At 36.8% G+C, this 134,325-nt stretch overlaps 1 protein-coding gene and 2 long non-coding RNA genes across 3 annotated transcripts; 1 reads left to right on the top strand and 2 right to left on the bottom strand.

Moving 5' to 3' along the window:
• Positions 1–16,461: 16,461 nt before the first annotated feature.
• MTX2 (metaxin 2) lies at positions 16,462–80,736 on the bottom strand. Its single transcript, XM_027055436.2, has 10 exons — positions 80,505–80,736; positions 58,780–58,827; positions 57,740–57,786; positions 35,792–35,864; positions 31,618–31,694; positions 30,262–30,354; positions 29,716–29,754; positions 29,205–29,330; positions 28,031–28,107; positions 16,462–16,906 (listed from the first exon to the last, which is right to left on the bottom strand). Exons 1-10 carry the CDS (start codon positions 80,542–80,544, stop codon positions 16,723–16,725), a joined length of 804 nt encoding a protein of 267 aa, XP_026911237.1. The 5' UTR covers positions 80,545–80,736; the 3' UTR covers positions 16,462–16,722.
• Positions 80,737–80,768: 32 nt separating this feature from the next.
• LOC113595306 (uncharacterized) lies at positions 80,769–108,833 on the top strand. Its single transcript, XR_003415795.2, has 3 exons — positions 80,769–80,913; positions 86,159–86,662; positions 108,187–108,833. It is a non-coding gene; the product is annotated as an uncharacterized LOC113595306 (long non-coding RNA).
• A 1,310-nt stretch (positions 108,834–110,143) lies between these two features.
• LOC128314073 (uncharacterized) lies at positions 110,144–125,036 on the bottom strand. The gene is made up of 3 exons (XR_008295455.1): positions 124,896–125,036; positions 121,075–121,261; positions 110,144–110,309 (listed from the first exon to the last, which is right to left on the bottom strand). It is a non-coding gene; the product is annotated as an uncharacterized LOC128314073 (long non-coding RNA).
• Positions 125,037–134,325: the final 9,289 nt, after the last annotated feature.

Here is a 134,325-nt window from a genome sequence, read left to right as displayed (position 1 = left end):
TCATGCTCTGTCTCTGTCTCAAAAATAAATAAACGTTAAAAAAAAATTTTTTTTTTAAAAACTGGAAGGAAAAAAGATAAATAATGATGTGGTAAATCAAAGTTTTAGAACTTTAGAAAGGTTAATAATTATGATTCAAACATGTATCTAGCATTCTAGCAACTACATATATCAGTTAATTGGCACTAAGGTTCTTCATTCTAATTATAACTGATTTTAATAAAAATAACCCTAAAGCATTACAATATCCTAGAATACTTTCTGATTCATTCTGAGAAATTCAAATCATGCCAGATGCAATTTCATTGTTAACTACATTCTATTGCATTTTAATTATTTGAAAACTGATAATCCATGTAACAAGAAATGCTATAGCTTACTATAATAACTAAAGTCACTGTAACATTTCTGGACAAAATTTCAAATTATGATTTAATACAATAAATATGGCAATTCTTTTTTTTTAATAAAAATTTTTTTAATGTTTATTTATTTTTGAGAGACAGACAGAGACAGAGTATGAGCAGGGGAGGGGCAGAGAGACAGGGAGACACAGAATCCAAAGTAGGCTCCAGGCTCTGAGCTGTCAGCACAGAGCCCGATATGGGGTTTGAACTCGTGAACTGCGAGATCATGACCTGAGCCAAAGTTGGATGCTTAACTGACTGAGCCACCCAGGAGCCCCTAAATATGGCAACTGTAATCAGTGAATTCGTAAAATGGTATTGGGACAACAGCCTAGAAATTTGTATAAACAAGTAAATAAATATACAAAAAATAAAGCCAAGTCCTTAACTCTTTTTTTGCCTTGAAATTTCTGAACAGACCAAAAGAAGCACACGGATCAGAAAGCCACAATGAAAACAAATACACTTAAATTTTAATGTATTCATTTACACTTACATTTAATGTATTCATTTACATTTACATTTATGTATTTACTTACATTTACGTTTACATTAATGTATTTATTTACATTTAAAACAATACATTTAAAATGTTTAAATTTACTTCTGGAAAAAATAAAGTCAAAAGCAAATGCCAAGCTGAGGACAAATACCCACAACACCTATGAGAACAATGCATTAATTTATCTATGACACAAAGATCATGCCATGTAAATCAATAAGAAACAATCCAAATGGCAAAAGACAAAACCAGAGGTTACAAATAACCAATAAAGATATGAAAATGTTTAACCTCACTTATAAAACTGAAGATACAAAATGCAAGAGTAATGAGATATTTTTTACTTAGATTGGCAGATATACATGTTTCACGGTGAAACAGTTTTATGGGAATCTAAATTGATATAACTTAGCTATGTGACCTTGAACAAATTTCTTAATCTCTCTATACCTCCTTAGTTTTCTCATCTTGAAAAAGGTGATGATATTCAATCATAGGTTTACTGTGAAGAATAAATTATTTAATATCTGTAAAGAGCTTAGAACAAGGCCTCATACACTATAAGCACTGTATGTCTTTATTAAATAAATATGTCTTAAAAATTCAGATTTTGGGGCGCCTGGGTGGCGCAGTCGGTTAAGCGTCCGACTTCAGCCAGGTCACGATCTCGCGGTCCATGAGTTCGAGCCCCGCGTCAGGCTCTGGGCTGATGGCTCAGAGCCTGGAGCCTGTTTCCGATCCTGTGTCTCCCTCTCTCTCTGCCCCTCCCCCGTTCATGCTCTGTCTCTCTCTGTCCCAAAAATAAGTAAACGTTGAAAAAAAAAAATTAAAAAAAAAAATTCAGACTTTATTTTTAGAGTAGTTTTAGGTTCACAGCAAAGTTGAAGAGAAAGAACAGAGGCTTCCCTTATACTCCCGCCCTCACATGCATTATTATTGTCAACATCCCCCACCCAAGGAGTACATTTGTTACCACTGATGAACTCACATTTACAGACCCATCATAATCACTCAAAGTCCACAATTCACAGAACATTACAGTTCACTCTTGGTATTGTACATTCTGTGAGTCTGGACAAATGTAAATACACTTTTTAAAAAGATAATTTGATAATATATAGTTTTAAAATGTATTAAAAACCAGAAGCACATACTCTCTGACAGAAAATTTCTGCCATTTGAAATTTATCCTTCAGAAATATTTACATAAACATGTGAAGATATATGTTCAACAATGTTCATCATAATGTAACTTCTACATACTGTAAACCATTAAAATCTGTTAGTAATGGCACATCTTCATATAATAAAACCTTATGGAACCACTGAACATGTGTCCACATCTCCTTTATTCTATAGCCTATAAACAATCTATATATATATATATACACACATATATATATATACACACACACACACACACACACACACACATATATGTTCTAAATATATATTCATACCAACAGTGAAAAGCAAGAAAAAGTGCTCCCAGAGGGTCAGAAATTCTGAAGAACTCCTGATTGGAAAAAAATAAAGCAGATGGCATTAGATCTACAAAGAAGTAAGTTTGAAAGAAACCAAAGTTCCAAATGATAGCAGAAGGTTATCACCAAAAAAATGAAATCTAAGGAAATTACATAGGTCAGTGGCATGTTATACAAAGTACAGGAAGGGATCCTCAGTATTCAAGTGATTAATTAGAAAAATGGATTTTAAGAAGCCAGGCTAATGAAGCTCTTCTCCACATTTTGCTAAGAATATAAAGCAAGTGTTCAATAGCAGTATTTCCTCTCAGATGATGTAGTGAGCACAGACCTGGGATCAGAGAGACGGTGAAGCACACAGGAACAACTAATCCCAAGAATGAGAAACAACACACTCACAAGACAAATCACCACCAAATTCTATTTAGAAGCCTATCGTGAAAAATGAGAACCAAGTAAGGTTATATTACTAGCATCTGCAAAGAAATGATCAGCGATTCTCAAATGCAAAGATTAGCAGACAACCAAGAATTGTCAAACATACAAAGAAAACCAACCCCATGAGAAAAAGATCCCAAATTCAAGAGAGAAGCCTTCATCCAAAAAGAGTGACTTATGCAACCAAAGATAAATTTAAAATAACCAACAATAAATTCTTAGAGACTCCAGAGAATACTGTTAAGTGTGAAACAAAGATAAATAAAAATCTTGGAAATTAAAACTACTCTTATTTGGATAGCAGCTTCTGCCAAGACAAGACTAATAGGGACCAGATTTACCCTCCAGCCTGAAATACCTAAAACCAGACAAAACCTAAAATTCAGACAAAAACATGAAACAATGGTTTCAAGACACTGGATATCAGGCAACAGAGGACATCAGTCCCTGAGAGATGAGAAACAAAGTGATTTCTACGCTTGCCCGCATTACTGTCTTGAGTTTCCAGGACAGGGCACAGGGAAGAGGAACCTGAGCGGGGCCTGGCAGACTCCCTAAATTGGAGAGGTAGAGGGGAGAGTCCAGGGAGACAAAGGCAGCTAGAGTTTGCAGGGTAGAATAGTAGAAGGAAAAGAGAACTCCAGAGATCCACAGAAGATCCCCTTTGAATATATAGCAGGATACTGATCAGTACACATGTATGGGGAAATAATCTGGGGCCAAGGCCAGAAGAACACCTAAAAGGATTAGAGAGGGCAGTATGATTAGAGACATATAAGGGTAAGAATATAGTGCCTAGTCCCACCAGTGAGATTTTAAATTTTCATAATTCACAAAATGTTAGTGTATTTAGAAGGGTCTTGTCTCAGAAGAGAAAATAATTAGCCCTAGACTAAATATTGCTGCTCTCATGTCTGACAATTATTACAGACAAGACCTAAAAGGATCAAACCATTTCCAAGTAATTTAACTGAATCCCAAAACAAAGCTTGAGAATTGTCACAGGAATGCAAAATTTTCCAGGTCCCCAAAAGATAAAGTTCACAATATCTGGCATCAAATGAAAAGTTATCAGATATGCAAAGAAGTAGAAAGATAAAACTTGTTAATAAGGAGGAAAAAAAAAGTCTATATGCAGCAAAACATAAAACTTTCATGAGGTAAACAAAAGAAAATCTAAATGAATGGAGAGATTTACCAAGTTTTGAGACAGGAAACTCAGTATTTTTTTAAAATGTCAATTCCCATCTAATTAATCTGCAAGTGAAAAGATCTTTTATTCTTATTTAACATTAAGGTAGAGGTGCTGGTTACCATAATATGACAAGAAAAAGAAACAAAAGTGTAAAAGAACTAAAACTGCCTTTTTCTAGGAATTATATTATTTTATCCATAGAAAACCAAAAAAGATCCTTAGAAAGATCATTCGAATAACAACGTTCAACAGAATTACAGGATAGATTTCACATAAAAGTCAAGAACATTTCTTTATATCAACAATTTAAAATTTTAATTAAATATCATTTATAGTAACTAAAAATAGAAAAAGTGAGCAAACAGCAACAAAATCAACAAACAAGATTTCTCTGTGGAGAAAAACTTTATCAAAAGACATTAAAGAAATATATGGAAGCAAGACACATTTAAGAATATACTCAATTTTGTAAAGGTAGTGATTCTTCCCAAAATAATCCAGAGATTCAGTATAAATCCAATCAAAATCCTAGTTTTTGTTTTTGGTGAAATTTTAAAACTTGATTCTAAAATTTGCAAGAAAGTACAAAGATCCAACATCAATTCCTGAAGACAAAGAATAAGATGGGATATTTGCTTTATCAGATGCCAAAACTTTATATAACTACAGTTATTATGAGCATTTATTTTTATTTTTTTTATTTAAAAATGTTTAATATTTATTTATTTTTGCAAGAGAGACAGAGCACAAGTGGGGGAGGAGCAGAGAGACAGGGAGACACAGAATCTGAAGCAGGCTCCAGGCTCCAAGCTGCCAGCACAGAGCCAGATACAGGGCACAAACCCAGGAACCGTTAGATCATGACCTGAGCCGAAGTCAGATGCTTAACCAACTGAGCCACCCAGGCGCCCTGAGCATTTGATTTTGACGCAAAGTAGGATAGTCAACTTAACAGACCAATGTTATAGTATAGCCAAGAAACAATCCTATGTGCAATGGGATAGGTAATAGAATTGGGATTTTGGACCAGCCAGAAAAACTTAGGCCAGTCAAGAAGGTGAATATGCAGTCCTGGGAAAATTATCCATTTTGAGAAAAGAATGAAATTAAATAGCTACCTCATACCATTTATAAAAAAAAAAGATATTCCTGGTACATTAAGAACTTCAATAGGAAAGGCAAAACTTGTATAAGAAAATATTGAGGAGTGGCTTTATAACCTCACAGTTGATGAATACAGTGGATTGATGTTCAACACCCGTGACACCATCCTTTTAGGGTGCTATGCTCTCCTGCAGAAGCCAGAAATTTAAAACTTACATTTTCCAGACGGGCTTTACAAGAAGGGCCCTGGATGTCACTTAGGCTCAACCAGATGCATTTGTGAAAAATTTGAAAAGCGAAAGTGACGTGCAAGGTACAATTCATTCCATAAAGGTTTTTTCTGTAGCAGCATCAGCAGAGGCCCTGGTAATCCAGTCACTAGCTTTGTGAAGTTAAGAGGCAGGGTGTGGACATCCATGTTGCCAATGCGTATTACAGCAGGCATTGCTGGACTCCTGATCCACACTGTAGCATGCCAACAGCATCCCGATCGTGGCAGCTTGTTGATCACAGCAGTGATGGAATGGCTGTGGAGCCCACGGTTTCCCGACTGTAAGGGGCAGAAGCTTCACTGGTGACCGAGTCCTATGGAATCATTCCTGAAAGTACAACCTAGATGTTTCTTCAGCACTCTCAAAACTTCTGTAAGTCATTAACATCTTATAATGAATTCCTTCTTGTTTAAACTATCCAGAGTAAATTCCAGTGGGCTTTTGTTTAGTTTTGCTTCTTAATGTTTTAAAAGATTTGTTCATTAACAGGATCATCATATGTTGTCATCAAAATACCCAAGACCCAGCTGAGCAGAGTTTAGTCCTTTGTAGGACAATCCTTCAGGCCAATCAGTATGTGAAGAACTTGACTTTTTTCTTCTTAACTTTTATAAGTATGCGATGCAGTTGAAAATTGTATCTTTGTCAACATATCTGATGTCAGTTTCATTGTCTTCCTCCACAAATTTCAACTGTGCTTAGGAATTACACAAAGTGTCCTTTGCCTGTATTACTTTTGATATATGATTTTTTAAGGTCTCCCCTAAGTTGGTAAAGTAAGCAAAGCTTACAAAGGGAACACTAAAATACACAGAAATATTCTACTCAACATCACACAATGCACATTTAGTTTCCAGTTATGGGCTCTATGACATGGCAATCCACTATAACCATATTGGTTCGCAAGACTGTGTCTACCTGATAGGTTAAAATGCAGAAAATAAACCAGCCACAAAGGCTTAGGGGTCACCTCCCAAGGAAAACAACAAGGACTTCTTATTCTCATGAATGATGGGACACTAAAACTGATCCCTGAATTATACACAAGGATGGGAAAGGGTGTCCTTTTTTTATAAACAAGGCACAAAAAGCTCAACTCATAAAGGAAAAGACTGACCAACCTTTCAAGTATATAAAACTTAAGAACTTCTGAACATTAGAATATACCATAAAGGGAGTGAAAAGACAAACCACAAACTAGGAATACAAATATCTGTAGCACTCAGAACCAAGTAGGCATTAATGTCTGTAATGCAAGCAGGACTCCTATAAATTACTAACGGCAAACAACCTAACAGAAAAACAGGCAAAGCCTACATGAGTAGTCATATCACAAAAAAAAAAAAAAAAAAAAAGGAAAAAAAGCATTGGCAATAAATATATAAATATATACTTAGCTTACTGGGAATCTTGAAAATACAAATTATAACCACATTAGGAAAAAACTGTCTAATAATTCCTTGGCAAAGAGTTAGATAGGTATAAAGTGCAAACTGGCACAAACATTTATGAAAACAATTTGGAATTACCTAGTTAAGTTAAATATACACATACTTGACAACACAGCAATTATACTCTGGAAAAGCATATACCCTGGAAAAACCGTTGCACATTTATACCAGATATGTAAAGGATTGTTCATAAGCAACATTTTTTAGAACATCAAGACTCTGGACATAACCAAAATGTCCACTGACAAGGGCACAGAGAAATCAAGTGTTACATTTCGGGATAAAAGAATACTATATAATTAACCACTGATAAGTACAAGAAAATGGATGATATTCAAAAATGTAATATTGTGGGAGAGAAGCAAAACACAGAAGAATGCACATAGTATAATTCCATTTATAGAAAGATCAAAAGCAAAAAAATTAAATCATGGGAATGATTAACACAAAATTCAGGATAGTGGCAAACTCCAGTGGTAGGGTAGAGCTGGGATTGGGTGAAAATAGTGTCATATACAGGTCTTTAAGATATTAGTAAATGTCCTATTTTTTAATTTCGGTGCGAATACGATCCACATAACAACAATATATTAAGCCACTGAGATAAAAGAACGTGTTTGTATATCTTCAAAAGCAAACTTCTATGAACTTATGTACATCATATATTAAGTAAATAAAGCTTATAAAAATAATGGGATTATAGACTGCCCTCAGTTGGGAGCATCTGAAGCAAAGGAGTGGTTCATTGGTACATGGGAATTTTTATTATTTTCTCTTTTATGTATGTTTAAAATTTTATATAGTAAAACATCTTTAAGAATTTACCACTTTTAATTCTAAATAAGCATTTCTTATCTCAAGATTAACAAGCAGCCTAGATTTCCAGATTTTCAGTTTTAGAATGTAGAAAGCTGAAAAACGCATTGCTCCCACCCTCAGAATAATGATGAACTGGCCATCTACAAATTCACCCCAGTTCTCGACCGGCAGAAAGCTGAGAGTGCATGGCCAACTAACCAGGTCTAAGGATAGAAGACACACAAGCATTTGTTTACTTTAAACAGACACTACTGAAATGTAAAAGATAAACAGACACTACTGGACAACGGTAAGAACTCAGCTAAAATTTCTAATAAACTACTGAGTGTGGCCTGACAAAAGACTATTAAAATCCTGGGGCCACAGCAAAAGAGGAATTCACATTCACTGCCAGGCTCTTGTCCAAGGACCTCATAGGAAGTTTACAAAAAAAAAAAACAAAAAAAATTGGAGACACAGTGAGAATCTAAGAAAGTGTCCCTTGCGGTCCCTTGGTGAGAACAGCAGTAGTTGCAAGAAAGGCACAAAGTTCTCAGGATCCTTCTCCCATATTTCTCACATGGAACAAAAGGTGTCAAACAAAAGCAATTGTATTATCCATATACAAAAACAAACAAACAAATACACAAAAACTTAGACTCTTACTTCACCCCATTAAAATTAACTTAATATGGATCACAGACTTAGATGATGTAAGAGCTAAAACAATAAAACTTCTAAAAGAAAACACAGAAGAAAATCTTTAGGACTTTGCATTATGTAAAGATTTCTTAGATATGCCAACAAAAGCATAATCCATAGACAAAAAATGTGATAGACTACACTTCATCACAATTAAAAATTTCTGCTCTTCTAAAGACACCACTGAGTAAATAAAAAGACAAGCAGAGACTGGGAGTACAGCAGTATATATTATTTGAACATGGGCTCTGCTTAAAGATATATATTGTACACTGTATGTTATAGGTAGGTGATGAATCACTAAATTCTACCCCTGAAACCATTATTACACTATATGTTAACTAACTTGGATTTAAATAAAACTAAAAAAACATTTTTTAAATACGTATTGTAAACCCTGGGTGACCACTATAAAAAAATTAAGGTATAAATAATAATAGTGGTAATAAGCCAACAGTAGAGATAAAATGGCCTCATTAAAAACAAACACAAAAAACAAAAAACCCAATCTGAAAGAAGAGTTAAAAGAAACATGGAACAAGTAGAACCAACAGAAAATAACTCGTAAGATGATATGTTTTAATCCACCTGTATCAATAATTACTTTAAATGTAAACACCCTAAACACATCAATTACAAGACAGAAATTGTCAGGTAATGCAAGATTCAATTCTAAGCCATTTGAAAGAAAAACATTTTAATCTTTTTGAATGTTTATTTTTTGAGAGAGAGAACGCATGCAGGGGAGGGGCAGAGAGAGAGAGAGAGACAGAGAGAGACAGATGATCCAAAGCAGGCTCCACGCTGAGAGCAGAGGGCCTGATGTGGGGCTCGAACTCACAAACCATGAGATCATGACCTGAGCTGAAGTCGGGACACTAAACCGACTGACCCACGCAGGCTTCTTTATTTAAAAAGAAAAACATTTTAAATAAAAGGAATAAGTAGGCTAAAAGTAAAACAACAAAAACAAAGAGATCTTGCAAATATTAGTAAAATGAAATATAGAGGAGCTATATCAAATAACTAAAGTAACCAAAATAACTAAATATCAGACAAAAAACTTTAAAGCAAGAAACATTACTAGAGATAAGGAAAGACAGTACACATCAATAAAGGGATTAGTTTTCCAAGAAGAAATACTAACCTTAAATATCTATATATAACTGACAGAAGATCTTCAAAATGTATGAAAAAAATTTGATAGAAATGAAAGGAGAAAAAAAATAACACAAAATTCTACACTCTTCTCAGTAATGTAGAACAAGTAGGCAGAAAATCAATATAAGGATATAAAAGACCTGAATAATATTGTCAACCAACTAGACTCACAACATATATAGAACAGTTGTCCAACAATAGCAAAATATTCCTTTCAACTGCACATGAAACATTTACCAAGATCAACTATATCCTGGACCATAACACAAACTTTAACAAATTTAAAAGAAATGAAATATAAAGTATATTCTAGAAATATAACAGAATTAAACTACAAATCAATAATAGAATGATATCTGGAAAATCCTCAAATACTTTCAAATAAAAGAATACACTTATAAATAATCCATGGGTCAAAGAAGAAAGCATAAGGGAACTGGAAAATATTTCAAACTGAATGAAAATGAAAGCACAATATCTCAGATTTCTGAGGCATTGCTTGGAGGAAAATGCTTAATATTAAAAGCTTATATTAGAAAAGAAACTTTCAAATCAGTCTAAGCTTCCACATTAAAACTATAAAATGCAGAGCAAGTAGGGGCACCTGGCTGGCTCAGTCAGTAGAGCATACCCAACATGACCCTATCTTGATCTTGAGGTCGTGAGTTCAAGTCCCACCTTGCATATAGAGATTACCTAAATAAACCTTAAAAAAAAATGTAGAGGAAGTAAAAGAAAGGAAATAATGAGAACAAAGAAGAAACTGAGAATGACAAAACTACACAGAAAATCAATGTAATCAAAAGCTGGATTTCAGAAAAAATAATCAATACAATTGATAAATCTCTAACCAGACTAAGAAAAAGAGAAAACAAAAAATACAAACATAAAGAAGAAAAGAAGGGATATTACTACAGATGCTACAGACATAATCATGGAATACCAAGAACTCAATGCCTATAAGTTCAAAAATATGGAGAAAAATACACAAATTCTTTGGAAAGGCACACACCAACTCTCTCAAGAGAAAACCAGTAACTTGAATAGCCCTAAATCTATTAAATAAATTAAAATTTTAAGTTTAAAATCTTCCAACAAAGAAACCTCCAGGCCTAGCCAGCTGCATTGATAAATTCTACCAAACATTCAAGGAAGAGATAATACCAAATGTAAACTCTTCTAAGAGGAAGGAATACTTCCTGATTCATTTAATGAGGCCAGCATTAACCTGATACCAAAACCAAAGGTATTACAAGATAACTGGAGACCAACATCTCTCAAGAATATGGACACAATAATCCTTAACAAAACCTAGGAAATCACATCCAACCGCATTATGATCATATGGGATTTACCCCAGGAAACTAAAGCTGATTCAACATTTGAAAATCAATTAATGTAACTCTTCATTTCCACAGACTAAGGGGAAAAAAAGATATGATCATCTCAATGGGTACAGAAAAAGTCTTTGATAAAATACATCATTCATTCATAACTTAAACATGCACACAAACTCTCTACAAACCAGAAACAGAAAGGAACTTTCTCAATCTGTTAAAGGGCATCTACAAAAACCTACAATCATACTTAATGGTGGACTAAATACTTTCCCCCTAAGATCATGAATAAAGCAAAGATGTCCATTCTCATTACTCCTGTTCAACACTGTAATGGAAATCCCAGTCAGTGCTATAGGCAAAACAAAACCAAAACAAAACAAGTAAAAGCCATGTGGATTAGAAAGAATTAAATAAAATCATTTCTATTCACAGAACACAGGATTGTCAAAGTCGAAAGTTCTTCAAAAAAGTATCAAGACGTGTTAAATGAACAGACTGACATTTTATAATTCACCTTTTCTAGACTTGGGCTCCTAATGAATTAGTTAATACAATGGCTACTTGTCCAGTAGTCAAGTCAGTTAAAAATAACAAGTTGGGACTTCTAAAGGGTTTAATACAAGATATATTAAATCCTTAATGTACATCATTCAGAAGTCATCAAATGACACTGTAAACTGTATCTATCTTGATTTAAACTTTCTCACTACTCATAATTTAAATTTAAATTTAAATAGAGGATCATGCTACTTATTTTAAAGTTCAGTATATACATTAGGTATTTTGTCAGTAAAACAACACTTAACTTTTTTGGACAGCAAACCAGCTTTTCAATGATCATTTTTAGCTACTATAAACTGGCTTTGTGGACCCAAATTTAAAAGATAAAAGCAGGTAACTAAATCACCATAATGGGATGGTCAAGGTTTCTACTTTCTAATGCATTATTTTGATGGTGATTCAGTCAACACTAGAGAAAAACAAGGCCCCCCAGAGTGATCCATAGATACAGTAAGTCTTAAGAAAGAGTAAATAACTCAACTTGGAATAAATAACCATTGTCTCCCAATGTTCCTCATTTTAAAATAAGAATACAGGCAGTAGTAAAGATTCCAAAAAAATAATGGAAGGGAAGTTTCTGGGCTCATTCTATGAAGCCAGCATTACCTTGATTTCCAAACCAAAGACCCCACTAAAAAGGAGAATTACAGGCCAATATCCCTGATGAACATGGATGAAAAATTCTCAACAAGATAGTAGCAAATTGAATTCAACAGTATATTGTAAGAATTATTCACCATGATCAAGTGGGATTCATTCCTGGGCTGCAGGGCTGGTTCAATATTCACAAGTCAATCAATGTGATACATCACATTAAGAAAGAGTAAAAACCATATGATTCTGTCAATAGATGCAGAAAAAGCAATTGACAAAATACAGCATCTTTTCTTAATAAAAACCCTCAAGAAAGTTGGGATAGAAGGAACATACCTTAATATCATAAAAGCCATATATATGAAAGGCCCACAGCTAATATCATCCTCAAAGGGGAAAAACTGAGAGCTTTCCCCCTGACATCAGTAACATGACAGAGATGTCCATTCTCACAACTGTTGTTTAACCTAGGGTTGGAAGTCCTAGCCTCAGCAATCAGACAACAAAATAAAAGGCAACCAAACTGGCAAGGAAGTCAAACTTTCACTTTTCGCAGATGCCTTGATACTCTACATGGAAAACCTGAAAGACTCCACCAAAAACTGCTAGAACTGATACATGAATTCAGCAAAGTTGCAGGATATAAAATCAATGTACAAAAATCAGTTGCATTTCTATACACCAATAATGAAGCAACAGAAAGAGATGTCAAGGAATTGATCCCATTTACAATTGCATCAAGAACCATAAAATACCTAGGAATAAACCTAACCAAAGAGGTAAAAAATCTGTACACTGAAAACTACAGAAAGCTTATGAAAGAAATTGAAGAAGACACAAAGAAATGCAAAAACATCCCATGCTCATAGATTAGAAGAACAAATACTGTTAACATGTCAATACTACCCAAAGCAATTTACACATTCAATGCAATCCCAATCAACATAGCACCAGCATTCTTCTCAGAACTAGAACAGTCCTAAAATTTATATGGAACCACAAAAGACTCCGAATAGCCAAAGTAATGTTGAAAAAGAAAACCAAAGCTGGAGGCATCACAATCCCAGACTTCACCCTGTACTACAAAGCTGTAATCATCAAGACAGTATGGTATTGGCATAAAAACAGACACATGGATCAATGGAATAGAATAGAGAACCCAGAAATGGACCCACAAATGTATGGCCGGCTAATCTGCAGCAAAGCAGGAAAGAGTATCCAACGGAAAAAAGACAGTCTCTTTAGCAAATGGTGCAGAGAGAACTGGACAGCAACAGGCAGAAGAATGAAACTGGACCATTTTCTCACACTATACACAAAAATAAATTGAAATGGATGAAAGGCCTAAATGTGTGAACAGGAAACCATCAAAACACTAGAGGAGAAAACAGGCAACCTCTTTGACCTCAGTCACAGCAACTTCCTATTTGATATGTCTCTGAAGGCAAGGGAAATAAAAGCAAAAATGAACTATTGAGACCTCATAAAGATAAAAAGCTTCTGCACAGTGAAGGAAACAATCAGCAAAACTAAAAGGCAACCAATGGAATGTGAGAAGATATTTGCAAATGACATATCAGATAAAGGGTTAGTATCCAAAATCTATAAAGAACTTACCAAACTCAACACCCAAAAAACAAATAATCCAGTAAAGAAATGGGCAAAAGACATGAATAGACAGTTTTCCAAAGAAAATATCCAGATGGCTAACAGAAATATGAAAAGATGTTCAACATCATTCATCATCAGGGAAATACAAACCAAAACCACATTGAGATACCACCTCACACCAGTCAGAGTGGCTAAAATTAACACCTCAGGAAACAGATGTTGGCAAGGATGTGGCAAGAACCCATTGATGACCTGATCATCATCAATGACAACCTGGACAAGGCCTATCAGGCCCTGGAGGAAGCACTGTCCGAGGAAATCAAGAAGGCCCAAAGGACCAGCCACTCCTGAGAGGGACCGCCAGCTATGTCCTCCCTGATGGGGACTCCGCTCAAGTCAGCCAGCACCTCCTTCCCTCAGACTGCCGTGTCTGGGGGACCCTGGCCTCCCCTTTCCCCTCCTATGGGAGCCAGGCCCATGTCCTAATAAAAACTGCTGGGTAACTGTGAAAAACAAAACAAAACAACAAACCAACCCTCTTGCACTGTTGTTGGGAATGCAAACTGGTACAGCCAGTCTGGAAAACAGTGTGGAGTTTCCTCAAAAAATTAAAAATAGAATTACCCTACAACCCAGCAATACCACTACTAGGAATTTATCCAAAGGATACAAGAGTGCTGATTCATAGGGGCACATGTACCCCAATGTTTACAGCAGCACTATCAACAATAGCCAAATTATGGAAAGAGCCCAAATGTCCATCAATTGATGAATGGATAAAGATTATGCATATATAGACAGATAGATATACACACACACACACACACACACACACACACACACACACACACACTACTAGAATACTACTTGGCAATGAAAAAGATTGAAATCTTGCCATTTGCAGCAACAGGGACAGAACGGGAAGGTATTATGCTAAGTGAAATAAGCCAGTCAGACCAAGATACTGTATATTTTCACTCATATGTGGATCTTGAGAAACTTAACAGAAGACCATTGGGGAAGAGAAAGAAAAATAAGTTACAAACAGGGAGGCAAACCATAAGAGACTCAAAAACAGAGAACAAACGGGGGGGGGGGGGTGGGGAGAGGTTGGGAAAGTGGGGAAAATGGGAGATTGGCATTGAGGAGGGCACCTATTGGGATGAGCACTGGGTGTTGTATGTAAGTGATGAATCATGGGACTCTATTCCCAAAGCCAAGACTATACTGTATATACAGTTAGCTAATGTGACAATAAATTATTAAAAAAAAAAAAAAGATAAAGATTAAACAACTTAAAGAAAAGAGTCTAGATTTATATACTGAAGTACAAATGGTTCTGGTTCAATTAAATGAATGTTATGGTAATATTAAAAGAAAAAAGCATTGGGGTGCCTGGGTGGCTCAGTTAAGTATCCAACCTACTCAGGTCATGATCTCTCGGTCTGTGAGTTCAAACCCCATATCCAACTCAGAGCCTGGAGCCTGCTTCAGATTCTGTGTTTCCTTCTCTCTCTGCCCCTTCCCCACTCACACTCTGTCTCTTTCTCTCTCTCTCTCTCAAAAATAAATAACCATTAAACAATTTTTTTAATTAAAAAAAATCACTAAGTACAAAACAAGTATACAAAAATATACACCAAAAAAAAAAAAAGGTCATAAAAATTCTGCAAAAACACAGGTAACTTGGGATTTTTTATTTTAAGAATATACATTACAAAACTAGTTCAGGAAGGCTATAAGTGGCACTATAGTCCAAAGAGAGTACCCAAAGTTTATGTGGGATTTAGACCAAGGAGAACCCAATATATCCCTTATATGGTATAAATCTATGATCTTGACAACAAAAAGAAGTGTAGCGTTCGCTAAAGGCCAAACCGATGCCAGACTGCCTATGTTTGAATTCCAACTCTGCCACTTGCTTAAAACTCTATAACCTTGGGCAAGGCATTACTGCTTTCTTGGTCTCCATTCTCTCCTCTGTAAATTGAGGATAATATCCCTCATATTGTTTTTGTAAGGATTAAATGAAGTAAAAATGCCTGGTATTACACAGACAGAAAATACAAATGTACAATTATTCTAGATATTTTCAAGAATTAACATGATTTTCACATCTCTTATAGCATCCCTGGTTTTATATAAAATACGAGAAAATTTGAAAGGGACAAAACATATAATCCTTAGTACTTACATATAAATTCCTGTTGATACCTCAGTGAAAACTATACTCTCTTCCCCACAAGAGGAATGAAACATCATTAAAATAATCTTGTCTCAAAAAAATAAGGTCCTTGAAACTATCCATTTATCAAATATAAATTATAGCTGCTCTGATGAGATGTTTAAAAATTCAAGGGGTGCCTGGGTGGCTGAGTCGGTTCCACCTTTGGTTCTGGTCATGATCTCATAGTTCGAGAGTTCGAGCCCCACATTGGGTTCTGTATTGATGGCTCAGAGTCTGGAGCCTGCTTCGGATTCTGTGTCTCCCTCTCTCTCTGCCCCTTCCCTACTCATGCTTTGTCTCTCTTCCTCTCTTAAAAATAAACATTAAAAAATAAATAAATAAAAATAAATAAAACTTCAATTAGGTTTAGATATGAAGAATGCTCTTAAACGGTAATCTGTTCCAGGATTTAATTGCCTTGCAATTATTTACATTTTCTGAGTGCATGTTTCTTAAGAACATTTTTCCCATGCCTAGGTTCACCATGTACCTATTAAAGTAATCTTAAAAGTATGGAGCATAAATTACTCGCCTTAGAAAAGACCGTTTATTCCATGTAAAAAAACTCAAGAGTGGCTTTCAGAAAGATCAAAAGGAAATAAATACACCAGCCATACAGTTCTTTGAGCTTTATTTTTATAGGCATACGTTTCAAGGAAAACAAAAATTTCAAGATATAGAGTACAACATAGCAAATGAAATCATTCAGAATTGCTTTAATTAACAGTATAAAGTACATGTATAGGATACATTATATAATTTACTCTGAGGTTTCAAAAAGCAGTATTTTTGGTTTTAAAATTCTGATATCATTTACTAGGTCTTTCACATATTTCAAGTTAATTTTTTCTAAATCACTAAATTAAGACATATCTCTAAGATGATCTGATAGATGAGCTGCCTTTACCACGGTCTTCAAAATAGTGCTGTTCAATTCTTCTACAGAAAGCAAGGAGGTTGCTATAGTTTTTTACCTTCTCGGAAAGTTCATCATTGGTCAACTGTGTGGTAAGAATGGTATACAAATGGCCAAATACCAGTGCATCTAGTTCAGTAGGCCTAAAACAAAAATAGAAATGAGAGTAACAAGAACAGCATTTAACTTGTATGGTAGAATATACATTACTTTTTAAAACATTCTATTCATCTATTAAAAAAAAATTTTTTTTTTAACATTTTATTTATTTTTGAGACAGAGACAGAGCATGAACGGGGAAGGGGCAGAGAGGGAGACACAGAATCAGAAGCAGGCTCCAGGCTCTGAGCCATCAGCCCAGAGCCTGACGCGGGGCTCGAACCCACGGACCGCGAGATCGTGACCTGAGCCAAAGTCGGACGCTTAACCGACTGAGCCACCCAGGCGCCCCTCTATTCATCTATTTAAAAGAAAGTCACATGAGAAATAAATCCTACCTCAACTTGATAGAATTTATTTTGTTTTTACTTGGGAGTTTCTGTTGTAAGACATGAAAAAAAAACTTTTTAAGTTATGATTTGCTAGTTGTGTGACTTGCTTTTTAAAGTAGTAAGACATTAAAATAACCTTGGCACAATTGTTTATATTCATTTTACTCATTAATTTATCCATTAAACAGGTCTCCAATGCGCCAGGAACTGTGTGCTAGGTGCGAGAGCTACAAGAACGCCAAAGATATTCTAAGACATGTGACACAAAACATAAATTACCACAGCACAATTTAGTAAGTGCTGTAATAGATGTATAAACAAAATGGTATCGAAGCACAGGATTTCACTGTGGTGCGGGAACAAATAACACCTGATTACCCAATCATGTATCAAAAACAGGATTTAATTTTAACTTTACCACTTTTCAAGTAACTTAGTTTTCTGAAAGAGAAATAAACATAGCTTCAATAAAAAAATTTCCAGGGTTTTTTCCCCTTTAATTAAATATTAGTAACAAAAAATTGAAATTTATCTACCTCACTACTAATGGTCTATAAATGAGGCATCACCAAACTACATTATATTAAAATAATTGCTAGCACAATCTTACTGAAGGGAAAATATCATCATAATTAGGAGCTAATTATTGGTGTCAGTCCCATAGTGATAAAGCTTTTGAGAAAATATGTGTTAGCCTACCTAGATGTGAAAGTATGTTGCAGTGATCTAGTTTAGAATAGATTTTGGGGGTCCATCAAATCTAAGTATGAATCCTAATTCTGCCACTTCCTCTCTAGCTATGTGGCCTTGATCACTAATGATGAATGACCTCATGCTGCTGCACGGCTTTAAATACCTCTTTATGCCACTAAGTCCCCACTATTTGTCTCCAATCCCAGTCCCTCTTCTAAATTCCTGAATCATACACACATACATACTACATAACATCTCTGCCTGAATGGTGAATAAGCATCTCAAACATGCTCATCTCATTTCCCAAACTAAAAGGCACCACTAGCCTCTCAGCCATCTGCACCAAAAATCTCAGGGTTACTATTGAGTCCTCTCTTTCTCTTGCCCTCATATCCATCAGCAAGTGTTGTGAGACACAACCGCCAAATACGTCCTGATTACTACTAATTCTCTCCCTCCGTTCTCATCTACTCTGAGCCACCATCATCTCTCAGCTAGACCACTGCAATAGCCTCCTAACGTTGGCTCTATTCATTGTCCACAGAGTAGCCAGAGTGATTTTTGGTTTAAAGTCACCACACCGTACCACTCCAAGCATAAAATATTCCAACGAATATCCATCCCACTTACAGTAATATGCCAAACTCATTACATGAAGTATGCAAAGCCTAGATGACCTGGCCGCTGCTTATCTCTTCAGCCTCATCTCCCACCACTGTCAACATACTACTACTAACAGCCTTGCTTCTTCCATCCAAATGTAACAAACTCAAGCCCATCTTACGGCCTTGACACAATTATTCCTGCTGCCTCTAACACTCTTCCCTTGACTTCACATTGCCAGCTTCTTATTTTTCAGAATAAGGTTTAAATGTCACATCTTAAAGCCTCCCCTGAACACCCAAACTAAAGTGGACATGCAGTCACTTATTACCACGTGATCCATTTTAATTCTCCATGTGGCACTTAATACTATCTAACATTTGTTGTTAAGTGTCTGTCTCCCTCTACCAGGGAGATCTTCTCTACTTGTTTCCTGCTGTGTCCCCAATACTTAGAACAATGCCCTGGTACAAAGTAGGTTCTTACTATGTTTTGAATGAATAAAAAGGTGATGCATTTATATTACCACACTATAACTGTGTTCACGTGTTTCCCCTCATTATACTCCAAGCTCTTTAAAGATAACACTGCATATATCTTTTATATCCCCAGTTCTTGGAAAAGGATCTCAGGAACTGAATCTGTATATGCTGGATGCAAATAGAGAGAAATACATCCTGCCTAACGTATCCAGGATATTTAATTTTTCAATAGTGGTTATTCAGATTCTTTCAAAGCCTTCCCTTTTTTGACACATTCATGAAGAATTATTAGTCAGGTGAGGGTAGCCAACGTGTCCTTGGACTTAATAGCACCATGATCCTATCATATAAATGACGAATCAATAACAAAGGGATGCCTGAAAAGAACCAGAGATATAGAAGGTGGACAAATGTAGAGCTGAGGCACTCTGGGAGAATTAATATAAACACTAACTCTTCCATATCCCTAAATATATTTCTTAAAAGATGTATCTTATCTCACCAATCTTTCCTAATTCCTGTTTAGGATTAACTACTCTTTGCTTCTTGAATTAGACAATAAAAAAAGGTGAATTTATTTCCTGATGCAAATTCCAGTGGTATAGATGGGCATCCTTTATCAATAAATGAAGGCTCTGAGGGAGTTCAAGCATAAGTGTATATTCAAACTAGAGTGGTCTAAAAGTACCCCTGAAGTGGTCAAAATGTTATTTGCTGCAAATAAACATCCACGTAATTCAAAAGTTGCTGAATTATACAGGTAATGAGCATACAGAAATTGATCTTATGTTACATAAAGATAGCAACTCTTTGGCAAGTTACTTTAGAACATCTAACAGGAAGTAGAATACAATATGCTATATCAACTGAAATGTACATAACTTCTAATGCATATTTTTTGTAATCTTTACAAATGTCAGCCATTACTTAATTATATATATATGACATATAAATTACCAATTCCTACAATTCTTTCTTTTTAAAAAGTACACCAGTGATAGTAGTTACACAACTGTATACCATTCCTAAACATCAGAGCTGTAAACATAAAACTGTCAATTTTACTATATATAAATACCATAACAAACCTAATTTTTAAAGAATTTTTTTAAGTTTATTTTTGAGAGAGAGAGAGAGCGTGCATGTGTGAGCAGGGGAGGGCAGGGTGGGGTGGACAGAGGATCTGAAGCAGATTCTGTGCTGACAAGCAGAGAGCCCGATGTAGGGCTTGAACTCACAAACCATAAGATCGTGACCTGAGCCAAAGTAGGACACTTAACTGACTGAGCCATCCAGGCACCCCTAAACCTAATTATTAATTTTTTTAAGTGTATTTATTTTGAGAGAGAGAGAGAGAGAGAGTGCATGTGCATGCACAAGCAGGGAGGGGCAGAGAGAGAGGAGAGACAGAAGCTCAAGCAGGTTCTATGCTCTCAACCTAGAGCCCAATGCAGGGCTCGATCCCATGAACCAAGAGATCATGCATGACCTGAGACAAAATCAAGAGTCAGAGGCTTTACGGATTGAGCCACCCAGGTACCCCTAACCCTGATTTAAAAAAAAAAAAAAAAAAGGCAATAAACTCAAAATATTTGCAATTCATATGCAAGCACAAAACACACACTTTGCCCAATATTTCTACTGAATTAAGAGCCAAGATCCTGATGAACATCCAGTTTTAATAATTTTTCCTAAACCATATATAAAGAAAAACAACATTTCTACCCTTCTGTTAAGTAGTGGATTGTAATTTGAATACTGATAGCAACTCTCCTCCTAAGATTTTTAACATCTTTTATATATATTATTACATCTAGCTTTATAGACTTTTTATTAGAAAAACATTCAAAGGTCATAAATACATATTTAAATTCCTTATCTTGCATTATCATTCTTCCCACATTTCTGTTGGTTATTACTATTCTTTTTTTTCCTATTTTTATTGAGAAATAATTGACATATATCATTGTATAAGTTTAAGATGTACAGCATGGTGGTTTGACTTACATATATTATGAAATGATTATCCCAAAAGGTTCAGCTAACATCCATCAGTTATCTAATATTCTTTCATTTGAATATCAAAATAAAAATACTGTAAAATGTGAATGTTTTCTTAATCTTTCCCATTTAAATTTCTCTGCACTCAACTTTTTTGCTTTATTATGACTGCATATTTCTTTCTTTCGGATACCTTTTATAGTCAGTTCAAACACATTAATTTTGTCTCAGTTTTCAAGTAGTTTTTCTCTCCCTTACACTACTAACTTGCTATGTCTTCATACTCTAGCAATAATCTACATATTCTTTCTTTATATACTAATCACTGATCTTTAAGGCTGTCATTCAAGTTTGTAAATCAAGTCCCTTGCCAGCCTTTTTTATATCTAACCTTTGAAATTTTAAGCAATTCCTCCTTAATTTTCTCAGGTGGTGATTTTTAAAATTACTATCACTAAAGTATAATTGACACACAATGTTAGATTAGCTTCAGATGTACAACATATTGATTCAACAATTGTGTACATTATACAATACTCACCACAACAACTACAGTCACCCTTCAACATTATTACAATATTATTGACTATATTCCCTATGCTGTACTTTGCATCTCCATGACTTATTTATTCTATAACTAGAAGTTTGTACTTCTTAATTCCTTTTATCTATTTTGTGTATCTTTCCCATCCACCTCCCTTCTAGTAACTGCCAATTTGTTTCTGTGTTTAAGAGTCTGGTTTTTTTATGTGTTCTGTTTTTTGGTTTTTTTTTTTTCCAGATTCCAAATGTAAGTAAAATCATATGGTATTTGTCTCTGACTTAGCCTAATACCCTCTAGGTCCATCCATGTTGCTGCAAATGGCAAGACCTCATTCCTTATGATTAATATTCCATGTTATATGCATACATATTATATATAGTATATTTTAATTATATATTATGTATATACACATACATATATACACACTTTCTTTATTCATTCACCTATTGATAGATATTTGGGTTGCTGCCATAATTTGGGTTTTGTAAATAATGCTGCAATAATAAATAATAAATATGTATCAACAATATTTATTATCAACAATAATAAATATGTACCTTTCCAAATTAGTGTTTTCTTTTTTGTGTATGTGTGTAAATACCCAGTAGTAATATTACTGTATATTTCTATTTTCAATATTTTGAGGAAATTCCATACTGTTTCCCACAGTGGCTACACCAATTTACTTTCTCACCAACAGTGCACAAGGATTCCCTTTTCTCCATCCTCACCAACACTTTTTTATTTCTTGTCTTTTTGATAATAGCCATTCTGACTGGTGAGGTGATATCTCATTGTGGTTTGGATTTGCATTTCCCTTATGATTAAGTAATGTTGAGCATCTTTTCATGGGTCTGTTGGTCATCTGTATGTCTTCTTTGGAAAAATATCTATTCAGGTCCTCTGCCTATTTTAATCAGATTGGTTTTTTGATGTTGAGTTGTAGAAGTTCTTTACATATTTTTGATATTAACCCCTTATCGAATATATCATTTGCAAATATCTTCTCCCATTCATTTTGGTTTTGTTGATGGTTTCACTGTACAAAAACTTTTTATTTTGGGGTAGTACCAAGTTTATTTTTTGCTTTTGTTTCCCTTGCCTGAGGAGACATATCCATAAATATGCTGCTAAGGGTGATGATGTCTAAAGGATTACTGCCTAATTTTCTTTTAGTTTTATGGTTTCAGGCCTCACATTTAGGTCTTTAATACATTTTGAGTTTATTTTTATGTCTGATGTGAGAAAGTGGTCCAGTTTCATTCTTTTGCATGTGGCTGTCCAGTTGGCACAACACCATTTATTAAAAAAACTATCTATCTTTTCCTTCTGTGTCATATTGGATATTTTTACCTCCTTTGTCATAGATTAATTGACCATACATGCATGGGTTTATTTCTGGGTTCTCTATCCTGTTCTATTGATCTATGTGTCTGATTTGGTGGCAGTACCATACTGTTTCGATTACTATATCTTGAAATCTGGGATTATGACGCTTCCACAGCTTTGTTCTTCTTTCTCAAGATTGATTTGGATGTTTGAGGTTTTTTGTGGTTCCATACGTATTTTAGGATTATTTATTATAGTTGTATGAAAAGTGTTATTTGTGTTTTGATAGGGATTGCATTCAATCTGTAGATTGCTTTGGGTAATATGGACATTTTAACAATACTAATTCTTCAAAACCATGAACAGACTATATCTTTCCACTTGTTTATATCATGTTAAATTCTTTTCATCAATGTCTTATAGCTTTCAGGGTATAGGTCTTCCACCTCCCTGGTTAAATTTATTCCTAGGTATTTTTATTCTTTTTGGTGTAACTGTAAATGAGATTATTTTCTTAATTTCTCTTTCTGTTACTTTGTAACTAGTAAATAAAAACACAATAGATTTCTACAGATTAATTTTGTATCCTGCAACTTTATTGAATTCATGTGTCAGTTCTCATAGCTTCTTGGTAGAGTCTTTAGGATTTCCTATATATATTATCATGTCAAATGCAAATAATGACAGTTTTACTTCTTTCTTAACAATCTGGATGTCTTTTATTTATTTTTCTTATCTGATTGCTGTGACTAGGATTTCCAGTACTATATTGAATAAAAGTGGTAAGAGTGGATATCCTTGTCTTGTTCCTGATCATAAAGGAAAAGCTTTTATTTTTTCACAACTGATATTATCTGGGTTTTAATATATGGCCTTTATTATGTTGAGGTACGTTTCCTCTATTCCCACTTTGTTGAGAGTTTTTATCATGAAGAGATGTCATACTTTGTCAAATGCTTTTTCTGGATCAACTGAGATGACGATCATATGGTTTTTATCCTTTCTCTTATTAATGTGATTTAGCACACTGATTGATTTGAGAATACTGAACCACCCCTGCAACCATGGAATAAATCCCACTTGATCTTGGTGAATGATCCTTTTAATGTACTATTGAATTCAGTTTGCTAATATTTTGTTGAGGATTTTTTGCATCTATGCTCATCAGAGATACTAACCTGGTTTTCTTTTTTTCCTTTCCTTTCCTTCCTTCCTTCCTTCCTTCCTTTCTTTGTTTCTTTCTGATAGTATCTTTGCCTGGTTTTGGTATCAGGCAAAGATACAGATCAGAAAATCAGATCAGAAAAGATACAGATCAGAAAATCTATAACGCTGGCCTTATAGAATGAATTTGTAAGTTTTCTTTCCTCTTCTATTTTTTTGAATAGCTTGAGAAGAATAGGTATCAACTCTTCTTTAATGTCTGGTAGAATTCACCTGTGAAACCATCTGGTCCTGGACTTTTGTTTGTTGGGAGTTCTTTTATTACTGATTAAATTTATCAATTGGTAATTTCTTTATTGAATAAACCTCAATAAAATCCAAATCCCCTCTGAAATCTTTCATCTTAAGATTCCTATGTGTAATTTTTGCAGCATTTCTTCAATATCCTTTCCCATCAGTATATGAAAGTTTATTTTCAAGTTTTACCATTTAATAGTTAATAACAACACTCTTTCTTTTTCAAATATAACTCTTCTTCCAATTTCTCAATTTAAGCTGGTTTTTTTTTTTTTTTTACATTTATTTATTTTTGAGAGACAGAGCACAAGTGGGGAAGGGGCAGAGAGAGAAAGACACAGAATCCAAAGCAGGCTCCAGGCTCCGAGCTGTTAGCACAGAGCCCGACGCGGGGCTCGAACTCACAAACTACGAGATCATGACCCTGAGCCAAAGTCGGACGCTTAACTAAGCCACCCAGGCGCCCCTCAATTTAAGCTAGTTTTAAAAAACACTTACTGAGCCTCTGCTACCAACTAGGGTTTGTTTAGAAAATACACAGACCTGCAAGGAGCTCATAAATGCTTTACAACAATGTAATTCATTCATCCTGACTATACTTAGGGGGAAAAAGGTAACATAAAAATAACCCTTTAAGAAAAGTTTACTTTTTCATTCCAAGTCCATGTTCACATGAAAAAGAATAAATGACCCAGTAGTCTGTCAGTATGTGTCTTAAAAGAGATCACATCAGCAAGATAGCTTATCTATAACAAGAAAATACAGATTTTGTTTAACTGCATTTCAGAACTATGATTTAAAGATTTAAATGCTACCAACACTATATACTATTAAGAATAAAGAGGCCACCTGATATTAATAACTATCTTGCATTATTTCTAATTCCTTTCAATTTCACCTTCCTTTTTTCTTTCCACCATTTATCTTCTTTGTTCTCTTTTCCCAATTCCTATTCCTGCTGCAGGATTTCCCTCATCTCCCTTTCCCCTTCTCTCATCAAGTACAACTACCGAGTTTCTTTCATGAGTCCTCTCAACATCCCCAGAAGGTAAGCTAGGAGAAAATTTTATTCTAATTTTAGAGGGTAAGGGGACAATACACGGGGAAATAAAGTAACTTGCTGAACTCTGGTATATATTAAAGCCAAGAAGAGAATTCAGGCCACTGGCCTGGAATCCAATACTACCTTATCTAGTAGTATCTTAAGTATCTTAAGCTAGTGCTCTATTCACTAAGGTAAGGTATCTCACAAAGTAATGATTCCTGATACATAAAAAATTCTGTCATATCAAAGTGAAAATACAAGTTACATTTTCCTAATTCCAGTTCAGCATTAGACAATGGGGTAAAACTAAAGTTAAAAATAAAATCTATTCATTTTTCAATCATTAGGGGAAAATGTTTATGTAAGTCTCATACAAGGTAAAACTATTTCAGAAACCTACATCTTAATATTAAACAGTTCCTCCATAGCAACCCTTGGTTTTTTGCCTGTTCTAAACTTTGAATTTTTCATTACAAGCTTAAATATAATCGTACCATTATATGAAAAAAAAATTTCTTTCTATTGCCACTAAATTACATGCTAAATGATACCTGGTTATGAAATCCCTGACACTGAGTCAAATGAGAAAAATAAGATATATTCTCTTGGCCTCTCATGAAGATAGCATGTATAACAAAACTAACTCCTAACACATAACAATGCACTTCAAACAATAAAACACACCTCTTCTGAGTGTTTCAACCCCTAAGAATTCCTATATCAGCAAGACAAGGAACTACTTGATACTAACATGTGGATACATTTCTTTTGTGTTAGAGACACACAGAGATCTGTTGATCTCTGAGGCACATACAGAATCTACATTGCAAACATTACTAACATGGCTGTAGAAGCTTTACCTACCAGGATTTCACGGTATGAATTCTTTGACCTCTGTGCTTCAGAGATCAACAGACTCCAAATTTCAATTATAGGTAGTATACTTTAATATAACAAATATTTTTTCCTTTTTTTTTTTTGAAATTTTTTAAAGTTTATTTATTTATTTTGAGAGACAGACAGAGCGTGAGTGGGGGAGGACGGGGGGGGGGTGGGAGAGAGACAAAATCTCAAGCAGGCTCTGCGCAGTCAGCGCACAGAGCCCGATGTGGGGCTCAAACCCATGAAGTTCTGAGATCATGACCTGAGACTAAATCAATAGTCAGACACTTTACAATTGAGCCACCTAGGCATCCCTTCCTTAATATAACAAATATTTCTAAGCTATCACCACAGTTGTGTTTGTTACAAATATTAATATCTATACCAAAAGATGTTTGACGTGGCTACAGAAGATGACTGCCTAGAAAGATATAATAAACAATAGCAAATAAACCTTTTTAAAATTACCAATCTAAAAAGCAAAAATTTGTATTACAGAGCCAAGAAAAGTCTAGAATTTCTATGTAAAACAGTGTGATTAAAATGCTAATTTAGGCCCATCTTAAATTGTATCACAGGATGATTGTGACATATTAAAATTGTAACATTTTTTTAAAAAATTTTTTAATGTTTATTTTTGAGAGAGAGCCCGAGCGAGCAAGCATGAGCAGGGGAGGGGCAGACAGAGGGAGACACAGAATCCAAAGCAGGCTCCAGGCTCTGAGCTGTCAGCACAGAGCCCAACAGGGGGCTCGAACTCACAAACTGGGAGATCATGACCCAAGCGGAAGTCGGACACCTAACCAACTGAGCCACCCAGGTGCCCCAAATTCTAACATTTTTTTTAAAAAGGAAAATTCATTCTTTGCCTTGATACTCTTTTCCAGGTTACAAAATAATTCTGTCTTAAACATGAATTATTCAATTTACATATACATACATACATATTTAACCTACATCCTTCATACTCATTTCTGTGCTTTACAAATATTTTCATTAACTTTTAAAATTAAAGCACAACTTACAGACCTATTTTTTTTATTTTTATTTAAGTTTATTTCTTTATTTTGAGATAGAGAAAACCTGTGGGGAACAGGCACAGAAAGGGGGACAGAGGATCTGAAGTGGGTTCCATGCTGACAGCAGAGAGCCCGATGTGGGGCTCGAACCTACAAACTGCAAGATCATCACCTGAGCCGAAGTCGGACACTTAACCAACTGAGCCACCCAGGCACCCCTATTTTCATTAACTTTTAAAAGATAAGTTCATAATAGTGTTTGTCCATCCAACAATGTTTTTAATTGTTTATTTTTATTCACTCTTCTACTCCCCAGGGTATCACCCTATATAAAAAAGTATAGCTACACTTCATGTTTTAACAGTACTTTGCAAATGCAGAATTTTATTAAGATTATGTAGTTAGTTCCAAACACAGCATCTGGAACTACCCGTAGTAGCACCTCTATTCTATCAGACAATAATGACTGGTTTACATGTCTGCCCTGAAGACAAATTTTTAATGGCAAGGGCTACATTTTAGAAATTTGAGTCTCCCAGAGCCTAGAGCTGTGTCTGATAGCCAAGAAGTGCTAAGTAAATGTCTAATGAGGGCAAAAATGAATTTAAATATACCAAAATCTTTTCACAAATACTGATAAAACAATCCCTCTACGATAGAATAAGTTTGTAACCTAACAATATAGAAAAGAAACTCAAAAAAGATAAACTTTCTTACTGCTTATTGAAGAAATATGGTTGTGTTCCCAGTCTTTGAGAAAGTGCTTGACAGCACTGGTCTACATCTTCTAAGACCTAACAAAGGCAACGGACCACAAAGAAAAATATTTAAATTAGCAAAACAATAAAATGTGTCTAACACTTAATCTGCACCACAGTTTATAACAAAAATATAAATGTAGGTAACTTTTCATAATATATTTAAATCGGACTACAGAACACATATAGAACATAAGCCATATTTTTTTTCATAAGCAATACTTTCTATATAACAGGAAGACAATGTGAGAACAGCTTTCCTTTAAACACAAGTACACTTATGTTACTTGTAAGGATTACTATCAAGAAAGTTTTTATCTCAAAACTCCACACCCTACAAAAATGTTTTCCTGAATCCATATATTCAAATTATCTTACATATATTAAAAAGCTTGCTTCATAAAGATGACACTACTGACCTACCATGAGTAAAAGCATCTGAGTGGTCTTCCTGCTAGTGGAGATGGATTTATATCATTTACTCAATCCCTATTCATTTACCCAATCCCCCTGGTGGCCAATGGCACACATCGGTAAACTGGCTGCTAGGACTACGCATAGCCTTGGAAAAGAGACATTAGTTTAATGACTGAATTAGTTCAATCTCATGACCTTGACCAGACATGTATTTTTTTAATTTTGCTACTTCAGTAAATTTAAGATTAAAAAAAAAAAAAAAAAACAGATATATTAAGCACTGTATTTAACAGGGTTTGTTTTTTTATTTTTGTGTTTTTTTTTTTTTAATTCTGATGTTGCAGATCTACATTTACTGACATAAAAGATGCCCACGATGTACTGGTGAATGGGAAAAAAAAAAAAATCAGATTATAGAGTGACAGGTATAACATGATCCCATTTAAGGAAAGTGTTATTAAGAGATATCCAGAAGAATGTTCTCCAAATAGCAGTGGCAATTTCTATGTGGTAGGATTTCAAGCAATCTCTATTTCCTTTTTGAATTTTTCTGTGTTACGTAATTTGTTTATAAAACAAATAAAAACCACTTCAAGTCAGAAAAAAATAAGAGCAAAAATTTTCTTAATTTTTTTAATTAAAAAAAACTAAATATAAAAAATGAATTTCTTAATGCATTAAAGTTGAGGCTTTTGTCAACGTCAGTCTGAACTCACCTGGTCCAGAGTCTTGTTACCCCATCCAATAGCTTTCATCTTACGTTTGACTTCCCACTGTTTCTGGTAGGCCAAAATATGATTCAGGGGCCAAGGGTAAGGAGATCCATATCTAGCATGAGTGATCTAGAACAAAAGGATTTTGTTATCAACACGATTCTTTCTAAAAACAAAGCCTGTTTTTACAAACAGAATACTCAGGAAAACATATTTTAAGAACACAAACACAGCAATCTGAAAAAAATACACAGCTTGCAAGCTAAAAAATTAAAATTTTAAGCCATTCCCTTTAAAAATATATAAACTTTTATGTACTTTGCAACCAGTTATATCAAACGATGACACATAGCTTCCCTAAAATGTATGTGCAAGCAAAATTAAAGTAAGTGAAAAACTATATCACTAATGGTATAAACCACAATGTTTCATTTATGAGCAGGGACTTAAGATTCTGAGCAAAAGTGTTTTCTCATTAAATTTTAATTAAGATAAATGCTGCAGAACCACTCACCTCTCCTACTGTAGCTTCATCACACCACTGAAGATACAACTAGGAACAAAAGAACAGTCACTAGAACTTTAGAACACCAAAGAGAAAATGGATAAAGAAAATTATTTTCTGCCATGGTGATTTTTTATGAGCCAACCCTATAAATGTCACACGTAAGACAGTTTCCCTCCTTTGGCTAATGTTGCCATACAGAATTATTAAATTTAATTGATGGTAGTACTGAATAAAAGTATTTCTTATTCATATAGTAGTGTATCTCTAAATATCATCAAAGTATTTTACAGATATGAATGAAGTAAACGTCCCAAGCCCAAAGTCAAATAACGAATGGGCAAGAATCACTCCTTTTTACAAATAGAAAAACTAGATCTGAAATGCCAGGCAACTTGTTCAAACATAATAACCAAATAATTCCAGGAACCATCCTAGTCCGAGAATTGACAGACTATATTCCTATTTCTCAATAATTTTAAAATAACCCATAAGAAAGATGATCTTTTGTAAGAGGAAAAGCTTATTTTCAAGGCCTATTATCTTCTATTATACCTCTGCAGTCAACAGCATATTGTTGACTAATTCCATGTAGGCTTTCATTTCTGCTTTTTGGACTTCATCCAGCCCATCACTAAGAGAATGGCCCTAAAGGGAATTTAAAAAAATTTAAAAGAGCATCATATTAAATAGAGAAAAACTTTCAGTTATCTTACTACCAAATAATATAACTTTTTACATCAATGGTTTTATGACAAATGTCCAATAAACTTCTAGAATATCTCCTAAAATTTTATATGAAAAATCATTAATTATCTGCTATCACTACAAAATATTAGTAAGTAGTATTTCTATGCTATCATAAAAGTGTATCTTTCAATGGACAAAATTAAATTTTCAATTATTTCACAAAAGAAGAAAACAAGAATGATCAGTAAACCTTTTTTTCTAAGAGACTAACCTTATTAGTAATAAAATAAATGCTGGAAGATTGACACGTGTTACTTATAAAGTGGTCAAAGTTGAAAAAAATGTTAGTAAACGTATAGGGAAACAGACATTAATTTTTAAATTCTAATATACTATAATAATGAAAAAATGCATAAAATGGTATATCCTTTAGTTCAATACAAACATCTGTGGTGAGATTTTAAAAATGCACACCCCCTTTAACATCACAGTATCACTCTTCGGAATTTATCCTAAAAAGATAATCTGACAAGTTTACAAAGGTGTGTATAGAAAATATTTACCTGAACACTCAGTAAGAGCCAAAACCTGACTACAACTTAATGTGTCCATCAATAAAGACTTAAGTGAATAAGTTATAATACATCCATATAAAAGAATACTATACAAGAATTTAAAAGGATGATGTATTTCTGTAGTCATTAACATGGAAGAATTTCCAAACATATTGATGATTTTAAAAGGCAGGTTGCAAAATAGCACATAATAGTAAGATCTATATTTTTCTATATATGCCAAGAAAAAGTCTGGAAAGATGTTCCCCAAAATGTTAGTGGGGGGTTGTCCTTTATAAGTATTAAAACGTAAGCTGAATAATTCAAATGTATATATTAATATTCAACTTCCAAATATATCCCATATTTCCTTCTCAAAGGTTAACTCAACATTTTATAACAACCTAAGTTTTCATTTATGACCAAAATTCTCATAAGTGTAAGTTAGAAACTTATCTACCATTTTGTAAACATCAAATTACATCTTTTGCCATTGATTTACATTACGGGGGAAAAAAACTTCCACTTTAGAAATATTTCTCCACTAGTTTATATTGGCATTTTATGAAACTAGGTTAAAATCAATGTAAATGTTAAGACATGCTAAAGAATGATGAATGACTTAAGAGTAACTGTGATCAAATATATTTAATATCTTTTTTATTACCTTTGCTTTAACGAATTGGACTATTGGACCAAGTTCTGATACTACTTGATTTCCTACATGAATAAAAGGTACTTTACCTGTTGAGGAAAAAGAAATGTATGAAAATACTTTCAGTAAATTAACATAAAAATGGAATGTTTTATTAATATACTGCTCTTGTAATCCTGTAACTTTTGAAAATTATAAATGTGTATGTTAAATTCTATAAACTATTTTTTTAAGTTTATTTACGTTGAGAGAGAGACAGAGACAGAGAGAGAGTAGAGAGAGCATGAGCAGGGGAGGATTAGAAAGAGAGGGAGAGAAGATCCCAAGCAGGCCCTGAGCTATCAGCATGAAGTCCAATGTGGGGCTAAAACTCTCAAACTCTGAGATCATAACCTAAGCCAAAATCAAGAGTTGGACACTTAAATGACTGAGCCACCCAGGCACCCCAAATTCTATAAACAATTACTAATTTTAAAAGAAAAAAAGGAGATTCATTTCTAGAATTCTCACCTGCATATAGTAACCGACCACAATAATATTCCCTTTGCAGAACTAACACTGACAAGTCACTCTATAGCAGTAAACACTAATTATTCAATTTACATGAATAGGCAGGACATTGGTTCACAACCACTGATAGATTTGTAAGAAATGCAGTGGGTCTTTCTCTTCAGAGTCCAATGAATCAATCTATTTTTAAACTACATTTAAGAAGACGACTTCTTTTTACATCTACTTTTAAACCTCAGACACGTAAGTTCAATATCTTAAGCACATAACGGTACATTAATAAATGTCTTTGACTCAAAAAAAATCAGGAATTAAGAGAATTAACAATCTTTGAAGGTATGCTAGTTTATGAATTCTAATACAAAGTATGTTCCCAGACATATTTGGGGAAAAAAATAAAAGTATGCTTATAAAAACTGGCTTCTCTCTATAAATGTCACATTAAAAAACTAATATTTCATTTTTATAAAAACTAATAGTTGACAAAATTATCAGAGAGGATAATAGTCTCCAAACAGCAATGAAGTTCACCCCAAAAGCTAAAGGATGAAATCTGCTGTCAGACCTAATTCAGAGTTCACACTAACAGCAGGCTTCTTCATGGTCCTTTTCAACAGATTGACTCCTCTCGGCCTCATGCAGACCTAGGGTAAAGGATGAGGTGCACAGCACCAACAAAAGCTTCACCTACATCCATAAAATAACGTGCATTATAAGGGAAAGGCAGGCCTTCGGGGAAACAACTCTATTGATGTATTTAGAAGACATTTCCATGATACCAGTATAAAAACACTGCATTCCACATACCTTTCTTCTAATCTTGCAAAGGTGAGAAGAATTTATTTGGGTAAATAAGTACTGGGTAAATAAGTAAAATTAGTAAATAAGTAAAAACTAAGTAAAAAATAAGTACTGGTAAATTTATTGGGTAAGTAAAAAAGTATTGGGTCATAGTGTTTTTTAGCTTGAGATAAAATCTTTGTTAAGTACTATAATGCTAGAAATAGCACAGGTCGTCTGAGATAAAATGATCTAAGAATGAAAACTATGTGTGGATAAATGCCTAGACTAAAGCTATTTTTAGGGCATAGCATTTTGAAAGCAAAGTGTACTTCTCATTTTCAATAACCAGTTTGGTTTGTATTTTATTTCTTTTCTTAAAAATACTTTGAGTATTGGGCACTGGGGTGGCTCATTAAGCATCTGACTTCGGCTCAGGGCATGATCTCTGGTTCGCAAGTTCTAGCCCCCCATGGGGCTCTCTGCTCTCTGCTCTCTGCTCTCAGCACGGAGCCCACGTCAGATCCTCTGTCCCCCTCTCTCTGCCCCTTGCCCGTGCATGCTCTCTCTCTCAAAAATAAATTTAAAAAAATATTTTTTTAGTATTGTAGATTATGAAGCAGGAAAGCAGAGTACTCATACATCTCTAAATATAAAGATATATATAAAAATCAAGGCAACAAATTAGAAGTAAATAATGTTTTTTGTCACTAGTCTGACTTAAAGTGGAGCCAATGTTGGGGTGCCTGGGTGGCTCAGACAGTTAAGCATCTGACTCCTGATTTCAGCTCAGGTCATGATCTCAAGGTTCATGAGTTTGAGCCCTGCCTTGGGCTCTGTGGTAACAGCACAGTCTGCTTAGGATTCTCTCTCCTCCTCCTCTCTCTCTCTCTCTCTCTCTCTCTGCCCCTCCCACATTCATACGCACTCTCTCTCTCTCTCTCTCTCTCTCTCAAAATAAATAAACAAACTTAAAAAAAAAGTGGAGCCATTGTTACATCCTTATTATTGCAAGTACCAGGCAAAAGCACAGTGAGACATTTATTCGCTGGCACCAATCAAAGACCATTAAAAAAAAAAAAATCTGAGGGCCCTATTTCTTATTTTATGCAAAATAATCATTTTTTCAACTTTTGTTTTTAAGGGCTCCTGGCTGGCTCAGTTGGTAGAGCATGCAACTCTTGATCTCAGAGTCGTGAGTTCAAGCCCCACAATTGGGCATGGAGCCTACTTAAAGATTTTTTTTAAAAAGTGCTTTTAAAAAAGAATTTTTGTCTTTAAAGGAAGCAAGAAGAAAGCAAGCAAGTTTGTAGATTCAGAAAATATTAGAAACAAAAAGAACCCCGGATACCATCTAATGCAATCACCACATATTACAGATGAAGTCACTGACACTCAAAACAGAGAAGGGAAATTTCCCAAGGAAACTGTTAATAAGTGACAAGGTCACAGAAGGATTAGAGTAAAAATTTCGTAGCTCTTAGCCAAGCAGTCTTCTGATTACTCCATGATGCTCTCTGCTTTAAAAATCTACTAGAACAAGATCATTCCAACAAATAAAACATCCCTTGATCACCCCAAATCATATGATAAAAGAGAGTAATACTAGTCATATGATACAATTTAAATAAATGCCTTAAGAGAAAGTGCCATTTTCATCTACTTATGGGAGACTCCTCCCTATGAATGTATGTATGTATATATGTATGATTTGTAGCCTCTATAGTATTTATTTGTCTTTCAAAATATCACCTAGGTGATACTTAGTACAGTCATTTTAGGAAACAGGTGGATGAACCACATGGCTTTTCCTCATTTGCCAAGGATAGTAACTTTAGTATTAGATTATTAACATTTTTGTATGCATAGCTACACTCTTTTTGTATGACTACATAAAGGAAAAAATGGACAGAACCCAATATAATTCATTTCACCAGAATTCAGAAAGTTTATAAAATTTCTATACAAAAATAATAGAAAATGAGTTAATTAATGGGCTTCAAGAATCTAAAACATGTCTATGTTTACAAATCTAGAAATTCTTTTATGGAGATGTTTTAAAATGTATATTCATAAATCTATAAATGTAGATTATTAATGTAGAATTTTCAGTGTGTATGGAGGCTGTCTTCACAGCTTTTGATAATTATTACCACTTTAAGAATCGAAGATGAAAAGAAAAAAATGCCCCCCTCCCCTTCTCATACTGTGTCTCTCTCTCTCTCTCTCAAGAATAAATGTTAAAAAAAATTAAAAAAGTAAAAAACTGAAAATTACAATTAAAAAAAATTTATCTGAACCATATTTATTTAAAATTGTACCCTAATCTACTAATACATGACACACAGAAAAGGCAACACTGATTATAAAAAATAGCAGAAAGGCTAAAATCTTAATAAAAAGTATTTTAAAACCTGTTGAAATAAAAATAAAAAAGAAATAATTAGAAACCAAAAGCTTTCAGAGATGACCTTAAGATCTTTGACAAATTAATTATTCCACACTCTCTTCTTCCCTCTGAATAATAAGAGGACATAGTTTAGAGAAGTGTGTTTAATAATGAATGGATTCATTAATATTAAAATTTGTTTTCTGAAGTGGAAACAGCACTATGTAAATAAGATTGGGGATATCTGAGATTATGTATTTTCTTAATATTTCTTAATATTTACTGTGACTTTCCACTAACCATCTATGACCGCAGAGTTGAAATGAACAGCCATGTCCGCCCAAAGATTATCAAGTTTACAATTGTTACTTCATAAAACCATGGGAAAAGTCTTCAAAGGGTAAACAAAACAAAAATATCTAGGTACAAACTGAACTATCACTACAATTTCACCAATACAGAATATTAACAGAGAATTAAAAAAAAAAAAAAAAAAAAACAACTTACCAGATGGAGACATATATTCTGCATTTGCCCTACAAACCACTTTGACAGGCAGGTTACACATTTGCAAAAAGGCCTGCAAGTCAATACAAGTATAATTAGCCTAGTGAAAGTAGATATATATTTGAACAAAACTTTTTACTTATTTTCTAGACTTGAGCAAAAGCTCATAGAGTAACACTTTATTGGAAAAGAATGAATCAATTTAAAGTAAAATACTTGTCCGAACAAAATCAAATGTCATTTCAGTGCTAAAAAAATCAAGGACTTAGACACCAGTAAATGTATGTATGACAGAGCGTTTATACACACTTTAAAAAATGTAAATTATCCACACTTATTTTATTCCATTAGTTTATATAAGTCAGCAATACTATGTATTGGTTTAACCTTCTTTAATAGATGACTATAAAGTCCAAATTTTACAAGGTATTGCTTAATTCCACTATTCTTTCCAGGATCTTCATCTTTGTCTTAGAGGAAAATTCTCAAAATGTTATTTTTGCTACTTCCAAGTTCTCTCTTATATACTCAGTATTCTAATGTGTAGCTTTATGCTTACCAATTCACTTTTTAAAGACATAAGTTGTTGGTTTTCACTTTGTTTATAGTAACAAAAATTTCACAAGCAACTTAAATGTCTAACAATAAAGAACAGGTAAATTATTTACGGTGAATCCAAATCATGTAATGTTATGCAATCACTTTTTAAAAATCACGAATTGGGGCGCCTGGGTGGCTCAGTCGGTTGGGCGTCCGACTTCAGCTCAGGTCACGATGTCGAGCCCCGCGTCGGGCTCTGGGCTGATGGCTCAGAGCCTGGAGCCTTCTTCCGATTCTGTGTCTCCCTCTCTCTCTGCCCCTCCCCCGTTCATGCTCTGTCTCTCTCTGTCTCAAAAATAAATAAACGTTTAAAAAAATAAAAAATAAAAAATAAAAAAAATAAAAATCACGAATTGTATCTTCACACGAGGCTGCACGAAATAAGTTTATTTCCCAGACTTCCTTACAGCTGGATGTGACCAATGTCTAAATTCTGACCAATGGGACTTAAAGTTCTGGGCAACGGCTGGGAAGTTTCTTCAAAAATAATGGATATGACCTCTCCTCTTTTTTTCCTTCCTGCTCACTGGAATATGAAAAGGATGTCTACAGCCACAGCAGTCAAACCCAACCATGAAGCAGAAGCTGAGAGAAGATGGCAGAGCAACAAGGGGAAAGATGCCTAGTTCCTTGGTAATCACCGAACCTAGATTACCTGTGTTTATAAGAAAAAGAAATAAACTTCTATCTTTTCAAGTCTCTACTATTTTGGGTCTTCTATAACTCCTAGCGAAACCTAATTCTAACTGATGCACCAACAATTACTGTGTCTAGCTTTAAACCCCACCTCAACCAATCAAAAGCTGATTCTGTGTAAGTGCACACTGTCATCTAAATACCATAACCTGTGCTTCCAATTTATAATAGTGAACTACTTGACTGACCCACAGGTATAGACTAGGATCAAAATTATGTGGAAGGCTTATTAAAACACAAATTGTTCAGAACGGAAGAATTAGAGACAGTAAGTATCAACAGCTCTTTCAACAAGAATGGATGAGAAGAAAAGGAAGAAGGGGATTAGAAGGATCTTCCTTCTATTAATATGTAGTGGTACTCGATGAGGGAGAAAGGTTGAGCTTGAAAAAAAAAAAACAGCAAAAACACACTGAAATGATAAGAAACAGGGAGAACAACAGGCATACAAGATCCATGAGAAGGTAAAAAGGGATGTAAGAGCACAGGTAGAGGGATCTGGTTATTTGTCAGAAAGCAGGACAGCTTGCTACTCCAATGCAAGGGGTGGTCAGTGTCAGTGGTAACTACAAGATGGTGAGCAAGAAGGACAAGAAAATGAGAGTGCTCACATCCTGTAAAATGGGAGAAGAAATCATCTGCTGAGAATGAAGGCATAAGGGGATTGAGGCCTTCAAAGAAGAACAAAAAGAATCTGAAATATTATCTTAACATTATCTTCTCAAATGTTTGGATAATATTCCCGTTAACAATTACAATACTCTAAAAATAGTAAATATGGTATATTTTGCTAAACTAAATGTATAGTGGTAACTGTACTAATCTTTATTCCAAAAAGCTGTATTTCACCAAAAAAAATTAAGCAAAATGGTAATGTTCTGCAATCAAAGCCATGTTTCCAGTCCTGTGAATTTTTAACTTTTTTACTTTTTTTTTTAATGTTTATGTATTTTTGAGACAGAGAGAGACAGAGCATGAACAGGGGAGGGTCAGAGAGAGAGGGAGACACAGAATCCGAAACAGGCTCCGGGCTCCGAGCTGTCAGCACAGAGCCCGACGCAGGGCTCAAACTCACAGACCGTGAGATCATGACCTAAGCCGAGGTCGGACGCTCAAACGGCTGAGCCACCCAGGCGCCCCTACTTTTTTACTTTAAAAAAAGGTTAGCAATTTAGCAATGCTCAATTCACCACAGACCTCAATTGATGACACAATTCTAGTTAGCCAAAGATTAATTTTACATTTACTACAATTAACCTTCATCCTTCGTTCAGAAGAAATTTTATAAATTAACCTGCAGTTTATAAGGAAGTCTGATGTCACAAACAGAACATTTTATCCAAATATTAAAAATGCAAACCAGAACATTACCATAACTGTCTTTGAGAATATAAAAACTTTAAATCCAAACCAAGCTTTGATCCAAACAGTATTTCTCCTTTATCTTGTAGGATGGAAGAAAATTTCTGAGAGGTCCCAAAATAGAATTTTCAATTTTCGCTTTCACTTTCAATCTCCTTCTTAGGTTGGAATGATACACCAACCTAAAACACATTTTATTTTCAATTCTGAAATTGCAGTCTGCATATTTTTATTCCCATGTGAATCCAAAGAAAAATGTAGTTTTAATTATAATAAGAAAATTAGGGTAACTCAGCTAACTCCTATTCCTCCGCTGGACACTTTATTCCAAACTAATTCAAGTGATTAATAATATAAAATAATCTGCACCAAAATCTTAGCACATTCTATCAGAATAATGTTCAATAACTGTGCTGTCCAATATGGTAGCCACCAGTCACCGGTGGCTATTTAACTTAAATTTAAATTAATTAAAATTCAATAAAATTTTTAATTCAGTTCCCCAGTCACACTAGCCACATTTCAAGTGCCCTATAGCCACATGTGGCTAATAGCTACCATATTTATTGGTATGAACATTTACATCATCACAGGAAGTTCTATTAGACAATACAGATCTACAGCAATGGTAATCAGTGCACAGAAGACATCTTAGCAAGACAGGCTGACATCACCTGAAAGTGATCAGGCTAAATATTATAAAAACAATCTGCACAATATGAGAGTGTTCATAAACTCTGCAATTGATCAATCAACTTTTGATGACAGTGACACATTAAGCACCGTAATATTTTCAATTAAAAAAAAAAACTAAACTAAATAGGGTTTATTCTGAGCAACTCCAACTGATAAAATGAGATAAATTTATTAACATGTGAAAACTAAGAATTTAAGAATGAATAAATTAAAACTACAGCCAATAAATATATTTTCTTTGAATGGTAAGTTTTTTTAATTTTTTTTTTCAATGTTTATTATTATTGAGAGAGAGACACAGAGCATGAGCAGGGGAGGGATACAGAGAGGGGGGGGAAATAGAATCTGAAGTAGGCTCCAGGCTCTGAGCTGTCAGCACAGAGCCTGACGCGGGGCTCAAACTCACAAACTGCGAGATCATGACCTGAGCCAAAGTCAGTCGCCTAACCAACTGAGCCACCCAGGCGCCCTGAATGGTAAGGGATTTTTTAACACACACACACATATACACACACAGAACCCAGTACCTGACTTCTAAACTCTGAAATTTAATAAGCCTGATGTAGTTTCAACATATTAAAAAAATTAAATTCATAACATCAAAAAAAATTCATTGAAGCAATGTTGCTACATTTTTTATTTCCTAAAAAATATAAAAAGTAATACCAGATCATGGATAATTAAACATAAAGAACTGAAGTTACACATTTATCTCTGTAATCCTCTAAAAATCTACCAAAATAACAGTGAAGAAATAGAAAACTGATAAACCCAGAAAGACACAAAGAAGGGGAGAGGAGACCAAAGCAGACCAGAAATATCTGCCCATTTTTGTCAGATGGAAAGCAGACTTAGGGCAGAGGAAGCTGAAACCCAAGAGCATGCAGAGGAAAAAAATCAATGTGTCCACATCACAGAAACTAGGAAGATTCCAAAACTGGAGGCACCACGTACCACAGAGGGTGGAGGTGAGGTAAAGGACTAAAAATAAGAGTGGCTGAAAGTGTGTATAAGTATCACACAACTAGTCCACCCCCAACCTGGTAGGAGACAGAGGTCCATTCTCTGAAGAAACCCAACCAGAGAGACTCCTGACTCAAGGCTCAAGCAGCACAGCAGGGCGGAACTGGGTGGGTTGGGGCTGTTACACTGAAAAGAGGAACATGAAGGCAGAGTGTACGCACAGACCAAAGAGACCCACAGCACCCCCTCTCCCCTCTCAGCTCTCACACGCTGGTAACGAATTTGAGTACCTCCAAGATAAGAGAGATAACTATAGAAAAGCCCTACAAATGCTGATATGATAGTAGGGGTGGGAGAGGTTGGGATAGCCGCCAACAAAAATGGCAGCTCACTGTGCAATCAGTCTACAGTGAAGTCCACACATCAAAAAGTCCCTCATCTCCCCATCAGCTTTTTAGTGTCTCACTCTTAAATATAAATTGTTAGGACAGATCAATAGATACTTGAGGAAAGCCTCGAACATAAAATACAGAGCCAAAAGAAGCCACAAAAAAGGAACTGACAGGAAACAAAAAATACAGAGAAGACAACTTCAAAGAAAAATTATGATGGTTAATATTTATTTAGCACTTACTAGGCACCAGGTACTTGCATAAGAGCTTTGTCCGAGCGGTAGGTACAACAAATATGCCTCTTTTAATATGGGAACACACAAACATATAAAGAGGCTAAGGGATCTGAACAAGCATACGGAAAGGAAGAAAGGAAAGGAAGGAGGAAAAGAGGGAGAGAAGAAGGGAGAGAAAGAAAGGAAAGGAAAGGGGAAAAAAGGAAAACGAAAAGTGAACCATACAAAGGACTGAGCAGATAAATGACAATGACATTCAGTGTCTCAAAGAGCAACTCTGAAAGCTCGACGGTAATACAAGGGCTTCAAAAAATCTTGTCAGCCTAAAATTCTACATGCGGCCAAGGTATTAATGAAATGTGAAGACAGAATAAAAACAGTACCACATAAGCAAGGTCTTTACATTTTTATTGCCCATGTATCCTTTCTCAGGAAGCCAATGAAGAATGTGCTGTACAATAAAAATAATAAACCAAGAAAAAAAAAAAAAGAATACAGGATCCAGAGAATATGGGGATCCAACAAAAAAGCAGAAAGAATTCCCTGGATGATGATGAATAGCAGTCATAAGAAAACAGCCCTGCAGCCAACAGAGGAAGGAACTGTTCCAATTAAAGCAGAAGGAACAGGAGTTTCCAAGGTAGTATTTCTGAGAGAAAAGACAAAAAGGATCTGATGTATTTGGCCACTGTGAGGGGGAGGAGTATAGATCAGTCAGAGTTTAAGAGAGAAAACTACTCAAATAAATTAAATAAAACAATTATTAACCCAAGGGGAGGAAAACCATAGAGAAAGAATGTGTTCATAGTACACTGAGCCACTCAATTGAGATCAACACTTATATTCTAATTATAATGTAAACACTGAATATTAATTTAATCCAAAAAGTGAAAACACTATTGGGAAGATGGAGGAGAGGGAGGGGAGTTGTAAGAGGAGAATTGCAAAATTTTTAAATGAAGTAGTAACATAAGCATCTTACTTAAAAATACAGAGGTAAATACCTGGAAAAATAATACAGCTAAAAGAAATGAAAGTAGTTATCTCTGGATATCCAGATTTGGGATAGGAAAAGGATAGGACAGTGGACTGTTTTTGTTTGTGACAAGCCTCTCATATATTACTCACTGGTGGGAGTGTAAATTAATCCAACCACCTTGAAAATGTTTGGTCATTTCTACTAAGCACATGACTACCCTATCAGCCAACAATTCCATTCCCAGAAATATATCAAAAAGAAACAAGGCATAGAGCCACTAACATACACATATACAAAAATGCTCTTAAGCAGCTTGATCCTAATAATCAAATACTGGGAGCAACTCAAATGTCTATTAATATTAGTAGCAAACTTGAATCTAAAATTCCTAACTCCAGGGGTGCTGAGTGGCTCAATCAGTTCAGTGTTACGCATCTGACTTCAGCTCAGCTCTTGGTCTCATGGTTCGTGAGTTAGAGCTCTGCATCGGACTGTTTGCTATCAGCACAGAGCCTGCTTTGGATCCTCTGCCCCCCTCTCTCTGCCCCACCCCCCCCAAAACTAAACATTAAAAATAAATAAATAAAATACAATTCCTAACTCTAAGCTAAAAAGGGTATACAATGTCACCAATTGCTATTATGAGAAAGGAAAAAATATACAAGGATTATATATTTTTCTTGACTCTGAATTCTTTACAAAGAGCTTTTACTGAGAACTTTTAAATCAGAGAAATTCCAGAAACAGTCCCAGAAGATGATACCTACAATACTCCATAAAGATTCTAAATTCTATGTCTTCAATTATTACCTCTGAATCATATCTTCTGGGAACCATGGCTCAGATCTTTTTGCAAAAACTGGTCTTGAAGAATAAAATTTATTTGCATGTAAGTGAAAGTGAAGCCAAAAGTATAGAGAACAAAAAAAAATCTGTTATCAGTCAAGCAGACCATTACAAATACCTTAAATCCTAGATTCAAAAGTTGTTATTGTTAATAATAATGCCATTGCTTTGATTAGATTATAAGACTAACAGTTTAAATGTTGGGAAAACCGTTTCAAATGTTGTACATAACAGAGTATCAGGAATACAGACAGGGATCCCATTACAGTAATCTTTCAGTAACATGGTGACAAGCTTCTGATTCTTCTCACTTCTCATTTCAGATTCCTCTGTCTTCTAAAACTAGCGTTTACTCTTGTAATTCCCAGTTATATGCCAGATAATGATTATCAGCTCAATAAATAAATGAACAAACATGAAAATCTCAACAATACATCAAATCACAAAATGAAGACTAAATAAGTCTAAAACTCAGTAAATCTTCTAGTTTTCCTCCTATGTGAATTTTTTTGATGTAGCAACAGAAACTCTTGATAATAAAAACATTTTTTAAAAGTCTGCTTAGTCATAACATAAAATTTATATTTAACCACTAGCTGGAATATGAATCAATGCAGTTTTCTTGAAGGGTAGCTTAGCAACATCTATGAAAATCCTAAATGTACATATCTTCTGACCCCACAATTGTATTGTTAGAAATCTATCATATGGACATATATGCCTAAAATCATGTAAGATATATGTTAGGATATTCATGCCTAATCCCTACTTATAGTACAATTATACTATACTTATAATATTTATACTTATAATAATAGCCTAATACCCACCAATAAGAGACTGATTCAGTAAACTGTGGTGAATCCATCAATGGAATATTTGTAGTCTTCAAAAAAGAATGGTGCTCCAAAACCTATAAAAAACCTATAAAACTCAGGGCAACGGAGTGGCTCAGTCAGTTAAGCATCCGACTTTGGCTGGGGTTTGATCTCATAGTGGGCTCAAGCCCCATGTCAGGTTCTGTGCTGACAGCTCAGAGCATGGAGCCTGCTTCAGATTCTGTGTCCCTCTCTCTCTGCTCCTCCCCCCACTCCTGCACACTCTCACTCGCGCTCTCTCTCTCAAAAATAAACATTAAAATTTTTTTAAAAAGAACTTCTCGGGGCGCCTGGGTGGCTCAGTCGGTTAAGCGTCCGACTTCAGCTCAGGTCACGACCTCGCGGTCCTTGAGTTCAAGCCCCGCGTCAGGCTCTGGGCTGATGGCTCAGAGCCTGGAGCTTGTTTCCGATTCTGTGTCTCCCTCTCTCTCTGCCCCTCCCCCGTTCATGCTCTGTCTCTCTCTGTCCCAAAAATAAACGTTAAAAAAAATTTTTTTTTAATAAAAATAAAAAAAAAATAAAAAGAACTTCTCAAACTCAACACCCAAAAAAACAAATAAACCAGTGAAGAAATGAATAGATATTTTTCTAAAGAAGACATCCAGACGGCTGACAAACACATGAGAAGATGCTCAACATCACTCATCATCAGGGAAATACCAATCAAAACCATGATGAGATACCACTTCACACCTGTCAGAATGGCTAAAATTAACACAGGAAACAACAGATGTTTGGAAGGATGCAGAGAAAAGGGAACCCACTGTTGGTGGGAATGCAAACTGGTGCAGCCATTCTGGAAAACAGTGTGGGGGTTCCTCAAAAAGGAACATTACTCAGCCATCAAAAAGAATGAGATCTTGCCATTTGCAACAATGTGGATAGAGCTAGACTGCATTATGCTAAGCAAAATAAGTCAGATAAAGGCAAATACCATATGATTTCACTCATATGTGGAATTTAAGAAACAAAGCAAATGAACATACAGAAAGGGAAAAACATAAAGAAAGGAAAGCAAACCATAAGATACTCTTATGGAGAACAAACTGAGGGTTGATGGAGGGAGGTGGGTGGGGGGTGGGCTATCATAACAAGAAGGACACTTGTTATGATGAGCACTGAATGTTGTAAGTAAGTGATGAATCATTAAATTCTACTCCTGAAACTAATATTACACTATATGTGACCTGACTAGAATTTAAATAAAAATTTGAGGAAAAAAAAAGAATAGAGTTGCTCCTCAACCCAACTTCTTATACTACACTCCAAAAGACATTTCTCATCTGGAATCTTCTGTATGGCTACTGAATGACATGAGACAACATACACCAAATGCAAAATTGCTTTTTGTGTTATTTTTCTTCTAAAGGGCCGGGGTAAAACATTAAAACACAGCTCAATAAGGCCTACAAAAGGCTAATTTATGTGGTCCAATGCATAGCTTCCTGTGAACTAACTTGATAGGAAGACACAATTCTAAATATCTAGAAGAATGAGTGGGAAACATTTATGCATTCATCCCCATACTCAACACATATTTACTGCGCAGCTACTATATATCACAACTGTTCTAGGCACTGAGAACAGAACAGGGACCTTAAAGTCTCGGCCTTCACTGAGTTTACATTCTAATGGAGAGAGATGATATGCAAATAAACCTGAAAATATGTATGGTGATTCCTATTTAGAAATACAAAGCAGTATGAAGGTATTGCTATTATAAGTAGAGTGGTCAGATGAGGGCTCACCAATAAAGTAACATTTGGGCATAAACCTGAAGAAAGTTAGGGAGCCTGCCATGTTCAAAGGCACTAAAACAGTCTTATGCTTCTACTGGTGTCTGAGGAACAAGACCAGTCTGACAATGCAGATTAAGGAAGTGAGTGGTAACAGGGAACATCAGAGACAACCAGGAGATCATGTAGGACTTACAGATACTTGTAAGGATTCTGACTTTTACTTTGCATGAGAAGAACAATTACAAGAAGGTGCTCAGCTGAAAACTGCTGGAATCTAACATTTTAAAGGATTATAAGCAGTTATACAGAGATTAGATTGTAGACAGTAGAAGCATAGAAGCAGAAGCACTAGTTAGAAGGATTCTGGGGGCGTCTGGGTGGCTCAGTCGGTTGGGCGTCTGACTTCGGCTCAGGTCATGATCTCATGGTTCACGGTTCAAGCCCCGCGTTGGGCTCTGTGCTGACAGCTCAGAACCTGGAGTCTGCTTTGTGGATTCTGTCTCCCTCTCTCTCTGTCCCTGCCCAGCTCATACTCTGTCTCTCTCTCAAAAATAAATAAATAAATAAATAAATAAATAAATAAATAAATAAATAAATAAGTAAATAAATAAAACATTAAAAAAAAGAAGAAGGATTCCGCAATAATCTAGGCAAGAAATGGTGGTGGCCTGGATTAAGAAAGGAGTGCTAGGGGGGACAAGAAGTCGGATTCTGGCTACATTTTAAAACTAGGGCCAAAAGGGTTTGCTGACAACTGGATGTGGATATAGGAAAAAGAGGACTCCAAAGATGGCCCAAACTTTCTGACATAAACAACTACAACAATGGAAATGCCATTTACCAAAATAGGAAAAAGTGCAGGATGAGAAGGTTTTGGTGGGAGAAGGGAGACTTAGGAGTCTTTAGATGGACTGCTCTAACGTCACTTCCTTGTCAAACTTTTCTGACAGGCAATGACTAGGAAACAACTCTATTCTCTTTTCAAAGACCTGGTCACGAAGGCAGTTCTACGCTTTGAAACCAGATAAGCAGATTCTCCTGAAATGTTGAGAAGCCCAACCTTAAAGGCGACCCACACCCTTTTCTTTTGTGGACAGAGGTGACAGAAATACCTACAAATCAGTAATAATCTTTGTCAACACTTTCCTGCAAGGATGGTAATATTGAGGTGTTAAGAAACGGGTAGAGCTATAGTTACTTATGCAGAATAAAAACACAACCAAGGATAGTTTTTATCTTTGATCTCTTCTGTTCCCTGCATCTATAGCCCACCAAGTTTAAAAAGTGAAAAGTCAATACCCAAAGTATAAAAAGAACGGACATAAGTCAACACCAAAAACACCAAATAATCAGATTAAAAAGTGAGCAGAGGACCTGAATAGAAATCCTTCCAAAGAAGACATACAGATGACCAACAGACACATGAAAAGATGCTCAACATCAGAGAAATGTATATCAAAACCACAGTGAGATTTATCACCTTTACACCTGTCAGAATGGCTAATATCAAAAAGACAAGAAATAAAAAGCACTGGTAGGGATGTGGAGAAAAAGGAACCCTCATGCACTATTGGTAGGAATGAAAATTGGTGCAACCACTATGAAAAACAGCACAGAGATTCCGATCCAGTCATTCCATTACTGAATATTTACCCAAAGAAGGCAAAAACACGAACTCAGAAGATATAGGTATACCTATGTTCACTGCAGCATTATTTGTAGTAGCCAAGATATGAAAGCAACCCAAGTATCCGTCGATGGATGAAGAAGATGTAGTGTTTGTATACACACACACACCATGGAATATTACTCAGCCATAAAAAGGAATGAGATCACTTATATGTGGACTCTAAAACACAAAGCAAATGAACAAACAAAAAACCAAAGATTCCCACAAATACAGAGAACAAATTGACAGTTGGCAGAGGGGAGGAGAGGAGGGGGATGGGTGAAGGAGAGTGGGAGATACAGGCTTGCAGTTATGGGATGAAAAAGTCACAGGGACAAAAGGTATAACACAGCATTATATGGTGCTGTACCTTATGGAGAATTACGAGCCTTCAGGAGATTTAAATTAAGGACACAGGTCATATAATTAATATAAGGTAAGCAGAATAATATTAATGAGAAAATCCAACAAAACAAAACATTTCAAAAATTACGCATACCTAGTTGAACTCTTTGTTCCCAAAGAAATATACTAAAAATATCTCAGAAAGGATCTGGAAGGGCAAACTTAATGAAATTAAATTTAAAGCTGAAAAAAATCATCAATTTCTTTTACAGAAACAAATATGATGCTATCTGACAGGAGAAGGAAAACAGAATCTGCAATATTAAGAAACCTGAAATATCAAACATCTTTTAATTGCATTAGGTCAACAACAACAAAAAACAAACAAAAGGGCAAATAAAAATATGCAGTTCATAAAACTATGAGAAGGGAAACACAGCTAGCCAACAACAGGCCTGCCCTGTCTACTACATTTGCACAAGGAGGATGCTGCCTCATTGACATTCTGGCCTACCATCATTTAAAGGAAGGTGACTTTCTGTTGCTGACTCATACACCATACCAATGACTGGGTGACCATTAGCACATTCCCACTCCTTAATTGTCACTGGTTAAGTGCCTAGCATAACCTAATGGATCCTAACAGAGTACAGACTTAAGAAGCATACTGTTTGAGAAGACTAGAATGCCTTTTGAAAAATGAAAATCCTCTGCATCAATTTTAAGAATCAGTATAGACAGAACAGTAAGACTTAACAGAGCAGATGCCTCCCAGCGAGCCATCTCTGGGCAGGATCTGACTGTTAGAGAAAGGTCCTTTACCTGATAAGCTTTCTTCTTCTTTTTTTTTTTTTTAATTTTTTATGCTTATTTATATTTGAGAGAGACAGTATATGAGCAGGGGAGGGGCAGAGAGAGAGACAGAGACAAGAACGTGAAGCAGGCTCCAGGCTCTGAGCTGTTAGCACAGAGCCCGAAATGGGGCTCAAACTCACAAGCCATGGGATCATGACCTGAGCCGAAGTCGGACGCTCAACAGACTGAGCCACCCAGGTGCCCCAAAAAGTACTTTTTTAAAAAATAAGATAAAGAGTAAATATATGATTTCTGGTTTACAGTACATACCTTATATAAAATCTTTTAAACAAGGCAAAAACAACTGAATAAAGATGTTTTGATATTGACATAAACGCTTACTTTATGAATAATTTTTCAAAGTCCACACATTGACAAAACTGATAAATTATTGATAACAGGCCTCCCCTCCAGACTGTAAGCTCTATTAGCACACACTGACCATGTCTATCTTGTTCACTGCTTTATCCTCAGCATACTATAGGCTCTCATGTAACACTTGCTCGAGGAATAAGCCATAGATATGCACAATAAATACAAACATACCTAAGTTTGTAGAAAACTAGTAAACTACAACAAAGACTAGCATTTTGTTATTTTATGGAACCAAAGATTACTGCATTAAAAAGTTAGATGTAACTCCTGTTAAATTCAGAGTTATTTTTTAAAATCAATAAAATGACAAATATCAGTAAGCAGATATTGTTTTAGAAAAATAGTTACAGGAATTTCACTTAAAAAACATTATCAGAAACCACAATTCAATGAGCAGAAAAAGCTTTTAAATGGAGCAAATCTGGTACCAAAACCATGAAAAGCTAATGAAAGCACGTATGAAGACAGATCACAACAGAGAACAGATCTTCCTTAATACAACTCTCACCTGAAAACTACCTTTGGAATAGTTGACTCAACTTTAGATACATCAACACCTGACAGCTGTAGGAAAAAAATCAAGTTCAGAAGGAAAGCAACAAATAAAGATAACCAGAATAGGAAAAGATACAAGCTCTCCCTGTTAGAATTAAATATAAATAAAAGTTGTAAGGTCAATATTAAGCAGAAGGAGCGATAAACTAGTCAAAAGGCACAGAAAGAATAATTCTTACAACCCAAGAACCTAAAGCAACACCAGTTGCATATTTGGCACTCAATGAACAACTTGGGAATAAAGAAAGGAAACTACTTTTTTTTTTTTTTTTTTGAGCTCCTATAACGAGTATTTTAAAGTTTTATATTTTACAGATAAAGATTCCCAATTGAGAAAAATAATAACAACAAAAGCCTACCAAATTTTAAATTCTTAGGATAAGCTAAATAGTAGATGTCAGGGATCTAAAATGTATTCATTTTGATAAACTAACAGTAACTCCATATTGGATCATTTACCAATAAACAGCACCAACTATTCTCTTTCCGCTTCACTATTCCAAAAACAAAATGAACATTTACTTGTCTTACAAGTTAAATACACAAGAATACTCTTTGCCGTTTAAGCAATAAAATCAACATTGCTTGCTCATAAAAATATAAAAATAAGGGCGTCTGGGTGGCTCAGTTGGTTAAGCATCCGACTTCGATTCAGGTCATGTTCTCACGGTTCGTGGGTTGAAGCACCACATCGGGCTCTGTGCTGACAGCTCAGAGCCTGGAGCCTGCTTCAGATTCTGTGTCTCCCACTTTCTCTGCCCTTCCCCTGCTTGCACTCTGTCTCTGTCTCTCAAAAATGAATGTTAAAAAAATTTTTTTAAATAATATAAAATTTTAAGGAACTGTTCTTAAGTTTTTAAAAGATCAGGTGCTTTATACTGATTAATATTGTGGAACTTAAGGGATTATAAACATAGCTTCTAAATGTATACAGATCACATTAACAAAGTTACCAAATTCTAGATAGGGAAAAGCAATTTTCAGTCTAACCATGTAAAGCTATCCTTAGACAGCAGACCTCCGGTTTTCTTTCTTAGGACAAAGCTTCTATTCATTTCATAATTAAATTTGAAATATTTCACGTAAGAATTCCCTACGGACTATTCGAAAACATGCAATACCATTTTCAGGGCACAAAATGAAAATGGTTCTGATTTTTAATTCATATCTTGTTTTACCAGGACACAAAAGAAAATCTGTGACAACAACCAAAGAATTATTTTCCCCCTTACTGAAGAGGCATGTTTTAAAATTAAAAACCATGAACAAATCTACGTACAAAATAATTCATTTTTTACATCAAACAGCTGCAGACCCTATAATTGAAATAATGTATCTAAGGTTACAAATGAAAAGTGTTAGGTATCATTCTTGAAGTGACAGATTAAGTTCCTAATCCAGTTAAAGTAATAGCCATATTTGTAGTTTAACATAAATTAAGACCTTAATTATATTTGTGACTATTTTAAACAAAATAACAAATTTCTTTGTACCTGAGAATGTAATTTATAGCAAAGCCAGGTTCATTTTCCAAACCAATCTATTTCACACTGCAGAAGTACTCTGGTATAATGGTATAATGTAATTCTTGTTGTAGAATGTTGAAAGAGTAGATACACTAAGAGCACAGAAGAGGTTTGAAGATAAATGAAGATGCTATTCATTCAAGGGTAATTTCATCTTAGAACTATATGAAGGATGTTTCGTTCACACAGGCTAGTCTATGGCCTCAAATTTAAGTGTATTTTCAGCTCAAATATAATGCTGCTAGATCGATTATGCTGATACTGTGTATCTAATAATGAAGAATTCTAGCCTTTTTCTATTTAAAAATAGACTGCCATTTTTTCATCTTACTGCTAGGTCTTCATTGTTCTGCTTAATAGCAACAAATTTTAAAATCCGCTTGCTATTTACTTTTTAAACAGAAAAGTATATGGTTGACATTCTAACTTGCAATCTCTCCTGACTGCAGGAAAGCGCATTTTTGCTAAGTTAAAGAGATACTTAGGTTAGCAAACCATTACCCTACAAAACCATTTTATTTCACTAATTACTAAAACTGACAACTCTAAAAGCCACCTAACTGTATTCTGAATATACTTCACTCTCCCAAATCCTGTAAGACTAATTTAAATGTTTTATGTATACCATACCATTCATATGCTGAGAAATTAATACTGAAAATGTTTTTAATTTGCTAAATTCTGTTTGTAATTTCAGGTCAATTTTAATCATTTCAATTTAAATTATCTTTTCTGAAGATCGCATTTTATATACTTAAATCCTTAAAAGCATAAATCACCAAAATACTTTAATACTCTTGGTCTATAAAGGTGATATGACATTCAATCTGAAGAATTTAAATTCAGTGATATCAAGGAAGCAGCCTGTAGCCTCCATTTTTCTCATTTTAGAATACTGAAAAGGATTTCACAAGTCCCCTTATGTAACAAACATTCCCTAAATTCCCTCTATCTCTAAGCTTTCCTTCCCCCCGTTCTAATCTTGAAAGAAAATACAGAAGCCTCATTTTGCAGCAGATGATTCAAGTGGGAGAGATAAACAAATGTCAAAAAACTTTAAGATGCATCTATTTAAAGAATGTTTTTCATAAAAGTGTCCTCTTAATTCTCTATTAAAATATATCCACTGGTGTCATCTTTGTCAGGTTTGAACTGACACCTAAAAATTGCATACGACCATAGCCAATTTGTTTAAGGGAAAAAATCTATCCAACCAAACTGAAAATTCAAAATCATTTCCTCTACAGCTGTCAAGGTACGCTGTCCACGGTAGCCATCTGAATGCCATGACATGTTTACAGTGGCTCTATTTTCATAATCACTGTTATTTCTCCAGTAGATCAATGGACTCGCGGCCCAAAGGAGAGAGAGCTACTCCTTTCTCCTGCTCTTCCCAATCACTACATGAGGATATTATCATTTAACTGCTAATTAATATGCCCACCTAAAAGGCATCATTTGCTAAAAGGAAAAGGCAAGGGTCAGCTAACAATTTATCAGCAGATCTGACATGTTAGTGTTCATGGCCCAGAATTAACAGGGCCTATAAAAATGTCGACTTTTTAAAATGATACAACATATTCAATAGAAAGAAAACAGGTGGGGTTTTTTTTGTTTGTTTTGTTTTCTGTTGTCTTACCTTTCATTTTTAGGGACAGAGTATTTATCCACAAAAAAGTAGGGAAAAACTAGAAAATTAAGTAGAATAGTGATATTTCCCTTAACCGGGCTTAAATGTCATTCTTACAGGAAGTGAGTATACAAACTAAGTGAAGTAAAAAAGCAGCATTCTCTTTTATGCAGCGTTCTAATAATGATCATCAGTTTGAGACACTCCAAAAATAAATTCAAACTTTTACAATAGAGTAAGCCATACAAAAAAGGAAAACAGGTTTCTTTTTAAATTGGATTCATATATAATAAACAAAATCCCTTCTAAAACTTGCTAGAAAGTAACATTTTATTATATGCATTCACAAAATACGTATTTATAAATCTTTGTAGTCAAAATAGGCTCTAATTCAACATCATCTTGTATTTCTACTGCTATTTCTATTGCTTTCACTGTTTTCAAAAGAACTTCTCGTTTATTATCTGACTTGAGTGAGCTTCACAATAACTCATAATATAGGTAAGACTGCGTTTATCACATTTCAGGGATCCAAAAGCTGAGAGACATTTATTTTTCACATCTTAATGTAATCTATAAATTGCAAGATACAGCTTGCTAAGAAATGTCAGAAGTGATTCTTGAATTAAATGTCCACTTATTTTTGGATAAAAATTCAAAGACCTGCATCACTGGACTGGACTGCTATGCTACAAAGTGTTATGAGCATGGATTCTTGACTCCAGACTCCCTGGGTTGGCACTCCCGCCCTGCTAAGTACCACCTATGTAAGTTTGAGCCACGGGCTTTAACTTCTTAATTTGTACAATGGCAATAATAATACTACCTACCTCCTAGAGTTGCTGTGAAAATTATCTCTGATACCTGAGGTACATTTAACAAGACCTGGCACATGGAGTAAGTGCTGTGGAAACTTCAGGTTCGGTTATTATGGTTGTTCTCACTAACATTGCCTGCAGGATGCGGATTACAATAGCACTACCTCATTTAGTTGTTGTAAGGACTGAATGAGTTAGTAAGAATTAAGTGCTCAGCATAGGGAAGAGCACGTGGCAGGTACTCAGCCAATGCTGTTGCTGTCGGTTACCTCCACGATTTGTGGGCTCTGTGACCTTGGGCAAAAAAGCTTTCCTTCGTTTCAGTTTCCACATCTTTAAAAATGAGGTTCCTAAGAGTACCTTCCACTAGGGTTATGGGAAGGACAGAATGAGATACTTCACATAAAAGCTCTCAGTAGAATGCCTTCATCAATAAAAGTATTCAATACTTTTAAAACAAATCTTATTCAGTATTTTTTAAAAAATACATTGTTTGAATTAAAGTATTCAATATTAATAATTTGGACACAAATTCATATGTGTCAAAAAAAATTCTTAAGCCTAACATTGATTTTAATTACTCGGGTGTGGTTGGACATCATAAAGCTTGCAAACTTGCATTCCTCCTGCTGACATGGATTATATACACTCCTGTCAATGAACAGGAGAGAAAGAAATAATAACCAACATTAGCTGCGTATTTACATTACACCAAGTACTTTTCTAAGTGTTTTTTCTATATATTAACACATTCAGTCCTCATGACCTCCAATAGAATAGCTTCTATTGTAACTCCCTTTTACAGATGAGGAAACTTGAAACAAAAAGTAATGTTTATAAGGCATGCTGTATTTGGAAGAGACCAACTGCTCATTTCACTTGTACAAAGCATATTCCAAATCAGTAAAGGCCTAAACTTCTTGAAGAAAATAAGACGTTTTTTATAGAAAACTTGCAGGGGAGTTCATATGTATTTGCTTACTGTATTTCTAGACATATGCTGTTCCATACAAGAGCCATCAGCTACATGTGTCTACTGAGCACTTGAAATGTGGCTAGCACAAACTGGGATGTGCTGTAGGTGTAAAATAGACATCAAATCTTGAACTGAATATAAACAAAAGTAAAACATCAGGGGAGCTTGGGTGGCTCAGTAAGTTAAGCGTCCGACTTTGGCCCAGGTCATGATCTCCTGGTTCATGATTTCGAGCCCTGCATTGGGCTCTGTCCTGACAGCTCAGAGCCTGGAGCCTGCTTCAGATTCAGATTCCCTCTCTCTGCCCCTTCCCCACTCACATTCTGTCTCTCTCTCTCTCTCTCTTTCAAAAATAAACAAACATTAAAAAAAATTCAAAAAACAAGAAAAACCTCCCATTAACAAATTCTGTACTGATTACATGTGAAAATGATAATATTTTGATACACTGGGTTAAATAAAACATTATTAAAGTTAATTTCATCTGTTTCTTTTTATCTTTTTTAATGGGACTATTACAAAATTTTAAACCACGTATATGGCCGACTTTACATACATTATACATCTGTCAGACAGTGGTTTAGGTTTAGGAAGTAAGACAATAGTAACAGAATTATTATCAAAGTTCTTTTCCCAAACACACACACATAGATTGATGTATATATAGATATACATACATATATACTGCTACACACACACACACACACACACACACACACTGCTCATGAGAACCAGAGGAACATGCTACACTAATATGTCACTACACTCAACATACAAGATTGTTATATGACTAGGCAAACACTTCAGGTAACACCAAAATTTGTGAATGAGGGGGGAAAAAGCAAATCTAAGAGGAAATATCAGCCATGGGAAAAAAATTTATTTTCTTTTAAACTGAAATCATAAGGGTTCCTTTAATCAAAAAAGATCTGACCACTTAGTTCCAAGAATATAATAAATGCCAAGTCTATGTGGTAGGTAAAATTTAAATTTCCTGATGGTTTAACTGGCAGACTATTAAAATATCTGATGCTTTATATCTGGTATCTTCTAGAAAGATCCAGTTTATGGATACCTGTCACATTGTTTTCATCAATTTTACACATTTAACTGATTCCTCTAAACGGATACTGGTCCACTATATAGAAGAAAATTACTCCATAAAGTTTACATCAGATATCTGGAAAAGTCACATTTATAGTCATGGCTACTATCAGCTGTCAAGTCAAAGAATATTGGAGAAAACCAAGAATTTTTAATATATGCTGGTTAATTTATCATCTAAGTGACATATGTAGGATAACAAAAAAATTGAAATGCTTAAGCAAAATTCTGCATTTTTAAAAGGTTCTTTTTTTCTGGCTTTATATTTAATTGCAACTATGATTTAAAAAGCCATGGTTAAAGTAAATTAATAGGAACCATAAAAACAGAGTTACTAAATAAAGTACACACTAAGATTTCTTTTTTTCTTCCCTTCCCCAGATTATTTAAAACATTTTTTTTAATGGTAATATACTGGTATCTTGGTTTGCACTGAAAACTAGTTAATTACAGGGTTTCTCAACATTGACACTATTTTCATTTGGGGCTGGGTATTTCTTTGTCGTGAAGGGACTGTCCTGAGCATTGTAAGATGTTTGACAGCATCCCTGGCATTTACCTAACAGATGCCAATGGCACCGTCCCCAACAGTTAGGACAACCAGAAATGTCTAAACACTGACAAATGTGTTTTGTGGAGTAGAAATATCTTTCAGTTGAGAACCCCTGGTCTATTCCTACTCAAAATACCTTCTTATTTGGTAAAAATTACTTCAATAATTTTAGGGGCTCTTCACAGGGGATCTCCAGATAGCCTTAGCAAGATCAGTAAACCCTGCAACCACATGCAGAATAGTCTAGGTATGTTTCCATTTGTGTATGCGCTCTGGCATGTTTTCTGAGAAATGTTTTACAGTTTTCATCAGGTCCTGAAAGAGTTATCCCAAAAATGGCAATGAAAAAAAAGGGTTAAGAAAATACTATTTTATACACAGCTAATAATTTGCTTGTGCTATCAGTTATCAGGCACCACACTTACAAACCTTTCATTCAACAAACACTTACTGAGTATATCCTGTATGCTAGGCACTATGTTACTTATTAAGTATCTGAAAGCTAAACTTAAGTTCTCCTTCACCAAAAAAAGAAAAAACAAGATTAACAGCAGCATAAAGTCTGTATTTATTGCATATAATCACCGAGAATTTCTGCTCCTCTAAAGTGAACATAAGAAAAAAACACACTAGTTATAAAACTAGTATCTAAAGATAAAATAAAGGTAAATAAATAAAATAAATGTAATTTACTTTTTTGGTAAAAAGACTTAAAGTAAATCTAAAAGAAAGAAACTCATAGATCCTCATATGAATAAATTATTGTCCAAATATTTCTTTCCATGTTTTCATTCTTTCCCCGTCTTAAAAAACACAAAAATGTACTGAATGGCATGCTACCAGTCAGTCAGTAAACCCAGAGAATACCAAGTTGAATAAGAAAATGTGAGACGACCAAGTGCCTAATATCATGCCTAGAACACAGCAAAAGCTCACAGGCCCTTCTCTTCCCCTTCTTTCTGTCCTCCAGAAGCTCACAGTCCCATCTCCAAAAATGTCACACGTCTTAAGGTTTCTCTTTTATCTTGTAGGTGTTCCACAATAAAATCCTCTTTCTGATTCAAACTATGTAAGCTAACTAAATAAATAATAGCTAACTGTAAAACGTCTGAATAATTTTAATTCTATAAATCTACATAAACATTTCTCTCTTTTCTTTTTTTTAGTGAATTGTGGGATATTCATACAGTGGGATAACATACATCAATAAAAATGAATAAATTAGAGGTACATCTATCAATATGAACAAATATAAAAAACAATGTCAAGTACCAAAAAAAGAATCAAACAACATATAGAGTTTGTTTAAATTTACATGAAGTAAAAAAATGATCTATAATACTAGTTAGGTTTGTTCCCTTTTTATGTATGCATAAGTTATCAATAGTCTAATCATATGATAAGCAAATTCAGTACAATGAAAGAGAAGGGAGACGGAAACAGAATCACTGAGGGTTATACTGGGCCCGTTAGCAATATCTGTAAGAATTTTTTTTTCTTAAGTTTTTATTTTAATTCCAGTTAATTAATATACATTGTTATATTAGTTTTTAAAGCAAATAATCCCCACATATCCTCTTCTTCCTATAGTACAGTGTAAAGTTTACAGGACCACTAGCTTTTTTTGGATTCCACAACTGTGATCTACAATGTAAAGAGCCACTGCATTCAATAAGTGGTCTGGGGGTAACAGATACCAGTACAATCATAAATACAAAAGGAACAGCCAGAGAAGAGTATGTCTACTTTAAGATTGCCAAAAGGATTTAGGCTAGAATGAGCACAATGAAAGAACAATGCTTAAAAATATGTGGTAAATAAATCTTTACAAATAAGTTATTAAATTGTATCCATAAATGAACTTGTCACCACAAATAATTAACACCATCATATCTAGTCAAAAGCTAAACTACGAAGAGAATACATCTAGCATAGAAGTGATTTTTATAAAAAGAATGAAGACTTTTCTTTTATATACTGATAACAATTAACTGAAAATATTACATAATAAAATTGCAGTTCACAGATGAGATGTTATATTGATAATGGTAAATCACACAGAAAAATTGTACACATACGACATCAGAGACTTCCTGGTGAGGAAAAAACACTTGCAACTCAAAGTGAAAAAATATTACATTATTTACATATTTACCTGCACAGCAAGAGAAGCTGCATTGTCAGAAAGCAAAATTTGCTCCCCTGTGGAAATACAATGAAAGGTCTGAGTCAAAAGTGAGATTGCTAAACAAGTATAATACACTTATAAATGTTTTTATTTTAAAACACTATTCCTATTTTGAAAAATAAAAGGTACAGCCTTTCATCAAAGTAATTACAAAGTTCTCTATCAATGCTATTGTGCAATCATAATTTTGATTAAATTATCACAATATGTACACAATGATAAAACAAGACTATTTCCTCCAAAACTATTTGATCATTTATCGTATTTTATCAACAATATTTAATTAAAATCACTCACTTAAAAACAAATTCATTTTTCAAGTTTTCAAGAAATATTATTCTTCTTTTCATTAAGTAAAACAGTATGTTCTCAAACCCCTCTAGTTAAAAGTAAAAGCATTCAAAACCATATAAAACCAGCTTGCAGTTAATATTGCACAGAGTGTCTAGGTCTGTCACACAAAAGAAAGATGACAAGTTTGCAGCAATAAAAATTCCATGCTTAGAAGACTAGGGCTGCTGCCTATTAGTCTTCATTACTTTGCAGTCTTCTGACAACTGCAGCAGGCTGCCGAGCCCCAAATGGGGTCCATAATGTGATCTGATGATATATGAAGAGCTGCTAAAGGGAGCCTGAACCATCCTAGCCTATACATTTTAACAGTTCCTTTTTACTGAGAGCCCACTTTACCACAGGACTTCAAAAATCTGCTGTGTCAGCTATTGGTGCAGTAAATCTGCCAACTGCTCCTGCAACCACATCATTTTACGCTGCCTACAGCAGCCAATATAATGAGTCAATAATAAACTAAGACCCTTATAGGCCATGAATAGTTGGTTTACACTGGCAGATACAAGTTTAGGCAAACTCTCCAATACAAATTAGATGAGAGAATCCCTTCTTTATGTTTTATGTTCTCTCAGAAGTAAATGACATTATCGACGGGTTTTTTTGGTAATAAGTACATTTTTATACATAACCATTTTTAATCGTGAACAAGTACCTACCTTTCAGTTGCTGATATAAGGTAGCATTTTCGGGCCAAGGCTCTGCAGCTGTGGAAACGAGGCAGTGATAATCAGGTACATAAGGCAAACACATATCAATAACCAAATTAATAAGCACAAACATTTGCCTAGAGCATTTAACTGAAAGTCGATCGCCAAGGTTACCTTATATATATGGCAATAATCACACCACCTTAGATCGTATGGTATCCTGTGTAAGTAGGTTAGATAATTTCTTTTACATGCATGTTTGGTTTCTTATTTGGTGGCGGGTTATATTGTTGTTGTTGCTTTTGTTGTTGTTGTTTTAATGGAGAAGAAGTGGAAGACATCTTGCCCAATCAAAAGTGAAAATTTATTTATGTATTTTAATATGAAATTTATTGTCAAATTGGTTTCCATACAACACCCAGTGTTCATCCCAACAGGTGCCCTCCTCAATGCCCGTCACCCACTTTCCCCTCCCTCCCACCCCCCATCAACCCTCAATTTAGTCTCAGTTTTCAAGAGTCCCTTACGGTTTGCCTCCCTCCCTCTTTTTTTTTCCCCCTTCCCCTCCCCCATGGCCTCCTGTTAAGTTTCTCAGGATCCACATAAGAGTGAAAACGTATGGTATCTGTCTTTCTCTGTATGACTTATTTCACATAGCATAACACTCTCCAGTTCCATCCATGTTGCTAAAATGGCCATATTTCATTCTTTCTCATTGCCAAGTAGTATTCCATTGTATATATAAACCACAACTTCGTTATCCATTTATCAGTTGTTGGACATTTAGGCTCTTTCCATAATTGGGCTATTGTTGAAAGTGCTGCTATAAACATTGGGGTACAAGTGCCCCTATGCATCAGCACTTCTGTATCCCTTGGGTAAATTCCTAGCAGTGCTATTGCTGGGTCATAGGGTAGGTCTATTTTTAATTTTTTGAGGAACCTCCACACTGTTTTCCAGAACGGCTGCACCAGTTTGCATTCCCACCAACAGTGCAAGAGGGTTCCTGTTTCTCCACATCCTCTCCAGCATCTATAGTCTCCTGATTTGTTCATTTTAGCCATCAAAAGTTAAAATTTAAAAACTGAAACAGCCTATATGCTATTACTTTAGTCTCCAAAAAACAGACATCCCAAAATGTTACTTATAAGATACTGAATTTGATTCACTATCGAAAAAAAGTGAAACAATATTTATAATATTTTACTGTAAACTTTTAAGAAAGTAAAGTTTAAAAAAAAATTTTTTTCGACATTTATTTATTTTTGGGACAGAGAGAGACAGAGCATGAACGGGGGAGGGGCAGAGAGAGAGGGAGACACAGAATTGGAAACAGGCTCCAGGTTCTGAGCCATCAGCCCAGAGCCTGACGCGGGGCTCGAACTCCCGGACCGCGAGATCGTGACCTGGCTGAAGTCATACGCTTAACCGACCTGCGCCACCCAGGCGCCCCAAGAAAGTAAAGTTTTAAACAGACATCACTGTATGAAAGAATCAAATATATCTCTTTCAGGCTATGCATCTTTCCTTATAAGCTGGTGGTATTTAAACCTACAGAAGAATCTTACTGTATTCTAGAACATTCCATTGCCTTGAACCCACCACCACCACTCCATAAAAATAAAGTGGTGTAACATGATGAAGCAGTACCTACACTGTGAAATAAAGCTACTAGTAAAACTAATGTTAGGCCTGAGTCCAGGCTTGACTATAATTCTTAACCTCTCCTTAAGATGCACTAAACAGTCCAGGGAGTGGGGGTGGAGGGAGGAACGCTTTAATTTGTTTTTACTCATACTTCAGAATGAAAAGAAAAACACAGTATCATTATAAATTATAAATGCTACTTTTGGTTTGGTTTGGGCTATACAAAATCAAACTCATATTTAGGAATGATACCATGAAATCATCAAGCAAATAATGGACCATACATAGTTTTGTATGCTGTTGCTCATAATATTATATATATATGTAAAAGCTACTGAATTTCAACTCACATACCAAAAAGCAGTAAAAATTAAATATTTATTGTATGTTACTGTAAAACTTTTAACAAAGTAAAATTTCAATAAGAGCCCAATTAACCTGTGTAACAGTGTTTTTAAAATAAAAGTCAGGGAAGCAAAAACAAGCTGACATCAGCGAATTACTAAAAAATAACCTTTTAGGATAAATTGTATGGTCAGCACACCTACACCGTTTACATCTATATGAGAAACAATACAATGAGGTTCATTCGTTATAAGATCCTACATCATTGAAGATTCAATTATTTAAAAAATGATTCGATTATATGCATCTTAATCTTATTAAAGCAATAAAGCAGAAAATAAAATCTACAAAAATTTCAAAGACGCCGAAACTAAGTTTCTTGAGGGCACAGATATGTCCCATTTATATGTTACTCTGTACCATGTTTTGCATACAGTAATTGTGGAAAGAAAGAAAGAAAGAAAGAAAGAAAGAAAGAAAGAAAGAAAGAAAGGAGACATTTGATTAAACCTACCATTCTATTCCCTAAACACTCAGGCTAACCAAAGCTTTACTGAACTTAACATTATCAACTAGGCTAAAGTCATGGAGTGTTCTAATTAAATAGTCTGGTTTATTTTAACTTATGGTTAACTGGGTTTTACATGTACTAGACAAAGATTACTTTTCAAAACAATGGAATAACATACACTTAGCACTAAGCATATACTCAAAATAATTTAAGTATTCTGTGACTACTCAGAAGCTACTTAACTACACTGCAAAACTGCAGAGTTCTCATATGAACAGCAATTTACGTGTTCAGTAGTAGTTCCAGGTAACAGTTAATTTATTATCACCACCATGAATTCTCCAGTTCTAATACAACAGACATTTGTGAAAGTAATCTTGAGATATAACACCTGACTACAAATAAAAATAAAGAAGTTGCCTACAAATACTAAAATCTCTGTTATAAATAAGGGACTAAAGATGCAAACTGGGGTGAAGGGGTGAAAACTGGAAGTTTTTCATTGATCCATGATACAAAATACATTCCAACTCAGAAACTACTGTTGAAAATAAACTCTAAAAAGTAACTCTGCCAAAACATCTGATGTTATCTTCACAAATAGAAACTTTCATTTAAAAAGAGAAGGCAAATAGGTTGCCTCTGTGTGCGTGTGTGTGTTTAGCAGCCTGGCATTCTAATGTATCCGTGGACGAGGAGGCAAGAAATGGTAGAGTATGCAAGAAATGATCAACTGCCTATCTCACCCTTGAGCAACTCAAAGTATACAAACATCACTGATTTAAGTGCATCTCCCACCGGAACCAGCTCAAATAATTACATTTTAAACATGACATGGGAGAAGAAATACCTAGAGTGTTATTCAATAGAGTGCCAAAAGTGAAAATTCTAAGTTGTGTGGCATGGCAATGGATCTACAAACCAACCATGCAGGTATCTTTCTAGGAAATGAACTCTATTAACTGCCTTCATAAGTAAATCCATGAATCACGAACATTATTATGACACATAACAAATATGAATGGCTGTTCCTTGGTTTGGGCAATATTAATTGAGGTTTTCTTTACTGAGAATGCCTATTATTGAAAGACAAAGCCCAAAAATGCAACAGCTTTCCCTATACATCTTTCCCAAGGCTAGACAAGTCAATATCTACCCCTTGCTCCTAACCACATGTAAATGAGAGGGAAATTAAGAATTTAAAATTATGGTGCTGACAATAGACCTTAAAAATCTGTAGCATTTAAAAAGAAACATCTTAATAATAAAACATTTTCATCTCTTACTGGTTTTACTTCCATCGACCTAAAATGTTTTAGACCATAGACTAATTCAATAGTGAGTAAAATGTCACGACTCACCTAAGCTATGTTCAATTTCTACCACCAAAAGTACTCCCTGGTGTGAATTCATTGCCTTTTTAAACTTACTTTTGGGAAAGGCTAGCCTTGGAATAAATACAGAAGGTAAAACTCAAAGCTTCTGAAAAAGAGTTTGGTAGGAAATGGAGACTGAGAGAGAATGCTGTCCAATGCTATCAAGGTGCAAGATACTGGTATTATTTGTGCCTCAAAAGTAAACTTTATACTTAACACACATCAATGGTTGATGTGGCTCTTGGAATAAAGATCAGAATCCTCAACTTGGCCTTACATATCACCGTCTCTACCTCTCTGGCCTTCTGCCTTCTGGCCTCATCATAACTCCACTCTGCCAACTCTACACTCCAGCTACACTGGCCTTCAGACAGCTTCTGACTGCACCATGTTCCTTCCTGACCCAAAGATTCATTTGTGCTGCTTCCTCTGCCCTGGCACTATCTTTCACTCCTAGTACGGCTCAGCTCACACATGCTGAGATCTCGGGCCAGCTTCCTGGACGTGCTACCTGAGCAACTGCACATGGCTTGCACTTAGGACTCCACGCTTGATTTTAAGTCTATTACACGCTGCTATTACAGTCTTGGTATTGTTTTGAACAAGGAGCCTCATGTTACCATTTTGCACTGGATCCTACACATTATGTTGCCAGTCCTATCCTCAGGGATGTCTTCACTGACCTCCCCAAATAGTGCAAATACTCTCTTTACAAGCTTGAATAGCATGCACAGTCCTTTGTACCACTTATCAAAGATAACATTTTTACACTGATATGAGGACTACCTGGTTGATTATCTCCCCTACTAGAACATAAACACCATGAATCCAGTGTTCATTTCTGGTCTTTGCTCACTACTTCATCCCTGGAACTGAGCACCTAATAGGCAATCAGTAAATGTTGGCTGAATAAATGTTTTTATTATTACCACTATCAGCGCTGTTATTATTCTGTACTGTTTGGGTTAAGAATGCAGCAGACAAGATAAAGAAATTACAAAACATGGCCAAAAAGAAAAAACTTTACCAAGTAAATTTAATACTACAATCAATAACCCAAATACAAAACTATCAAGCAGCTGCCTAAATAACTGGCAGAATCTACTTCCATAAACTTACCTGTGCACTGACCCTAAACCTGGAAATTTGTTTCTTTGTTTCATATCAAATATATAGTTCCCATTTGATATTCCTGTTGTAGCATTCCTAAGACAAACCAAAGGCCTTCAGTTATCTGACCAGTCATCTCAGTATTCCCCTTTCCACATCCTACAACTCTAACCCAGGCAGTACCACTTTTTAAAATCTAACCCCAATCGATGAAATATTTGAGGTCCAAATATTTCAAGTCCAAACAGATATAGGAATCATATGGTTGGTATTCCTAAGCTAACAAATCACGCACATTAAAAAGCATACATTAAAAAAGAAAACAGAATTAAAAAATAAATTGAAGTCCAAGCTCCAATACTTTCTTCCTATACTTGAAAGGATTGTCTTACATAACACAGGGTGTATACACGCCATTCCACTTTGGAAAACAACTGCTCTAATTAAATAACTACTTATTTGACATTTCAGCAGGGAACCCAGTTGCTCACATCCACTTGAACAAAGAAGAGTCCTCTATTCTAGTGAAATCATCTTTTTTTGACTATGAGAAAAGGTTGGAAAGAACACACACAAATTAACTGGGGGAGTGGGGGGGGGGGTGGTAACAAGACCCTCATACCCCACCAGAATACTTACTGCTATATACTTCATGCTTTCTCACCTTTGTGACTTTGTTCAACTTATTCCCCTCTGGACAGAATACTCCTTTCACCACAAATACCCAAATCCTACACCTTTTTCAACACCAAGTTTAAATGCCACCTACCTCAAAAAGGCTTTTGCACTGAACAAATCTAATTTCTTTTATCTATATTGTCCATAACAGTTTGTACTTGTTTTATATCATATATTACTTTCAACTCTATTCTATTATTATGTCAATACCTTATCTTTCTAAGCAGTAAGTTCCTAGAATACAAAAAAATTCCTATGGTCCTAAGATTATTTATTAAAGACTTGGCTTCTCAATTGCTCCAAATTGAATGTGGCCAAAATATGAAATACAAATTAAGCTAAATTTAATTTTTTTGTCTGAGTGTCATTAAAGCTAATATCTTTATTACAACAGTTTCAAAGTAAAACTACCTACCTTTCAGAAATTCTTTCACAATAAGAAACTACTATATCTTCATAACAGCAATAACTTACTCTAAGGTACTTAGTGGCCGACATTAATTATCTAAAATCAGAATGACTTCTTATTCCCTAGCAAAAGACCCATGAAAGTTTTTTTTATCATTTTTATAAAGAAAAAACATATTCCTATTCTATAAAGAAAAAAATCTAGAAATAAAGCAAATATGAGAGCACCTCATAACTAAGTTTCTATCCGATTAACATTATTAAAAGTCTTTTACCTACTTAGCCTTTTACCTACTCTCAAATTCTGCAGAGGCAAAACTGCCATGATTATTTTATATTTAGTGCCTCTTTTACCAGAAGCAAAGAAGATGCCTCTTCAAGTTTCAGTCTTCAGTGGAATGGTAAGCTTTTTTATCAAAATGAGTGTTTTTAAATTTTTCAAAGAAATTTTCTCCATTCTTTAAGTATTTATGTTGGAAGAGAACAAAGTTTAAAAGAAAAAAAAGAGGATACATACTCTTGGGACTTTTGAAAGCCGTAAGATAAAATAAACGAAAGCATATGTAGTGTTAGAAATGTACACAGGGTAAAACAATACCCATAGCCCCCCAAAATACATATTTGCTTCTCATTTAATTACGTTTAAAGCATCTACTATTTTTAAGCTTTATCAACCAACACAACATAACAACAAAAAAATCAATATTCTTTACTACTAGTCCATTATAACTTTTAGAGAAATGACTACTGGTCCATAACTTCACATATAGCTATCCCTATGTCTCTTACAGATGCTATATTTACCTGCAGGTAAATTATTCTCCCAAGTATCAACTTGGGTCACTCCAGGGGCAATGTTTTATCTATGCCATTCAATACAGACTATTCCACGGTATGGAAATGCTATGACCTAATAAACATCTCTTGATGATCTCATCTAAGAGGGCAAGAGAGGGGCCATGGAAAGAAGTGCCCTCTGTTATTTTTTAAGTTCTGCATTCTTAATGCACAACATGACTCTTCTGGCATATGAATGTAGGTGAAGACATAATTTGTAGAATAATAGGCACTAATATTACATGCTGCTTCAGTACTGTCATATTTCCAATCCATCAAATTGATTAATGCTATAATAACTCTACACAACCCTATTATTTGTGCACTAATGAAGTCAAACCCAGTATATCCTTAGGCAACTAAATTCCAAAAGCTCCTTCCTGTATGTCATCTCTTCAGCTTCCTACGACTATTCAGACAGTGTTATACAAAAGGAGTAAGAAACATGTGTACCCTATCTCTAAATTTGGATGGCCTTCTGCCAAAGGTATGAATGCAAATACTGAGATAACAAAATACTCAAAAAAGCATTTGGCAGCTCATAAACATGGACAAGTTACTGCAAGACACACTGAGAAAGAAGGAAGTAAGTTTACTAGTTTGACATAAATATTATGCTGATGATCTCCATGATATCACCACAGACATCTATCAAGTTTCAGGCAGTTATGATATAAAGCCTTCATTTAAAATACATTTTTAAGGGGCGCCTGGGTGGCTCAGTCAGTTGAGCGTCCGACTTCGGCTCAGGTCATGATCTCACGGTTTGTGAGTTCAAGCCATGCATCGGGCTCTGTGCTGACAGCTCAGAGCCTGGAGCCTGTTTCAGGTTCTGTGTCTCCTTCTCTTTCTGCCCCTCCCCAACTTGTGCTCTGCCTCTCTATGTCTCTCAAAAAAATAAAATAAAAACATAAAAAAATAAATAAATAAATAAAATAAAAAACATTTTTAAGATGTTTAAAGTATGATGCCATGGGACTTTATCAAAACTAGAATTTTAAGAGCTATGTGTTAGATTTAACAGCAATTTAACCTGCAGACTATAGTACAGTTCAAAGACAACACTACATCCCAGAAAATACTGATCATGAAAGTATTAAATATCATTGTCGCTGAGCTACTGTTTCATAGGGGATGTTTAATGACACTACACAGGATGTGTAAGCAGGAAGTGACCCTTCCCATAAAAGGAGTTTAAGACCATTGTCCCATCACCTCAAAAGTCAGAGATCGATGTTCATGTCAGAAAATGGCTCATGTTAGAGAACAAAGAAGTGCAGTGCCATGGTGTCATTTCCACAAACCTGAAAAAACTGGCAGGTAAGCATTCTGTAACATAGTAGTAAGGCTACTGTCTTAGTCCCTGTGGGCTACTGTAACAAAATACCACAGACTGGTGACTTGCAAACAACAGAAATTTCTCACGATTCTGGAGGCTGGAAGTCCAAGATCAGGATGCCAGCATAGTCAGGCTCTGGTGAAGGCCTTCTTCTGAGACTCTAACTGCTGCAGTCTTGCTGTGTCCTCACATGGTGTAAGGGGCTGAGGAGCATTCTGGGATCCCTTTTACAGGGGCAATTAAAATGACCCAAAGTGAGGGCATATGGATGAATGATACAGGAGAATTACTATCCAAGGCAAATGGGTTCTAATAACCTGCCATTCAGAAAGCAGAGGACAGAAAGCAAAACAGATTGAAAATTCAAGAAAACTCGTAGTCAGTTCTGGTCAAACACTACCTAAAACTTCTATCTAGGTAGGTAATGATAATGATGATGGTGGTGATAACAGCTAAGATTCCAAGATACATAAAGCTGATATCCAGAATAAAGAACTTTTACAACTCAGTAATAAAAAAACAAAAAAAAACAACACACAATTTTTTTGATGGGCATAGGATCTGAAGAGACTTTTCTCCAAAGAAAATATATGAATAAACAACAACCACACGAAAACATACTTAATATCATTAGTCATTAGAGAAATCCAAGTCAAAACCACAATAATGAGATACCACTTCACAGGCACAGAATGGCTATAATCAACAAGATGCGGGGCGGGGGGCGGGGGGGGGGGGTGTTGCGGAATAAGAAGACAAAATAAAAAATGTTTAAAAGATGTAGAGAATTTGGAACTCTCACACACTGCTGGTGGGAATATAAAAAGTTTGGCAGTTTCTCAAAATGTTAAACACAGAATTACCATATGACTCAGCAATTCTACTCCTAGGTATGCACCCAGAAGAAATGAAAAAAACATATATCCACATGAAGACTTGTACATGAATGTTCACACCAGCCTTATTCTCAATGTCAAAAAATGTAAACAACCCAAATGACCATCACCTGATGAATGGATGAACAAAATACGGCATACCCATACAAAAGAATAGTGTTTGGCAATGAAAAGGAACCATATGTTGATACATGCTACAAAAGGGATGAACTTCAAAAGAATTATGCCCAGTGAAAGCAGCCAGTCACTAAAGAAAACAAACTATTTTTCCATTTATCTGAAATGTTCAGAATAGGCAAATCTACAGAGATAGGGAGTGGATTAATGGTTGATTCAGGCTGGGAATAGGAAGCGACTGTAAATGAGGAAGGGATTTCTTTCGGGAGTGATGGAAATGGTCCACAATTAGATTGTGGTAATAATCACAATTCTGTAAATATCCTTTAAAAAAAAATCACTGAAGGGCAGCTGGGTGGCTCACTCGTTTAAGCGTCTTGACTCTTGATTTTGGCTCAGGTCATGGTCTCACAGTTTGTGAGTTCGAGCCCCACATCAGGCTCTGTACTGGCAGTGCAGAGCCTACTTGGGTTGGGATTCTTTCTCTCCCTCTCTGCCCCTCTCCTGCTCGCACTCTCTCTCTCAAAATAAATAAATAAATATTTTTTTAAAAAATCACTGAATTGTACACTTTAAAGGGTATGTAAACTATACTTCAATAAAGTTGAGGCAAACGAAATTTTAAGACTCTTACTGTGTCTATTGTGCACTTAAGTGCTTGGCATGTTAACTATCTCACAACTTTATTAAGTAGACTATTATTATTATCCCTAATTTACAAAACTGAGACACAAGCACAGATAATTTGCCCAAAGTCACAGTGTGAATAAGTGTTAAGAGCCAGGGTCTGACCCCAGGTAGTCTGGTTCCAGTCAGTGAACACACAGCTGTATTAGCTAACAACTTACACAGCCTACAAATAAACATTCTTGGGTAATAATTAAATATTAGAATTAAAGCAACTATAATCATTCTACAACAGTGGTTCTCAACCCTTAGTATGTAAGAATCATCTGTGGAGCTTCATAAAATTATGTATTTCCACCAAACCTTAAACTCTGAAATTCTGATACCATATAGAGATGAGGACCAAGAATCCAAACATGCCACAAGCAATCCCAGGAACTCTGATGCAGATGGTCTGTAAATACCACAAAAAAAAAAAAAAAAAAACCGTCCCTGAGACACAGAATGCACCTGATGTAAGATTAAGTTCTTTTCACCTCTTTCATTCATTTGCCTCAGAATGTGGTAGTGAGGCTATATGTAGATTAACTTTATTCAAGATTTCTGTCCATCTTATTCTACTTAAGTATTTGCGCATTTGGCTTAAAGTCATGTTTTAAAACATGCCTTAGTTAACATGTTGCAATTTTACAGTGTTCCAGAGTAAGCCTTTAAGATTAATGAACCGAAGCATCACTTATTTTGGAACCAACGTGGTTAAATGATAGTTTTTCCATTAGATGCAATCAATAGGAAAGTAAAATTAAGTTCATCATTATGAGACTTGAACATGAACCATCTAAATCTATCTATGTGAAACTGGAGATCAATTTCAAAATGGCATTCAAGAATCAATTTCATAAAACTAACAAACTTCTGGAGGTTAACAAGGGTCAAGAAGACTAATGCACAGCATCAACAAGCCAATAACTGAAGTTAAAGCGAATACAAGTTAAATTTAAAACCTTCCATTCTTTCTTAGTAAGTACACGTGTCATCTTCTCAAATGGTCATGTTTAGACTTTGTCACATTATAAAAACAATCAGCCATTTGTCATTAATTTCCAATAAAAAGCAGGTCAACTACATGTGATCATGAATAGATATGAACCTTATAATTGGGCTGCAAGATTTGAATTCTCTTTTAAGAAATGGTCATCTGGGGCACCTGGATGGCTCAGTCGGTTAAGCATCCAACACTTGATCTCAGCTCAGGTCATGTTCTCACAGTTGGTGAGATCAAACCCCACATCAGGCTCTGCGCTGTCAGTGCAGATTCTCTCCCTCTCTCCTTCTGCCCCTCTCTCCCACTAACCCTCTCTCTAAAATTAAAAAAAAAAAAAGGGAAGGAAGAAAGAAATTATCTGTTTCAATCGATGTGTTCTGTATAAGAATGTAAGTTCATCAAAGGTAAGAACTGTTTTGCTCTTCTATGTAACCCAGCACCTAGCAGAGGACCCAGCACAAATTAAGTACTCAACCTAACAAATATATTCTATAGGAAATCAAGCAGGTCTTTTGCTATCTAAAGCCTGAAAAATATCTGACAGCAAAAAGTTGCTATAACTCTGGAAATAAAATCATCAAACAAAATTAACATCTCAACAAAAATGTGTACTAAATTCAACAGTAAAAACTCATAAACTCATTTTCGCTCCCAAATTGTTTAATGGTTCTAACCGAGGTATACAACCCAATCATCTATGTAGGTTTTGAAAATATCCTTGCCCTAGAGCTGTCCTTAACCTTCACACATAACAGGCCTTTAGTGAGAAAAAAGGGAATGTGTGTGCAAGTGCATGGATGAGGTTTGAGAAATGCCATGCAATGCAAGCATGGCTTTAGAGAGCTCCACAGATAATTGTAATGTGCAATAACACCCTACCACCTTTACACACCATTCTACCCACACCCACATCCCATCCACCCCCACCTCATTTTAGAACCTCTATTAGTTCATGAATGGGACTAGTCAGTTCCCAGATTTAATTAAACTCAGCTGATCCCTCTGCACCAGTATTATCACCACCTTGTTTACCGTGGCATATTGTATTTCTTAAAGACAGCCACAACAATATATCCTGTCCCAGAAGCTCTTCTAGAACCTCACCAACACCCCACCTACCCCATCCTCCTATCAAGAGGTGAAAGCTAAATCTCCTCCCCTTGAATCTGGGGCAGACTTGTAACTCTGTTGTGGCTGACAGAATATGGTAGAAGTGATGCTTCAAGACTTCCAAGGCAGAGTCATAAAAGGTGATGTATCTTCTCCTTTGGTGGCTTGAACATATGCCTTTGGAGAACTGAGTTAAATGTCTGACCTCTCTATGGCCTCCAGGCTCTGAGGAAGTCCAGGCCACATGGAGAGGCCATGTATAAATGTTCCAGAAGACAATCACAGCTGAGTTCCTAATCGGCAATTCTTAGACATGTAAGTGAAGATGTTTCTAGATGTTCTAGCCTCCAGCTATCGGATCATCCCTAGCCTTTGAGTCCTTCCATCTGAGTATCCACACACTGTGAGGCAGAAACAAGAAATCTCTCCAGTGGCCTATCTGAATTATTGACCCACAGAATCCATGAACATAATAAAATGGCTGTTTTACATCCCTAAGCTGTGGTGTGGTTTGTATACTACAATAATAACTGAACAGTTTCAGTTTTAATAGTTACTATTAGTCACAGGTCTATCATTAAAGACAGAATTAAATATTAATCCATCTGAAGCCTCAGAATTCCCTCTGTTCATCTAAATCAGACTCCTGACCATGTCACATTTATAAACCCCACTTTACTGCTTCAGGCATGGATTTTGGTATTTTCACCTTCCCTCTAGTCAGTTCCATTTTATTAATCCATTACTTTGAAACTTTACCTTCCTGAAATCTCACTCTCCAGCTTCCTGACCACATTACTGCTCCCTGACCTCCAGAATTTGGAACCCAGTAACTACAATGGCATACCTCCATCAGAAACTCTGGTCTGTTGGCAGTTACTACATTATTCAGGAAATGAGGAAAAAAAGAATCCAAGAGAAAAATGATTTAAGTATGCCAGCTAAACTCAAAGCTTACCATAATCTTTTCATAAAATGCAGACCAGTAAAGCCATTTACCTATGATACAAAGATAATCCAAAACAGTAAGTAATGAAACATACTTTATATTTGTTTTTAAACTGTACCCCATGACTTCTAAGACATTATCTCCCTTTCTAAATATTTAAGACTAAAATGATTTTACCTTCTCCAAATAGCCACATGATAGTGTGGGAAAATCAGTACAAGTATATATGACAAGAAGGAGAAATCTGTTTGAGAAGAAAATATATCAAGAATAATTCACAATCTCAACTAAAAAAAATAAATATAAACTACTACATAAATACCTAACATTATATAACCAATTCTCATCCACTAGCCAAAGTACGTCATCAAATTGATGAATAGTAAAAATTACAATAACAATGCCTAATGAAAAAAAGAAAGTAGCTTTTATTTTTACATTCTTATTGACATAAAAACTTTTTTTAATTGATAAAACAAGAAAATCAGAAACTTCTCATTCACGAAGCCAAAACATTCTGCTATAATGTAAAGGCTAACAATCAAAAGAAAAGGAGGTCAAAAGGCCACATCATTAAAGCATCAGCTGCCAATGCTAACTTACAGAAATAAATGCTGGAGTAATGATGGCCCTCTTCAGGCCTAACAAATGATACAATTTATTTGTATGAAGTTCTAGTCAGTGTTCCAGTTTGAACAGGTAACGAAATACAACGTGTGTGAGGCAATTCCATTTCAATATCTAAGGATACTGTATCCCCTGGGATAAATATACCAAACAAACTTTTTTGAAAATCCAAATGCAGACTAAGTCATAAAGAAACTTCTTTGGTTTATAAAAGTTCTTATAGATAAAAATATATGATCAGCACAAAAACACAGCTAAGTGTGTAAGCATAACGAAATGCTTTTTACGGTTTCCATTTTGCTAACGCAGTTACAGTTAATGGGAATTGCCATGACAAAATGATTGTTTTTATGAAAATAACCCTCTTTATCACTAACCAATCAAATTTCATTTTTATTACTGATGTAGAAAAGTTCAAAACCATGATTCATTTATAGAGCGTACAAAAATAAGAAAAGTGTTCAAGAATAGAGTAAGGATCATTTACAAAGCCATAAAAAATTAAAACATGCATTTCTCTTACTGGCAAGGCAAATATTTCTACACATAAATGTCTGTAGCTGAATTTGCTGAATATTATTACTTCTGTCTTTGAACAAAAAATGAGAAGCCTGAATTTAATATCTTGTCTCCATTTGGTATCTTCAGTCCATCTGATAACTGCTTACCAAGAAATTTATAACATGTTTGAAAAATGTTAAAAAGTTTGATAATTTTTTTTTCAATTTTCACTCATATATGGAAGGCTTGAGCTAACATTAATTAATAACTCAAAAGTCTTCACAGAAATAAGATGAAATCTTTATGGGGTACCCATCACCAAAAACAACTAAAAATCATGTAATTTCAGAGCATGGAATGTTAATAAAGCATACAAGAAAATTAAAACTCACATTATAATTAACTGTGGACTACTTCAAGGTCAGAAACTTTCAAGTTATCTTAACATCATATCAAACTTTTCTAAAAGACAACAAAACACTGCCTCTGAGAATTCGGTTTCCAACCTATTCATGAATATAAATATGATAAAATAAAATAGGCCACACTGTTGTCAATAAATTGTCTTTTGCCTCTAATCTGAAGTATAACCTATTTTGTCTTTGCTTTGCTTCTCCATCTGCCCCTTCAATATCATCTTCAAATACTCCAGGGTGATAAGGACTACAGTGTGAGACTATTTATGTGGCTGATTTGAATGAAAGAAGATTCTCTGAAATGTGATGGCCAGTTGAAAACGTCTCAATAATTCCTCGGTGCATTCCTCAATACTGGAGAATCCTCAGAATACTAAGTGAAAATAACTAAAAAAAAAATCTTTATTTTCGAGAACAAAAGAATTGAACACAGTGTATATTTTCAATTATCTGCTACAACTGCCATCATTAGATAATAAGGCATGCAGGTATTAAGAGCTTTGACTATCATTTTCCTCATGCTCAATAAACCTTGTGAGCAACAGCAACACATCGATTTTACTTTTAAACTACGTTTTCCACTTTGAGCTTCTAGCACCCTTCTGAACTGCTTTCAAAGTCCACATTTCCTAGTACTTACATGGAAGAGGGATGAAATAAACAATACTTTGTTGCTGATATAAAAACAAAATGTTGTAGGGCACCTGGGTGGCTCGCTAGGTTAAACATCCAACTCTTGATTTTGGCACAGGTCACAATCTCACAGTTGGTGAGATCGAGCCCTGCACTGGGAGCTGTGCAGATACCATGGAGCCTGCTTGGGATTCTGTGTCCCCCAACCTCTCTCTCACTCACTCTCTGCTCCTCCCCCACTCACGTTCGTTCTCTCTTTCAAAATAAATAGTTTTAAAAAATGTAAACATGCCTGTTTTGATAATACTTTGAAGATGCTTAGAAATGGATTCCATGGAACCCATAAAACTACTTTCCCAGATCATACTATAAATTAATGCTACTGCTAGAATGAAGTTATTAATAAACTTAAATAATTAAGCACCCACATGTCCACAAAGATAAATGAAATATTGAAAGTCTTCTTTTTTTTATCCCTTATATAGTTTACTGAGCTTCTAAATAAAGAACAGAACAGATATTATACTGATTTCAAAAGATTAATAATTACAGTATGATGAAATTAACTGATATGCTTAAAATATAGAAAGGCATTGGTGAAGTAATAAGGTCATTCAGAAAGATGGTATAGGGTTACTAAAAATAAAGATACTTTGGACAACATGCTGTCCAAAATGGCAATAGGATAACATTACCAATGGAACATCCTCAGAGGCTCTCGGGCAATGAAAGTAGTAACAACAATTACCATGTACTGAACATTACTAGGTACCACCCTATACTAAGTGCTTAATATATATTATAAAACATATTATCCCCTTTTACAAATAAGGAAACTGTGGCCTGGGACAGTCTGCCCAAAATCACAGAACGAGAGGGACAGCTGAGCTTAGAACTCATTTCTGTCTTACTCCAATGGCCCAGTTCCTAACCTTTATATTCTACTACCCAACAGAGCTTCAATTTCCTCATCTATAAAACAAGAATAATATCTATCAGACAGGATCAGAAGTGTCTAGGAGGCTCAGTCAGTTAAGTGTCCAATTTCGGGGCAGGTCATGAATCTCCCGGTTTTTGAGTTTGAGCCCTGCATCAGGCTCTCTGCTGTCCATGCAGAGCCTACTTAGGATCTTCTACATCCCTCCCTCTCTCAAAAATAAAATAAACATTTAAAAAAAATTTTTTTAAACAGGATCAAATTGTTAATATTAGCAATTATGTATATCAATCATCTAGAACAGTGGCTCAGAAAAGGATGCTTACAGTGTGTCAGATACAAGGTTAAGCATTATTATTTTCTCATCATCTTTAAAATTTTCTTAATTAAAATTTAAACCATCTTGCAAACAAAAAACCTGAGACTTAAAAAGGCAAGTAATTTACCCAAGGTCACATTTAGTGAGTAGCCAGGTCTGACTTACTCCAAAGTCCACCACAAGTGTAAAAACAAGGTGAAAGAAGTGACTGACTGATGAAGCATCTGGTTGGTTCATTCCATGGAGCATGTGACTCTTGATCTTGGGGCCTTAAATTCGAGCTCCACTTTAGGAGTAGAGATTACTTAAAAATGAAATCTTAAAAAAAAAAAAAAAAAGTGATTGACACTGTGGGAGATTTCTGCTGCTTAGTGCTCAGCACCTCTCTCCTTTTGTGTGTATGATGGGTCTGCGGAGCCCTAAAGCCTGGAGCCACTCCTAGTACAGGGATAAGCAAGAGTCCGGTCTGTCCATCACAGTACTCCATCCTCTTTGGCTCCAAATGGGCTCACACAACCCAAATGGGGATACTCAGCCCTCCCCTATGATATACTGGAAAAATCTTGCCATAAAACAAACAAAACAACAACAACAAAAAGCAAATAAGTATTGAAAATACACAGTTCCAAAAGATTTTGAAAATGATTCAATATCCAGGACTATTTTTATCCCTCTTCCAAGGTTCTAAATCTAGCATATCATCACCTAAGATCCAAGCTATAATTCAAAAATTAAAAATTAAAAAAAGTTAAAATTCAAAATTATAATTTACCCTTCCTTTCCATATTATTAAGTAATAAGAACAATTCAAAATCCTCTTCCACTTCAGGAAATTTATCCAAAGAAACTACTCAAGAGATACACAAATATGTCTATGAAAGCACTATTGACATCACAGAAAAATCATATATACCAGTGATGGCTTTAGGATACATCAAGTTGACTAGACTGAACTACATTTGCCAGAATTCTCTTTCTACTGATTAGGATAAGCTACAAGGGACATTTTCTAGCAGACCCTGGGAAAACAAAAGAGAAGAGCCATTTTGTAGTATATAAACTCCTTCTCTGTTAGCCATGTGCTGCTGTGAAGGGATTTTGCAGATATGAATAAAATCCCTAATCAGTTAACTTTACATTAATCAAAAGGGGGATCGGGATGCCTGGGTGGCTCAGTCGGTTAAGCATCCGACTTCAGCTCAGGTCATTATCTTGCGGTCTGTGGGTTCCAGCCCGCAGTGCTAATAGCCCAGAGCCTGGAGCCTGCTTTGGATTCTGTGTCTCTTTCTGCCCCACCCCCCCCACCCATGCTTGTATCTCTCTATCTCTCAAAAATGAATACATGTTTAAAAAAAAATTTTTTTTTTTTTAAAAAAGGGAGGGATCATCTTGGGGTGTGCCTGATTTAATCGGCTGAAGTCTTTAAAGAGAGGGCCTATGAGCTCACACACTGCAAGCAGCACCTGCTGCACGTACCCTTTCTTCCTCCTGAATCTCCCATTCCTGGCTACCTGCCTTGTGAACACAGTCCTTGGTTGGCCTACCCTCACCACAGCATAAGCCAATTCCATGTATGTGTCCATGCGTGTGTGTGTAGACATACAGATATAAAGCTAGAGCTAGAGCCAAAGGTAGAGCTAGAGATCAAAATCCTACAGCTTCTGCTTCTCTGGTTGAACTAATACAACACCCTAAATACCCACCAAAATAAGACTGGATAAGTTATGTATTTCTTCATTACAATGAAATGCTATGTAACCACAGAAAACAATAATGAATAATTCAATTTGCAGACACGGAAACAGATCTCAATGATATATGGCAAAACAGGTTCCAAAAAAATATGTACATTCGATAATTTGTTTCATTTGTTTTTTCATTTAGGGGCAGAGAAGAAGATAGCTCTGCTCACCAAAGTTTTAATGATGAGGGTGAAACTTTAAAGTCTTAACCTGGTGTTACGATTTTAGGTGATTTTTACTTTATTCTTCATATTATTTCATGGTCTACAAGGCCAGGTATCATAATTATTATCAGACAAAAAGGAAAAGAAACCAAACAGTTCTCATTTGACAAGAAAAAACGTAAGATAGATTTATAGGTTAAAATGTGCCCAGAGTCTTAAGGGACAAACGAGTTACGAAAGCAAAGTGGGCATTTCAAGCAGAGGACAACATGTGCCAAAGATGAACTCTAAAACAGTTTAGAAAGGTGAGAATTTAAGAGTGACAAGAGATGAGGCTTACTTATGACAGGTCTTATACACTTCACTCCACCTGCGAACAATACGGAACTAATGAAGATGTTAAAACAAGAGTCGCATTTGCATTTTAAGAAAATAATAGTAGGGTGCCTGGGTGGCTCAGTCATTTATGCGTCCCACTTCTGCTCAGGTCACGATCTCGAAGTTTGGAGGGCAGGCTGGGGTTCAAGCCCCATGTCGGGCTCTGGGCTGACAGCTCAGACCCTGGAGCCTGCTTCAGATTCTGTGTCTCCCTCTCTCTCTGTCCCTCCCCCCCCCCAAAACTAAATAAACATTCAAAAAAAATTTTTTTTAATAAGGCTCTCAAGAATATCACAGATAGATGCAAGATGCCTTTCAATGTTTCTGAAAGAAATGTCAGTGTGTTGGCTCACATCCACTGAAAGGAAGAAGAAAAAGCACACTGTTAATAAAGCTCTCAGCTGCAAAAACAGATTCACAACTATTTATTCTATTTATAATAGGACTGTATAGATATGTACCTCTAATCTCCTGAGATTGATCTCTTCCGAGAAAACCATATTATTGTCAGAAATAGAAAACTCTGAATAGTTGTTGGATTGGAGTCACACTTAAAAGTCACTTACAAGGCAAACATAGGGTTTCATATAAATTGTTTATTTTAGCCACCCTTAATTCACTGCTTGTCCAGATACAATCTTTTAAATTTTTTAAATTATATTGTTTAAACCACACAAGTAAAATATTCTCATTATAACAATTCAAACAATTCAGAAATGTAGCTCCTCCCCCCTCCACCAACTCCCTACACTTATTACTCTGAAATTACAAGTTAAAATTAGTTGAATATTCTATTTTTCTGTACTTACATAAACATATACATGTTTATATAGGGTTTATTTAACAACAATGGGGTTCATACAATATATATATTATACTATAACTTGTTTTTATTTAAGATAATCATAAATTTCAAGCCGATATATTTAACAGATATATCTCTTGATTTCTAGTATTTGTAATAATGTGGGCATACCATAATTTGGCATATATTTAGTACATTTCTGGGTTTTTGCTATTAAAATTAAAGCTATAATGCATATTGCTTTAAACAACAGTCCTTGTATTTTTATCAAATAAATTCCCCGAAAAGTTTCTGGATCAAAGGATGATATTTTAATAAACACTGCTATATTAAGTTCCCAAAAAGTAGTAATAATTTATAGACTCACCAATAGTTTGAGGGTAGATGTTTTCCCCATGCCTTTGTCAGTACTAGAAATTATCATACTCATTTTTGTGCATCTGACTAGCTGGAAAACTATCTACTTTCATTGACAGAGAGCATTTATTCATATGTTCATTGTCCATCTGCATTTCCTGTTTGTGAACTGCCTGTTCCTATCCTTTACCCTAGATTCTGCTGATATTTTCATTAATCTGTAGAAACGTATGTCTTTTATCATATAAAGCTTTTTAAATTTTTCTGCAATCAAACCTGCCAATTTTCTCTCCCAAGGATTCTGGATCCTGTGTGTCCTTAGGCTTCCTCTGCTACCCAAGATTATTGAAAATTACCACCTATATTTTCTAATTATTTTATTACAATTTGGTTCTTGTTCTTATTTTACATTTAAATCTTTAATTCATTTGGAATTTATTCTTGTGGTGTTATGACCTAGGAACTGGCCCAACACCATTTATTGAATTTTCCATCTTTAAATGCCTCCTTCTAGGGTAATAGAGCATTACAAACAGCTAAGATGACAGACAGATTACAATTCCTAGAAATTCTTAAATTTTACTAACTGACACAAAAGTCCAAACTCATTAAGTTTACTGAAATACATTTATCATTTTTTTTAGAAGAAATCACACATTGGAATACATGCATACAGTATACCAGTATCAGCATACAATATGAAATGGTTGATTTTTTTTAACATTGCAGAAATGGAAATTAAATCAGTGATCTAACTTTTTTTTTTTAACATAAGCGGTAAAAAGAGAAATAATCATTGTTTGAAATCTTAAGATTATTCACTGACTCGGGTCACAAATTCTACTAAGCACCAACTAACAGGTGTTCAGGATACAATGGGGGACAAAACAAATAGATCCCTATTTTCATGAAGCTTTTAATCTAGTGAGGGCTTCCCTCTCTGCCAGAAAACAATGTATTTAAGTGAAAAAGAAAAAAAGAAACGTATGTTCACACAAATGCAATGCAATGAAAACCATTTTACAAATTTTAGGACACATTCAGTACTTTCCATTTCCAAGACACTACTTCATTTTAAATGTACCTATTTATCCTGGTAACTGTCTCTTTACTCATGTTGAAAATACTTCTGGGAAGTTAAGATTAACTCCATTTAAAGATTATCCCATCAATACATACCTACAATACCTGTGTCTAGTCTCACTTCCTCAACAATATTTAATTTCTTCCACTACAGTAAGAACCTCGAAAATACAAAACATAAATCTATTTTATTTACATCAGCTACATTCAGTCCATCAAATCAAAGGTGTTTCTAAAAAATATATGTAGATTGACTTTTCGACGAATCCTGCAGACCTAGCAGATGGCAATATCGTGGTGCTGGGAAGGAAAGCAAGATCTTCGGTAGCCCCTCAACAACATTAGGTAACAAGGGCAACTCATTAGTGACAATCACTTTAAACTTCAGGTCCAACGACGGAGGCCAACCTCACTCTCAGACTGAATGAAGCCTTGTAAGACCTGGCCCCTGTAGCCACGCCCCCTCATGCCAACCCACGACATCCTTCACGCACCCCCACCCCTCTTGACCTAACCGGAGGGGAACCAAAGTACGCCCACGAGAAGGCAGGCGGTATTCCCGCCCCTGCTAGGTGACCTTGGCCAAGTGTCCCCCCTCAGTTTTCTCATCTGTGAAACGAGGCTGGTACTCCGTGCCCGCCTCTATCCCCAGGCCTGGGTTCTGCATCTAATGCCGCAAGGTTGAGGCAAAGCTGCAGCCCTAACCCGCACGCTGCTCCCGGCGACTGCCCTGCGCCGCCCCCGCCTCCACCCGCAGCCCAGGGCCACGCGCGCTACCTGCGATCTGCGAGACGAAGGCTTCCGCCACTAGAGACATGTCGGCTGGGCGGTCCTGCGCCCGCAGTTCCTGGTCCCCACGGCCCTCGGCGTCCTCTCCTACAACCCCGGCGTCTCCTAGCTGCTACCAGTCCCGACCCGGCTGAGGCTCAGACTCGCGCAGCCCACCCTGGCGGCGGCGGAGGCGGCGAGGACCCCAAGGTTACCGCCAGGCCCGACCAGGAACTTCCGGCGCAGCTGACAGTGGCGCGAGAGCGCTTCCGCCGGCGCAACTCCGCCCTCCTCCCCCCACGCGCCCGGTTTCCTAATGCAAATCTCCCCGCCTCAGCCAAGCGCTCCGTGGGCCTGGGTGCGTGGTTGCCGACCGCGGAAAAGGGGAATCCGGAAAAGGGGATCCCGGATGTTTTCAGTATCCTTTCTGTAAGCGAGAATTTTGTAAGCAAGTAAAGTTTTTAAGCACGCCATACCAGGCACTTTAAAAAAGGTATTAACAGCATTCTGTTTCATGTCAGCTCAACAACCCAGTAAGCCGGTATTGTGATAGCCATTTTAAGGGTAAGGAAACAGAGAGTTTAAACTGCCTGCTCAGGGAGTATGCCACGTTAACTTTCCTCTGTTCCACTATACTGTTAGGTTGATAAGTCCATGGACAGACATTAGTGCTTATTCTTTTATTCAAACATGCTTGCTAGAGAGGAGGCTTGACTAACACCTAAGCTGAGAGACAGTTTGTCCATCAACTCTATTACCCGAAATGAAGCTCATCTTGCAGAATAAGATACTCTAGTTTCACACACGTCTCCTTTTTGGAGGTGGGTGAGAGGGGCAGAAAGAGGAGGAGACATTAAATCCATAAGTGACTTTCTATACAGTTTATACAAAGCTATACAATTAAGGAAAAATCAGAATATGTTACAGATTTAGAGGCATAAAGTATTACAAGTGAAACTGACTTCAGAGATCATCTGGTAAGCCAAAGCCCCCTTTCACTGATGAAAAACTCCTAACAGATCACCACAAACTAAATGGCTTAAAACAATTTTATTCTCTCCCAATTTTAGAGGCTAGATGTCCAAAGTCAGGGTGTACAGAGGGCCATGCTTTCTCTCAATACTCCAGGAAAAATCCTTTGCTACCTCATTGTAGCTTCTAGGGGGTGCCAGCAATCTTTGATCTTCCTTGGCTTATAGACACATCACTCAAATCTCTGCCTTCATCACATGGCAGAGTATGTTCATGTCCAAATTTCTCTCTTATAAATCCACCAGTTCTTGGATTAGGGTCTACCCTAATCCAGTATAGCCTCATATTAACTTGATTTCATCTGCAAAGACTCTATTTCCAAATAAGCTCACATTCACAGGTACCAGGCGGTAGAAACGAATATACTGGTTTTTTTCTTCTTATGGGTAGTTGGGGGGGGGGGGGGGGGGACACAATTCTACCCACTGCACTAAATAATAACTATTTTAAGGATAAATCATCAATTTGCATCACCTCTGAAACTAGGAAACTTGTTAAACTAAGTTTAAACATACCCAAAAACGTAAATGAACATAAACCCAGCCATGTTTGAAGACACAGTATCTTCTCATTGGCTGAGACTCAGAGTTGACGAGGGGCTGAAATCACAGGTTTTTCTGGTTTGTGCTACGGGAGATAACATTGATAGTAAAGAATATACTATGCCCATGGGTGTAATGACCAGGAGAAATTAACTGTTCCAGGTATTGGGTGTCCGTTGAAAGAAAAACTTTTAATTCCTGTCTGTTTCTCTGCACAGTGAAGTAGTTTAACTTGTAAAAGTGAAGACCTGTCACCTATTCAAGTTCTATTACCACATTTTGTTTGTCCCTTTTTAAAAGCAGGAATAAAAATTTCGGCTACTTTTTTTTTGTTAATGTTTTATTTATTTTTTGAGAGAGGGTGAGTGGAGGAAGGGGCAGAGAGAGAAGGGGACAGAGTATCTGAAGCGGGCTCTGCATTGACAGGCTGACGGCGGCAAGCCAGACGTGGGACTCCAACTCATAAACCGTGAGATCGTGACCTGAGCCAAAGTCAGACGCTCAACCGACTGAGCCACCCAGATGCCCCTTTTGACTACTTTTTGACACATGCAGATTTCGTTAAGATTTCTCCATGACATAGAGATTGTGTGGAAACCTGAACCAAAGTCCTTAGTATTGGACCAGGGAATCAAAAATCCAACAAGTCCCAAAGGCAAAGGTGAGCCCCAAAATGGAAGGAGAATGGCAAGAGCCAGAGACTGGGCATACATGCAAGAGAAATAGAGCAAGATTAAAGGTAAAGGAGAATGCACCCTCAAAATTTCGTTAGGTGTCTATGGCTTGATGCATGGATGAACTGGACTGGCTCAAAGATACTGAGTTGGGACTGACACGAATCCTGTTCTAGCAAGCTTTTGAGAAAGAAACATGGATCTGCTGGGGGCACTGTCTATATTCAACCCTTTCATCATTGTAGTCGGGGAAACAGACTCATCAGCGCCATATGGATTCACTTTTTCTCCCTGACTGATGGTTCTTTTGCTTCCCACACAGGCTAATTTAGACTGGAAAGAATCTATAATGTGGGAGGTCTTTATTACTAAAAATTAGATCCAATAAAATGCAGATGTCCTGACAGTATCCACAAACAAGCTGTCTTTGAATAAATAACCAACTGGAGAAAATGTATTTTTGCATCTGTATCAGAACAACTGGCAGATTTAAAACTGAGGATCTGTTTAAGATCACAATTAAGGAAAATACAAGAAAACAAGCCACTGGAATTTTTAAGGATGAGATGATAAAACAAAAGTGCTAGGGAATCCATATGTTACTAAAAGGATAATCACACAATTATTTAACATAAAATATTAATGCATGCTATTAACATTGTTTGCCCTAATAAAATCACTTTTCTTGCAAAACTGTTCCATCATGAGAATATTTTCCTGTCTCTAATCTAGATTTTACATTACTGTATTAAATAGGAAATATACAGCTGTCATGATGAATACATACTTTATTAACATTAAAATACTAAGGCATTTTATCTGCATTTCATTTTTCTCTGACAGAATGTTAATATTTTAAATGTAAATATCTTCTTTCTTGACAAATGCCTGCAAGATAAAATTTTGGCTGAGATTCCTTCAAGATTATACTACTTATTTGACAATGATGTAATAAATTCATGCCTTTTATTCAAATTAGACCATCCTCCCACCCTCACCAACAGAAATAATCGTGGATAATTCTATCAATCCAAATAAAGTGTAAATGCAATTAAAAACACTAAGGTAACCATGTTGTGCCCCAGAACGTTTTTGTTCATCTGTTAACAGTTCTTACTTCCTTAAAAATAATAGAGGGGCACCTGGTGGCTCAGTTGGTTAAGCATCAACTTCAGCTCAGGTCATAATTTCGCCATTCGTGAGCTTGAACCCCATGTCCGTCTCTGCGCTGACAGGGGATGATCCTCTGTCTTCATCTTTCTCTGCCCTTCCCCCATGCTCACTTGCACTCCCTCTCTCAAAAATAAATAAATATTAAAAAAATAAAAATAACAGAACTGTAGACAACTACAAGCAATCTAATATATCAGGTTAGCAAAGATATTTTTGAAAGGGTACAGAAATGTGTCAGCCATTCGTCCTTACGTCTCTCAACTCTTCTTTCATCCATTTTGTTTAATTCCTGAGAGATCATGATCGATCCAGAACTAAGTTCTTACCATTTTCTCACTTTCTGATCCCACCCTCTTGTATTTTAGGCTAGCACACCCTCAAATGAACTACAGGCATATTGACTGCAACGCTGCACTTTGGGAAATAACTACATTATTGATTACAGTGGGCCTAGATACTTCAAATATTAACCAGTTTTCAATAGAAATTAAAATGATAGTTTTCTGCCTAATTTGGCAGAATATGTGTGTTGTCTCATTTTCATAGCTTTATGTTTTTATTGGGATCTGAGTCTTTTAACCGTATCTAGTGGTGCTTTTCACTGGCGGTTGATGTCTTATCTACCATTGTAGGAACTGAATGAGTTAGGACTCTCCTGGTCGCAGGTTATAAAGACACAATTAAGCCTAGCTAAGCAAGTTTAAGTCATAGCGGTAGAAAGTACACCCGAGTAATTCACAAAACTGAATGAAGCGCTCTAGGGACCAAGGTATCAGCTCTGTGTCTCTCCTTGCACCTCTCATATCTGTTCAGTGTTACTCTCTTTAGCCGAAGGCACACCTTCTCCCAGCTGGCAGGAAAAACAGTTGCCCAGATAGCGCCAATGTCACATCTTCTTACCTTGGCAGCCCCAACTTCCATAAATTAATAATCCCGGGGAAGAATTATAATCGCTTGGATGTTGTCACCTCTGAACGAAATACTTTGTCCAAGCGGATGGGTTCCACGATAGACCAAGCAAAGGAGGAATAGAATCTGTTACAAAGGAAAATGATGGAAAAGACACCAGGCAACCAATGCCATATACCACAGTCCACAAAGAAGAATCAAGAGTGCTATAGTGAGGCTACCACTTGTTTTAAAACTACAAAAGTCACTTAAGCTCTTGAATGTTTTTCATTTCCATAAAGGGGGTCATAAAATGTCATGATGCCTTGACTACAGCCCCTAGAGTTGGGAAGGGGAGAGAAATTCGGATGATTGTGTTCACTAAGAGGAAAAGCTGAGGATGTCTTCAACAGAATTTTTACGTTTATTATTTATGTAGATATTATATTATATATATTATGGAAGTAGTTACTTTCACATAAATGTAGTGAGCGAACAACCTTAAATCACTGTAGCAGTAAACTTGCAGGGTTTTTTTTTAATTTATTTATTTTTGAGAGAGAGAGAGAGACAGACAGACAGAAAGAACAAGTTGGGGAGGGGCAGAGAGAGAGGGAGAAAGAGAGAAGCAGGCTCTGCATTGCCAGCCCTGAGCCCAGTGCAGGGCTCACAACCTGAGCCAAAGTTGGACGCTTAACCCACTGAGCCACCCCGGTGCCCCAACTTGCAGGTTTTCAAAACAAAAAAGAAAAACCACCGTACACAATGGTCTCATCCCATTGTGTATATTTTGTCCTTCCAGAGCTGGCTAACAAGGATATATACTTTCTGAAGCTGTAAATAATATGTGTGAACATAACAACATGGAGAATATGAATGATGCTATGTTAAGTAAAAAAAGCAGAATTTAAAAACTATGGGGCGCCTGGGTGGCTCAGTCAGGTAAGCATCTCACTCTTGATTTCACCTCGGGTCATGATCTCACAGGTTTATGAGTTCCAGCCCCGCGTCTGGCTCTGTGCTGACAGCTCGGAGACAGGAGCCTGCTTCAGATTCTGTGTCTCCCTCTCTCTCTCTCTCTGCCCCTCCCTCCACTCATGCTCGCTCTCTCTCTCTCTCTCTCTCTCTCTCAAAAATAAATAAACGTTAAAAATTTTTAATAAAAAAATATGGAGATCAAAAAGTCTGGAAAACACTAATCCAAATTAAGTAAGTTTCTTTACTATAGGACTTCTTAGAACTATGAAGATGCTCCTAAGAATTATGAGCTTCCATAATAGAGAACGGTATGCAGATTTCTACACTTTTTTTTTTTCCAACTAACCAAAATTCCCTTCACCAATCTCTCCAAAAGAATTTCTCAAGATGAGATGCATCTCGGAACACACTTTGGAATTTTGGAGCACTCTGTACACCAGTTTCCTTCGCCTCCTCTCTGCCCTCCAAGTCAAACACAGAATCTAGGAATTTTATTTCTATTTTACAGGAAACAGATCTTTCTAACTTTGGAAGATTGCCACAGAGTACTGCTAGTGTTGTCACTAACATGCTACTGAACAGCATACTGAAAGCCACTCTAACGCAGGCGCCTAGAGCTGGAGACAGTGGAGTGCTGAGGAGGAGAGTGGCTCTGTTGAGGGCAGGGGAGAACAAGGAGCCATTTGAGTCAAGAGGCCCAGGAGTTTCTGGAAACTCACAAGGAATCTGGCAGCACAGTTCCCAAGAAGTCTGACCCAGGAGGATCAGAAAAACTCTGTGGTTCTCAGAGGCAAATCCCCAACCCTGGGAGTCCAGAAGCTGCAGGCTCTTTCCAGAAGGGAGAAGTTCCTGCCAAGGCCCTTCCAGACTAAGCCTGTAGGTGAGTAACAACATGGCAGGCGGGGTGGGGACAAGGCTGAATGGGATTCTATGTCTCAAACAGAAAACATCCTGAACATTCCAAACATTCCAAATGAGCTTTTTAATTGAAAAATTTCAATGAAGTCACTCCTCAAGAAATACTTTGTCAGCACAGGAGAAAATGACTTCTCAATAAAACTTTGGAAGAAATTATAATGACAGTGAGAGATAGATAGCAAAGAGTTGGATAGATTTATCATAAATCTGTTCATTGAGATGTTGTATTCATTTAAACAGAAGTCATATTGTGTGCAAAAAAAATCTTTTGCATGTTTTTTTAAGTTTTATTTTTTATTTTTTTTATTTACATCCAAATTAGTTAGCATATAGTGCAACAATGATTTCAGGAGTAGATTCCTTAGTGCCCCTTACCCATTTATCCCATCCCCCCTTCCACAACCCCTCCCGTAACCCTCAGTTTGTTCTCCATATCTATGAGTCTCTTCTGTTTTGTCCCCCTCCCTGTTTTTATATTATTTTTGTTTCCCTTCCCTTACATTCATCTGTTTTGTATCTTAAAGTCCTCATATGAGTGAAGTCATATGATTTTTGCCTTTCTCTGACTGACTAATTTCACTTAGCATAATACCCTCCAGTTCCATCCTCATAGTTGCAAATGGCAAGATTTCATTCTTTTTGATTGCCGATTACTACTCCATTGTGTGTGTGTGTATATATATATATATATATATATATATATATATATATACACACATACCACATCTTCTTTATCCATTCATCCATCGATGGACATTTGGGCTCTTTCCATACTTTGGCTATTGTTGATAGTGCTGCTATAAATATGGGGGTGCATGTGTCCCTTCGAAACAGTATACCTGTATCCCTTAGATAAATGCCTAGTAGTGCAATTGCTGGGTCGTAGGGTAGTTCTATTTTTAGTTTTTGAGGGACCTCCATACTGTTTTCCAGAGTGGCTGCACCAGCTTGCATTCCCACCAACAATACAAAAGAGATCCTCTTTCTCCGCATCCTCACCAACATCTGTTGTTGCCTGAGTTGTTAATGTTAGCCATTCTGACAGGTGTGAGGTGGTATCTCATTGGGGTTTTGATTTGTATTTCCCTGATGATGAGTGATGTTGAGCATTTTTTCATGTGTCAGTTGGCCATCTGGATGTCTTCTTTGGAGAAGTGTCTATTCATGTCTTTTGCTCATTTCTTCACTGGATTATTTGTTTTTTGGGTATTGAGTTTGATAAGTTCTTTATAGATTTTGGATACTAACCCTTTATCTGATATGTCACTTGCAAATATCTTCTCCCATTCCATCAGTTGCCTTTTAGTTTTGCTGATTGTTTCCTTTGCTGTGCAGAAGCTTTTTATTTTCATGAGGTCCCAATAGTTCATTTTTGCTTTTGTTTCCCTTGCCTCTGGAGACGTGTTGAGTAAGCAGTTGCTGCGGGCAAGATCAAAGAGGTTTTCGAGTATTTTGATGGCTTCCTGTCTCACATTTAGGTCTTTCATCTATTTTGAGTTTATTTTTGTGTATGGTGTAAGAAAGTGGTCCAGGTTCATTCTCCTGCATGTCGCTGTCCGGTTTTCCCAGCACTGCTTACTGAAGAGACTGTCTTTATTCCATTGGATATCCTTTCCTGCTTTGTCAAAGATTAGTTGGCCATACGTTTGTGGGTCCATTTCTGGGTTCTTTATTCTGTTCCATTGATCTGAGTGTCTGTTCTTGTGCCAGTACCATACCATCTTGATGACTACAGCTTTGTAGTATAGCTTGAAGTCTGGGATTGTGATGCCTCCTGCTTTGGTTTTCTTTTGCAAGATTGCTTTGGCTATTCGGGGTCTTTTCTGGTTCCATACAAATTTTAGGATTATTTGTTCTAGCTCTATGAAGAATGCTGGTGTTATTTTGATAGGGATTGCATTGAACGTGTAGATTGCTTTGGGTAGTATCGACTTTTGCATGATATTTTGTAGTAAAGAAGATAACAATTGTTTGATTATCTGATACTAATGCATATATACATGTATATATATGTGTATATATATATATATGTATATATACGCATATATATAAATACAGTCAGCTTTATCAGTGCTTGCCTCATGGAACTTCACCCAATTTCAGATCCTAAATTTGCTCCAGTTCTGACCAAGTCTGAACCAAGCCTGGTAGCATATTGGAAGCCCCATTCCTATCATACATAGGGTCTGGAATTAGTCTTGGTATTCTAAGTCTGGTATCCAGGGCACCTATAGTTCATACTCTGACCTACATCTTCCCTGCTCCCTGTATTCTTCATGCATGCCTAATTCTTCTGCATTACAGGACTTCTTTCCCAATTTATTTGGTAATCCATTTTTCTCCTAGATATATCTGTCCTAAACTCAAGACCTTTTTTTTTAAAATGTTTTTAATTTATTTTTGAGAGACAGAGCATGAACAGGGGGGAAGCAGAGGCAGAAGGGGAGAGAGGATCCAAAGCGGGCTCTTCACTGACAGCAGCAAGCCCCATGAGGGGCTTAAACCGCGAGACCATGACCTGAGCTGAAGTGGGATGCTCAATCGACTGAGCCACCCAGGTGCCCCTAACCTCAAGCCCTTTTGACTGGGGTCTTGACAGTCACCCTAGTCCTTGTCAGCAGCTAACCTCGACACCCTCCCACACCATCATTACCCTTACATTCTACCTGACTGCTGGGGTCTTGCTTCCAACTGGACAGAAATCTCACAGCCACTCTTCTCTCACCATTTGACTTAAATTATCACCACTTCATGGAGATCCCTGCCACAAGACCTCACCCCAAATATCTGACATTTTTAATATAGGCACTAATCAATTGGGACGAAAGTTCATACCAGTTCCCTGGACATCATGATTTGTAATATTGACAACTCCCAACCATCAATCAGTCTTAGCCCTGCTTATGCTGAAACAGCTCCCCTCTCCCAGAAATCTGCCCAGAATGAGGCCCCAAAATACTTTTTAAAAATTTAACAGCTTGTTCTTTTCTTATGCTCTTAATTTCTTCTATGAAGTAGATAGTTGTAAAAATCAGATATTTTGAATATCTAACCAATTTTCCCATTAATTGAATTTCTTGGGGTCTAATCATGCCATATGGTATATTTGCTGACCTTCACTCATAGTAGATTATTTCCTTGTGTATCCTATAATTTTAATCTGTGAAGCTTTCTGTGGAAATTATTGCAACTATGACTAAAGGCATATCCCTCCAGAAAGGTTTTTCCTTTGCTTCTACCAAGCACTCCAGAAGTAATAGCAGCATAGCCTAGACCTCATTATTTTTTGGTTGATTTCTCAGTGTGGGAGAGCCTCTACAGATAGTATAAATTCAAGTGACAAATCGGTATGAGGACTTATGGTTACAAATTTAAAGTGTATATGACTTTAGTCCAACCAAAATACAGGTGTAAAGCATCCAGCTCCTGCTTGCCTCCTTGTGTTGGTTGATTTTTGCTAGCTTGCCCTTCCTCTGAAGGCACAACCTTTTGGGGCTTTAGCATTGTGGGGATGTCTAACTTAACACTGGCCCAAGGCCTCTTGTTTTCTTGCATGGGAAATAAACCCAAGGCTCTAGGTTAACAAGACCAATAAACTCTCCAGGGCAATCATAGCATCATCTTCCGCCACCCTGTTTTGGTTCTCAACTCAGTCTTCACTTTGGTGTATGGGGATGTTTTATTTTACCCTGATTTCCAAGTGTTTTATACTGAGAGATGTTTTCACGTTGTTTAATCCACAATTTTTCTGGAAATAGAAGTGTCAGTGTGCCTTTTTTTACAATGAAAAATTCAACTGGTTACTCTATCAGTATAATTATATATCATTATATATAATGATATAAATGACTTATATAAACAAAAACTACTTTCAAGAAAAACAAGAGAAGGCCTTACAATGATGTATTTGAGAGAATATCTCACTGTCATTTATATATTTGTTATAAAACAGAAAGCCTAGAAAATAATTTCTGCTCTGTGAAATAACAAAATAGCATTCATTTCCTGTTATCTTTTTGCATGTTCTTTGAATATCCACTGCCACTCTGGGTTAGGCCATTATCTCATGCCAGGATTTATGAAATAGACTCTTAATTAATTTCCACATTTCCAGTCTGTCTCAGCTCCAAATCATGCCACAGATAACCACCAATTAATCTTCCTAAAAATGCTGCTTTTGCAGTAACATTCTTTTTATATATCTCTGATACTTCTCTATTCAGACATTTACCTGCTATACCTCTGTGCCCTTTTTATTCTTGCTTTTGTTCATAATTTTTCTCTCATCTAGAAGGCCTTTCTTCCTTTTCTCTGTCTTTCTGACTCCTGCCCCACTCTTAATGTTCTGTATAAATCTTCCATCCTGGAAAGTTCTTTTACCTACCCCCCTGGAAGCAATCTTGCCCTCCCTAGTACCCAATTAAGTGACTAGCATCTGAAATATTCACTTAGCATTTATCATATGGAACAGAGAATCCTCAATTTTCAAACAAGTGTGTTCCAAAAGTATCTTTGTAAATTGGCTGCTTAAAATACCAAGTGCAATGTCCCTCAGAAGTTAGATTGTAAATACTGGTTCGATTCTGAAGCTAGCTCTCAGAATTCTATTCAGCCCCTGAGGAAACTGAACCAAAGTACTAAATAGTAACAATTCAAAAATTTGTGAGTCAAGCATTACACTATCTAGAAAAAGCAAAAGAATGAATATTAATGTATTCCCCCCTTTGATAAAGCAATAATTTCCACTATTAGGCCAGTTTCTACTCAATTTAACAAATATTTTATTGGACAATTGCTAAGTGCCAGGTACAGTAGAAATACAGCAATCAAGACAGACACATCCCTTGGCCTCATAACAGTCTCTTATCCCTATCCCTTCATGTATCCAATCTTCCCCCATCTCAACGTGCCCTTCTTCCAGGGCCCAAAGTTTCTGACCCAGAAACTGGGCTGTTGCCATTCACCAGTGTGGGAATTACCAGAGAAAAGATGGCCTTGGTTTTGCTTGCTTTGGAGTTTTTTTGGTGGCTCGCTTTTTATGATAGAAGTGGCAATGAATGTGGTTTCTACTATTGTTATATTTTGTTTGGAGAGAGATGGTGTTTTTAATAACATAGAGGACATTTTATTTTATTTTTTAATTAATTAATTAATGTGAGAGAAGATTATGTATTCTATTGGAACTTAAAGTTTGGCATGCTGTAGGACACCATGTAGAGATCTGCAGAGTGATAAAGAAAGGAAATCCGGTCTTCGAGCTTATGGGGATAAGAAGTGACCTGGACTAGAGATAGAGGTTTAGATTCATCAGTGATTCATTCTCATCATAAAGTATGAGTTAGATCATTGTTTTGTAAGTATAGGCTGCTTGAAGGTTTATTTTTTAAAGTGCTAAATTGGCTGTGTGATCTTGTATTTTATTTTGTTTTTTTTTCCCCGAGGGCATTCTACAACAGCAGCTAGTCTGCTCCCCTAGGACTAGAACCTTTCCAGTCTAGCTTTATGCCTCATAAAGACTCTCATACTATACTATATGGATGCAGTAAATATTTGCCGATTGTTCCACTGTGTCAATGTTAGATTCTGAGACACATCAATAATTTCCCTAGGGTTAATAAAAGTAATTGTAAACAGTTGGATAGTCTGATGTACCACAGGCTGGCTAAATATAGCAATAATAGCTACCACATTTGCTAAAATAACAGCTAAGCTGCTATACACAATTTGGGATTAAAGACTCATTAAATAATAATGCAGTTCTTTCCAGCCAAACTATTCTGCTTATTCTTCCAAGACAGGCATTGAATATTTCTGTTCCCATGTTTGTGATGACTCCATTTATCCTACCCGGAAAGATTTTATCACTTTTTCCCATAGGTCCACCCTCTTCTACCTTGTTAACCTTTCTCAAGTCCTGTCCATAAAGGTCTTCCTGAACACTCCGGCCCTGGGTTATCTTACCACCCAGTACACATCAACCTGTTTCCTTAATTTTATCTATGTAGCCTATTTCCCAGCCAGATTGAAGAGGAGTCTTTTAAACTTTTCAGTATCCCCCTTTGCCTAGCCCCATATGGTGAAATAGTAGGCATGATAATAACTCCTTGTTGATGATGATTGAAGGATAGTCACCAAATAAGTCATACTATCATAGAGTATTAGAATTTGAAGGAAACTTTGGCAATTCCATTATGCCGGCTTAACATCTAACAGACATTGTGCATTTGTCCTCAAATTGACTACATAGGCAAATTGGAGGTTCCCAACTAGGATTCCCCAGACAACTGCTAAAATGAGATCTTCTAATGGGGAAGCAGGTCCAAAAACAACCCAGGCTAGCCCAATGTTCTTATTTTGGAAATAAGGAAACATAGTTCCAGGAAGCCAAAATTATTTTTCCAAGGTTGCACAACTGGCTAGTGATTTAATCTAGTTTATCTAGATAAACCTAGTTTACTGATCCCTGAAGGTTTTTGCATAATGCCAAACTATTTGGAGACCGGTACCTTAGCTATATTACCTATATAAAGGACATACATACTTGACAACTTTCCCTTTCTGCTTTCAATAATGATATTTTGAGTTCAAAATCTATTGAATAATTGAACTAGACAGTGACTGGATAAAAATAGTCTTTTGAGTTAACCAAAATAACTTTAAACTTAAAAATGTTCTTTATGGTTATTACCACTGAAACTCAACTCCAAATGGAGTAAAGTAGGAGAAAACTTCCAGAAGGAAACTGCTTCCACTATTTTATCCTTGCTACCAATTCCCATAGGTCAAGGATATTATGAGTCACTAAATCCTCCAAAATAATTTCTATAATGTAAATATGGCTTCTTTGGTGTTGTGAAATTACCACGCTTCATTTTGTTTTGAACATCCTAGATAGAGTTCAACCAATAGTCTTGAAATATAGGAAGCTCTAAAAATGGAGTAGGCTATAATATAGTCAATACCTCAAAAACAGAGTTTATTAAGTAAACAAGCATATTTAGCTTCCATTGCATCCTCTCAAAAGTCTGTAATTGGGAATAATCCATGCGAAAATTTAAGAAACTATTCATTTCATATCTATGCTTATTAAAAATTTGGAGTATCCCTTTTGAACATATGCAAAAATCCTCAACAAAACATTAGCAAACTGAATTCAACAATACATTAAAAGGATCATAAGGAATAAAAATCATATGATCATTTCATTAGATGGAGAAATATTTGCCAAAATATTTGACAAAATATTTGACAAAAAATATTTGACAAAATACAACATCCGTTATAATAAGAACTCTCAGCAACATGGGTATAGGTGGAACGTACTTCAACATATTAAAGGGCATATATGACAAGCCCACAGCTAACATCACATTCAGTGGTAAAAAACAGGAAGGTTTTTCTCTAAGATAAGGAACAAAATAAGGATGTGCAGTCTTGCCACTTTTATTCAACATAGTGTTGGAAGTCCTAGACAGAACAGTTAAGCAGGAAAAAGAAATAAAAGACATCCAAATCAGTTGGGTCACCTGGATGGCTCAGTCAGTTAACGTCTGACTTCAGCTCATGTCATGATTTCACAGTTGGTGAGTTTGAGCCCCTCATCCGGGTGTGCTCGTGCCCTGCTTCCAGTGAGCTCTGCTTCAGACTCTGTGCTGTTAGCATGTGATTCTCTCTTTCCCCCTCTGTCTCCATGTTTCTCTCCCTCTCTCTCTCCCTCTCTCTCTGCCCCTCATGGGATTCTCTCTCTATCTCTCTGCTCCTCGCTCACTCTCATCCTCTCTATCTCAAAAGTTAATTAATTAATAAACTAAAATGTCCTCCATGTAATTAAAAAAAAAAAAGACACCAAATTGGAAAGGAAGAAGTAAAACTCACACTATCTACAGACATGATTTGATACATAGAAAACCTTAAAGACTCTACCAAAAACTGTTAGAATAAACAAATTCATTAAAGTTGCTGAGATCAATACACAAAAATCTGTTATGTTTCTATACAGTAACAACAAACCATTAGAAAGAGAAATTAAGAAAACAATCCCATTTACAATTACAACAAAGGAATAAAATACTGAAAGAAAGAAAGAAAGAAAGAAAGAAAGAAAGAAAGAAAGAAAGAAAGAAAGAAAGAATAAAACACCTAGAAATAAATTTAACCAAGGAGGTAAAAGACTTGTAGACTGAAAACTATAAGACATCAATTAAAGAAATTGAAGAAGACACAAACAAATGGGAAGATAGTTCTTGCTCATGGATTGGAAGAATTAATATTATTACCCAAAGCAATCTACAGAGTCAATACAATCCCTATCAAAATTCCAATCACCCTTCTCACAGAAATAGAACAAAGAATCCCAAAATTTGTATAAAACCATAAAAGATACCGCACAGCTAAAGCAATCTTGAGAAACAAGAACAAAGCTGGAGGCATCTCACTCCCTGATTTCAAACGATATTACAAAGCTGTAGTGTAGTGATTAAAACAGAATGGTATTGGCATAAAAATAGACACATAAATCAGTGGAGTAGAAAAGAGAGCCCAGAAATAAATCCATAAATATATGGTCAATTAACTTATGACAAAGAAGCCAAAAATATACAATGGGGAAAAGACTATCTCTTCAATAAATTGTGTTGGGAAAACTGGACATGTGCAAATGAATAAAACTGGACCACTATCTTACATCATACACAAAAATTGACTCCAAATGGATTAAATACTTGAGTTAAAGGTCTGAAACTATAAAACTCCTAGGAGAAAACTTAAGCAGTAAGCACCTTGACATTGATCTTAAAGATGATTTTTGAGATTTGATTCCAAAGGCAAGGGCAACAAAAGCAAAAGTAAACAAATGGAACTACATTAAACTAAAAATCTGCACAGCAAAGAAAACAATCAACAAATTAAAAGGCATCCTACTAACTGGAAGAAGATATTTGCAAATCATGTATCTGATAAGGGGTTAAAATCCAAAATATATAGAGAACTTAGACAACTCAATAACAATTTAAAAAGAGATCTGATTAAAAAATGGGCAGAAGATCTGGATAGACATTTTTTCAAGGAAGATATACAGATGACCAACAAATACATGAAAAGATGCTCAGTATCACCAATCATCAGGGAAATGCAAGTCAAAACCACAATGAGATATTACCTCACACCAGTCAGAATGGCTATTATCAAAAAGACAAGAAATAACTAGCGTTAACGAAGATGTGGAGAAAAGGGAACCCACATCATTGGTGGGAATGTGAATTGGTGCAGCCACAGTGGAAAACAGTATGGAGGTTCCTCAAAGAAATAAAAACAGAACTGTCATATTATCCAGCAATTCCACTTCTGGGTATTTATCCAAAGAAAACAGAAACACTAATATGAAAAGATATATGCATCCTTACACTCATTGCAGCATTCTTTACAATAGCCAAGATACAGAAACAACCTAAGTGTCCACTGATGGATGAATGGATAAAGAAGATATGGTATATATATATATATACAATGAAATACTACTCAGACTTAAAAAAAAGCGCAAAGAAATCTTGCCATTTGCAACAATATGGATGGACCTTCAGGGTATTATACTAAGTGAAATAAGTTAGATAGAGAAAGCCAAATACCATACAATTTCACTTATGTGTGGAAAACAAAAACAAACAAACAAAAAAACAAGCAAACAAAAAAAAAATGAACAACAACAAAAAAAAACCAAGCTCACAGATCCAGTGGTGGGTGCCAGAGGGAAGTTGAGTTGGGGAGTGGACAAAATGGGTGAAGGGGGTCAAGAGGTGTAGACTTCCAGTTGTAAAATAAATAAGTCATGGGATGTAATGTACAGCATTGTGACTATAGCTAATAACAGCTATCGCATATTTGAAAGTTGTTGAGAGAGTAAATGTTGGAAGTTTGCATCACAAGAAAAAGAATTTGTAATTATGTATGGTGATGGATAGTGACTAGACTTATTATGATCATTTCACTGTTATACAAATGTCAAATCATTATCATATACACCCAAAACTAATGTTGTAAGTCAATTATACTTCAGAAAAAAAAAAAAAGAATTTTCTACTTCAGTAAGAAAGAAGTACCATTTAAAAGAAGAATTAGTTTTCTTGCTCTTTCCCTTCCCCCATCTTTTAAACTGACAATAAAAAAAAATAAATATAAATTTTACTTTTCAGACAATTTATTCAGTCTTGCTATTGTTATATCTCCAGGGACTAGATTTACATTTTGAAAAAATACCATGATGTACAAATGTGCATACTATACTCAGCCAACATATCATAAGATACTATATAATAACATCTGGGAATATTAAACTTTGCCTTTACTGGCAACCCAATTGGCATCTTTAATTTATAGTGCAGATGTTTTATACTGATGTGTTTTGGAAATATTTGAAGTATTCTCAAGACAGTATTCTGAGGTTTCTGCAGTGGTCCACTTTAGTCTTTTGAAGTTCTCTATACAATAGGATACATACATAGATTTTCCAAAACATGCTTTGGTGGGAATAAAAAAAAAAGTTCAAGTTGGCATTATCCAAAGCTTCCCTGAGTAGTCTGTCCCCAGTTCCTTTTTGGCACTGTCGTTTTGACAGTCAATGAGCTTTATGATACCCGTCTGATAAAACTGTTCCTGTTTCCAGACTGCTTTGTGGAATCTAAATCATTTTAATGCCTTATATTTATGAAACACTTATATTTCTAAAGGACGGATATGAAATTTTAATTTCACCTCTGAGCACATCATATTTTGGTTGTGCATTAACCAAAGGGTGATGCCCCACAATAGCAATTATTGTCTCTGTGTGTGAGGAGATGGCTGATGAATCCGATGTGTGATGAGGAGCCCTTCCACGGTGTTGCCACTGAACAGAGTTCTTTCATTCAGGTCCTCAACCATCTCTCCTAGAGCTTGCTCCTATTCACACAACCAGCTTCTCAACTTGAGCACAGTTTGGCTTTTGTTTAATAGGAGCTGACTTTAACCATCTGTTGCCAGTGCTTGCCAGTGGTCCACCACTGTGCCACATGCTTAAAACGTGGACATTGGAACTTCTTACAGCAGAGTTTACATCTTCCCTATGTCAGTGTAATGTAATTAGCACATAGAAAGCACATAGACTTTGAAGACACATATGCGCGGGTATAGTTCCTAGGTCCATTATTTACTAGCTCTGTGACTTTGGATAAGAATGCTTTGGGGCGGGGCACCTGGGTGGCTCAGTCGGTTAAACGGCCGACTTCGGCTCAGGTCATGATCTCGCGGTCCGTGAGTTCGAGCCCCGCGTCCGGCTCTGTGCTGATGGCTCAGAACCTGGAGCCTGTTTCAGATTCTGTGTCTCCCTCTCTCTCTGCCCTTCCCCTGCTCACGTTCTGTCTCTCTCTGTCTCAAAAATAAATAAAACATTAAAAAAAATTAAAAAAAAAGAATGCTTTGGGGCTCCCAGTTTTCCTTCTTCTGATAGAGACAACAATACTTTCATGATTAGGCTGCAGTGAGGATGGAATTAAAGGAGGTGAATAGAACACTTTTCATAGTGTCAGATTCCTATTAGGGTATGCAATTGACATTCTCTGAACTGACTTGGATTAGCAGTATTAAAACGTACACTGCTTCAATTCCTTTTCTCGTGTGTTAAAAAATACATAACACAAAATTTACCACTTTAACCATTTGTCAAAATTTTAATGTTTATTTTTGAGGAGGGAAGGGCAGAGGGAGAGGGAGACAAAATCTGAAGCAGGCTGCAGGCTCTCAGCTATCAGCACAGAGCCCAACTCAGGGGACTCGAACTCACAGACTGAGAGATCATGCCCTGAGCCGAAGTCGGACGCTTAACTGACTGAGCCACCCAGGTGCCCCCATTTTAACCATTTTTAAATACAGTTCAGTGGCATGAAGTACATTCACCACTCCTGTCTGTCTCCCCAACCACCATACTAGTTTCTGTTTCTATGACTTGACTACTCCAGGTATCTCATATAGGTGGACGACTTATAATATGCGTCCTTTTTCTTCATTTCTTGTAAATTAGCCACTATTTGGGACTTCGTTATTGATTACCTTGTCTTGGCATTAAATTATTAAGTTAACACTGCCATACACGCATTGCATTCAAAATATTAGGGTCTAACATAATGCACCTGTGTGTATATGTATCTTAACTATCCTTTTAATGAGAGATTAGACTAGATGATGATGATGATGATGATGATGTATCCTTCCACTGTTATCTCCCCAGCCTTCCTTTTGCCCTCTGGAAAAGTCATTTCATTGTTAGCAACTTCCTGTCATCCTTCAGTCTCTTCACAAAATCTGACTCATCTCTTGCCTGTGGAGAACTTGAGAACTTTCTGTGTCCCAGCCACCCTACTATAGCCCTGTGGAGTTGAGGCTGCTCATTTTCCATCCCTTATATTCAATGAGCCTGGAGACTGTATTGGCATTCTCCTAATATTTCTGTTTTGAAAAGCATTACTTTTGGGGCACCTGGGTAGCTCGGTTGCTTAAGCATCTGACTCTTGATTTCTGCGCAGGTCATGATCTCATGGTTCGTGAAAGCAAGCCCCATATCAGGCTCTGCGCTGAGCGTGGAGCCTGCTTAAGATTCTCTCTCTCTCTCTCTCTCTCTCTCTCTCTCTCTCTCTCACCCTCTGCCCCTCCCCTGCTTGTGCTCTGTCTCTCTATAAAATAAAAATAAAAAAGCATTAGTCTTTGATCTTTATGCAAAAACACTTCATTTGGGTCTCCTATAAACTGAGATAAGTAACAAGGTTTGCTGAGAAATTTGATGTAGAGTAGGAGAAAAAAAAAAAAGAGATGTCAGTGATGATGCCAAGATTTTAGGACTTTAGAAGGATGGAGTTGCTATTCACTAAGGTAGAGAGGACTGAGAAAGCATTTGGGGGCAGAAAGGAGTATCTGGAGCTGTGCTTGCACATGTTCAGTTTGAGATGCTCAGCTGCTCATTAGATACCAATGGAAGATGGCAAATAGGCAATCTAAGTGAGATTCAAGCGAGAAGTTCTGGGAACCTGAAGTTCATCAGTCTATAGATGGTACATAAAGTCATAAATTTGCATGAGATCATGTAGGGAATGAGTGTAGACAGAAAGGAGGAGAGAGGGGTCCAAGGATTGGATACTCCAACATTTCCAGGTCAGCAAGTCACCAAATGAAACTGAAAAGGAAAAACCAGAAAAGTCAGATGAAAAGCAAACTAGTGTGGTACCCTAGAAGACAGAGGATGTTTCAAGGAACAGGACCATTAACTGTCAAATGTTGCCAATGGGCCAAAGGAACTGAGGACTGAGAAATGAATACTTACTTGGAAGTGTGAAAGCTATTGGTGGCCTTAGAAAAAGAGCAGTTTGAATGCAGTAGTGAGGGTGAAAATCTGCCTAAAGTGGGTCCAACAGGGAATCAGGCAAAGGCATTGAAGATGGCTGCCATAAACAACTAATTCAAGGAGTTTTGCAATAAAGGGACAGGGACGTTAAGTGTGTAGCTGGACAGGGAGAGAGGGCTGAGAGGCTTTCTAAGATGGGAGAAATAACAGCATGATTGTATACTAATGTGAATGACATAGTAGAGAGGAGAAGGGAGGATCGTGATGCAAAAGAGAAGGGGACAATTGCCAGAGTGACATCCCTGAGTTGAGACGGCATGACCCGGTGTGCAGTGAAAGGACTGGCCTTTTCTAGAAGCATGGCAGTTCATCCATAGCAACATGAGAGAGGATGGTGTATACAGGCACAGATAGGGGTAGATGAGTAGACATGATGGTAAGAGCTTGTGGAATTCTCTTCTGATTCCTACAAGTGTCTCAGTGAAGCAAAATCATCAGCTGAGAGCGAGGGAGGGCAAGTACGAGGGAGATGTTTGAAGAGGGAGGAGAAGGTGCAAAGTAGTCTAGTCATTTAGAGCAGCGTTCCTCAAAAAGGCTAGTCTAGGGGCGCCTGGGTGGCTCAGTCGGTTAAGCGGCCGACTTCGGCTCAGGTCATGATCTCGCAGTCCGTGAGTTCGAGCCCCTCGTTGAGCTCTGTGCTGACAGCCCAGAGCCTGGAGCCTGTTTCAGATTCTGTGTCTCCCTCTCTCTGACCCTCCCCCATTCATGCTCTGTCTCTCTCTGTCTCAAAAATAAATAAAACATTAAAAAAAAAAAAGGCTAGTCTACAGACCAGTGCTTTTTCACAAATTCTTTGTTATCTGTCCATGAAAAGGTTAAGTACAGGAATTCAGGGTAAGCATTTAGAAGCTTTTAGCAATTTAATGAAATAATTTTATGACTGCTAAATTTAATGATAAAAATTTGGGACTTGCATTTTGTATGTCTCTGTTTTATTTCATTTTTCTTGTAACTCATTTAAGTTGTATTTTCCAAAAGTATTATTCCAAAATGGATTTAAAAATATAAGAAGTTGACCCTTCACCCAGACAGTTTGAGAAACACTTGGTTTCCACTTAGTGGGGGAGACTGGATGAAGCAAGTATAGCGTAACTGCTGGGAAGCATTAAGCACCTGATGTTAGAAATCATGAATTTAAAACACACAGTTAACATAGTTGTTGTTGTCTAGTCTTATTCAACCTCACAGGTAACTTTTTATTGGTTGGAGAATTGTATTTAAGCAGGCTTTGGTTTCGCCAGGTGAAGTAAAATAAAGAGAGAAGGGACACGAGAGTTGGGGTATAAGCAAGGAATTGATGACAAAGAGTGACTATATAGTTTGCCAAAACTCAACAAATGTGAACTTTAGATTTTTGCCTTTCTTTGTGTGTAAATTTTACATCAAAGGAAGAAAACTGTAAACAAAGATTGAACTAAATGATACGCATGCTGAAAACTGTAGGGAGAAAGTCAAGATGTCTGTAATTTACTTTGAAATCACTTTTTAAATTGCTGGATAGAGGCACCTGGGTGGCTCAGTCGGTTGAGCATCCAACTCTTGATTTCAGCTCAAGCCATAATCCCAGGGTGGTGGGATCAAGACCCACATCGGGCTTTGCGGTGAGCCTGGAGCCTGCTTAAGACTTTCTCTCTCTGTCCCCCCACCCCCAACCTCTCTGCCTCACTCTCTCAGCGCCTGGGTGGCTCAGTCAATTAAGTGTCTGACTCTTTTTTTTTAATTTTTTTAATGTTCATTTATTTTGAGAGAGAGACAGAGAGAGAGACAGAACTTGAACAGAGGAGGGGCAGAGAGAGAGGGACACAGAATCTGAAGCAGGCTCCAGGCTCCAGGCTCTGAGCTGTCAGCACAGAGCCCAACGGGGGGCTCAAACCCACCACCTGTGAGTTCATGACCTGAGCCGAAGTTGGACACCCAACTGACTGAGCCACCCAGGCGCCCTTAGTGTCCAACTCTTAATTTCAGCTGAGGTCATAATCTCACAGTTCAAGAGTTTGAGACCTGCTTCGGGCTCTGGGATGACAGCGCAGAGTCTGCTTGGGGTTTACTCTCTCTCTCCCTCTCTCTCTCTGCCCCTCCCCTATTTGCAATCTCCCTCTCCCTCTTTCAAAAAAAATTAAAAATAAAAGATTCTCTCTCCCTCTGCCCCTCTCCCCCACTCACATGCCTGCTCTCTCTCTTTCTCTCTGTCTCTCAAATTAAAATTAATTAATTAGTTGCTGGATGGATAGAGTAATGGTTAAATGGATAAATATATGATAAAACTGAATGCTAGAATTTAAGTGATGGAGACATGGGTAAGCACCATAAAATTCCTTCCATTTTGCTCTTTGTTTAAAATTTTTCATAGTAAATGTTGAAAAAAATATTGCCTTGAATATTTTTATGATCATTCATTTTATCTCCCCAGCCAGATAATTAGCTCCTAGAAAAGAAAAAGGTTATTTCCAGAAGGTTAGCTACTCCATGCTTCTTTTCTTCACAGATGAGGAAACAGAGTCCTAAAGATGATGAATGACTTCATCAAGATCAGATGGCAAGTTAGGGGCATATGTGACTCCTACAAAGTTTCTTCCCAATACATAAGAGGCAACTGTAATAACTCACCCCTACGGGATCCATGGAGGAGCTTCTGGAATGCCCATAAACTCCAAAAGCTAAATGTTGAATTTTGAGTGTATGTTCAAATGTGCACTTTCTAAGAAGAAAATTAATAGCTTCCAAAATATCTTTAGTTTATGACTCAAGAAAGATTACTATCTCTTTAAAAGGGAAAATTTGGGGGCGCCTGGTGGCTCAGTCCATTAAGCGTCCAATTCTTGATTTAGGCTCAAGTCATGATCTCACAGTTTGTGAGATGGAGCCCCGCCTTGGGCTCGGCACTCACAGCATGGAGTCTGCATGGGATTCTCTCTCTCTCTCTCTCTCTCTCTCTCTCTACCCCTCTTCCTACTCATGCTTTCCTTCTCTCTCTCAAAATAAATAAATAAACATTAAAAAAATAAATAAAAGGGCAAATTTTATTTTCATCTGCATTCCTTGAAAGTACTGAACACAGTTTTAAGACATTCAAGAAATATTTTTTTTGACATTTTTTTAAATTTAAATCCAAGTTAGTTAACCTACAGTGTAATAATGATTTCAGGAATACAATTTAGTGACTCATCACTTACATATAACACCCAGTGCTCATCCCAACAAGTGCCCTCCTTAATGCCCATCACCCATTTAGCCCATCCCCCCACCCACAGCCCCTCATCAACCCTCAGTTTGTTCTCTGTATTTAAGAGTCTTTTATGGTTTGTCTCCCTCTCTGTTTTTATATTATTTTTGCTTCCTTTCCCCTATGTTCATCTGTTTTGTTTCTTAAATTCCACATATGAGTGAAATCATATGATATTTGTCTTTCTCTGATTAACTTATTTCGCTTGGCATAGTACACTCTAGTTCCAGCCACATTGTTGCAAATGGCAAGATTTCATTCTTTTTGATTGCCAAGTAATACTCCATTGTGTACATATACCACATCTTCTTTATCCATTTATCAGTTGACGGACATCTGGGCTCTTTCCAAACTTTGGCTATTGTTGATAGGGCTACTAAAAAGATTGGGGTGCATGTACCCCTTTGAATCAGCATTTTTTTTTAGCCTTTGGATAAATACCTAGTAGTGTAATTGCAATTTTTTGAGGAACCTCCATACTGTTTTCCAGAGTGGCTGCAACAATTTGCATGCCCACCAGGAGTGCAAAAGTGTTCCTCTTTCTCCGAATCCTTGCCAACATCTGTTATTGCCTGAGTTGTTAATTTTAGCCATTCTGACAGGTGTGAGGGGTATCTCACTGTGGTTTTGATTTGTGTTTCCCCGATGATGAGTGATGTTGAGCATCTTTTTGTGTGTCTGTTAGCCATCTGGATGTCTTCTTTGGAAAAGTGTCTTTTAATATATTTTGCCCATTTCTTCACTGGATTATTTGTTTTTTGGGTGCTGAGTTTGATAAGTTCTTTATAGATTTTGTATCCTACCCCTTTATCTTATGGGTCATTTGCAAATATCTTCTCCCATTTCGTTGGTTGTCTTTTAGTTTAGCTTATTATTTCCTTCACTGTTCAGAAGCTTTTTATCTTGATGAGGTCCCAAAGGTTCATTTTCGCTTTTGTTTCCCTTCCCTCTAGAGACGTGTCAAGTAAGAAGTTGCTGCAGCCAAGGTCAAAGAGGTTGTTTCCTGTTTTCTTCTCTGGGATTTTGATGGCTTCCTGTCTTACATTTAGGTCTTTCATCCATTTTGAGTTTATTTTTTTATATGGTGTAAGAAAATGGTCCAGGTTCATTCTAAATGGTTGTTTTGTTTTGTTTTGTTTTGTTTTTTGAGAGACAAAGAGAGACAGAGAGAGAGAGAGAGAGAACATGAGCAGGTGAGGGGCAGAGAGAGGAGACAGTGGATCTGAAGCAGGTCCTGCACTGACAGCAGAGAGCCCAACATGGGGCTCAAACTCATGAAGTGTGAGATCATGACCTGAGTCGAAGTCGGATGCTTAACCAACAGACACCCAGGCACCCCAAGAAATACTTTTGAACTGATAGTGTTTTACTACTGATAATCAGTGTTAAACTGATAATATTTTAAACTGGTTGGTGATAATGGTATTTAAGAAGGCTTTTTGTAATTCCAAGATTGTAAAGCTGTTTATCATTTAAGACACTCAAATGCTTTATAGTTTTTAATCATTGTTGAGCTTACACCTTCGTGACTCTCATAAGCCTGGCTGAGGTCTGATTAAAGATTTCTTTTTTTTCATTTCTTTGACATTTACACATTACTGTATTGTTTACCAAAATCCATCCAAGGCTGTCAATTCTTACTCTCTAGGAAAATACTGTATTATATAATATAATATATTCAAGTTTGGACTATACGTTATTTTGCCTTTGTATATGGGGTAAGAAGTTGACTTTGAGCATAGAGTCAAGCTTGTGTGTTTTCCCCTGGTCCTCTGCTCTCCCATTAGAGGAAAGCCATCTTCCTGAGCATTAGCTTTTTTACCTATAAATTCAGTAGTTCCTAAAGTGTGTCACAATGTGTTGTTGGTATTAAGTGAATTATTATTTTTAAATAGTTTAAAGAATATGAAACAACAAAGTATATAATATTATATTTGGTCAAGGGAAATATATATTTACATACATATGTTCTATATATAGATTATATACTTCAAGAGATCCAAGATTCTGTAAATTATTGAAGAAATGAATGATTTGGCCACAGCTTCTTCTAACAATTGGGGGAAAATATTCTTCATTTCATATAAGCATCTTTCCAGAGTGACTCTCCCATCTACCTGTGCCTGCGTTTGCCATCCTCTATTTTTCTTATTTGTCAACTCAGTCAATGTCTACCTAGGTCTTCTAAAGGCTACATTTGTTAAGTAAATATTATAAGAACCCATAAACACTGACTGCAACAGGTTTCTCCTGAATCTCCCAAGGATAAACTGAATAGATAGGTTGGCATGGCTAACACAGGACTGTCCATAAATCTGCCTGGGCTGTCAAAAGGAAGAGAAGAAGAATTGTGCAGGAAGTAAAACAGTCAATGAGACAAATTAAAGGAAATAAAGAATTCTGGTGTGGATTGAACAGACAAGCTCAAGAACAAAATGATAAAGACCTTTAATCACGTCAGAAAGTCTATAAAAGTATGTAAGTACAAGGACCAGAAAATGTTAATAATAAACCTTATCCTATTACATAAAGAGATAAAAGAACTACCAAAACTTCAGAAAGGTCATCTCTATCATACATGAGACAATCAGGGGAATTTTAGTAATAACTGAATATTTAACAATGTTAAGGAATTCTTAGGGATTTTTTTTTGATGTGATAACATTATTGTGGTTATTTTTTTTAGTCCTTATAGAAATACATACTGAAATATTTACAGATGAAAAGATATGATATTTGGTTTTGTTCCAAAATAATTCAATGGGGGGGTATAAACAAAACAAGATTGTACATGAATTGATCATTGCTGAAGCTTATTGCTGAATACATGGAGGCTCACTTCTCTCTACCCTTGTGTATGTTCAAACCTTTCCATTTAAAAAATGTTTTAAGATTATGAAAGAATATCATTTGCACACAGGAAAAGTTTCACAGATACTGCTCTTTCTCATGATTGACAATTAAGCCCTACTATTGCAAAACACCCTCCCTTTGCAGACACTTGTTCCTCTGGAGACCCTCAATGGCATTATATTAATGCAAAGATCCCCCTGGGCTGAAGAGTGGCTCCAACCGACTTAAGAATGGAATGAAATCATGATAGAGATGCCTATGTACAATGTGTGCCCATAAACTGTAGTACATGTTTTAGCGTTAGTGTGTACTCACTGAATGACTTCCTTTTTGAACTAGCCAGTTTTTAAATTATTAAAATAAAATCATGTCCATGGTTAAAAAGTCCAAATAGTACAGAAGACAGAGAAAGGCAAAAAGTAAAATTCTTTCTCTCAACATTCAGTCTCAGTAGATAGAAGCACCTAATCAACACTTTGAGTGTCGTTCCAGAAACGTTCAATGTGTAATTGCACGTGTGGTTGTATGGTTGTATGGGAATACAAAGAATATTAAAATAAGCACGAAAATTATTGGGCTTTTGGCTAATTTTATTATAAACAATTATTACTGAACATATAATGCATCTTTATTTTGCAGCAATACTTATATATCCACAAAGTTGTCTATTCATAGAGCTTCATCTTAGCTCTCTTGTCTCATATGATTTCCCATATCATTCTAATATAATTATTTATATTTTTATTGATCATTTGAACATGTAGCTGAACTTTTTACCTTAATTTAAAAGAAAATGGATTAACGTGAAAACAAATTAATGGCTTATTTATTGTTTCTTTTTAAAAATTTTTTTAATGTTTATTTATTTTTGAGAGAGAGAGAGACAGAGTGCGAGCAGGGGAGGGGCAGAGAAAGAAAGGGAGACACAGAATCTGAAGCAGGTTCCAGGCTCTGAGCTGTCAGCACAAACCTCAACACAGGGCTCGAACTCACAAAATGTCAGATGTTGACTGGAGCTGAAGTCAGATGCTTAACTGACTGCATTACCCAGGCGCCCCCATTGTCTCTTTTAACCTTTCAAATTGAAAATGTTTAGATGGATTTTCCTTTGGGGCTATTACAATGCTCTCATCAATGAAGTAATATAAAACTTTAGTGCATGAAAAGACAAGAACAAGATTGGTATCTTTATTTAATCTTATGTCATCTGTCTGAATTAGGAGTAAAAATGGTTATGTTATAGGTATATGCAACACTTTTTTCAAGATACATTAAATTGTAAGAGCAGCTTTTTTATATTACCTCTCTGTAATGTTTAGCCTTTTTTTAAGTTGTAAGGTTTGCAGCAATAAAAAACATTCTTTAAAAGACTTTAATGCACTCATTTTCCACACAACTATGTAATTACTGCACTTAAGATGATTCTCAATTGAACATTAACTACAAGTTCTTTTTTTTCCTGTTAATTCTTTTTTCTTTTTACTGCTTTTTTAAAGTTTATTTTTTTAGTAATCTGTACACCCAACGTGGGGCTCAAACTCGTGACCCGGAAATCAAGAGTCCAATGCTCTTCCTTCCAGGTGCCCTTCCTGTTACTTCTTTTACAATATTCCAAGATTCAGCTTAGGCTTCAGTTAGCCAAAAACAATCTTATTTTTCAATATGGCCCCCATTAATGTGAGCTCATTTTGGGTTCTTCCAATGGTTACTGATTTTTCAAACTACTGAAAAAGAAAAGGCGACTCTTACTTTGGTTACATGCAGTGCTATTCATGGGCACATGACCCGTGCAGGCACACAGATCCCAGGGTCAAAAGAGCCCCACTCTTGGTTTAATGCTCTATCACTGTGTTGAAATTCATAATAATTAATCCTTGAACTTGGCTTACATAAGCAAAGTCCAAAGGGACAAAGAAGCAGGGCGTGAGCAGATAATGCAGAATGTGCATGTGTATCTGATATTTCTTGCCACCCCACTTTCATATAGCATTCCTGATGCTGCGTGAATACAGAACTCCAGTGGATCCAGCATGGGACTCAAAGCAAGCACAAGGCAAGCATTTTATTGAAGCTGTTGGCTTCTGCAGAGTGTTAGGAGAATGTGCATGTATCAAGAAGTGAAAGAGGGGCACCTGAGTGGCTTAGTCGGTTAAGCGTCCGACTCGTGTTCAGGTCATGATCTCATGGTTCGTGGGTTTGAGCCCTGCATTGGGCTCTGTGCTGACAGCTCAGAGCCTGGAGCCTGCTTCAATTCTGTGTCTCGCTCTCTCTCTGTCCCTCCCCAGCTCACACTCTGTCTCTCTCTCTCAATAATAAATAAACATTGAAAAAAAAAGTGAAAGAAAAAAACAGGTGAGTCAGTTTTTTGCAACATATCCAGGGTGGTAGTAAGAACAAAAGCATATACACATGCAAGTACAAGCTACAAAACACAAATTGTATAATTTTGGTTATCCTGCATACAAGTTAAATGTTCTCATATAATTTGGGGGCACTTGGGTGGCTCAGCCAGTTAAGCATCCGACTCTTGATTTCAGGTCAGGTCATGATCTCACGGTTCATGAGTTCAAGTCCCACTTTGGGCTCTGCACTGACAGCACAGAGCATGCTTGGGATTCTCTCTCTCCCTCTCTCTCTCTGCCCCTCCCCCGCTCATCTTCTCTCTCTCTCTCTCTCTCTCTCTCTCTCAAAATAAATAAGAATTTAAAAATTGAAGAAAAAAAAACAAATGTTCTCAAATAATTCAATAAATATATCTGAACAAATTTAAAACTGGAATTCCAAAATAGAAAGATGAATGGTAAAAAAAAAAAAAAAAAAAAAAAAGCCAGTAATTTAAAATGTTAAGTCTTCTTTACTCAGAGCGCATGAAGTAAATAAAAGAACACCATGACAAGTCAACAGAGATACTGTGGGAGAAGGGGGAAAACTTTATATTTTAGTATCTTTAATGACACTTTTTCCCCTGACTTTTGAACAAGGGGTCCCCCATTTTCATTTAGCACCAGGGCTCACAAGTTCTGGAACCAGCCCTGGTTAAGGGTTCTCTGCCTGCAGGGGAATTCTCCTGCAGGAAGCATCTGTCTTCCATTCTGAAGTCATTAGTTCACTCTGGCAGCCTGGGTCTGGCTGGAGAAAGAACATCTTTATTTTGGCAAATGGGCGACACTCGCAAACAAGTAGCAAAAGGAATAATCATGTGTCCTGAAATCTAGTATGGTAAAGTGCTTAGGCTCTTACAGATTAGGTTTGCTTTCCTTTGTTGCCATTTACAGCTGTGAATTTTTCACACCGAAGAGCAGTTGTCAAAATAAATGTTTTTCCTTCGCCACTTCCTTACAAATGCTCAAGACTTTCAGTGCCGTCTTGCTGTGAATTTTCTTTTCTCTTACAACTACTAGAAATGACCCAAGGCTACCCCAAAAACTGTGTTGTTAATTTTTGTTATGTGCTTTTCTGTCACTGTCTCTGATGAATCATCTTCAGAATATTTCAACAAATATTTATTAAGACCTAGCCTTGTGAGAGGCACTGAGCTAGGCACTTGGGAGACCAAGTGAAATAGAAAGGGTCTCTGGCCTCAAGGGATTTAAATGGACGAACCCTCCAGAGGAAACAAGTAAGGCCAAAGTGTGCTGGTGCGTGATCTGGTGGCTCATAGGGCAAGTCTTTTGTTTCCCACACAAACTAGTGAACTTTACCTCTGGTGATACATAAATCACTCCCTCATAACAAGCTAAGCACATTAAGTTAACTTAGAATACCACTGGATAAAAATATTAATATTGCCAGAAATGGCAAGAAGGGGTAAAATGAGCTCATTTGGGAGGGAAATGTTCCTTTGAAAAAAGCTGCTATCCTTATGAGTTAAAGTTTCAGTGTCTCTGATTTGAAAATCGAAGCACAGAAATGCTGCTTTGGAGAATCTGACCTAAATGAAACTCACTAAGTCCCAAATCCGCGATTCAGAGTAACTCCACTGACAATGGTCAAAATCATTCCTCAAGTTGTGATACGTGCTGTCACACTTCCAGAGTCCATTTATCCACAGGTCCCTGAGATCTTTTTTTTTTTTTTCAGCATTCACTCAGTCTTCTTCATTCTCAACACCTACAATGGGAATAATAACTGGTGATGTGCTTTTAATACCAGGCTCTTGAGAGTTGGCTTGTGGTTTCTGTTACAGACATGTTCCTGAACATGATTTAACATATATTTAAAGTTAGTTATTTAATGCTAGAAGGCAGAAATTCTTTGGAACTTGTTTTCATGAAATTCTTGTGGATCTGTTTACTCCTAACAGTCCCCAGTTGCCTCATACTTGTCTATTCCCCAACATCTATTCTTTCCTTCTTTTTGGCAATACTATTCCTGATCTGTAGCTGAGCCCGTGGTCACCTGGCATAAAGACATTTCCCAGCTTCTTTAGCAACTAGTAATGGCCATATGATGAAATTTTATCTAATGTGATATAAACAAGAATATGTATATAGCATCCTTCTTTCTTGTTGGCTGGAATGCAAATGTGACAGCTAGGGGCTTAGCATCCACTTTGGACCAGGAGATAGAACGCTAAAGACAGACAGTAAAAAACAGAAAGACAGCAGGAACATATATGCCTGATGACTTCAGGAACTGCTTATTTCTAGACTTTCACATGAAGAGATAAAGCTGTAACTTGTTAAAGCCACTATTATTTTGGGTTTCTGTTACTTGCTGCTGGATCTAATCCTAACTGATACATTTTCGTAGAGATGTCTGTTTCATCTGTCTTAGATGAACTCAGTCTGAATATTTATACTTTTTTTCTTCTGCCTTGAAAATTACTGCTCCTTCTGCTAAAGTTTCCTTAAGGGAAGTTATGCTCTTCACAGCTCCAGTTAATTCTAGTTTTAAAAAGGGTTTAAACAGCATAGCAGCTGCAGATATGAACGCAATGGCTACAGATACCAGTTATTGGCTTTCTGCCAATACGTGTTCTAATTCTGCTAAAGAATTCCACCTATTTTATATTCTAATTCTGTCTAAAGCATTCAGCTCTAAGCCCACCTCTCGTCTGCTTTCTGATCCTATCCATCCCACCTGCTTCCACAATTTGACATTTAATTAGCAAAAAAAAAAAAAAAAATTTAAGGGGCACCTGGATGGGCTTAGTCCGTTAAGCATCTGACTCTTGATTTCAGCTCAGGTCATGATCTCACAGGTTTGTGGGATCGAGCCCCATGTCAGGCTCTGTGCTGACAGAGTAGAGCCTGCCTGGGATTCTCTCTCCCTCTCTCTCTGCCCCTCCCCTGCTTTCTCTCTCTGTCTCTCTCTCAAAATAAATAAATAAACACTTTTTAAAACTTTTTTTTAAGAAACAGGGCATGTGGATTCCACCTCAAGCCTGGACCAAGTCTGATAGAAGCTTTCTAAGTGGAGGTCCGGAGAGTGTTTCCTGTGGCAGCCACTGAAGCTTTTGCTGGCATGGGAGAGTCACAAGATGCCACAGTTGTGAGCCGGAAGACAAGTGGTGTGCTTCCAACCCAAAGGACAAGGTGAGGACTAGATGGCTAATAAACTAGATGGACAAACGAGCTGTAGAGTCACTAGAAGAGAAAGTCTCAGCAGGATGGACGAGTACCCGACTGGGTCTGAAAGAGCAGTGTAAGATTTACTCCTGAGGCAGCGTAAGCAGCAGGGGATCCCTTTACCTAATTCCCTGCAGACACAAGTGAGAGATGTTCCAATGGCCTTAAAATGAAAAATAGAGCCTAGGATCATAAGGAAATTACTACAAATATGAGCTGGACATGATGACAGGTTAAGGTGATAATCATAAGGAAAAGTCCTAAGTGTGGTTAAGATGAACGAAAGTTAAGGTACATAAAGAGATAACTGCATAACAGTTAAAAATTTGAAGAAATCTATGAAGGTAATTATGATTCTGTAATTGGTTTAACTCTTTAATTTGACTTTTGGGGGGTCTAGATGGAAGGAGTGCTATTAATACCAAATGATAATCACTATTAAGGGCTACTATCCATTTTAAGCTACTCAATTTCCTTTACAAGGAATCGTGTCAAACATCATGCAAATCCTGATGCATTCAACAAATGAAATTTTAACTGAAAGTGAAAAAATACCAAGAAAGTTGGAAATTAAATTAATAATTGAAACAAGCCATTCCCAAACAATCTCAGAATATACTGGTTTGAAAAACTGGGCACATTAATCCCTACAAAAAGCAAGAGTCAAATATATCAGCCAGTGGCAATAAATATCCAGGATTTAGCAAGAAAACTAAAGGAATCGATTATGACTACACTCCACTGATTCAGGTAGGGTCTTTCCTTTCCTGTTCCCTTTAATGAAGTGATTTGCAGGGGTGCCTGGGTGGCTCAGTTGGTTAAGTGTCTGACTTTGGCTCAGGTCATGATCTCACAGCTTGTGGGCTTGAGCCCCACATCAGGTTCTGTGCTGACAGCCTGGAGCCTGCTTTGAATTCTGTGTCTCCCTCTGTCTCTGCCCCTCCCCCACTTGTGCTCTGTCTCTCAAAAATAAATAAATGTTTGGGGAGCCTGGGTGGCTCAGTCGGTTGAGCGTCTGACTTCGGCTCAGGTCATGATCTCACGGTTCGTGAGTTCGAGCCCCGCGTCGGGCGCTGTGCTGACAGCTCCGAGCCTGGAGCCTGCTTCAGATACTGTGTCTCTCTCTCTGCCCCTTCCCCACTCATGCTCTGTCTCTGTGTCTCAAAAATGAATAAACGTTAAAAAAAAATTTTTTTTAATAAAAAAAATAAATAAATGTTAAAAACAAATTTTTAAAAAAATAATGAAGTGATTTGGAGAATGGTCTCTTATCCCTGAGAGCTGTTCTTTCCTCTTTTTTGTTTTCTTTACTGGAAAATGGTTCTTAGCAGTGGGCCAGGGAGCCTCATCTGTGAGGGGTACAGCTATGCCTCCTAGAAGGACGAGGATGGGGGAACTAGCCCAATCTATTGGATCTGGAGCTCTCTAGGCCGATTTGACAGCTGTTCCAGAGTGTACAGAAAGAGTGAAACAAGCATCAGTTTCCGATCTGATTTCCTTCTTTGCCTCAAGGCCATATCTGGTGCCTTTGACACCAAGGCAGGCAGAGTAAGAAACTCTGAACTATTAGCAGAAAATGTATAAAACAAAGTACCTACTGAATGCCAATGGATATAAAACAGTAGATATGAATTCTGCCTTTTACTTATGATAAAGTTGGTGAAACAAGAAACAACCAGGGGTCATTACCTTTTTGTGTGTATCTTCCACTAGATTTTAAGTTCCATGACTTATAGTAGAAACTATATTCATCGTATTCACAGTTGCCCATTGATGCCCAGTCCCTGCCCACCCAATAAGTACTTGAATAAATGAATGAACATACACTATTGAAGCAACAACAAAAGACAGCCTCTACATAATCATGTACCAAAGTGCAGGGTACATGAAGAATAAAGCAGTTAGAAAAGCAAAGGTAGGGGGCACCTGGGTGGCTCAGTCGGTTAAGCGTCCGACTTCAACTCAGGTCACATCTCGTGGTCTGTGAGTTCGAGCCCCGTGTCGGGCTCTGGGCTGATGGCTCAGAGCCAGGAGCCTACTTCGGATTCTGTGTCTCCCTCTCTCTCCGCCCCGCTCCTCCCCCCCCCTCCCCCCGTTCATGCTCTGTCTCTCTCTGTCTCAAAAATAAACGTTAAAAAAAAATTTTAAGAAAAGCAAAGGTAGCTAAGTGGACAGTCAATGGTTTGGAGGTTTAGGTTAGAGCTGAACCTTCTGACTATGTGCAGGATAAAAGATGCTCTCCCAGCTTGCCAGAGCCTGGCAGCTTTGGGACTCTGTCCTATCAAATGTATAAGGCATTCTCTTTTTTTTTTTTTTTAATTTTTTTTTAACGTTTATTTATTTTTGAGACAGAGAGTGAGCATGAATGGAGGAGGGTCAGAGAGAGGGAGACACAGAATCTGAAGCAGGCTCCAGGCTCTGAGCTGTCAGCACAGAGCCCGACGCAGGGCTCGAACTCACGAACCGCGAGATCATGACCTGAGCCAAAGTCGGCCGCTTAACCTACTGAGCCACCCAGGCGCCCCTGTATAAGGCATTCTCAAGAGAGGACATAAAACAGCGAGTATCACAACTTCAATATCAAAGGTGTCTGTCCCATTTGGGACAATGGTAGTATCTTGGTAGAGGTTCCAAGAACAATCGCTTCTCTAAAGTCTAGAGACCTTCAAACAAATGACACTTAGTAATGAGACGTTCTTTGGTCACTAGACCTGGTGAAGAGACCACTGATGGAAAGATCATCTCAACTTTAACTGGTAGAGGAAGGATCCAGTTTTCTTGAGGATTCATAGATATTGAAATAACTCCATTCATAAGGCAATCCATAAGGCATAGTACTGTAGTGCCCCAGGGGCTGTTACTACCCTGCAATAACAAGGGTATAGGGAAGTTACTGTAACCTGAAGGTTGTACACAGAGGGACGCCAGACAGGAGCGAGGACACAGCCAGCCTAATGAAACCCCTCAGGGAGGAAACCATAAATACTCTCTTCCCTCTAATCTCCTTTACCAATACCAACAGGAAGCCGAGGGGCAAGGGGAGCCCTTTGATGCAATCTCTACAGGTCAATTCAGATGCAGACAGCAAGAGGGAGGAGGCTAGGCATGGATCTCAGGGGGCTCCAGCACAGCTGTGCTTTATCTATTCTTCATAAGTCTGCGTCTGGGTAAAGACTCATTCATTTCAAATAGAAAAAAAAAAAAAAAAAAAAAACCCTCCTTCTAGAATTAGTCCTCAATCAGACTAATGCAGTGAACCACAAACAAATCAAATCATGGAATCAAAAGCCTAAATTACAATCCCAGTTCTGCCAATAATTGGCTGTGCGACACTGAGAAAGTAAATTTTCTGTATTTACTTGTAGGCTTCCTAGTCAGTCCACTCTTCGCTGTCTCATGAAAGTATTTTGAGGATATTTGCAGCACTTGACTATATGTTGACCACAATCATTTTCCTTAATAGCTCGATAACCAGGAACTTCCCTGGTTCTTTCTACTCATTTCTTCAAAATCTCAGTCTCTCTCTCCATCATTGTTTTATATTCTTTCCCACTGCGTTTCATCTGATATTGAACCCTGCTTTGTGGTGATGTCCTATGAATACTGTGGTGGTTTAATTCCATGTTCGGCGCATCTGTTGTGAAGCTCTGTAAAAAGCAGATCCTTCAAGTTTAAGGTGAACCCCACACCAATAGCATATTTTGCAATCCTGATACTATCGCAACTTGTTCAAAACACAAATACCGTTCACAGATATTGTTGAAAATCTCCTTGCAGAAGCAGTAGAATGCCAGAAGCCACATTATTCAAAGAACAACTGATTCTATAGGATTGTGAATATGGTGATAATAACGATGATGATGATGACGATAAATAATAGGAGTTTACCTTTGCATATGTTTACATATTATTAAAGAAATAACGGGTGTTTATGTGTCAGGCACCATACTATCTATTTTGACATATAATTTCATACCAATTATCATTAGGTATTATTAGATGTCTTCATCACCCCCACTTTGTAGAAGAGGAATATGAGACTGAGAAAAATTAGATTACTTCCCAAAGGTTGTCGGGTATTACTCAGATTAAGGACTCAAATCCGGTTTGAATCTAACTCTACAGCCCATGTTCTTACATGCTACAATATAATTGAATTTTCAAAAGGGCACATAATTCAAACTCTCTGACCCGGTAATCCCACTTACAAGAATTTTTCTTACTCCAAAAGAAAGGCAATTCCGTTCTGGAAGTGGATAATGGTGACAGTACACAACAACATAAATGTTCTTAATGCCACTAAATTGTACACTTAAAAATGAGCAAAATGGCAAATTTTATGTTAGGTATATTCTACCACAATAAAAAATATTTAAGAATTCAACAAGAAAAGGGGCACCTGGGTAGCTCAGTCAGTTAAGCATCTGACTTTGGTCATGATCTCAAGATTCATGGGTTCAAGCCCCGCGGCGGGCTCTGTGCCTGGAACCAGCTCAGAGCCCGGAACCTACTTCGAATTCTGTGTCTCCCTCTCTCTCTCTCTCTGCCCCTATCTCGCTCTCACTCTGTCTCTCTCTCTCTCTCAAAATAAATAAACATTTAAAAAAAAAAGAATTCAACAAGAAAAAAAGAAGGCAATATTTCAAAATAAAAAAAGTGACTTTTGTAATATGGTGATTTAAATGCTTGTGTGACAAAATTAATTATAAATATACATTACCTACTTTGTTTCTATGTATAAAATTGTCTACTCAAGCTGGCTAAAAACTTTGAAACTGTATTCTTACTGGGGAGGTAGAATTTTTCTTAGGTTTGATATTGCCATATATTTGGGCATGGCAATTTTCAACCAGAAATCAATAGCCATCTAAATTAATATTTAATGAACAGAAAAACAAAGACAGCTTTAGCATGAAGTGACTCAGAAATTTTGCCATCCAGCAACCACTGAGGATTATCTGAGGAGTTACTATAGCAAATTGAAGAATGTACCAAGGAAGAGAAAGACATGGGAAAAATGAAAGTTAAGTAAGAGAGGGGGGAAAAAAAAGAACCACATCCACAAAGATGATAGTTGTTACATTATTTTTAATTGCAAATTAAATAGGAAGTAATGGAAATGCCTAAAGAGAATGAGGTTAACTAAATTATGCAAAATTTTATTCACATTATGCTCCCCAGCAATATAAATGTATGCAGACTGAAATAAAACATGCAAAAATTAAGCCACAGTTGGATTGAGTGGTAGAATTATGGACGACTTTCCACCCCTCCCTTTTCCAAACTTTCTGTAATGCCATTTCACTGTTGTAATAGTTATCTACTGTTATGACACAAATTATCCCAATAAGCATTGATTTTCCCACATTTTTTGTGAATCAGAAATCCAGGCACAGCTTTTCCAGATGCCTCAGTCTCAAGGATGACAGCTGGCTCAAGGCATGACCCAGAAAAGATCCCCTTTCAAGGGCACTCAAGTGGTTGTTGACAGGACTAGGTTCTTCTGAGGTTGTTGCATTGAGGGCCTGGGTTTCCATTCTCTGGCTCTTACCCGGGAGCCTATCCTCAGTTCCTTGCCACGTGGCCTGTCCATAAAGCAGCTCAAGACATGGTGGCTGATTTTCATCAGAGCAAATGCATGCAGGCAAGCGCGATGGAACCCAGAGCCTTTTTGTGGCCTCACCTCAGAACCAGAATTTCATTATCTTTGCCATATTCTGTCTGCTGGAAGCAAGTCATTAGGTCCAGCTCACACTCGAGAAATTGGAATCACTGGAGTCATCTTAAAGGCTGTCTACCACAGTGGTCGTTAAAATAAAAGACTCATGAAGTAGAGCTCTTCTTTTCTTTTTATCATCGAGCCCATGACCCATTACTTTCAGGGAATAGGATTCAGCAACGTCTTTTAGCACAAGAGCTTCTAGACACTGGAAATACCAGCAACCATGTCCTCCCCTAAGGCCTCTAGAAAGGAATGTTCCTCTGCCAATTCCGTGGTTTTAAGCCAGTGAAACCTGCATCCACCTTCTGCCTCCAGAACTGCAAGATGATAAATTTGGGTTGTTTTAAATCACTGGTTTGTGATAATTTGCTAAGGCAGTAATAGAAAACTCATACAAGCCACACGCCAAACAAATCACAGAAGTGTAGCTTATCCAGTCTCAGTTAGATTGAATGGTTATTTTACTAGAAGGGGTCGCACAGAGATATAAGGATTCTTTGGGGTCTGGCTTGTAGGAGTCCTGTGAAAGCAGTTTAAGCCTGCTATTGCAATCGTTAGAAGTAGTCTCAGAAAGAGCAGTCTTAAATCTCTCATTGGCTTCTCTCACTGAGTTGTGATAGTAACTTTCATCCACCACAGAAATTGATTTTAGTTAGTGAAGAAATTGGAAAATATACGCTTGTTTATTTCAACCCAAATGAATGAAAAAATAAAGACATTTAGCTTCTACCGATACTCTGAGAATACAAAGCCTGTTCTCAACTTTAAGTCCAAGAATACAGTGACATTTTGGCAAAGGCAAAGAAGGAAGGAAGGAAGGAAAGAAGGAAGGGAGGGAGGGAGGAAGGAAGGAAGGGAAAATCCTTTCATTTCCATGTAAGTAAGAGGGGCCTGGCTGAAAACTTGTCCTTCATGGGTTAAGTTAGATGGGACCCCATTAATCTATTCTAGAAAGAAAAAGACAGCAAAGTCCATCCTCCAGGGATGGCAACACATGATTCCAAATAGTTTAGCCATTTTAAAGCTAAGGCTACAGTGTGGTGAATTGGTAAGTGCAAAGAGATGAGATGGACTTCTGCTTGAAAATTCCATGGGATTTTTTTTTCCTTTGCTTTCCACTCCACTTCAAGAGTCTGTGGATGGAGACTGACAGATGAACGTGAATGTTAAGAGGTAGATTTCCTTGATGATGCACTTGCCAAGCTTCCATTAACACTTCAGGGAATTGTGTACAACTATCAGTGGGAGTATATCTCCCTAATACTCTATTTTTAATTTTTTTTTTCAATTAACAATTATGTTTAGTCAATCCCCAGCAGGATTTGTTGGTGAGATTGCCGGTTTCCTAATGCAAGTTTCTTTTCCGTTAGCCAAGCTAATGCTGATGACCTGTTTTCACTTGATGATGTACTGTTAGGTACATCCAGCGTCTACGTAAATGCCTTTGTGAATTAAATCTTGTCTGGGAAGATTTGCTCATTCAACCTAGGGATTAGAAATTATATTGACCCAAGAAGCAAGACTTGCTATATTTAGTCTGGGATCTGTGCCAAACATGCATAGCCAGACCGAGGGATTAGGGAGCCCTGACACCAGTTTTACTCCAGTGCCTTATAAAACGTCAGGGTTAGTGATTATGCTACATCATTGGAAAGATACATTCCCAGGTTTCAAATTATTTTAAATTTTTTGTGTGGTGCCTCATTTTCAGATCAATAATATTCAGTGCATGAAGGGAAAGGAAAGGACTAGAAGGGGAAAGAAACAACCTTTTTAGCAAGGACCAGCTGATATTTTTATTCCCATTTTGTGTGAGAAAACCAATCCACAGAGAGGCTAATTAAGTAAATTATGGAAAGGTACAATCAAGTTGGTAGCAGGATGAATATTCCAGCCCAGACCTATCTGACTCCAGATCCCATGCTCTTACCTTGTTACTATTCATTCCACCTTTGTGTGAGAGAAAAGGGGTGTGTGTATTTCATTTCAGATAGAAAAGTAAGTGAGACCATTATAATAATGGAATGAGTTCAGAATCTCCCAAGAAAAGCTGAATAATAGCTTCTGACTCAAACTCCCCTTTTTCAGACAGTCATTTTCCTCCTCTTCTGCCTTTCCTTCCTAATAAAAGCACGAATGAAATTAAACATTAAAACTCCAGGAGGAAAAATATCTCCAGGAGGGCACAGATTGTCATTTATCTTTGTATTTCCAGTGCCTTATACTTACCTGGCCCAGATTAGGTGCTTGTCACTGGCTTGTCATAGGAAAAAGAAAATGAATTAATAAACCAATGAAGATTATTCTATTTATAATGCTTATTGGAACTGCTGTTTCACTTTCAAATGTAGGAAAGTATTTTGTTATCATTTAAGCCAGCTGTTTCGATGATATTAAATATTCCAAATTTCTGAAGTGTGTTACTAAAGACTGATTCTGAACATGGAGCGATTTTTCTTCCTCACTATACACAGACACATATACACATATATATGTAGTGCTATATATTTTTTACTGTTTTATTTATTTTGGGGGGTGGGGGGAAGGGGCAGAGAGAGAGGGGTGGACAGAGGATCCAAAGCCGGCTCTGTGCTGACAACAGCAGCCTGATGCGGGGTCGAACTCACTGACCGCAAGATCATAACCTAAGTCAAAATTGGACACAACCGAACGAGCCACCCAGGTGCTGCTGTAGTGCTATATTTTTATTATGCTCCCCAAAACGATTTAAAACAGTATATTCAGAGGTATGAGCACTCTGAGCTCCAAGTAACATTCTCAGAAAGGGCCTTTTAAATTTTCATTAATTAAAAATAAGATCTCTAAAAATGAGAGCATTCATAGGTCTCTCTAAACTGCAGGTATCTCTTGGGAAGGACTTACAAATTGGCCGACTGTAATGTAAAATACTTTTGAAAATGTGGGTAGATGTGGAGGATGTTGCCATTAACTGAAACTAAGCAAAAAGCGGTAGTTCATATTTAAAGTCTGGCTGTATTTGAAGCAGCTCTATGGACACAACCCCAGACAGCAGTTAAAACTTTCCAAAGTAATATGTAATGGTGCTCTGAGAATTCTTCTCAAGACGTACACCTAATGTTTCCCACATTAGACTTTTCTTTAGAAGCAAGTATGGCATCTTAAGTGTCTTCTAGCAAAAAACAAATTTTAGAATTTTCATGTGAAACATTCCACGAAATGCCTGGTTTCCAAGTGAAAAAAACCCTAAGGAATTATAATTAAATACAAGTTTTGCTTCAATGAAGAGCCCATTTCCAGAGCATTAGTTCTATCAAAAGTGAGACATTTGCTATGAAAGACTTTAGTTCGTAACCTTGAGAATAGAGACTTTTTTCTTCATTAATACCACCTTTGGAGAATGCATTGGTATAAAGAATATCAATACACACAGGTCATACATGGGGTGTGTTTGCATTGATTATACATTCTAACAGCCTAAAATCTAACTGAAGAAGAAGGTAATATAGGACCACAGAGATCTTTGCATGTTATAAAAACACATGGGGAGGTGTGTTGTAATGTGAATAAGACTAATTGATCATCTTATTGGGGAAACACTTACCTCAAGATGAAAAATGGCCACATTGTTGTCTGACATTTGGATTGTCGATGACCTGACCAGAAGAAACCTTAGTCAAACACTCCAGAGACATGAACAGTTCAAGAGAGCAGTTTCTTGCCAAAGGTCACTGATAGAATAATAGGGTTTTTTCTTCACCATCTGAAGAAAGGCTGATGCTGCTTATATCCTAGTGAAGGGGAAATAAAACGACGGCCAAAAGCCATGCTTTTATTAAAAATAATATCATTCATGTAACAACGAAATGACAGGATAAACTCTAAAATTTCTTCATAATAGAATCCCTAGACAGTATACTTAAGGCATGTAACCTATACTCTGCTCATGTGATGTACATCAAAAGTAAAGTATTTAATTCTTTTTGAGAAAATATAAGCTAAGAAAATACCAAGATGAATCACTAGTTATCTACCTTGAAAATCGTTCAAATGAATAGAATTCTGAAGATGAGAAGCCATACTGCTTCTAGCCTTTCACATAAAAAGAGACTTTAGGCAGGCTTAAAAGTAAAAAAAGATAAAGAGAGGCTCCTGGGTGGCTCAGTCAGTTGAGCTTCTGACTTTGGCTCAGGTCGTGATCTCGCTGTTCGTGAGCTCGAGCCCTGCATCAGGCTGTCTGCTGTCAGCACAGAGCCCTTTGGATCTGCTGTACCCTCTCTCTCTGCACCTCCCCCGCTCACACTCTCTCTCTTTCTCTCTCTTTCGAAAATAAATAAAAACATTAAAGAGAGAAAGCCCATTGGAGTTCTTTGTCCCTCTCTCTCTTTAATGTTTTTATCTATTTTTAGTTATTTATTTATTTATTTATTTATTTCTCTATCACGCAGTTAAGGTGGTCAGATAGAAGGCTTGGTGGATGTTCTTAGTCATGCTATGCACCTTTGCTAATTTCAGCATTTCCTGTCTGCGAAAGCTGTTCACATGAAGAATTTTAATTTTTAAACCTGTTTGGGATTTCAGTTTTCAAGTCCCAGGGGAAAATGGATGGATCTCTGAAATTAACCTTTCCCAGGTGGCTACCAATTCCACGAATCTAGTAAAATTAGGTTTTTGCCAACATTATTTTTACAAGATTCTCTGCAGATTGACCTATTACTTGCAGTCAGAAATTGCCAAAATCTCATAGCTTCTTATGATCCATGTATGGGAGATGACTACAGGATCCTCTTCCACTCCAGAAACAGACCTGAGTCTGAATCTCTAGTCTATAGAAAGGTGGTAGCATCCTTTCTTCTATCTGATTTTGAGGGTGGATTGCATCCTAATCAAATCAAATCATTCAAGTGCTTACGCAGTTTTATCATTGTCACCTCTGAATCATAAATGTTAAAGCTAAAAATGGTGAACCAGAGCTCCCAGAAGGACCCAGAAGGTCCACCAGCATGATCTTTGTCATTAACTTCTGTGTTGTTTTGACTACTTCTTAGGAAGAAGTCCCAAACTCCTCTCTTTCTCTTGTCCCCTACTTCTTAAAGTTTACAATAAGCACATTATTTAATAATCAAGTCTTCAATAACAGAAATTTTATTAGGAATGAAGAAGTGTTTAAATTTGTTTCAGACTCCCATGCAGCAAAATCAGGTGGAAATCCAGAACCTTCCATATCCTAGCTGTGTGATCCTCAGAAAATTATTTAACCTCTCCCAGACTGTTTCATCCATCTGTAAAATGGAACCAACAATACCTCCCTCACTGTGTGTATTGTAAGGATTAAATGAAATATAAGAAAACTAGAATGTCATAGGTACATAAGAGATGTTAGATTCTTTTTAACAAAAATCCAAATTTATTTACATAGAAACTGGTAAATAGATGCGGTTTTTTTATTGTGTTTTTTTTTTTTCATATGTCAGTAATGTCTTTAGGGTTAATTTATCTCCTTTCACCATTTCATAATCAAACTTGTTTAAAATTTGCATATTAAGGGCTGATTTTAAATGTTTATATACACACAATATTCTCTTGCTATTGTCTAGTTACCTTTATATTTTTTTAAATCTTATATAATTACATAGTATTTATAATACTCATTTTGTGTATTCTATAGAGTGATGTATGATAATTATTTATTTCTATCCCTGAACATATAATTTGTTTCCATTTCTTCAATAGTATCAATAGTGTCAGAGGGGAGGAGGAACTTCGTTCATACAAGAGTGAACACTACTTTATTAGTGTTAATGTCTTAGGATACAGTTCTAGAAATGGTGTTACTAGATTGAAGAATATGAACACATTTTTGTGGTTTTGATTTGTTTTTGTTGATTTTTTTAAAAAATCTTTTTTTTTTTACATTTATTTATTTTTGAGAGACAGAGACAGAGCATGAGTTGGGGGGTGGGGGGACAGAGAGAGAATGAGACACAGAATCCGAAGCAGGCTCCAGGCTCTGAACTGTCAGCCAGAGCCCGACGCGGGGCTCAAAACCACAAACCTTGAGATCATGACCCGAACCAAAGTCAGAGCTTAACCAACTGAGCCACCCAGGCACCCCCCCCCCTTTTTCTTTTACATTTATTTATTTTTGAGAGACAGAGAGAGACAGAGCACGAGTGGGGGAGGCGCAGAGAAAGAATAAGACACAGACTCTGACATGTTTTTGTTGATTTTAAGTACAGAGAAAGAAGAAGCTACTGGGAGGCAGGATTATCAGAGGTCTGAATATGGAGATTTGAAAGGTGGGAAGAGAAATATATTCCAGGAAGAAAAAAAAAAATAAACAGAACAAGAGCTTAATATGAAAAAAAGGGGAAGAGACAGAAGGAAATTAACCTGATTGAAGTAGGTTTTTTTTTAGCGACGGTGGGAAATCAGGCCAGGTGAATAGATTCTTATTAGAGGCGCCCTTGAGGTAAAATAGTGTAAGCTTGCTGTCCATGTCTGGAGCCCAGGGCAGTGGCACAACTGAGAGAGGGATGGTTCATGAAGAATCACTGGACAGGATTGAGGCTGAACTGGACAGGAAGGACACCGGAGTTATGGAAAATATCTATAATCAGAGCTTCCCATGTGATGTCAAAGGAGGGGGATGTGGAAAATGAATCCAAATGCTTGAAGAGAAAAATGAATAAAGGAACTTAGATAGAGATTAGTGTAAGAGAATGAACAAAATTGTACTTCCCCAAAATTCTCACCTGAGTGACTGGAGATGAGGAGAAGGTGGCACCATTAAACTGACAGGACTTGAGTAACCAGGAAGGAGAACCAGTTTACTGGAGGGGCATATTGGGCGTGGGATATGATTCTGAGTTGATAGTAGGATATTCAGGGGGAAAGGCCTCACATAGGTGGTTGGAAGCCCTTTTGTTCTTTAGGATTTTTGTGGTTGAAGTTGGATACATACAAAACAAGGAGTTCATATTACAATACAGAACATTTTACCAGAAGACCGAAAAGGGACTATGGAGCTTCTGAGATGGTCAGATTAGCCATGGCCTTGGACCAAGGCAGCAGGCCATCTTGATATCTGCCTGCGGCCTCCCAAGACCATGATGTGAGTGTCAGAATTTTATCAGAAATCATGTCCCATTCTTTAGTTCCATGATCAACTATGTGGTAAAACACATTTGTGGTGAAACGTCAGAATAAAAAAGAATGAGATCTGGGATTATTTCATTTAAGGTACTGTAGGCACAAAACGCGTAATGCCAGTACAGGCTCAACCCATTTTACTTGGGGGCCAATAACATATTGCTCATGAATTATTAATTTTTTCCTTCAGAAGACACCTGTGTGAGAAGACTCCTCTAAAATATATGGTAGAGATGCTAAACTCAGAAAATCTCTGAAGAACAGTATAAATACCTTTCAGGAAACTACATGATATTGAAAATTTGGCAGGCCTCACACCTGCAAAATCTTACAGATGAGCTCCCATGTCCACACCAAACAGTCAGAATTCCGGGTTCATCTTTTAACTATAGAAAATTCCATAAGAAGAACCTAATAATCCCCCGGGTCATCCAGAACCACTGAACACATACCCTGTGTTCTAAATATAATCCTTTACATTTTTCCTTAGAGGAATACTAATCACATGTGTGGGCCACATGTTGCCGTTTAATATCTCCCCAATCAGCAAGAAATTTCCTCAGATTTTTCACAGGATCCCTGAGGAACCAGATATAGACAGCAGGAGAGTCCAGTTTGAAGTAATCATCTTAGATTGAATTAAATATACTCATATACCTAATAGCACCAGGATCTGCCAGAAGAATTTGAGTGAAGTAACTTTTCCCAAACTCGTGTGTTTTATCTATCTTTAATTATTGCCTTTAAATGTCTGGAGAAATTCTTCCATTAAAATAGCTTCTAATTCGAGAATCGTAAATAAGACTGTTGGTGTGAGGCCACTGTTAATCACCTCAGAAAATGCTCACACTATCTTCAGGGTAAGTAGGGAATGCACCAGAATAGCTCATAGACAGTGGGACTGCTTGTGGCCCAAGGGTCCCCCCCAACACAATCTGTCTGCTGAGCATTCTCAGTCTGCAGAGGAGGAAGGTTCTGGAAACTGCTGGTGGTGAGCCACCCGAAAGCCCTGTATCAGAATCACCCCTGAACATGTAAGATACATCCAACTCCATGAGCCATGGGTCTCTAAGGCCTTCTGAATGTAGAGGCCCAGGGTCTCCTGCTTTCTCAAGGTCTGTGAGGTCGGAGTGAATGAGGATGGAAGGAGTGGTAAAGGAGAGTGAGAACAGTGGTTTTGATTCTTTTAAACTGATGGATGTTCACAGAATTACGTATTTTTTTTCTTTTTTGTAACTCCACTAAATATGCTCATTGCAATTAAATAAGATTTTGCAGTCCATTACCCTGTAATAAACGTAGCCTTTGGGTATTTTTGAAAACTGAAATTAGAAGAAAAAGAGCAGCTGATATCTGGCTGTAACCTCGGGTTACACCGCTGGCTGTAACCTCGTGAGACATCCTGAGCCAGAACAACCCAGCCAAGCCACTCCAGAATTCCCAAGACACAGAAACTGTGAGGTCACGGGTGATTGCTGTTGCTTTAAATAAACCACTACCTTTATAAACATATAAGCACCTTCTATATATTGTTGTATTTAATCCTTACCACAGTCTTATGAGGCAGATACCATTTTGTTCATTTCCCCGTAAGGTAACTCAAGCACAGAAGAGAGAGGTCCAATGGCCTGCCCAAGGGCAAAGAGTAAGGAGTAGAGTCAGAATTCGAACTCCAATCCTCTGATTTCCAAGCCCATGTTTTGGGACTGGAGCGGAAAATCACTAAGTCTCTTTCTGGCCCGAGCAGAGTTGTGTGTTGTGAGTTCTGTGTTGTGAAAAGCTCCTCCTCCCCTCCTTGCTTCATGCCACCTAAAGCACCAGTCACCTTTAGTGGCCAGTCCTGGGGCCCTAGAGCCATCCCAGATGCTCATCCGCATGTGAGATTTGGGAGAGCCCCAAGCCTGCTCTGGCCAAAGTCTCCCATCGTCTCTCCTGAATTTCCCTTTCTAGATTGTCTGTAGGAATTTTTAAGGTCTAGTAAAAAAAATAAAAATAAAAATCCCTAATTACAATTTGAATGTTAGCTGGGAAATGTTTAAAGAACATTTGAGAAAGATCTGAAAATGCAGCGTTTCCGGGTGTTGGAAGGGCCCTGAGCGGGTGAATACCCAGTAGGTGAGCGGACCCACATCCCACCCACACCCCCGACGCAGAAAGGGAGAAAAGTTTAGCTTCAATCATCCAAAATTTGCAACCAGAAAACCCAGAGATATGCTTTCTTAAATTTAAGGGTACGTATAATTTGGTGTGATTTTGAAAAACACGATTTTACCTTAAATGCCTCGTATTAGAGGGGAGGCACAACAACATTCGTTCCTGTTGTGAAAACATCATGCTAACTTAAATATGCCAGACGCAAACGGACAAATAACACATGACTCCACGCGTGGAAGGTATCTGGAAGAGACAAATTCGTGGAGACAGCAGTGGGAATGGTGGTTGCTGGGGCAGCGGGGGGTGGGGTAGGGAATGGGGAGTTCGTGTTTAATGGGCACAGAGCTTCAGTCTGGGGAGATGAAACAGTTCTGGTGATGGATGGTGGTGATGGCTACATAACAATGTGAACGCACGTCATGCCACCGAATTGTTCACGTAAAAGTGCGTACAATGGTGAATTTTAATTTATGTATCTTTTACCGTAACAAAAAACTTATTTTCTAATCGTTTCTGTTGCTAGAGCTCCAAGGTCTATATCTGGTCTCACTAACTCCTTCCCATTTTTCCTCCAAAGTGTCTGTTTTATGTTTTTCCATCTTCTTCCTTGCCTCAAGCCGTCATCATCTCTCATGTAGTCTATTGAAATGAACCTGTTAAATGGCCTCACGGATACCGCCTCATCCCATCCAGTCTGTCTCACAGCATTGGTTTCTGTGTCATCCGAGAGTTTAACTCTCTCAGGGCCTCACTCTTGCCGTTAGAAGAAGCTTCACACATATTAAAACAGTCTTCTCTCTCATTCAGAGGGAAACCCAGGCTGGACACCCGTTTTTAACAAGCATTATTCCACTTATTTTTTAATTTTATTCTTAAGTAAACTCTACACCACACGTGGGGCTTGAACTCACCACCCCAAGATCGAGAATCACATGCTGTACCAATTGAGCCAGTCAGGCACCCCTCACTTATTTTGATGGTGAAATATAGCAAACAGGCAGAAGGGTACATTAAGCTTTCATGTGTAATTTCAACTACCCATGTAACCTGGTTGCGATAGAATATTGCCAGCTACTGCTTGTTGCTAACTGACTAGATAGCACGGGTAAATGGAGGAGTAGCAGAAAGTGCCTCAAAAAAAGAAGATACAGAGACTTTATCATCTTAACCCAAGCATGGGTTAAGATATAGAGACTTTATCATCTTAACCTGAGCATGGGCGAAAGAACCTTCTAACAGGACCAGAGTGGGACACATGGACAACTCCTTTAAAGAAAAACCTCTTCAGGGGCACTTGGGTGGCTCAGTTGGTTGAGTGGTCGACTTCAGCTCAGGTCATGATCTCATGGTTCATGAGTTTGAGCCCCGCGTCGGGCTCGCTGCTGTCAACGCAGAGCCTGCTTGGGATCCTCTGTTCCCCTCTCTGTCTGCACCTCTCCTGCTCGCGCTGTTTCTCTCAAAAGAAATAAACATTTAAAAATAAAAAAATACAAAAATCTCTTCAGTAATTATGGTGTGTAAAACCAGCGTAACACTAAACAGATAAGGTAGGGAATCCAGAGTTAGGAAGATGAATACTACAGCTCCTTTCCTGGAGGAGACAGACACCGATGCAGATCATTGCGACATTTTGTGTACAAAATGCAGAGTGGAAGACAGAAGAATTTAGAAATAGAATTAAAGTTAATCGAACTATGAAACAAAGCAAGAAGCGATTGGCAATGGGATCTTTGCCATCATTTAGTTCAAAATTCCCACTTTGAGCTGAGAAACTTCCTGGAAACCAAAAGAGATGGATGGAAAAAACCTATTCCATTTCTCTAATGCCAGTCTATGAAGCGACTCACAATGAGTTTCCAGTGGAAGTTGTGGAATCCCTTCTCCAGAGATCTTATGATAGATCTGAAGCCTCATGTATCCAATGGGCTGCCAAATTTGTTAAAGCGACTGGACGCGTGCCAGACTGCCACTTTGTTTTGTGCTGTGTAGACACAGTCCTAAGCATGTGAAGCTCCGATAAGGCACTTAAAGTTATTTTTGGACTTGTCTGATCTCCCTTACTACTCAGTTTTTAAGTTCCTTGAGGGCAGTGCATCACACAGGGTTCTAAGAGGCACACATTGGACCCACTCAAGTTAGTTGAAACAGGGTGGGAAAATGATTAGGTGTGGTTCCTCCAGGAGGGTCACAGACCTTCGCTCAGAGGAGGCTCTCCAGCCAGCCAGGAACACCTCCCTCAATATAAGCCAGCACCTATCCTAGAGCTGGCTTCGCTGCCGTGGGCAGGACAATCAGCTGTTCCTTTACCCCCCAAAAAAGCGGAAAGCTGTTGGAGAAAGAAGAAGGCACAAGGTCAGCCAAAATGACCAGACCACTGGCAGCCGCAATGCAGGTGCTCCACAGAATTTTAATACTTTTGGCCACATGAAGACACCTCATACGGTTGGAATACGTATCCATTTTAAATTTTCTCACAAAAACTTAGAGGTATCAAGTTGCTAACAAAATAAGCCAACCCGAAATAAAGCCAGTGAAAGAGCTAGCATTTTCTCACGGTAGTTATTGGACCTTGAACTAGTCTCGCAGAGGCTCAACTGGACCTGAGTTTTTGGTGGGTCTCTCTCAGAGACCACCATGACATTTCATTAGTCTTTCTACAACATGAATGGACAATAGATACCAAAGGATATTTTGGTGTCGCTCTCCAGGGAAAATGCAACGCAAGTTAAGAATACTCCTTCTTATCAAAAGTTTGCTCGCATCTTCGGAAACTTGGTTTTCACATAAAAAGCAACGTTTCCTCAGTTTTGCTTTAGACGTATGGAAAAATGATAACCAGGAGTCTAGTTTGGGGGGATTTGGGGGATGGGCAAAATGGGTGAAGGGGAGTGGGAGATACAGGCTTCCAGTTACAGAATGGATAAGTCAAGGGAATAAAAGGCACAACACAGGGAATATAATCGATGGTATTATAATAGCAAGGTGTGGTGACAGATGGTAGCTACGCTCGTGGTGAGCACAGCATAACGTATAAACTTGTCCAATCATGGGGCGCCTGGGTGGCTCAGTCGGTTAAGCATCCGAGTTCGGCTCAGGTCGTTATCTCGCGGTCTGTGGGTTCGAGCCCCGCGTCGGGCTCTGTGCTGACAGCTCAGAGCCTGGAGCCTGCTTCACATTCTGTGTCTCCCTCTCTCTGACCCTCCCCTCTCTGTCTCTCTCTCTCTCTCTCTCTGTCTCAAAAATAAATAAATGTTAAAAAAATTTTTTAAAAATTGTCCAATCCCTGTGTTGTACACCTGAAACTAACGCAACATTGTGTGTCAACCATACTTCCCTTTAAAAACCATGTTCCATACAATAGAATAGAGTGTCGTTTCCCATATTTCTTAGTTCTCCATTTTACTTAAGCTAAACGTATTTTTTTTCTTATTCTTCTGCTAATCACGAATTCTGCTTTTATCAGCATGATTCAGAGCTTGTTTCCAACTGGTAGGATGAAAATTGAACATATGTGACACCCAAGTGCTGAATTCCCTGTTGAAGAAATGAATGATAGACCTTATCTATCATTTATTCGACTCATGTGTACACCCATGTACATGACAGACATTTTTATTTAATTATTCAGGATTTGGCACATGAGATGCATTACCTAATTCCTCTGGGGTCTTCCACTGGCAAAAATAAATGCAAAGACTGTGACTGTCCAATGCAATTTTCCCTTTTTCATATATTTTAGAGTAATGACTGTATTACCTCTACATTTAGTGATCCATTATTTTAAAATTTTAAGCAACATAAAAAAGTACTACAAAGAAAAAATCAACAAAATTTTCCTGCCGTGTAGAAACAACCATCGTCAACATTAGGTGAACATCTTTTTTGACATTCCTATCTATGTAGACACACAGACAGGAGGAATGATAGATGAACACATGCAGAGATAGCTTAGTACACAGAAATAATTTTCTAAAACAGGGGATATACCGTGCGTGTTAGTTTTAAAATAAAAATATTGAATTTAAGAAATGAGAAACAGATGAAACTAACAGGTAACTATTTCTTTTTTTCTTTAATTTTTTTAGTGTTTATTTTTATTTTGAGGGACAGAGTGTGAGCAGGGGAGGGGCAGAGAGAAAGGGAGACACAGAATTGGAAGCAGGCTCCAGGCTCTGAGCTGTCAGCACAGAGCCTGATGCGGGACTTGAACTCGTGAATGGTGAGATCATGACCTGAGCTGAAGCTGGATGCTTAACCGACTGAGCTACCCAGGTGTCCCAACACGTAACTATTTCTTCTTCACTAAGAGAGTAGTCTCTAGAAGAGCCTTCTGACACTAAGGCGGGAAAATACTTAAAAGTCTGGACATTTTAGCAACTCATATGTGTTTTTTTATTTTATTAGTGTCCCTAATACTACATAATCTTAACTCAGAAAGCTTTAAGCTAACTCTATTTGTTCTGAGTTCAAAATGTTAATTGTGTTTTACAACTAAAATTAGAAGGGAACAGAATTGGAAAATCTGAAACTTTTACTTACAAATAATCTGGTGCTAGCTCACCTTTGTCTTTGTGATGCATATGACGTTAGGGACAGTTATAAAGCAATACTTTTATTCATCTTTGATCATTCAGACTGAAGTTCTTTCAGTTTATTGGTATAATAAAATATGTAACTTATAATAGTTTTGTTCATATGAGACTAGTTAAGAAATCTATAACTTTTTTAAAACTTTTTTTAATGTTTATTCTTAATTGTTGAGAGAGAGAGAGAGACAGACAGACAGAACATGAGCAGGGGAGGAACAGAGAGAGAGGGAGACACAGAATCTGAAGCAGGCTCCAGGCTCTGAGCTGTCAGCACAGAGCCCCATGCAGGGCTCGAACTCACGGGCTGTGAGATCATGACACAAGCTGAAGTCTGACACTTAACCGACTGAGCCACCCAGGCGCCCCTAACATTTTTTTATAACCTATATAATTTTCAAAATTCAGGGCCAAGCCAAAAATCACAAACTTTCAATAAAAGTAGACTTGGACAGTTCTTGGATAGCATCACCATGTAACAAATTCCAAAGCTTCTTTAGAGACACAAACACAGCTGGTTTTGAAGTTTGCAAAGGAACCATATGCTACTAGAAAAATAGATTATTCTGGTTGCATGTGGGCTTTCACTTGCAGTCAAAACAGAGGAATAAACTGGGCTTCTTGGCAGGTTAACCCAAGGAAGTTTAAATTGTTTTTAAAGTTGATTAAAGATTTTTAGGGACAAATAGTATGTTATCCTTGTCTGAATAAGAAATATTGTATATTTTTAAACTTTTTTTTTTTTAAAGAGAGAGAGCTAGCATAAGCAGGGGAGGGGCAGAAGGAGAGAGAGAGAGAATCTTAAGCAGGATCCACACTCAGCACAGAGCCTGACAGGGGCTCGATCTCACAACCATGAAATCATGACCCGAGCAGAAATCAAGAGTCAGACACTCAACCGACTGATCCACCCAGACACCTCAGAAATATTATATTTTTTAACTTGTCCTTTGTAGCTTGTTATATTTATTTACTTTGAATCTATATTTTCTATAATTCTTTTATAAGCTAGTAATTTCTTTCCTTGCCCCCTATAGTAAAGCCAAAACACTTCATGAATTTGAAACGTAGCTCAAGTTTCAAATGTAAGAGGAGATATAAACATTTATATATGATAGAGTAATTATTCATACAAGCAATAGAATACTAACACTATTTCAACAATTAGGTCATAGGCATTTAGGAAAAATAAGATACTTTCTATTTACATAGGATAATCTTGCCTTAAAATGTCCCCTCTGCAGCAAGCTTTTCTTTCTTTTTTCTTTCTTTCTTTCTTTTCCAGTTTAAGGGCAGTCTTTCATAAACCCACAATGGAAATAGTTATAGGTTTATGCACAGTTAAGAAAATTCATGATTCCCCACTGCCAGAGCAGGTAGAGGGAGGAATTTCTTCTTTCTGCAGCAACAGAATCAATAGGTTGATCCTATTTTAACTTTGATGTCAACAGAACACAGCAACCAGAGTCTCTATTTTTAAGGTTGATAAATTCAAACCTGGGGAAGTGCCACAATGTAGGAAACTCATGTAAATTATCACTGCAATCTAATTTATGATGCCCGACCCTCAAAATGCCATGCATGTGATTTCACATGTTCTTTTGGATAGGGAAAAGTTGAGTATAATGGACTTAAGTTTTTTGCATTGTTTGGAATGATCTAGTAAATTGGAAGCCAAGGTCAATGGTCTAATGCCTCTTTCATCCTTTATTTCTCCTAGGCTGGGATCTTCTGTCTTGGGATCTTAATTCAGTGAGTGCTCAGCCATGGCTCTCATCGAGTATTCATTAACTACCATTTTGTTTTAGTCTGTTATCATGAACCACCTATATTTTGTTAATTTTATCAATAACCCTAAACCTTTACTTATTCACTCCAAGCTGATTCCCTATAATTCTTTTTTTTTTTTTTTTTGAGAGAGAGAGAGAGAGAGAGAGAGAGAATGAGTGTGAGGGGAGAGCAGAGGGGGAGAGAGAAAGAGAGAGAGAATCTTAAGCAGGTTTCTGACTCAGGGCTTGGTCTCACAACTGTGAGATCCTGACATAAGCCGAGATCAAGAGTTGGATGCTCAACTGATTGAGCCACTCAGGTGCCCCTGATTCCCTATAATTCTTGTTCCCTTCTCAATATTTCTTCAACTCTAGTTGTTAATTCTCTGTGCCTGGCACCTAAGCTCAATAAATATATGTTTTATATATACATGAATATTTCTCTCCCTCAGCCTGTGTCTTTCCATCTTAGCTTCCTGTTACAACTCTCATAATCCATCCATCCTGTTTTAATAATTCGTGAATGTTTATTAAGCATCGGACATTGTGTGAAGCAATATGCATGAATGACCTCTGTTCATCCTCACAACTCAATGAAATAAGGATATTATTATTCCTGTCTTTAAGGGAGGAACGTAGGGCTAAGTGACATTGCATTATCCATCCTAGGATTTGCTCCCAAGACTGTCTGCCTCCAAGATGCACTCTTGTAACCACTATGTTTAATTGTCTCCAGACCATTCTTGAGAAACCCCATACTAGACCTCGTTTGGTTTCAAAACTCCTCTTCCAATGGTTCTATTCCCATAAGGTACTCAGGTTCCCACAAGGTACTCAAGTAATTATAGTAATGAATGCAATACAGTATATTACAAAGCCCCAAATAACAACCAAAGTGCATTATACATTATATTCTATAAGGATAAAAGGGATAGTTTTAGATAACATTCACAGTCTCTGTTGGTTTACAATATATTCAGTTGAAAGGATGTGCCTTGGGGCCCCTAAGTGGCTGTGTCGGTTATGTCTGACTCTTGTTTTCAGCTCAGGTCATGTTCTCAGTTTCTGAATTCGAGCCCTGCTTCAGGCTCTGCGCTGACAGTGGGATTCTCTTTCTCTCCTTCTCTCTCTGCCCCTCCCACACTCTCCCTCTCTCAAAATAAATGAATTTAAAAAAAAAAAACTTGGAAAAAA

Source organism: Acinonyx jubatus, chromosome C1, assembly GCF_027475565.1.
Source record: "Acinonyx jubatus isolate Ajub_Pintada_27869175 chromosome C1, VMU_Ajub_asm_v1.0, whole genome shotgun sequence".
Classification (NCBI taxonomy): domain Eukaryota; kingdom Metazoa; phylum Chordata; class Mammalia; order Carnivora; family Felidae; genus Acinonyx; species Acinonyx jubatus.
Note: the sequence above shows the minus strand (reverse complement) of the source record. Positions and strands in the feature narration are given on the sequence as shown.

Excerpts from the sequence above, each read along its gene's own strand:
- MTX2 (XM_027055436.2), bottom strand. The coding sequence starts at position 80,544 with ATGTCTCTAGTGGCGGAAGCCTTCGTCTCGCAGATCGCAG. Across the intron at positions 30,355-31,617 it reads TCCAATTCGTTAAAGCAAAG|GGCCATTCTCTTAGTGATGG; the intron begins GTAATAAAAAAG and ends AATTCCCTTTAG. Across the intron at positions 29,331-29,715 it reads ATGAAGCTACAGTAGGAGAG|ATCACTCATGCTAGATATGG; the intron begins GTGAGTGGTTCT and ends CTTTTGTTCTAG.